The 121,896-nt window shown below is 52.2% G+C and overlaps 5 protein-coding genes and 1 non-coding gene across 14 annotated transcripts; 1 reads left to right on the forward strand and 5 right to left on the reverse strand.

Moving 5' to 3' along the window:
* Window positions 1-24,594: 24,594 nt before the first annotated feature.
* On the reverse strand, window positions 24,595-32,758 carry POLM (DNA polymerase mu). 8 transcript variants are annotated; one of them, XM_031454606.2, is made up of 11 exons: window positions 32,515-32,757; window positions 31,020-31,203; window positions 30,160-30,258; window positions 29,890-30,060; window positions 29,159-29,230; window positions 27,220-27,340; window positions 25,822-25,954; window positions 25,590-25,692; window positions 25,255-25,500; window positions 25,102-25,185; window positions 24,595-24,955 (listed from the first exon to the last, which is right to left on the reverse strand). In XM_031454606.2, exons 1-11 carry the CDS (start codon window positions 32,688-32,690, stop codon window positions 24,878-24,880), a joined length of 1,467 nt encoding a protein of 488 aa, XP_031310466.1. In that variant the 5' UTR covers window positions 32,691-32,757; the 3' UTR covers window positions 24,595-24,877. The 8 variants fall into 8 exon arrangements, with proteins under 8 accessions (XP_031310466.1, XP_031310465.1, XP_031310468.1 ...); XM_031454605.2 differs by having other exon boundaries at window positions 24,595-24,896; window positions 32,515-32,756; XM_031454608.2 differs by lacking the exon at window positions 32,515-32,757 and adding an exon at window positions 31,577-32,504 and having other exon boundaries at window positions 24,595-24,896.
* A 19,496-nt stretch (window positions 32,759-52,254) lies between these two features.
* On the forward strand, window positions 52,255-62,019 carry AEBP1 (AE binding protein 1). Its single transcript, XM_031454602.2, has 21 exons — window positions 52,255-52,519; window positions 54,178-54,570; window positions 55,079-55,141; window positions 55,260-55,331; window positions 55,482-55,616; window positions 55,694-55,771; window positions 56,502-56,579; window positions 56,701-56,784; window positions 56,909-56,962; window positions 57,653-57,762; window positions 57,841-57,980; window positions 58,305-58,389; window positions 58,485-58,629; window positions 58,732-58,817; window positions 59,010-59,133; window positions 59,423-59,619; window positions 59,713-59,892; window positions 60,102-60,453; window positions 60,541-60,680; window positions 60,816-60,915; window positions 61,124-62,019. Exons 1-21 carry the CDS (start codon window positions 52,270-52,272, stop codon window positions 61,741-61,743), a joined length of 3,486 nt encoding a protein of 1,161 aa, XP_031310462.2. The 5' UTR covers window positions 52,255-52,269; the 3' UTR covers window positions 61,744-62,019.
* A 127-nt stretch (window positions 62,020-62,146) lies between these two features.
* Window positions 62,147-69,669, reverse strand: POLD2 (DNA polymerase delta 2, accessory subunit). 2 transcript variants are annotated; one of them, XM_031454604.2, is made up of 12 exons: window positions 69,588-69,646; window positions 68,463-68,571; window positions 68,021-68,294; window positions 65,438-65,559; window positions 65,130-65,253; window positions 64,777-64,891; window positions 64,433-64,631; window positions 64,053-64,133; window positions 63,735-63,892; window positions 63,384-63,511; window positions 62,793-62,894; window positions 62,147-62,412 (listed from the first exon to the last, which is right to left on the reverse strand). In XM_031454604.2, exons 3-12 carry the CDS (start codon window positions 68,238-68,240, stop codon window positions 62,252-62,254), a joined length of 1,410 nt encoding a protein of 469 aa, XP_031310464.1. In that variant the 5' UTR covers window positions 68,241-68,294; window positions 68,463-68,571; window positions 69,588-69,646; the 3' UTR covers window positions 62,147-62,251. The 2 variants fall into 2 exon arrangements, with proteins under 2 accessions (XP_031310464.1, XP_031310463.1); XM_031454603.2 differs by lacking the exon at window positions 68,463-68,571 and having other exon boundaries at window positions 69,588-69,669.
* A 1,946-nt stretch (window positions 69,670-71,615) lies between these two features.
* On the reverse strand, window positions 71,616-74,272 carry MYL7 (myosin light chain 7). The gene is made up of 7 exons (XM_010983998.3): window positions 74,103-74,272; window positions 73,758-73,871; window positions 73,492-73,567; window positions 73,048-73,152; window positions 72,536-72,614; window positions 72,277-72,325; window positions 71,616-71,784 (listed from the first exon to the last, which is right to left on the reverse strand). Exons 1-7 carry the CDS (start codon window positions 74,103-74,105, stop codon window positions 71,683-71,685), a joined length of 528 nt encoding a protein of 175 aa, XP_010982300.1. The 5' UTR covers window positions 74,106-74,272; the 3' UTR covers window positions 71,616-71,682.
* Window positions 74,273-75,338: 1,066 nt separating this feature from the next.
* GCK (glucokinase) lies at window positions 75,339-118,500 on the reverse strand. Its single transcript, XM_031454601.2, has 10 exons — window positions 117,946-118,500; window positions 85,205-85,367; window positions 84,466-84,620; window positions 82,763-82,882; window positions 80,904-80,999; window positions 80,652-80,751; window positions 78,873-79,056; window positions 77,928-78,083; window positions 77,093-77,326; window positions 75,339-76,844 (listed from the first exon to the last, which is right to left on the reverse strand). Exons 1-10 carry the CDS (start codon window positions 117,988-117,990, stop codon window positions 76,700-76,702), a joined length of 1,398 nt encoding a protein of 465 aa, XP_031310461.2. The 5' UTR covers window positions 117,991-118,500; the 3' UTR covers window positions 75,339-76,699.
* A 2,243-nt stretch (window positions 118,501-120,743) lies between these two features.
* On the reverse strand, window positions 120,744-120,816 carry TRNAV-AAC (transfer RNA valine (anticodon AAC)). The gene has a single exon. It is a non-coding gene; the product is annotated as a tRNA-Val (tRNA).
* Between the last annotated feature and the right edge of the window lie 1,080 nt (window positions 120,817-121,896).

Genomic DNA, 121,896 nt, shown 5'->3' on the forward strand with positions numbered 1-121,896 from the left:
ACGTCTTTTTCCTTCTTATCTGAAGGATAACTTTGCCAGACAATGTTCTTGGCTGTCAGTTTTCATCCTCAGCCCTTTGAATAAATCATTCCACTCTCTCCTGGCCTTTAGTGTTTCTGCTGAGAAATCCACTGATAGCCTGCTGGGGGGGGGGTTCCTTTGTAGGTTACATTCATTTTCTCCCCGGCTGCTTTTAGTTTTTTTTTTTAATCTTTGACTTTTGATCATCTCATTATAATGTGTCTTGGAGAATGTTTTTGGCATTGAGTTAATAAGCCTCTTGAACTTGGATGTCCAGTCTTCTCCCAAGCTTGGGAGGTTTTCAGCTATTATTTCTTTAATTAAAATTTCTGCACCCTTCTCCCTCTCTTCTGCTTCTGGATCCCTGATTATTTCAATGTTTTCCCTTTGGATCGAGTCCCAGAGAGTATGTAGATTTTCTTCCCTCATTTTTATTCTTTGTCTTTGGTCTGTTGTAACTCTTTATTTCAAAATTCTTCTCTTCTAACTCACTTATCCTATCTTCCATCTGCATTATTCTGCTCCAGACACTCTCTATCGCATCCTTTATCTCATTCATTGAATTCCTCAGCTCCAGAATTTCTGGAGATCTTCTTTATATTTTCCATCTCTTTCATAAGTGACTCATTTTGTTCATGTATCCTTTTCCTAATATCACTGAACTGTTTTCAGTTTTTCTTATAGCTTGTTCAGTTTCTTCAGTACCACTGTTTTGAATCCTTTATCAGATAGATTGCAGTATTCTGGGACTTAGGGCTCAGTTGCTGGAGAACCGTTGCTATCTTTTGGTGATGGCATATTTCCTTGATTTTGGAAGTCCTTTGTGTTTCTGAATTGCTGCCTTAGAATTTGAAGTATCCTTACTGGTTATCTTTGACGAGGTACTGTTCCTTGGTGTTGCTTCTCTGGGGATTCTAGGCTTATAGCAGTGGACCAGCTCCACTCAACAATGCATATACAGAAGGGTTTAAATACACTGGTTTTAAAGAAATTTCTCAGAACAGAGTGCTTGCGGCATTGAGAACAATGTTATCTCAGTGAATGGATGTTACGCCCGTTTTGCAGGGTGTGAACCGAAGTGTTTGGGAATACTTGTAATAAGGATTTTTCTAAAACTACTTGCTTGCTGTGTTGAGTACAGTGTTACATCTGTGAACGGAAGGAGGACATATTTTGCAAGGCACATGAAGTCGTCAGAACACTCGTAATACAGATGTTTCTAAGTACATTGAGGGGGTTGCTTGGACAACAGAGTTACATCAGTCACTGGAAGTGGCCCACATTTCTCAATGCATTGAGAGATGTATTTGAGAATGCTTGTAAAAAAAAAAAGAAGAAAAAGAAAAACATGTTTCTAAGAATGGTAATTGCTTTCTTTATTGGGAACAGTGTACATCATTGAACGGAAGTGGCACCATCTGCAATGCATCTAGAGAGGCATTTAAGAACACTTGTAATAAAGATGTTTCTAAGGGGGTAGGTACAGCTCCGTGGTATAGCGCGTGCTTAGCATGCACAAGGTCCTGGGTTCGATCCCCAGTGCCTCCATTAAAATAAATAAATAATCCTAAGCACCCCTCAGCCAAACAAATTAAAAATTTTTTAATTAAATAAATAAATATTTTTTAAAAAAGATGTTTCTAAGAGTGCTACTTCCTGGCTGCATTGAGAACCAGGTTACATCAGTTACATTTGCATTAGTGGCACTCATTATGCAAAACGTGTATGGAAGTGTTTAGGAAAACGTGCCCTAAAGGTGTTTCTAAGAACACTGCTTGCCTGCTGGGCTGAGACCAGTGCTATATCCGTGAATGGAAGCGGCCCCGCTTCTACAACGCATCAGAGAGTTGTTGATGGTCATTGCAATATGGATTTTATTTTTAAAGAAAGCTACTTGCATGCTGCACTGAGAAACAGTGTTACAAAAGTGAACGGTAATGGACCCTATCTGGCAAGGCGTGTAGAGAAATTTAAAAGGATACTTACAATAAAGCTGTTTCTAATAACACTACTTATTTGCTATGTTGAGAACAGTATTATATCATTTAGTGGAATTTATACCTATTCTGAAAATCAGGTTAAAAGTGTTTAACAACTATAATAAAGTAAATAGCTGTTACAAAAAATGCTATTTCCTGGCTGCGTGGAGAACTGTATTGTATCAGTGAATGGAAGAGGCAGCTGTGCTGTCGTGCATGTTAGAAGTGAAAGAATACTGATTACAAGAGATTTCTAAGGATGCTACTTGACGCTGCATAGAGAACACTGTTCTATGAAAGAAAAGAACTGTCATTCATTCTGTAATTCATGTCCGGAAGTGTTTAAAATGCCACAAGATTGTTCCTGAAATGCTACTCACATTCTGCATTGAGAAAAGTGACACATCGGTGGCTGGAAGGGACACTCATTTTGCAAAGCCTGTAGAGAGGTGTTTGTGATCACTTGTAATAAAGGTGTTTCTAAGAACGCTACTTGCTTACCACGTTGAGAACAGAGTTTCTTCAGTGACTGAAAGTGGCACCAGATCTACAATGCATGCCAAGAAGTGTTTAAAAATATTTATAATAAAGATATGTCTAAAAACAATGCTTGGTATATCCAGAAAAGATGAAAACTCTAATTTGAAGATACATGCACTCCAATGTTCACAGCAGCACTATTTACAATAGCCAAGACATGGAAACAACCTAAATGTCCGTTGACAGATGACTGGATAAAGAAGTTGTGGTATATCTATACAATGGAGTACTACTCAGCCATGAAAAAAGAAGGAAATACTGCCATTTGCAGCAACATCGATGGACCTAGAGATTATCATACTGAATAAAGTAAGTCAGACAGAGAAAGACAAATATTAAATGATATCACTTATATGTGGAATCTAAAAACTAGTATAAACAAATGTACATGCAAAACAGAAATAGACTCAGACACAGAAAACAAACAGGTGTGGAAAGGTGTGGAGGGAGGGATAAACTAGGAGTGTGGGGTTAATAGATACACACTACTATATATAAAATAGATAAGCAGCAAGGATCTACCGTATGGCACAGGGAAGTATATTCAATATCTTGTAATAACCTATAATGGAAAACAATCTGAAAACATACACTTTGTTGTACACTTGAAAGTAACACAGTAGTTGAATCACTTTGTTGTACACTCGAAACTAACACAGTATTGGAGAGCAGCGTTAAATTAGTGATTTGAAGTTACGCCCATTCATCGAAGCATGTATAGAATTGTTTAAGAATAATTTTATAGACATTCTTCTAAGAACACTACTTGCCTTCTGCATTGACGACTGTGTCTTATCAGTAAATGGATGTTACACACATTCTGCAATGCATGAATAAAAGTTTTTAGGAACACTTGTTATAAAGATGTTTCTGAGAACACTGTTGCATGCTGTCTTGAGAACCGAGTTCTGCCAATGAAGAGACCTTGTGCCCATTCTCAAAGGTAGTCCGGAAGTCTTTCTGAACATCTATTAAAAAGATGGTCCTTTGCAAATCTCAGACTCCCCAATTTATCCCTCCAGCCCCTTTCCTCTGTAACCATAAAATCGTTTACTATGTCTGCGGGTCTGTTTCTGCTTTGTAGATGACTTGACACGTTGTAACTGACTATACTTTAAAAAAAATTTTTTTTAAACAAGATCATCCTAAGAGAAGAGGGTATGGCTTAAGTGGTAGAGCGCGTGCTCAGCATGCCTAGGTCCTGGGTTCAATCCCCAGTATCTCCATTTAAAATAATAATAATAATAATAATAATAATAAGTGAGTAAATAGAGTTAATGATCACACACACAAACACACACACACACACACAAATAAAAATAAATAAAATTTTTTTAAAAGATGGTCCTAAGAATCCTACTGGCATGCTGACCTAACACACTGTTTTATCAGTGTGTCGACTTAAAGAAAAATGTACAACATAAAAGTTGTGAGTTCACTCCTGGGACAGTACCCCAGGAGACAGCCTCTCAGTAGTTCTAAGAAGGCTGCTCTGAAGAGGGAGGGAGGGAAGGAAGCTTGTTTATACATGACTTTGAGCTAGGGAATACTTACAGTCTAGCATACATCTTGATAAAAGATCGCTGTCAGTGACAAAGAACAGACATCTCAACTTAATGATTTTAGCGCTTTTCTATATATGGGAAGGTGCAAGAATCTGAGGTCATTAAAATTCTCCCCGAGATCTAATTATGTAAGATGTCTGCCTGCTTGTCCAGAGCACAGAGAGTGCTGTTACCATCTTAATTTCTTCTCAGAGTGCACCGTCTGTTGGTCAGTGCACTTAATCCTGGGAGAACTGGCTGGTGAGCAAAAACGCTGTGTTCTTTGTGTACAAGCGAATGGAACTGTCACCTATCTGCAATGCATCTAGAGAAGCGTTTCAAGACACTCGTTGCAAAGCTGTTTCCAAGAATGCTACCCACTTGCCGCACTGACTGGAAATTATAACCATCTGTAATTCACATAGAGAAGCATTTAAGACAACTTGTAATACAGATGTTTCTAAGAACGTCACTTACTGCCGCAATGAGAAAAGTTCTGGTCATTTCATGGATGTTATACTCATTCTGCAAAGAATGGATCGGCGTGTCTAAGAACACTCAGAATGAACGTGTTTCTAAGAATGCTGCTTGCAGGCTGCATTGAGAACAGTGGGTATTTGTTGTTTTTGATTTGGTTGGTTTGTTTTTTTCTATGAGAACAGTGCTATATCATTGAAGGAAGTTACAGCCATTCTGCCAAGCACGTCCAGGGTGTTAAGAACACTTGCAATAGAAATGGATTTTTAAGAATGATAGTTACATACTTCATTGAGAACAGTGTTATATCGATGCTTGTAAGTTTTAGCCAATATGCAGTGCACATATAGACGTGTTAAAAGAACTTTTAAAGATATTTGTAAACACATTACTTGCTTAATGCATTGAGCTGTGTTACTGGAGTGTCAACCCTGACCATTTTTCCCCTTTTTGTGTAATGCAAGTGCCTGACTTAAGCTTTAATTAATGAGGTGTCCACTCCAAAGGCGGCTGTCTCCTCCAATAAACACATGCCCAGCCACACACTGGGCATACAGCCAGGCTCCCTTCCCCGCTGAGGCTCCCTTGTTTTACAGATCTTGGTTGATTTCAGTAACTGATCATTTGGGCCACTTGTTTTTTTGTTTTTGGTTTTCTCTCTTCCCATGCTTTAAATGTCCACTCTTAGGTCCTAAATTCACCAGCAGTGAGCCCACAAAACCCTCAACCCCAATAAAAGCAGAACCCCGGGCCCATGTGCCGTCTCTCTACCTGTGACCTCGCCCCGTGGTTCCAGGTGTGCTATGTAATTTCCAGGTCTTGTAAGTAATAAACTTTTTTTTTTCAAAGTTTCCTGATGGTTGTTGCTGAATGGCATCTTGTTATCATACGAAACGCAAGAACTGATCTAACTTTAACATTAGTTATTGACAGGCTGAGACCAGCACAAAACAGGTATGTCATTTAATGGAAGTTTTACCATTTCTGCAAAGGATGTATAGAGATGTTTAAGAACTCCTGTTTAAAAAAAGATATTTCTAAGAATGTTATTTGCTTAGTACGTTGATAGTGTTATAACATTAACTTGAAGGGACTTCATTTCTGCAAATCATGGAGAGAAGTGTTTAAGAACGCTAGTTAGAAAGTTGTTTCTAAGAACGCTACTTATTTACCTGCCGCACTAAGCATAGGGTTACGTTAATGAGTGGAAGTGGCACACATTCTGCGGTGCATGTAGACAAGCATGTGAGAACAAACTAATAAAGTTGTCTCTGCAGAATAGATAAACAAGATTATACTGCGTAGCCCAGGGAAATATATACAAGATCTTGTGGTAGCTCACAGAGAAAAAAAAATGTGACAATGAATATATGTATGTTCACGTATAACTGAAAAATTGTGCTCTACACTGGAATTTGACACAACATTGTAAAGTGACTGTAACTCAATAAAAAATGTTATTAAAAAAAAGTCTCTATTTGACACATTGTAAAATGATTATAAATCAATAAAAAATGTTAAAAAAAATGTCTCTGACCATTGCTTGCACACTCTGTTCAGAACAGTGTTCTGCGGGTGATGGGAAGTTATACTCTGCTGCAACACGTATGTGAAAGCGTTTAAGAACATTTGTAACAAAGATGTTCCCTAGAACATTATACCATGTTATACTAGTCAATGGATGTCATTCTGTAATGGTGTATGCAAGTGTTAAAAAAAAAAAAAACACTTGTAATAAAAATATTTCTAAGGATGCTAGTAGCTTGCTGTGTTTCAAGAGCTATTATACCACTGAATGGACGATGTGCCCAATGTCGACTGAAAGAAAAATGCATGAGATAAAAGCTGTGAAATGAGTTTTGTTCGGAAACTTTACTGAGACTGCAGCCCGGAGACAGCCTCTCAGGTAGCTATGAGGAACTGCTCTGAAGAGGTAAGGAAGGAGGCAGGATCCGAAACCACGGGTCCTGAGTCAAATCCATTTCACTTGCCTTCATTAACCAGGGTTGTTTTGAGACGTGTCCTCCAAACGGCACGCAGCCTAAACAATATGTCTGCCTGAGTTGTTTTCCAGAAACTTGGAGTCAGCTCTGTCTCGTTCAAGCTGAGCTGGTTAAGTACACCAGAAATTGACATAACACTGTAAACTGACTATACTAAAAAAAAAAAAAAAAAAAAAAGGATCTTGTGATCCAAACCAAAAAAAAAAAGACTGGATAGGACCACCAACTCTTCAACTACACCTACATGAGTGTCCGCTCAGCGACCCTTTGACACCAGAGGGCTGAAAACCCCACCCTCAGATCGTGCGAAGCAGCTCTGTTTTGAACGTGCAGAGACCTGTAGTTTAGTTACGACTGTGCAGAGTGATCACGAACACATCTTTTTCCATTCACCTTTCCCCCACGCTCCCCACGCCTCAGACCACCCTGTTTCTCTATTCTTTTTTTGCTTTTTTTTTAAATTGAAGTAGTATATAGTCAGTTTACAAAGTTGTGTAATTTCTGGTGTACATCATAATGTTTCAGTCATACATGTACACACATATATTTGTTTTTATATTCTTTTTCATTATAGGTGACTACAAAATATTGAATATCATTCCCTGTGCTATACAGTAGAAACTTATTTATCCATTTTATATATAGTAGTGTGTATCTGCAAATCTGGAACTCCCCATGTATCCCTTCCCACCTTCTTTCCCTTCAGTAGCCACTAGTTTGTTTTCTATGTGTGTCAGTCTGTTTCTGTTTTGCAGGTAAGTTCATTAGTGTCTTCTTTTTCCTTCTTTTTTTTTAGATTCCACATACAAGTGATATCATATAGTATTTTTCTTTCTCTTTCTGGCTTACTTCACTTTGAATGACAATCTCCAGGTCCACCCATATTGCTGCAAATGGCAGTATTTTATTCTTTTTTATGGCTGAGTAGTATCCCATTGTATAAATATACTACAGCTTCTTTTTTCTTTTCTTCTTCTTCTTCTTCTTTTTTTTAGAGCAGAGAAAGCTTTATTACAAGGACCAACCAAAAAACCTAAACTCCTTACTACAGCTTTTTTATCCAGTCATCTGTCGATGGACATTTAGGTTGTTGAACTTCTTGGCTGTTGTAAATAGTGTTGCTATGAGCATTGGGGTACATGTATTTTTTTTTAGGAGTAAGCATTTTTAAAGAAAAACTATTATTAGATTAATTTATAATATCGGCATCTATTATTTAACAAAAGTATGGTTTGGGGCCTGCTAAAAGGCTTATTTTTTCTATATAAAATGATGAGAGAAAGATTAGCCAAATTAAAAAAAAACTTGTAACCATTGCTATCTATTGCTCACCACCCGGGTGCACATCGTAGAAAAGAGATGACAATGGATTCATGTGAGAGAGGGTTCAAGTAGCGGGGTGAAGTTTGAGTGGAAATTACCTACTTATCAGGTCTTCTTCTAACCCTGAAATTCCATGGTCCTGTGGAAGGGACTAATAGATGTAAACTGACAAAATGCACAGTAAGACGCAGAGCAAGGTTATTCAGTGTGAGCAGTGATCAGACAGCTGTATGTTGTATCAGAAATCAAATGCCAATTAATCCTGGCTATTCCCCAAGCTCCCTTCCAAACCCAAGATTCAGCGAGTAGATAAACAGCATTGCTTTGATGAGTTTGTCTGCTGATCCTCACTAGCTGAATACTGTCAGCAGAACATAGAGTTTTTGTAATCGAAATATATTTGGGGGGGGTAGATTAGGAGTTTGGGATTAACAGATACACATTACTATATATAAAATAGATAAACCACAAGGACCTACTGTCTAGCACAGGCAACTATATTCAATTTCTTGGAATGAACCATAATGGAAAAGAAAGTGAGATATATACATATACGTGTATGTATACATATAACTGAATCGCTTTGCAGTACACCTGAAACTAACACTGTAAATTGACTACACTTCAATTAAGAAATAAGAAGAAGAAAAAGAAATATATTTTACGCATAACATGGTGTATACTTAAGGTGTACAACATGTTGATTTGATACATTTGTATTCTATATTATGTGTATTATGTATTATATACTGCCATCGCAGTGATAATTAGCACCTTTATCATGCACCATAATTATCATTTCTTGGGGTGGCTGGAATAATGAAGATCTAGTCTCTGAGGAGATTTGATGATCACAGGCAGGGAGGTGTTCCAAGATGGAGATACAGGAAGACCCTGAACTCACCTCCTCCCACAGACACACCAAGTCTAATCCACAGCTGCAAATGGAACAATTCCTTTGGGAAAAGACCTGAACTCTAGCTGAACAGCTCTTACACTCTGAATGAGAAAAGGGTCACAATGAGACAGGTAGGAGCGACTGAGACACCGTGTCTCCATAAGCCCTTCCCCGCAGCATGACCCACAATCTGGAGGGAACCCACAAATCTGGAGCTTCTCCCTGAGGAGCAAAAAGGTTTGTACCTCATATCAGGCACCCCAACTCTTAGGACCTGCATCTGAGAGATGAGCCCCCCCCCCCAAACATCTGGCTTTGAAAACCAACGGGGCTTATATCCCTGAGACCCAAAGAGCTGTAGTGAGCTGAGAAACTGTTCTTAAATGTGTTACGTGCAGATTGTCACCTCAGGACCCAGCACAGAAGCAGCAGTTTGAAAAGCACCCAGACTATATATATATGAAAGAGATCCATTTGCTAATCTTGTGTCCAGTTTTATTGAGAAGTTATTGACACACATCACTGTATAAGTTCAAGGTGTACAGCATGATGGTTTGATTTACATAGATGGTGAAAAAAGGACCAAGGTAGATTTAGCTAACATCCATCATCTCATATAGCATATACCATCTCGTATTATTTTTTCTCAGTGAAAAAAACTAAATTTTCTCCTTGTGCTGAGAACTCTTAGGCTCCACTCTCTCAATCAACTTTCCTGTAACCACTGTTAGTGTGTTGTGCATTATATCCCAAGTACTTATCTATCTTATTACTGGAATTTTGACATATATTTTGGATATTAACCTCTTATCAGATACATTGTCTGCAAACATTTTGCCCCACTCTTTAGGTTGTCTTCGCTATGTCAATGGTTTATTTTGCTGTGTAGAAGCCAATGTCCAGGCTTCTTTTTCCTGTTTTCTTCTAGGAGTTTCATGGCTTGAAGACTTACATTTAAGTCCTTAATCCTTTCAAGTAAGTATTTGTGAGTGGTATAAATTAGGGGTCAGTTTTCATTTTTTTACATGTGAATAGCCAATATTCCCAGCACCATTTGTTGAAAAGACTGTCTTTTCTCTATGGAGTATTTTTGCCCCTTGGTCAATTATTAGCTCACTGAATATGCTTGGGTTTATTTCTGGGCTCTCGGTTATGTTCCATTGGTGTATTTGGCTGTTTTTATGTCAGTACCATACTGTTTTGATGACTATAGCTTTATAGTATAGCCTGAAGTCAGGAAGTGTGGTGCCTCCTGCTTTTTTATTCTTTCTCAGGATTTCTGTAGCTGTTTGGATCTTTTGTGGTTCCATATACATTTTCAGACAGTTTTTCTATTTCTGTAAAAAAAAAAAATGCCATTGGAATCCTGATAGGGATTGCATTGACTCTAATGATGGGTTTTAGTATATCAACATTTTAAATAATATTAATTATTCCAGTCTAGTGGTGGTGAACTCTGTCTGGTTTTGTTTGCTTAGAAAAGCCTTTATTTCTCTTTCATATCTGAGGGACAACTTTGTTGGATAAAGTATTCTTGGCTAGTATGTTTTGTCTTTCAACACTTTGAATGTGTCATTCTGCTCTCTCCTAGTCTGTAGAGTTTCTGCTGAGAAATCTTGTGATATCCTAATGGGGATTTCTCTGTAAATTACTTTCTTTCTTGCCCCTGAATGCCTTTAAGATTCTTTCTCTATCATTGATTTTTTTTTTCATGACAGTTTCATGAGACTGTGTTTTATAGAAGAATTGTTCTATTAGCTTTGTGGACTTTTATGTCCAAATTGTTCCCCAGTTTGGGAAGTTCTCAGTTATTATTTCCTTGAATGAACTCTCTGCCCCTCTCTTTCTGTCTTCTCCCTCTGGCAATCCAATTATTCTTTATTTGCCTTTCTGATCAAATTTAGCTGTCATAGTGCTTCTTCATTTAAAAAAAAAAATCTTAATTTTTTCTTCTGACTGTATCATCTCAATATTCCTATCCTCCAAGTCTTATTTTTTTTCCTCCATCTGATCTGCCCTGTTACTGATGCCCTCTGTTACATTCTTCATCTTCTTCATTGAATTCTTCAGTTCCAGAATTTCTATTTGGTCCTTTTTATATATATATAATTTCAATCTCTATGATAAAGAATTCCTTCTGCTCATTAATTATACCCCCAAGTTCATTGAACTGCCTTCTGAGATTCCTTGTAGCTTGTTAAATTTCTTCATAACAATTATTTTGATTTCTTTATCAGTTAGATTCTGAGTCTTTGAGTTTGGTTGATGGAAAATTATAATTTTATTTTTGTGATATCTATTTTTAAAATTTTTCATAGTGTTTGATGATATCCACTCCTGCTTTTGAATTTGAGAAGCAGACACCTTCTTCAGTAAGGATTTAGGTTTGCTTTAGTTCTTAAATTTAAGTCTTGCGATTACAAACCTTTCTTTTGTATTCCAGAAGGTGGTGCTTAGCTCAAGTTTGTGGTTTCTCTTACCTGGGCTGGAAGCACTCAGGAGGTGTGCACTCAAGGAGCTGGCAGCAGAGTGGGAGGAAATGTAAGCTTAGCATCTGAGGCTTTGGTGGTGCCCATGGGGCTGTCCATCGGGACCCCTGTGGGCACCCCCAAATCCCGTTTCGGGCAGTCCTGGAGTGGCCACTCACAGAAGTCCATGGGTGAGCCGGCTGAAGTCCCAAAACAGACAGTAGGAAATGTGCTACTTCAGTGCCCTTTGATATTGTGTGGCTTCTTCCCTTCTCTCTCCTTTCCCCAAGCACTGAGGTCCCTCCAGCTGCAGCCTGAATTCCTGAGGCAAGCTGAGTAGTCAGCCATTCCCTGCCCTTATTTTCTACCTCCTCTGCCAGAGAGGTCACCTCTGATGCCCCCAAAAGCCCAGTGATTTGCACTGTCATCTCGCGGGGGTGGGGGAGGGCCGCCTTGGCAAGATCCTCCCTCTACTCTGCCTCCAAAACCATCTAACCCACTCCAATGGTGTGTTGGGTTCTTCCCTCAGGCAGGCCTGACCTTCACAAATTCTTTATCTCACATGGGTATCCACCCAATTTTGCACTTTCCAGGTCCCCTTTATCCACACCAGTGAGTGGAGATGGGGCAGGCTCATTCAAATCCCTTGGATCCGCAGCCCCAGTGAAGGTCCTATCTGCCCACTTTCAAATGTACAGGTGAATAAAACGCTCCTGGTGTCCTGGTGTATTGTGCAAAGGTACTGAGCACGTACGATTATTTACAAATCAATGGTGAGGGGGGAAAAGGGTGACTAATGCTGCTGTGATGCTGACGTCACTTCCTCCCCACCCCCCCGACCCCCCGTCACCGATTTAACACTGTTCTCATTGGAGCTTGCAAGTAGCATTCTTAGAAACTTGTTTATACTTGTGTTCTTAAACAATTCACTATATGCATTACAGAATGTGTATCACTTTCCTCCAATAACACTGTTCTCAATAGAGATTGTAAGTATTATTTGCAGAAACATTACAAATTCTTACATATTTTACTACTTGCATTACAGAATGAGTATCACTACCATTCTTTAAAAAAAAAATGCTGTTCAGAATGAACATGTACATAGCTTAGCTGAGAACACAAGGGTTCATAAACCTTCACTGGTTCATTTCCCCTCACTGAAATAACACTGTTTTCAATGTAAGTTTCAAGTTGCATTCTTATAATCACTTCTGTTACTAGCGTCCTAAAAGGTCATTAAATGTATTACAAAATAGGGATGTCTGACAATCACTGAAACAGCACCAAATAAATATAGCTTGCAGCAGCGTTCTTAGAAACATCTTTACTACCACTGTTCTTTAATTCACTACATGCATTACAAAAATTTGTGGAACTTATTTAACTGATATAATTTTGGTCTCAATGCAGCTTGCATGTAGATTTTGTAGAAACATTTTTAATATATGTTTTTAAACACTTCACTATATGTATTACAGAATGGGGACCACTTTCATTCACTGAACTCTCACTATTCTGAATGCCGCTTGCAAGTTGTATTCTTACAAACACACTTACTACAAGTATTCTGAAACACTACAACATGCTTTTTTAAATGGGGGTCAATTCCATTCACTGAAATTAACACTGGTTTGACCTAAACTTGCAAGTTGTATTCTTAGAAAGACCTTTATTATAAATGATCGTAAACACTTCACTACAAGTATCAGAGAATGGTGATCACGGCCATTCACTGAAATAACACTGTTCTGATAGCAGGTTGCAAGAAGTAGAGTTCTTAGAAAAATCTTAGTTACAAATACTCTTAAGATTTCAGTATTTATATTACTCATGGTTATTTATTCCACTCCCTGAAATAATGCTGATTGGAGCACAGCTTTCAGGCAGCATTCTTAGAAGCACCTTTATTACATGTGTTCTCAGACACGTCACTCAAAACATTACAGAATGTGTTACTGATTTCACTGAATAACACTGGTCTGATTGCATTTTACAAATGCTTTTTTCGAAACCCTTCATTGCAAGTGTTCTTAACCACTTCCTCACATGCATTACAAAATGGAGAGGACTTGCAGTCACTGAAATAACATTGTTCTCAACAGTCTGCATGTACTGTTTTAGAAACATCTTTATTATAAGTGGCTTTAAACACTTCAACCACACGCATTACAGAATGGGGATCACTACCGTTCACTGAAGTAACACTGGTCTGAATGCAATTTGAAAGTAGTGTTGTAAGAAACACGTTTATTACAAGTATTTTTAAACACTTCACTCCTTGCATTATATAACATGTGTAAACACGTCCATTCACTGAAAGAACACTCGAAACTGACTTGTAAGAAATGTTTTATTACAAGTCATTACAGACAACAGACACTTAAAGAAATATAACACTATGAAGAACTCCATATACATAAATTCAGTAGCTTAGATAAAATGGACTGATTTCCTTGAAAGTCACACACTCCCAAAACTCACCCAAGAGAAGTAGATAATCTAAGTAGTTTGTATCTATTAAAGAAAAAGAACTCTCCAGGCCCAGAAGATTTCACTGGTAAATTCTATTAAGCATTTACAGAAAAAAATAATAATATTCCAAAAAGTAAAAAGGAGGGAATACTTCCCAACAAAGTTTATGAAGTCAGCCATAACAATACCAAAACCAGACAAAGGCAGTACTAGAAAACTAGAGAACAATATCCTTCACTAACATAGACACTAAAAGCCTCAATTAAATACTAGCAAATCAAACCCAGCAACATATAAAAAAGACTAAGTGGGATTTATCACAGGAATGCAAAGCTGGCTCAATATTTCAAAAACCAACCAGTGTTAACAATTAAAGAAGAAAATAACCACGACCATATCACGTGATGCAGAAAAAGCATCTGACAAAACAACACTCGTTCATTATAAACACTTTCAGAAAACTAGTAATAAAAGTGAACTTCCCTTATCTGATAAAAGGCACCTACAAAAACTCTACATTTAACATTATGCTTAATGGTGAGACATTGAAACCTAAGATTGAGAACAAAGCAAAGACGTCCACTCTCACTACTCCTATTCAACATAGTACTGGAAGCCCTAGCCAGTGCTATAATAAAGCAAGAAAAAGGGGGAGAAAAAGCCATCTAAATTGGAAAAGGGGCAATTGTTCCTATTTACAGACAACATGATTGTTTATGTAGAAAGTCAAATGGAATCCACCAAAAATCTGTTAAAACTAAAAGCGAGTTTTGTAAGGTTTCAGGATACAAAATCAACACATGAAAATCAATCAATTTCTATGTGCTAGCAATGAACAATTGGAAACTGAAACAAATACTATTTTATAATAGTTCCAAGAGAATGAAACATATATAAATCTAACAAAACATGTACTTGGTCCGTATCTTGAAAAACTACAAAATATTCATGAAAGAAATTAAAGGCCAAAATAAATGGAGAGACATAGTGTGTTCATTAATTGAAAGATTCGATATAGTTGTTTCCCCAAATTGTCCTATAGGTTTGGTGCAATTTCAATCAAAATCCCAAAAGATTATTTTATAGATACAGATAAGCTAATCTGAAATTTCTTCAGAAGGTCAAAGGAAATAGAATAGCCAAAACAATTTAAAAAAAAAAAAACAAAGTTAGAAAACTGACACTTTCTGATATTAAGCATTACTCTAAAACTCAAGTTAATCAAGTTTAAATGGTATTTTTGAAAGGATAGGCACAGAGATAAGTGGAACAGAATAAAGTCTAGAAATAGCACCACATAAAAATAGCTTAATGATTTTTACAATGATTCAAAGGAAATTCAGTAGAGACAGGATAGTGTTTTCAACAAATGGAGCCAGAAAAAATGGGGCATATGCAAATAAATGAACCTCAGCCAAAACCTCACGCTTTAAATGAAAATTAACTCAAAAGAAATTATTGATCCAAGTGTAAACTGTGAAACTGTAGAAGAAAATGCAGAAAATGTTTGTAAATTGAGGTCACAGAGTCAGAGACATGACCAAAAAGCATAAGAAAAAACAAAACTGGTAAACTGATAAACTGGCAAACTAGACTTCATCAAAATTGAAAACATCTGCTCTGAAAAATACACCGGTGGTAAGAGAATGAAAAGATAATCTACACACTGGGAGAAAATATTTACAAATCACGTAATGAGCCAAGAAACTATGTGAAGAATACACAAAAGGTTTTCAAGATTCAACAGTAAGAACATGAACAATTTAGTTTTCTTTTTAATGAGGACAAAAAAAAAAAAAACAAAAAAACAAAACTTGAACAGATACTTCTCCAGAGAAAATATAGAGATGGTAAATAAGTCAATGAAAAGATGATTGACATTGTTGACATCAGAAGAATGCAAATTAAAACCACACTGAGCTACTGTTACATACCTACTAGAGCAGTTAAACAGATCCTGAAAATACTAAGTGCTGATAAGGATACAAAGCACCTGATGACTGGAACATGTTTAACTTACATGTGTGGCTCTACTCACTAGCAGGAGAGGCATAAAATGATACAGGCACTATGGAAAGCAATTTGGCACTTTCTTATAAAGTTAAACATACACTTACCATATGCCCCAGCAGTCCTAGTCTTATTATTTGCCTAAGAGAAATGAAAACCTATGTTCACACAAAAACCTGTATATGAATGCCTATAGGAGTTCTATTCATAATCATCAAAACCTGGAAACAACTCAAATGTTCTGCAGCAGGTGAATGAATCAGCTGTGAACTATCCATGGTGTGGAATATTATGTGGCAAGGAAGAAGAGTAGCACTAACTTAAATGACTCTCAAAGGCATTATGCCAAATCAGAGAGATCAGTCTCAAAAGTCACATATAATCTGGTTCCACTTACATAACATTCTGGAAAAAGCAAAACTACAGGGGCACAGAAAAACCAGATGAGTGGATTTGGAGTAGGAGAGAATGTGACCACAATGGAACAGAATAAGGTAGTGTCTTGATTTTGGTGGAGGTGAATGGGTCTAAACGTATGTTAAAACTCAGAAAACTTTACACCAAAAGAGTCAATTTTACTGCATCTTAATTTAAATACATATATATATATATATTTTTTTTTTTAATGTGGTGATTGGCTAGGGAAGTCCTCACCTGACAAAGAGACTTGGGTTGGAAGGGTGATTCTAAGTGGGTGGTACAGCAAGGGCAAAGGCCCTGAGGTGAGAGCATGCCTGGGGATTTGAGACACAGAGGTCACCAGGTAGCCAGCCCCCCGTGGTGAGAGATTGAGATGCCTACTGGCCTTGTGGGTGTCTGGAGCAATTCAAGTGGGAAATTATGCACCTGGCCAGTCACAGGGCAGTGGGGCTTGAGAGAGGGACGGTGCAGGAGAAAAGGCCAGTGGGGTGGGGGTGGAGGCAGAGAGCCTGGGGCTCTGAGGGCCACTGTGAGGACTTTGGCTTTACTGTGAGTGGTGGCAACCAACGGGAGGGCATTGAGCAAGGTGTGATACCACGGGACTGTTTTTAATACTTGGGAACAGATCTTAAAGGAGCAAAGGTAGAGACAGGAAGCCTGGCTGGGAGACACAGGAGGCAGTGGATCAGTGTTGGAAGTTCTCTGCCTCCCACCTTGCTACCCCTGGGCCCTTTCTCCAGATGCCCATAGCACACCCTTTAGCGCCCCCAGAGTAGACCCCTCGCAGGCTGGAGACCCAGCCTCCACCTCTCAGCTCAGAGGCTCTGAGGCTAGCTGCTGAAGCAGGCATTGTGCAAAGAACTTCCATTCACTACTTAGGTTCTGTAAAAACCCCACAAACAAAGCCCCATTCAGGTCCCCACTACAGGGAAGGAGCCTGAGGCCTCTGGCCTAGGGTCACCCAGATATGATGTGCCTGTAAAAAATTAGTACAGAAACCTCAATTAAATGGAGCTGGGACACCAGAAGGGGGAGCTCTCACACCCTGCAATAGCAGAGCCCAGGAGAAGGAAGACTCCATCCTGGCAACAACACAGCCAATTAAAACCAATGGACTGTTTGCTAGGATACCCCCAGCTTCCTTTCCCTCATAAAAAAGTCCTCCTTCCTTTGCCACATGGGGATTTGCATGCAGCTCACCCTGGATGCAGACCCTGAATTGGTAATTCTCTGCTGATCCCAAATAAGCCCAGTCTACTGTCAGTCTATTTGTTTTAGGTCAATATTTTGGTGACTTGTACAGGGACCCAGAGAAGACCCCTGGTGGGCTGGTAAGTAAACAGGTGCAGGGCCCACGTGAGCCCAGTTTTGCTCACTGATTTTCTCAGCGACCCTGGAGTTTGAAGGTGCTTGTTTTTCCCAGATCTGAGCCTCCGCCCTCTGCGTTTTAAAGCTCTCTAGGCCTTACCTGGGATCTGTTTTAAGGTTCTGTCCTTTCTGGTTAAGGCCTTGTTCCGCACTCGAATACTCATTTGGCACTTCAGGCTGATTTTGAAATCAGACTCTTCCAACTGGAACTGGCTAGGCTTCAACCCATTCCTTTGGGAACAGAGGCTATTGCATTGGAACTGTGCCAGTTCAGCCTTCAGGCCGTTCCTTTGGAATAGCGGTGGTTCTATTGGAACTCTGCTGAGAAGCCTTCGGCATGGTTCCTCTAGGACCAACCTATTCCTTTAGAACTGGCTGGTATCAGGCCACAGGCTGTTTGAGACATTTGAACTGTTTGGGCTGCAAGCTGTTTAAGCTGTAGGCTGCTCGAGCTTTTTAAAAAGTATTCTCTTACTCTAGAGAAAAACCTCTGAGAAATGGAACCCGGGTATCCAAATATTTTGAGGGCACCTCCTACAGGGACTCTGGCTGATTTTATGTTTAAAAACTGAGGCCCTTCCTCTTAAGAATGTCTAACTAAATGGACCAACCTAACCAAAGACAATTTGGAACATCAATGGCCATTCTGGGGAACTTTTGAAATCCCCAGCCAGAGCCCTAAAATTTCCAATCCTGAATGGAACGCTTATTCTGATGTGTATTTTGAGGCTTCCAAATGTTCTCAGCAGCCTAAAATTGACTTTCTGCAAAAATAAGACTTGCCCTGGGGCAAAGGAATGATTAAAAAGATGAAATGGCTTCCAAAGCCTCAGGCTTCCTCCAGCGCCATCCTGGCTGTCCCCCTCCCCTCCTGGTGCACAGGCCATCTTCCTGCTTCTCTTCTACGTCATCTACACCTGCGCCACACCCTTGGTCCCCCACGCTAATTCTCTCACTGAACTTCCCCTTTTCTCTAAATCTCTCCCCCTTCTCTTTTCCTCTGAACTGATCATAACCTGTCCCTTTAAACATTAAGCCTTCTGAGGATCCAGAGACTAAACCCTTCATTTCTTATATCCCCTGGGCTAAAGCTGAGCTGGGAGCCATAAACAAAGATTTTTCCCAAGTAACCAAAGATCCTCAGAGACTGGCTGAGGAATTTAATACAGTCATTCAAAGTCAGCAACCTGGTTTCTTTGACTTGGATCAGCTGGTTCCTATGTTTGTTGGTAAAGGCCAGGCCCAGCATTAAGTGAAAATGACTAATTGGGAAACTCCCGATAGGTCTTGAGAATTACAACCAGGAGACCAGCCTGCTAACTTTGACCAGACTCAGGCAATGGGGACGCAACATCACGGGGCAGTTCCTACAGCTTTCCTGAAGCCTGTTGATTGGAAAAAAACGCAGGCTTACAACACAAAAATCTATTCATGACTATTGCAACTGACTTCAGTTGTTTTTAAAGAAGACTCTGGTTTTCTTTCAGATGTTAATTCTACACAGGCAGCTTTTAACTCTATGTTTATAAACAGGCTGAAGCAGGACCCATTCCTTCTAGCAAAAAGGACTAGGATAGAATGGGAAACTCTGGCCACTCCACATTTAATTCATCAGGAAAAACAACTCTCTCTCTCACTCCAGATGAGTCACTTAAAAGGGAGACAGCTAAAATTCTTTCTTTCTTTCCTTTCTTTTCTTTTTCTTTCTTTTCTTTCTTTCTTTTTTTCTTTCTTTCTTTCTTTCTTTCTTTTTCTTCCTTCCTTCCTTCCTTTCTTTCCTTCCTTCCTTCTTTCTTCCTGCCTTCCTTTTCTTTCTCCCTTTCTTCCTTTCTTTCCTTCCTTCCTTCCTTCCTTCTTTCCTTTCTTGTATTAATAGACTTTATTTTTTAAGAGCTGTTTCAGGTTCACAGCAGAATTGAGCAGAAAATACAGAGAGTTCATACATAGCCCTCCCCATAAAATTCTTTATTTATTCTTTATGAATAAATGAACTTAAATGAAACCAAAACCCTGCTATTATAGCAAAGAGCCCGGACATCAAAAAAGAGGTTGTTACAAATTTCAGTGCTTCAGGCACTTTTACTTTCCTAACCAGCCTTTCCAATCTCCTCCCAATTCTTAATGATGGGGCTCCAAGGAACTACGGGGTTCTTCCCAAAATTCCCTCTTAACTGGCTTAGAGAAACCTGTCTCCAGTGGGTGAACCTCTTTCAGTTCTAACTGACACCTGAGCCACACTCTCAGGGCTCAGCCCCACCTCTATAAAGCAGCCTCTGAATTGGAGTAAATGGTTCCGATACTGGCATCTCCAGTGACCCTCAAGAGGTTCCTTGCTCTGAACCTATTCCATTTTGTTTAGGCTCTTTGAGAGATATACACTCTCTTCTCTTTAGTTCCTTTGCCTCTACCTATGTATTAGGCCCAGACTTCTTAGAAAAGAATTGTGTCAGAATTCCTTTCTCCCAAAAGGGAGAAACAATTCCAGAATTTGACAGAGTCATCAAAGTAACCCAGCAAGTGAATTAAATGATGCTTTCATAAAATTGTTTGCTCCACCTCTGATGGTACTAGAGCTGACTCTGTGAACAGATCATTTGTCTCTACTGAATCAGCTACCATCCTCCTTATAAGAAATATCACCAGCTGATATTGGCAAAACTTACAGCACACCTCCCACCAAGATACAAACAGATCCCGCAAAATCTCTTCCCAGAATTAATCAATATATGAGTAAAGAAGCCATTCAATGGCCATCATTTAAAAAGTCCACAAATGATAAATGCTGGAGAGGGTGTGGAGAAAAGGGAACCCTCCTACACTGCTGGCGGGAATGTAGTTTGGTGCAGCCATTATGGAAAACAGTATGGAGATTCCTCAAAAAAACTAAAAATAGACTTACCATATGGTACAGCAACCCCACTCTGGGGCATATATCCTGAAGGAACTCTAATTCAAAAAGTTACAGGCACCCCAGTGTTCATAGCAGCACTATATACAATAGTCAAGACATGGAAGCAGCCTAAATGTCCATCAGCAGATGACGGATAAAGAAGCTATGGTATATTTATGCAATGGAATACTACTCAGACATAAAAAAGAATAAAATAATGCCATTTGCAGCAACATGGATGGACCTGGAGATCATCATTCTAAGTGAAGTAAGCCAGAAAGAGAAAGAAAAATACCATATATCACTTATATAGGGAATCTAAAAAAGAAAAAAGAGGACACTAATGAACTCATCTACGAAACAGAAACAGACTCACAGGCATACAAATAATCTTATGGTTACCAGGGGAAAGAGGGTGGGAAGGGATAAATCTGAGAGTTTGAGATTTGCAAATGTTAACCACTATATACAAAAATAGATTTTTAAAAAACTTTCTTCTGTATAGCACAGGGAACTATATTCACTATCTTGCAACAACCTTTAATAAAAAATGAATATATGTGTGTATATATATATATATATATATATATATATATATATATATATGCATGACTGGGACAGTATGCTGCACACCAGAAATTGACACATTGTAACTGACTATACTTCAATTACAAAAGAAAAGAAAAGAAGCCATTCAAGGCACAGAGCCCATAATGGTAAGATTACAAAGCTCAAGGCCTCATCATCCCTTGTGCTAGCCCATGTAATCCTCCCGTTTAACAGGTGAGAAAACCAAAAGGCTGAGGAGGTAGGTTTGTTCTGGACCTCCGAGCAATAAACAACATTGTTACCTCCTGACACCCTGTTGCTTCTAACTTTCATACCTCACTAATGGCCATTCCCACAGGAGGTAAATTCTTTACTATGGCTGATTTATGTAGCACATTCTTTAGTATTCCAGTGGATGAAGCTAGCCAATACTTTTTGCCTTCATTTGAAAGGGAAAATTATTCATAATCTGGACAGTAATGCCTCCGGGTTTTCCCAGAGTCCTTATTTCTCACAAATCCTGAAGGCTGATCTGGATGCTAACAAAGTCCCCTAGAGGTTCTGCTTTGTTGCAGTATGCAGCTGATCTGTTTCTTTGCTTTCCTTCTTAAACCACCTCACAGGAAGCCATCAACCACTTGCTAAAAGTTTTAGCCTCAAAGGGACATAAGGTAGCAAGGACAAATCGCAGTCTGCCTCAAACCCAGGTTTGATATTTAGGGGATCTGATATCAGAACAAGGGCTACCCCTATATTCAGAGAGACTTCATGGTGGCCTAATTTCCTCAAAACCCCCCAAAAACGAAGCACCAGCTGTGAGGTTTTCTTGGGCTCGTTGGTTGTTGCCAAAACTGGGTTCCAAATTTCTCTCTAATGGCCAGACTTCAGCATGTTTTGCTGAAGAACAACCTTAATCCAATTTTATGGGAGGAACCGATGACATAGCTTTTAAGGACTTCAAAAGAAAGTTTGTTGAACCCACCTGCCCTTGGGCAGCCCAATGATCAGATTTCCTTTTTGTATATGAAAAGGAAGAGAATGCCCTTGGGATGCTCACCACAAAACACAGGGATCACCATCAATCAACCCATAGGGCATGATAGCCAGCAACGGGGCCTGGAGCACAGGAATACCCCTGACATCGCCGCCACGGCCCTTTTTGGTTAAGACCACCAAGGAAGTCATTGTGGGGTCTCCTTTAATCATTTTGTACTTCATGAATTCTCATTCATCACACTCAACCTTTCTCAGTCAGCCGCCTCACCTCCTATGAAACCCTTTTGTTAGTTGTCCTTCACATAACTCTTCCACATCGTAATAACCTTAACCCTCCTACTCTTCTGTCTTGTCACCAGTGAAGTCCCTCCCAACTGTTTAACCTTGATGCACCACCTCCTGACTCCTCATAATTATCTATAGGAGATTCCATTGGCTAACATAGACTTCTCATATTCACCGATGGCCCTTCTCCCTGACCTTGAGTTATTACTAAGATTCCAGAGCATCCTAAACTTGACTCTCTGGAAGCTAAGGTAAATCACCTTGTTGACAATTCTGCAGGGATGCTGCCCTTAAAGGAACCAACAGCAGCTAAACTAATGTCATGGTCCAAAGGGATATTTCTCCAAATGATAACTTAAAATAACTGGCTAGAGTAGCCCCCAAATTGGCCTCCAGAAAGGAAAAACAAGATTGGAAATTCAACAATTGTTGCTTTGATAAAAAGAAAAAGGTCTGGGGGGTGGGTATAGCTCAGTGGTAGAGCACATGCCTAGCATGCATGAGGTCATGGGTTGAATCCCCAGTACCTCCATTAAAAAAATTTGATAAAAAAAAGAAGAAAGGAAAAGCTCTGGTTCAGACCAAATAACCACCCAGGCCCACCGGAGACTCTTAAATTCCCACTCCTCACCACTGTGCATGCATTAAACCATTTGGTCTACTGACCAAATGATAGCCTTCATGAGTCGTTGTTGGTGGAGAAACATTAACAAGGCCGCAAAAAGTATCTACATCACTGTCGCACTTGTCTGGAGTACAACCCAGGGAAGCTGGCTGAAACTGCTCCTGGACACTTAAAATTGCCTGATGGGTCATTTGAGGTCAGGCAAATGGATTTCATACGACTTTGTCTATTGTGTGGATAGAAATGTTTTAGTCGCGGTTTGCATGTTTTCACACTGGACTGAAGTTCTCCCTTGCAGATAGGTTACTACCTCTTCTGTGACTAAAGTCCTTTTGGAAAAGGTGATCCCTCCCTGGGGAACTCCTCTCAAACTTCATCATGATCAAGGAACCCGCTTCACTTGAAGCTAGCTTGTGCTGTTTGGCCAGTTTGATAAAATTCTTCACTCTGCTTACCACCTTCAGTTCTCTGGTTTGGTCAAACACACTAACAGCGTCATTAAGATTCAGTTGGCAAAACTCAACAGAGGCCCTTCACCTACTTCGGTCAAAAGCATTGCTGTTGGTCTTCCTAAATTTTAGATCCACCTCTTTTGGAACTTACAAACTTTCACCCTTTGAGACAAAGGATGCCCAATGCAGTAAGCTCCTGCCTCTTTTGACCCATAACTGATAACAGGAGAGTTACTGCAGTGCTGCAAAGGCCTAACCACTTCCATGAAAAATAACCATGTTTTGGCAGAGCAACCTTTTGCAGTGCACTCTTGGGAGCTGAAGACCTTGAGCATGACATCTTGTAACCTGGAGATTTCATCTACTGGAAAAGACACCTCCAGCTGGACTCTCTTCAACCTTGCTGGGAAAGGTTATCAAGTACTGCTAACCAACGCTTGTGCCACAAAACTCCAAGCAAAGCAATTCTTGGAGTCACATGACACGCCTAAAGAAAGCTTCAAACCCTGTCTGGACCTGCAGATCATCTGGCGACCTCAAAGCAGAAATTCCCCTGAACTGAAGAAGATGACATCTAAAGAGACAGCTTTCCAATGACAGCTGGACCAGGCCTGTTGGAAGGTTGTCATCAAACCTTTGATGACGTAACACTTCAGGTGATCTCTAACATCTAGGGTCTTGTTAACATAGGGACTTAAGATTAAAAACTGCCTGAGAGTTCTCCCTTCTACCCCTCCTGTTACTTAAATGAGACCTCAATAGATTTCCTATCTGTGCACCTTCCCTCTGACGTAGGATACTACACCCAGAAAAGGTCCTTCCTGGCATGGAGGGACAAAAAGGCCCTGAAACTGGGAAACCTGACTCAGATCAGTGATGCTTTCCGAGAACGATCTTGATCAAAAAGGGGAAATGCAAAAAGCAATAATAATAATAAACAGAAACCTCAATTAGAGTTGGGAGATCGGAAGGGGGCGCTCCCATGCCCTGTAATGATAGCACAGCCCCCTCCTCTCTCCTGGCAGCCGCTCTGCCAATGAAAAGCCGCGGACTCTTGTTTACTGCAGGCCTCCCAAATTCCTCTTCCCCTGTAAAAAAGAGCTTTCCTCTCAGTTTTTGCTGGGGACTTGCACATGGCTCGCCATGGTTGCAGACCCCGAATTGTAATTCTCTGTTGATCCCGAATAAACCCATTCTTGCTGGAGAAACAACTGGGAGAAACAACTGGAAGACACCCCACGCCAGCAGCACGTTCAGAAAATAGAGCTTAGTTTGTTCCATGTGCTCATTTCATTACATCTTGAACCGGGTGTGGGTGGGGGAGTGCTGGTCCGCACAGACAGGGCTCCCACTTGGGGGGAGTGGGGACTGGGGGCAGGAGGGCGTCTTCCACATGAAAACGTCCAGGGACCAAGGACATCCATAGGGTATGGCTTGAACAGCACCCCCATTTCCAAGGAGTGGAAGTAGGGGCCGACTGACAGGGTCAGGCATTCCTCTGCTCTGGGGGAAGGTACTCAAGGCCCAGGTATCTGAAGATGTCTTCCTCTGAAGTCACGTGGAAAATCGTCTTCTGCAACAGAGTAGGGGCTTCAGTGCCCCGGAGCCATCCCCACCACCACAGTGGCTTCCCTGAGGAAGGCATGGGGAGGCGGCTGGAAGGGCAGGCAGAGGCCAGCCCCACAGTGGGGTGCATCTTCGGGGGGGGGGGCAATTCAGACCGTGAGCCAGGGAGAAAGCCATTTTCTGCCCCCAGGCGTCCCATCCCAGCAACACACCTGCTCTGGATCAAACAGACCGTGGCTGTTCAGCCAGAGCCCCCTCTCCTTCCTGCTGAAGCGGCGCAGCTCCCGCTCAAAATGCTGGGGAAAAAGTGACCTTGTCACCCGGCCGCCAGCCCCAGGCCTGGCCCCCAGCAGCACACTCCCTACCTTGGAGCCGGTCCAGCCGAGTAGGGCAAAGGGGAACTGGCTGCTGGGGGCGACCACCAGGTCCACGCGCACCGCCTTCCAGGTGGGGCAGGGCTTCTGGCATCCCTCGACATCAGCCCCCGGGGGTTGCGGCAGGCGGAAAATGCAGAAACTCCTCTCAAAGGCGTCCATGATGTGGTTCTGCCAGGCCGGGTGGGCGGGGTCTCGCTGTTGGCTGCGCTGATGCTGGTGGTAGAGGACAAGGCCCTGGGGGGAGAGGAGGCATGGCCGGGCACTGCCGAGTGGGGCCCGGATCCCAGCAGTACTCCCAGCAGGGGGACCGGGGAGCCCCTCACCTGTTTCTTCAGGCAGCACATCACTCTGGGCAGCAGCCCTGCCTCCCGGCCCTCCTGGGGATGGGTGATGAGGAAGTCCACGTCGTGGCCCTGCAACTTCCCCCTGTGGGGGCCAGTCTGACTCACAGCCTGCGTGTTCTCCCCACTCCCTTCAGCGAGGGGAGGCCCACCCCAGATCCCTTACCCGGGAAAGGCCTGGAGCTGAGCCGGAAGGCACGTCGAGCCCCCTTACCTCCGGAAGCCGCCGGCCAGCGTGACGGTGGCCCCGGGAAGGGCCTGCCCCACGGCCGCCTCCACCGCCTGATGCAGGGCCTCGGCGTCCGACCGCTGGATCAGGGCGCTCAGGTCCTGGTGGTGCCGCAGGCCTGTGGGCAGCACAGCCCTCCTGACCCAGCTCTGTCTCCCACTCTCCTCTCCTCCCTTCTACATTGTAAACTTTTATTTTAAAATAACTGCAGATTCACATGCAGTTGAAGGAAATAACAGAGGTTTGCCGTGCCCTCTGCCTGGTTCCCTGCAAGATAACATCTTGCAGCCTTATTATCCATCACAGCAGAATACTGATGCTGACACAGTCAAGGCACATATGGTCCCTTTTAATGCCTCAGTTTCCCAATCCATAAAATGGGACCGGGGGGGGGGGTGATAAAGGAGACGTGAAGGAGATGGCTCTGCTACTTAGAACACCTCACTTCAGCCCAAGTCCGTCCCTCACCCGTCAGAGGAATCACAGCACCTTTCACACACGATTAGAGGAGGTTTAAGTGTGGGAGTCAGCACGTGGCAGAGGGTGCTCTCAGTAAGCGCTGCTGGCCATTCCTGTCTTTGCCACGTCTCAGGGAGGGGTGACAGAGTGGAACCAACGGATGTCACCGCATAACGCTCCACTGGACACACAGTTCTGTGTGTCTCACTTCCTGCTGACCGACCAGGCCACTCGCCCAGGCCCCCCAGGTGGCCTCCCCTCCCCCAGCCCCTGGGAAGATGTTCTAAGAGGCAGAGAACGAGCCACCTGCTGTCCTCACACTGAGGAATCCCGTGCTTTACACAGAACATAACTGAGGCTCAGAGAAGTCAGGACTAGGGGCCACGGTCTCCTATCTAGTAGGTGGCAAAGACGGAACTCAAACCCAGGCCTAATAAACTCTCAAGTTCATGTTCTTTCCACTGCATGGTGCCCCCTCCTACATGGGCCTCTCCTGATGAGCACAGGTCCCCACACCATCAGCCGGCAGGCCGGGGCGCCAAGCACCATGCTGGCAAGTATGCCCAGGGCCTGGGCTCTTCTGACATGCCCTCCCCTCCAAGGAATCAGGAGTAAGGGGTCCATGCCTGGTTCAAGTCCAAGTCTAACCAGGAGGCCCTGAATGTCATGGCAGCTCCCATGACCATGATCACTCACTGAGAGGGGCCTGCGATGGGTCCTGACTCCCTGGGTCAGTAAGCCCACCAAAGATGCCTGCCTTTCTGCCTGACACTGGAACCCCTTCCCTCTCACCCCATTCCCTGCCACACAGGCAGCCATCAGCCCGGGCCGTGCATCAGAGCTAAGGGCTCCGAGGCGTAGGAAGCTTTCAGGCCCAGGTGCTTTGAGGAATCCCAGGCCCCAGCCCTCTCTCAGAGGGCTCACCTGCTTTCTGCTGCTGGGTCAGTCTCTGGGGCTGCTCTCGGAGGTCGTCCAGGGTCCGCAGCCCTTCCTGGTACCAGCGGTCAGCCGTCTTTACCCCGACCCCGAAGATCTGGGTGAAGAGCTGTTCGGAGGATGAGCACAGCGTGGTGAGGAGCCAAGCTCTTAACAAGATGCCAATGGCGACACTGACCTGGGAAGGGCGTGTCCCAGGCCAGCACCACTGCAGCTTCTCATGGGTGGCCTCATCAAGTCATCGCGTGGCCTGGCAGGCATCATCCCCACTCACATTTTTCAAGTTTAAGCAATCTGCTCAAGGTCCCACAGTGAGTGCGCAGGCAAGGATTCAAATCCCGAGCCTGGCCGATGCAGCGCACCCTCGCAGGGGAGGGCAGGGAGGACCCCACGTGCTCCCTCCCCTCTCTCGGCCTCGGTCTCCTCTTCTAGGGAGGGTCTCTCCCCAGAACTCGGCACAGTTCTAGCCGGTGATTCCAGCATCCCCCAAACAGTCATCCTGACAGTCTATCCATTCACTACAAAAACCACGCGGCCCCCACTTACCAGCAGCTGGAACGTATTACCGTGGCTCTGCCTCTTGACAGAGAAAATGATGGGCAATTAACAACTGGGGGGGGGTGCCTTAGCAGGATTTGGAAGGAACGGTGTGGGGCGGCTGGGAGGGCTCTGCTCCAGGCTCACACACAGCCAGTGCCACTGTGTGGCCACAGGTCAGCCCAGACATCCAGGGCTGTGGGAACTATGCTGCTGGGGCCAACCTCTCGTGGGGTGGCCGCCTGCCCTTGCCCGGGTCTCCCACACACGGTGGGGGGGTGGTGGTCCCTGACCCCAGCCCTAGCAAGTCACCTGTTTCTTCCCTGACTATAGGTTGTTGGCCAGGGGCAGGCACCTGCCCTAGGCCAGTCCCTCAGAGCCCCGCCTCAAGAGTTTTGGGAATTGAAACAGAAGGGCAGTCAGTCCCAGGAAGTGATGGAGGCTGTCATGCATGGCAGAGGCACCTTCTGTGGCCCCATCTCAACCAGCGTGCAGAGAGAAGGAGGAACGGCCGGGCATCCCCTAGCCCTGCAGACCGGCTGTGGCCCTGCTCTTTTTGGGCTGTGCTGGCCACCTTTCCCTAGATCCCCTGAACCAGGAGCATAAGCTGGGTCACTATCACCATCAGCCTCCTGATGGATAACCTAATCATACCACGTATAACAACACACTTCTAATTGTTAACGTACTTCTCTCTTCCTGGACCTCAGAGCAGCCAAGAGAGCGCAGATGGCTCTGCCCTCCCCTAGAAGCCCCCCTTCTCACCGCCTCATTGACTCTTATGTTCTGGGTGACTTCCCATGGCACCTGTGACCCACCCTGTGGCGAAGCCCTACTTCCCCAACCGATCACTGATCTGACGGCCTCCAGCCACAAAACCAGGGTGTCAACAGCATGACCAAGGCATCCAGGAGAGCCTCGGCAGCTCCATTTGAGCCCAGAAGTGAGCAGAAGCCATGGGAAGGTGCGCTGTGGACACAGGCAGGGTGACACTGAGAAGTCCGTGAGATCATAAAGGCGGAGACAGTGCAAGGGAGCAGCCCTACACACTCGGTCGTCCTGGGCCCCAGGAAAAGGTTCTGTTTTGTTCAGTGTACTCTGTTTAACATGCCAGAGCATGGAACCTACTTGAGAATGTCCCATCGATAGTCCAAGGAGAACAGATGGTGCTGAGTAATCTAGAAAATTCCCTGTGCTCAAAGCAAGCGTCTCCTGGCCGACCTCCGTTTGGCGGCCTCGCGCGTCTCGGGTGTCGGCTTAGCTGCCAACTCCCCAGGGAGACCTCCTCTGACCCCTGCCTGCTTCATGGCGTGAACTGTGCTGTCGCTCGGGGGGAGGACCGTGGAGCTAGGCGCCCCTGCCCAGGGTGGGGGATCTGCCCTGCACGTACCTTCATGATCTGGTACCTCTCTGACAGCCGGACACTCTCCACCTCCTCACACACTCCGTGCTCCAGCAGCTCCTGTGGGAAGAGACAAAGCAACTCCCTCTGCCCAAGGACGAGGCAGAGCCCCCAACAGCCAGCAGGCGGCTTAGGGGTACCAGGATCCTGGGGGACTTGGAAATGGAAGACTTTGCCCAGGGAGCTTCCAAGGGGCAGGGAACATGGGCTATCTCTGGGATAAATAACAAATCTCAGGATGTGGAAACAATTGCTTTTAAAGTCTAGGTGATGGATTCAATGCGACTTCATTTCAAAGCATAAGTGAATTCAGAAGCATCTTTTCGTCATGATGTATTCGCCCAGTGGTAGGGGTACAAAAGCACAACTCAACATTCTGGGTCCTCAAACACTTTGAAAAAGACATGTTCGTGCTCAGGAGCTCTCTTCCACCATCCTGGATAGTCTGGGCTGATGCCAACAATGCGAGCTTCCGACCTGCCAGGCTCTGGGCAGCTCCCTTGGCTGAGTCCTCTCAGGGGCCCTGAGGCAGGTGGTGTGGCCCCAGTTTACACCTGAGGAACCTGAGTGAAGAGGGTGGCTGGCCGCACCCTAGGGCGCTGTCTGCCCCCACAGCTGGGCTGTGACCCACCCAGCCATCTGCTCTCACCAGCCTCCGAGGCCTCCTCACCCACCCACTTGTGTTCGTGACCCCGCCCTGCTGGGGGGTGAGCACCCACCTGGACGACCCTGCGGGAGTGTTCTCCGAAGTGGGGCAGCCCCTGCAGCTGGCTCAGGGCTGTGACCGGGCCGGGAAGGGCCTTGAGCACTGAGGCTGCTCTGCAGAAGGAGAGTTGGCGGCCCTCACTGCGGTCAAAGCCCGCTGCCTCCGCCAGTGTCTCCAGAGCATCCTGCAGGGAGGGGCCCATGGTGAGGGGCAGAGACCCTCCAAGGCTGGGACAGAGGAGAGCCTGGCCCCGTTCCACAGAGGCAGGGGACCCGCGGCTCACCGAGAGGCTGGTGTTGTGGTGTGTGAGGGGAGTGGGGCGCTGGCAGGCATAGGGCGGCATCCATGCTGGGCTTGGCAGCTCCTTCCTGGGCACAGCCACCTGGGATGGGCGAGGGACAGGCCGCAGGGTTGGCAGGGGATCTGGCAGCCCCCAGAGCCCTGCCTCTCCTGGGTGGTCACCTAGGGCTCCCAGGACAGAAGGAGCCGCCTCTGAGAGGGCAAAGCCAGCAGAGGCCTGGGGCAGAGGTGGCGCTGCCCTGCACGGCCGGCCAAGGCTAGGCTCCTCCGGCCACAGCAGCAGTGGTGGCACGACCAGCCTCCCCCGCGGGGCATTTTTCCCACTGCTACACATGCTGCACGTGCTCCACCTCCCGAAATCCTCCCAATCAAATGGGCTAGGAGTGCCTGTCATCCCCACCTCACAGGTGGGGACACCGAGGCCTCACGGCTCACAGCAGAGCCAGGATTTGAGTGTGGGCAGCCCAGCTCCGAGGCCACACCTGAGCCTCCCAGCTGTGCTGGCCCGGGAATCACTCAAGTGGGGCAGAGGCCATGAGCCTCCCAGGGCCCTGAGGATGACCTCCTGCTGGCCCTCGGGTCATCTCACTTGGAGCCACAGTCTCATCCACTTGGTGGTAAGAAAGGCCTAAAGATACTAAAAATAAAAATATATGGATCTCAAGAGAGTTTGCACCACTGGGGAGAGCAGAAGCGGGGATGGCCTGGCGATTGGGGCAGAGCCCTCACTGTCTACCTCATCTGAAGGACATGAGTGCACTGCTGCCGTGTCATCTGTCCCAGCTGAGTTCTGGCCTGCACTGGGGTTTTTCTGTGGCCCCCCTGACCCTCCACCCAGCTCACCTCCAGGCGGTGTCTGCCCTCCACAGGGACAGGATGCCCAGCTTCCATGCTGTCTGTGAACCAGCTTATGTCTAACAGTGCTGGGTGGCTGCCACCTGGGGGAAGAGATGCTATCTTGCGCTCCTGCCAGCAGGTGGCCTCCTCTGCTGAGGTCCCCTCCATCACCACGTGTGTCACCTCAGGGCTAGGTAGAGGGAAGAGGAAGGAGTGAGGTCCAGGGCCCTTTCCCAGAGCTGCCATTCTTTCTGCTCATCACTCCATATCTCCAAGCCTCTGCTCTTACTGTCCCCCCTCTGCCTTCAAAAGTCACCTCCCCAGCCCCTCCTCCTGGCAGATCTGGCACCCGAAATGCTGTGGTTCTGTTCCAGCTATAGTTACAAACCCAACCCTTTTTCGTGTTGATTAGTCTATGTTCCCACCCCCCAACCCCTCGCCAAAGGAGCTCCGTGGGAGCCAGGACCAGGGAGGTCTTCATCTAAATGCTGGAGACAGGCTGCTTGGGCATGAACCTCAGCTCTGCCTCATCCTTACTGTGTGCCCTTAGGCTCATCACTTACCTCTGTACTTCAATTTCCTCCTCTGCAAGGCAGAGAATAACACAGATACTTTGTAGGGCTGCTGTAAAGGTTAAAAGAGCTAATAGGAAAAGGGGCTTAGTGCCCAGTACACACCAAGCTGCCATCATCATTCTCTCCTGAGTGGGTCTGCCACATTCCTGGGAATGCTTAACTAACTAAGTTTTTTTTTTAAAAGCTTCAAAGGGACTGGCCCCTGATTCACTTGCTATTTCATCTTCAAAACCATGGGCACCTGCCTCCCTACTCTCACCATTGCTTCTGCAGCCGCTGTTTTGTTTTGTTTTGTTTTGTTTGTTTTCTACTCTTGGAGCCTCACTCAAGTCACCTGCTCAGCCCTGAGGAGAGAAGTCAGTTTAGCTAACAGGGCAAGATGAATTCACCTAAGGCAGAGGGACTGTCAACTAATGAGACTGTTAACCGCGGCTACACCCATGTGGACTTTTACAAAACCTCTGGCTTACATTCTCACCCCGTCCTAAGAACACTCCTGGCCCTAATTGCTAGCACCCTTTTACGGAAAGGAAAACTGACAGAAAGGCACTGTGACTATGAAGTGCCAGGGCTAACGTGGAATCCGAAAACCTCAGGCGCCCCTCTGCCCCGGGGTCAGCCGCGTGCGAGTCGTTTCGGATCTCAAGATCCTCAGCTGTAAATAAACGCCATATATGAAAGAGGCTGGTCAGCTGCAGAGTTTCGAGCACGGGCATTTCGTGCTCAGGCCATCACGCCAGCAGCAGGGTTCCCCGGTGCACCGGATGCGATGGCATGATGACACGGATACAGACGTGCCGCGTTTCCCCGCAGGGCGAGGCGGCGGGCGCCGCACGCGCCGCGCGCCCCCGTGGAAAGGCGGCCCCGGGGACGTGGCCCCCGGGCAGGCGGGCGCCGGCCGGGGGAGGTTCGCCTGGACCGCGCACCTGTAGGCGTCCAGGACCCGGAAGCCCTTGGAGAGCGCCAGGCGTGTGAGGAAGGCCCGGCGGCTGCGGCCCATGTGCGGCTCGGCCAGGTGGATAGCGACCCCGGGAAAGCGCGCCGCGGGGCAGGGGGCGGCGTCAGGGGACCCGACCCTCGCTCGCCGCCGTTTCGGTAGCATCCTGGCGGCGCCCCGAGAGGGCAACGGGGAACTGAGCGGAAGCCGGAAGGAAGCGGGAGGAAGCCCACTGACAGGGGAAGTGGCGCCAGGCTCCACTCAAAGAGTCAGGCCCCGCCCCATGCAAATTAGATCTCCGGGTGGATCCCCGCCCCTGGGCCGCTCCCAGCCAGTTGGCGGTCCCGGCGCCCGAGGCCCCGCCTCTATGCAAATAGAGCCAGAGTCCACGCCTTTTATTTAAATTACTCTCGCGGTCCCTTTCCATTCTTGGGACCACCCGGGAGGAGAGACCCGAGTCGGGGTCGGGGGTAAAAGGGCTGAGAGTGGGACCTGGGAGGGAGGAGGTGGGATGTTGGGGAAACCTCCTCGGCGCGGGTTTGGGGGCTCCGTCCTCAGAGGGCGTGGGGGTTGGGGAGTCGCTGTGGGTGGTGTCAGGGGATCCGTCCTCAGCGGGGATGGGGGTCGTCGGTCCTTGGCGGATGGGAGGGGATCGGTTCTCAGCAGGAGGGGCGTATCGGCCCCAGCCCCTGCTATTCGCCCCCTCTGACTCGGTCGGACGGCACCAGGGCCGTCGGGCTGGTGGCCTGCCGATATCTGGCGGCGCGGTGTCCCTGGACCGCCTGCGTTGGGCAGACGCGCGAGCTTGGAACGTGCTGGTGCAGCGGCCGCTTCAAACCCAAGGAAAGGGTTTTCAGCCGGATGGCGTTGGGACGACTGGCCAACCACTTGGAAAAATAGAAATTGGCTCCCTCCCTCACTGCTTGACACCAAAATAAAATCCAGATGGAGCAAACATTCAAATATAAAAAAGAAACAAAAAATGTACTGGGGAGTCGATGAATGCTTTTATAGCCTTAAGCATCACAATAAACCTGGAAACACTGAAGGAAACGAATGAGAAACTTGACTATGTACAAATTTCAAATGTGTTGGAAATTTTAAATTAAAAAGCAAACCGGGGCGGGGAGGGAATGTGACACATTTTGAAATTAAACCTAATTCCTGTAATTAAGAAATTGTCCACAGAGAAATAAGAAAAAGACAATGAACTAGTGGAAAGATTGGCAAGAACACCAGTAGGCAATTTACAGAAGAAATACTACTCAATAAACATAGCAGATCACCTGACCTGTCAATCGTTAGGCAAGGGCAAATTTAAAAGGGTGCCTTCACCTGTCACTTAGCCAATGTTTACAAAATTGATCACACCTGTCAAAGGTGTGTGGGAATTGGCAGTTTGTAGGAGGGACTTTTTGGAAGCCAGTTTGGCAACCATATCCAACAAAATGACAACAAAAATCACACTCAGCAATGGCTTTTCCAAGAATGGTATTGCCTTGAACCCCTAGATCAGGTTGGGAAAGCTGACATCTTGACAATATTGAGTGTCCTTGTGTGTCTCACCTATTTTCAGGCACTATATTTTGGAGTCTCTGTTACACCCTGTGGCCTCTGTTCCCACCACTCTCCTCATTCTTCTGCCCCGGCAGCCCTTCTCTCAGTGGGTACAGGGCTGTGGGAGGCAGATGCCTCTCGGCGACCACACCTGCTCCCAGTCTGACCTCCTGGGCCCTGGACACACACTCGGAAGACAGGAGGCCAGGGCTTGGATTGTGGCCCCTTTCTCATTCCCCACGCTCATTTCTCCTCCTACCAGCAGGGAAGGGGGAGCTCTCAGGGTTTCTGTAAGGGGATGGAGCTTAGTTCCCCGTCTGTGGGTTCTGCCTCTCCTCAGAGCGGTCTATTCCCTGAAACCGTTTCCATTCCTCTTAGTGTACTCTGTCTCCATCTCGGGCACCTGAGTTCTCTCAATGACCCATTACACCTGAATACTTAAAACACTGGGCAACCCTCCTACACTGTTGGTGGGAATGTAGTTTGGTGCAGCCATTATGGAAGACAATATGGAGATTCCTCAAAAAACTAAAAATAGACTTAATATGATCCAGCAAACACACTCCTGGGCATATATCCAGAGGGAACTCTAATTTGAAAAGATACATGCACCCCAATATTCACAGCAGCACTATTTACAGTAGCCAAGACATGGAAGCAACCTAAATGTCCATCAACAGATGACTGGATAAAGAAGTTGTGGTGTATTTATATAATGGAATACTACTCAGCCATAAAAAAGAATAAAATAATGCCATTTACAGCAACATGGATGGACCTGGAGATCATCACTCTAAGTGAAGTAAACCAGAAGAAGAAAGAAAAATAACATATGATATCATTTATATGTGGAAGCTAAAAAAAAAAAGACACAAATGAACTTATTTACAAAACAGAAACAGACCCACAGACATAGAAAAAGAATTTATGGTTACCACAGGGGAAAGGGGGTGGAAAGGGATAAATTGGGAGTTTGAGACTGCCAGATACTAACTACTATATATAAAATAGATATGTAAGTTTCTTTTGTACAGCACATGGAATTATATTCAATATCTTGTAGTAACCTTTAATGAAAAATAATATGAAAATGAATATATGTATGTTTATGGATGATTGAGACTGAAACATTACTCTTTGCACCAGAAATTGACACGTTGTAAACTAACTATATTTCAGTCAAAAACAAAAACAAAAAAAAAAAACCACTGCGCAACTTGCAAAAATGAGGAACACAGGGCTTTCCACAAGCCGAGGAAGGTTTTGTGAGGGAAGGGTGACCTTCAGTGCCCACTGAGCAGTGGGCAAGGCCACTGCACTGATGGGTGGCATGCCCCTCACTTCTCCTCACTGGACCACCTGATCACCGTCCAGCCAGCTGGGAAGCTCTCTATTGCCAATAAACCTGGCTTGGGGTTCTCAGGGATCTAAGTCCCCAGCGTCCTGCTGCACATGTGAGACCACAGCCAAAAAAGAATTATTTTGTGGGGAAGTGAGAGATCAGAGGCTGTGCAGATGACCCCCTGGCTGGGCCCTTTCGGCTGGCCTGAGGGTTGCAGTCCGCCCCCGTGTTCCGCACTGTGGCTATCTCATACTGGGTTTTGGATTTGTTATACCCAGATGTATGAGCTTGCATTTTTCCAAGATGAATCTCATCTGGCCATTTCCTGTTCCCACTTCCAGTTCAGAAAGGCCCCTGGGGCTGATTTTTCAGTCCTCATGACCTTCGCCAAACCTCCCCGTGGAGCATCTTCTTTGAAGTTCGCTTCAGTGCTGTTGGTGCCTGTCCTTGGCCTGTGGGGCCAGGACTCAGCCCTGGCCCTGGGGCCCAGCACCCCCGCCAGTTCCTGTCTCCTGTGGGCTATTTGCCAGCAGCATTCCGGAGAGTGTGTGGTCAGACCTTGGATGCTGCTGTTCTACAGCTCCTGAGGGCCACTGGCCCAAAGCTCTGGCCTCTCGTGCTGGCCCTGGGCCTTCCTGAGCCATCCACCCCCTCACCGTGGGTTTGGACTATACCTGGTGTATTGTCAGCTCGGGTGGACACAACAAAACACCACAGACAGGACAACTTAAACAACAGAAGCTGCTTTCTCATTGTTCTAGAGGCCGGAAATCCAGGCTCATGGTCCTGGCAAGGCAGGTTTTGTTTGGAGGCTTTCTCTGTTGGCTTGTAGGCGGAGCCATCTCGCTGCGTGCCCGCACAACCTCTTTGTGTGCTACCCGAGAAAGGCGGGGGGTGGAGGGGGGAGGCAGGAAGGAGGGAGAGGGACTGAGAGAGAGACCTTCCTCTTCTTATAAGGCCACCAGTCCTGTGGATTAGGACCCACTCTTACAACCTCATTTAACTTTATCACCTCCTATAAACCCTTTCTCCAAAGACAGTCACATTGGGGGTTAGGGCTTCAACATATGAATTTGGGGGAACACAATTCAGTCCACAATATATTTGGTATATTTGGTCCCATGGCTGCTGTAACAAATTACCACAAACTGAGCGGCTTAAAACGACAGAAATCTATCCTCTCCCAGTTCTGAAGGCCAGAAGTCTAAGCTCCAGGGGTGGGCAGGGCTGTGCTCCTTCTGGAAAGCTCTAGGGGAGGAGCCTTCCCATCTGTTCCTGCCGCAAGTGGCTCCTGGCATCCGTGGGCTTGTGGATGCGTCCCTCCGATCTCTGTCCCACCTCCAGTGGCCGCCTTCTCTTTGTCCTTCCCCCTTTCTTAGGAAGGAGTCACCGGTCAATGGACTGAAGGCCCATCTTTTATTCAGGATGACCTCATCTTGAAATTCTTATCTTAATCACACCTGCAAAGACCTTTATGGCAAATATGGTCACAGTCTGAGATTCCAGATGGGCATAAATAGGGGGGCAGGGAGCATCATTCAACCCACTACCCTGAGTCCATCACTCTGACCCAGGCTCAGCTCTGAACTCTGCTGATGGTCTCCATGACCAGGGCCGGGAGGCCAAACTTCCCTGATCTGCAAAGATCCGTCAAAGCTGCAGTGTTCAGTTTAGGACAGGAGCAGATGTGCTAGTGTTGGGGACTGTGGCTTGCCATGGGCTTGGCAGGTTACGTAACAGAAAGAGATGCTTTATTTTTGAGAAACCATGCTGCCTTTTCAGGAGGAGGTGGGTCCCTCTGATTGTTGGGTGGTGTCTATGTCCATTCGGGCCACTGGAACACATACCAGAGGCTGGGTGACTTGTAAAAGAACAGGCCTTTCTTTCTTACAGTTTTGGAGGCTGGAAGTGTCAAATCAGGGTGCTGGCAGATCCGGGGCGGGTGAGGGCGCTCTTCCAAGTTGCAGACTTCCTGCTGTGTCCTCATATGTCCTAAGGGTGAGACCTGGCACCTCTTTTATAAGGGCACTAATCCCACATCGGAGGGCTCCACCCTCATAGCCCAATCACCCCCTTAAGCCCCCACCTCCTAACACCAGCACCTGGGCCATCAGGGTTCCAACCTGGGAACTCAGGGGCGCACAGATGAGCTCTGTGTAAGACAGAGGTGGGGGAATTGGAGGCCTGGGGCGAGATCTGGAGTGGGAAGACCGGGCCAAGGGGCGGAGAAGGATCCCTGACTCCCTCCCGCCGTGGGGACTTGGCCAGAGAATGATGGAGAAGAGATGTGTCCTTAAAACGAGGGCTCTTTGCGTTCATTTGTCCAACCAGCCCTGACTCAACATGGTTGGCAATGGACAGGGTAGGGGAGGCGGGGTCAGGGGTCTGGAAGAAGTACAAGAGGGATGACTGCTGGCCCAAACGCTATCACAAATTGACACAATTGTCTACTCTTTCCACCACCAGTAATTCCATTGATATTAACGCAGAATATAACATTATCACAACCTTGAATGAACAGACCCAATGTCACTAGGTATTTTCCCATTTGCTACCATTATCATTGAAAGAAAACATAGATATGACCATAAGGAGGTCCAGTTTATTGGCTTCAAGGAGGACCCTAGGCTGGAAAGTTCGGCTGAATGCCCAAGGTTGTCCTGGACGGTGGTCCAGAGGGTGGAGGGTGCTGAGAGGTCAGATAGGGAAGCAGCAGGCTGCCCCAGGACACGGGGCAGGTCAAGGTCAGAGTCCATCCTTCCCTGGAGGAAGGTGGGACAGGGATTGTGGTAGCAGCTCAGGAGGGTGTCCATGGTCAGGGCCCCGTGTGGATGGAAAGGGATGGGACCTGACTGCAGGGGAAGGGGGAGGCCCGGTCAGTACAACCACTGACGTTTATGGAGGGCTTGGTACAAGGCTTGACATTTGTTCTGTTACGTTTATATTCTCTTACCTTATTTCCCCCATTTCACAGATGGAAAAACTGAGACTTAGCACCCAAGTACTCCTTCCAAGGTTACAGCGCACACAGAGTCACAACTCTGATTTAAATACCGACTGTCTGTCTCTCAACCATTAACTCAACACAATCGTGTTGTGTGCCTAGCTCTGCTCTAAGTGCAGGGAGTAGAGTGTACCAGACATACAGAAACCCCTGCCTCCACTGAAATTTTTGTAGAGGCAAGACAGATAGACCAATAAAGAGAACGCACACTGTGCCCGGCGGTGCCACGGGGCATAGCAGGCATGGCGGCACGAATCCCTCCCACATGCACACCCTTTTCCAATCGTGCCTCTGATGCTCTCCCTGGCAAGAGGTGGGGTCTAGTCCCCTCCTCTTAATTCATGGCCCTGGGACATGCTCTGACCAACAGGATGCAGCAGAAGCAACATTGTGGGACCTCTGGGCTTAGCCTGACGAGAGCTTGCAGCTTCCATTCTGCCCTCTTGGAAGACAGCTGCCACAGAAAGAAGCCTGGGCTGGACTATGGGTGATGAGAGTCACGTGAACAGAGAACCAAGATGCCCGCGGGCTGCAATTCTAGGGGAAGGGGACATCTGAGTGATGACCTCTCTGGGGTAAGGTGAGCCCACTTGGGATCTGGGTGAAGTCTCGCAGAGGGAGCAGTGAGGCTGTGTCAGGCTCTTCCAAGTAAGAACAAGGAGCTGTGTGGCTGGTGTGGAGTGGGCGGGGGGGGGGGGGGCGCAGGACGGGATGCCCGTCAGCCACTGAAAGGACTTTGACTTTTACCCAGAACTTTGAACAGAGGGCGGATGTGATCCCACTCAGCTTTCACAAGACCCCCCACTGCCGCCCCGCTGTTGTCTGGAGAGCAGATGGAGGGGCAAGGGCAGAAGCCAGGAGACCCCTCTGAGCCTGGCGGAGTAGAGGATGACTGGACCAGGGTGAAGTGTGTGAGTAGAACAGACCAGACTGGTTAGTGGGTCAGATCTGGCTGCCTGAGAGAAAGAGGAGGGATTTGCTCCAGCCACAGGAAGGCTGCGATTGCCATGCCTTGAGATGGGGCAGCCTGTGGGGAGCCCAGGAGTGGGGCTGCAAACAGGTCCCCTGAGATGCCGTAGAAACCAAGGTGAGAATCCAGCCTGACAGCCGCGGCCAGCACCCTGGGAGGGGCACGGTCTACAGCTACAAGCAGGGGACCGCCAGTGGCGAGCAGATCACCCAGGAGAGAGCACAGATGCAGAAGACGTGCAAGCACTGAGCCTGAGGCTCCCCCACATGAGAGGCTGGAGACTGTCCCCAGGGCAGAGGGGAGACTGGGCAGGACGGGGTCCAAGTGGAAAGGCTTTCAAAGAGGAAGACTTGAGCCATTATATCAGGTGCCTGACAGGTCACTTAAGATGAGGACCGAGGGGCAACTGGGTCGCTGGGGTTGACCGAGTTCTGGTGGTGACTGCAGGTTGGTCCTCTCCTCGTCTCCTCCAGATGCCCTTCAACATCCATCTTCTTCAAGGTGATGCAGGGCTTCTGTTGCCAGTTATTTAAGTCACTTACCTGACCTCAGCCCCAGTCTCCTCATTTGTAAGCAGGAGTGCTAAGCCGCCCTCCACAGGGCTGATGAGCAAACTCAGTGAGAACTGACATTTAAGAAACACACCGGTCAATCACAGCACCTAAGCCTTAGTTGGATCCTGAGTCAAACCAATAAATGTAAAAAACGAAAATGTATGCGGCGACTGGGGAAGTGGGCACCCTGATGGATGTTAATATTGAATATTAAAAGAATCGTGGCTGAGAGTAATAATAGGTTCTGTTAGAGCAAGAACGAGAGGCAGGCAGAGGGAGTCCTTTCTTTTAAAAAATACACAGTGAACTATTTCCTGGTAAAATCATATGATGTCTGGGATTTGCTTCAAAAATATGTTGAGGTGGAGGAAAGAGTGAGACACAGGCGTAACAAGATGGGCCTGGAGTTGATAGCTTCAGTGCCGGAGACATTCGGCGTATCACCTCTCCATGCCTGCATATGTTGGAGATTTCAATAATAAAATGGTTTTCAAGCATGTGCGCGCGTACACACAGTGAGAACAGTGCTCTCTGCCAAGAGCAGTTCTAAGCACTTTATATGTGTCGGCTCATTGATGCCCAGGACATTCCTGTCAGTGGAGGACATCCTTCTTCCCATCTTGCTGCAGAGGAGAGAAGAGGCACAGAGAGGTCGAGTGACTTGCCCAAGGTTGCACAGCTGGTGAACAGCAGTGTTGGGATGCTTTCGTGGAAAAACACCCCTGCATTTTCCTTTCCTATCACACTACACTTCTGATACCCGATGTGTGGGTTTCCACACCCAGCTGGGTGATCTAAGTTCAACGCAACTCTGACACTGACTTGAGTTAGTACAGGGTTCAGTTCCCTCCCTCCCCAGCCCCACTTCAGATGCCAACCTCAAGTCTGAGTTTCTGCCTGTGCTTCTGACGCATCAGCTGTAAGTTGAGGTTCCCATTAACCCCCCACCCCCGATTTGATAATTTGTTAGAACAGTTCATAGGACTCAGGACAACAGTTTCCCTAATAGATTACCAGCTTGTTACAAAGCATATTGAGGATATAAATGAACAGCTGGATGAAGAGACACCCAGGGTGAGGTCCGGAGGAGTCCTGAGCACAGGAGCTTCTGTCCCCGGGGAGCTGGGGTGAGCCCCCCTCACGTGGATGTGTGCACCAAACAGAAGCTCTCCAAATCCTGATGATCCATCATTAACTCCATCTCCAGCCCCCGCTCCTTGTCCCAGAGGATGGTGGGGCAGGGCTGAAAGTTCCAAGCTCCTAATCACGACTTGAACTTTCTGGTAACCAGCCCCAAATCCTGAAGCCATCAGGAGCCCACTCAGACTCACAGAATTAGAACAAAAGTTCCTCCTTTGACCCAGGAAATTCCAAGGGATTAGAAGCTCTGTGTCAGGACCTTGGTTCAAAGACCAAATATTGGAACAGAAAATGTTCCTAGTGCTCGTATCACTTAGGAAATTCCAGGGGATTTAGGAGCTCTGTGCCAGGAACCCAGGGCAGAGACCAATGCATATTTTTTTTTTCTGTAATTTCACAGATGTGAACCAGCGAGCCCAGCTCTATCACAGACCTCCTGGTCTAAGTGCTTCCAAAACTCCCCACTGATTATGTAACAAACTGTTACTTGTTCCCTCTGGCAGGTCAGAGGGTCTGAAATTCAGTGAAAACTTACCATCATCATTTTGTACTCTGCCTACTTGTGTCTTCTAATTTATCTACAATGAGCACACACCACAGGCATAATGAAGAGCTTTGTAATAAGAAGAGTTTCCCCTAAATCCAGAGTGAGCAGCAGTGAGGCCAGTGGGGGTGCTGGGGTGCAGGGATGGGTGGGAGTCACCCTGAGGCTTCCCAGCCCCCACCTCTGTTTTTTGTTGTTGTTGTTGGGGGGGGCGGTAATTAGGTTTATTTGTTTATTTTAATGGAGGTACTGGGGACTGAACCCAGGACTTTATGCATGCTAGGCATGCACTCTGCCGCTGATCTTCATCCTTCCTCGGACACACACACACTTCTGTTTCCAATGGGCCACAGCTGTCAGGATTCCAGACACGGCAGTGAGGCTGGCAAGGCTGCTGAGTGTCCAGCCCAGCTTGGGCACTCGGGACCAGGCACAGGTATCCGAAATCCCCACAAGAAGCAAAGATTCACTTTGGGGGACGTGGCATCTCAAGAAGGGGTAGAGCAAAGTGGTCCCCACCGCATCACATCTGATCTTTCATCAAACCTGGAGGGGGTGGGGTCACTCTCCCTGGGTGCATCTGCCCTTCCCCTCACCCCCTGGTTACTCCCATATCCACACGGCCCTGTTCGTGGCCCTGGTTTCAGGAATGTGTGACCAGCTGTCCACAGGGCAGGACCCCCCCACACTGGTCCACCCAGCCTCCTGCTGTAACTACTCTCCCGTGGACCCCACTTGGATCCCCAGCAATCAGTTCCCAACCAGTAGCCTCACTGGCTCCTCCCTCGTCATCCACCAGGTCCCAGGTCTTGTAGGTCCAGCCCTAGCATCATCCCCATTCGGCATCCCTGCATCCTACGGCCCCTCTGCCCTCCCCACTCAGCTGCACGAAGCCCCACTGCCCACAATGTGCTCGTCTCCGGCTGCTCCTCTGCAACAGGATCTTCTTCCTTGGCAAGTGCAATCCCCTTTCCCTGCAGTGACTTGCCTGGCTCATTCCACTTACTCTTTCCTCCAGAAGCCCCCAAGTCCAGGTTGGGTCCCCTGCAGGTCCCCCAGCCCACTGGGCTGTAGCATCTGTCTCTTCTGCTGGAGAGAAAGCTCCCAGGGCACGGCCTCTCCCTGTGTGGACTCGGGGTGGCCATGCCTGCACAAGGAGTCAGTCTATGAACGCTTTTTCACTGGGCAAGTCGGCCTGGCACTACATGCATGCATCTGATTCTTACTGCCATCAGCAAGGGCTTCTTCCCAAGAGATACCCATGGTGCGCCCATGCAGCCTGGGGCTGGCCCGACCGAGCTCACATCCCCACAGGACACCCTAAGGGCCAGCTTTGGATGCTCATAGGATGGTGATCTCCCAGAATCCAGGTCTTTGGGATTCTAGACATTGAGTCTGACCCCTTCTCTCTTTGGGATGATGTTAGTACAAAGGACTATCAGAGGGTAATTTAAAAGGGGGTCAGTGTTCCAGCCCTAGGGTGGATAAGGGCTTGCGTGGTGTGAGCTGGAAGGCAGAACGCATTGCAAAGGCCCCCAGCATGGAACTAGGGGAGAAGAAAGAGGAATCAGCCTGGCAGGAGGCCACAAAGGGGGCTGTGGTGGCCCTGAGAAATCCCGGGAGGCTGGTGAGAGTGCCAGGTGCAGGAAGGAGCAGCTGCCTGGGACTGAGAAAGTGGAAAAATGAGTGTGAACAACTTCTTGGAGAAGCTTGGCTATTAAGAGGAGGATTGGGTTAGAGAGGGCAGGTGCAGATTTCAGCGCTGAGAACTCTGGGCACCGCAGGGGCCTCGGGGACATCCTGTGCATGCCTCTTAGACGGCAGGAGCTGTGGAGCTGGGAATGCAGCCCTGCTGGGGTCCCCGTCCTCCTGCAGAGCTGGTCACTGCTCACTGTTTTTGCTGGCTGGGCTTCTGGCTCAGGTCTGCAGACAAACATGCAAGAATGTGAATACCTGACACATGGACTGATTTATAAAATTGCTGATACCACAATGTGTTTTTAATTCTTATACTTCCCTGGCATGTCATCTCTTACACCTTCCTCTACCCAATACCAGGGTTTTCGTTGTTTTTACACCTTCCTAAGATCTTAGTGATCTTACCAGATATGAGAATAACATTCTCTGTAGCAGGTTATTATTCCTCGGTATCTAGTATCTCATTCTGCTTTAGTAATGGAACTCCTGACATTCAGCAGACGCAAGGCTGTCAGAAAAAAGGCTATACTTCTCAGCTGCCCTACAGCTGGGTGTGACCCGTGACTGAGTTCCGGCCAAGGCCAATGGAATGAACTTGGAGCTTTGTGTGAGCTTCTAGAAAGAGCTTTTAAAGAAAGAAAGAGACTGAGCTGGGATGATGCAATAATGGCTGGATCTCAAGCAGCTGTTTTGCATCATGAGCTGGAAGGCAGATGTTGAGAATGGAGAAGCAACAAAATAAAAGGAAGGAGACCCCGGGCCGGTCTTCATCTTGAAGCTCACAGATAGGACCAGCCTCAATTCCTGAGATCCATTTGGTGCTCACCCGCTGTCATGCTCCTCACCAATACCAGTGCCATGCTTTTTCCTCTACTCAGTTCCAACTAGTTCCCGGACTGTTGTCTGTCTCACAAGACCCTGTTAAGGTATTAACCTGCATTTAGCCATTTAATCAATATTTACTCAGGACTTCTGTGTGCCAAGGGGGATGTGGTAGTAAATATCACAGCCCCCAACCCTTGGTCTTGTGAAGCAGGCATTGGTGGGGAGACAGATGATAAACATCTGAAATAAGTGTTAGTGATTGCTGAGTAACCAACCACCCAGCTCAGCAGATTAAAACAATCACATTTATTAGCTCACCCGCCTGCCAGCTGTCGGACAGCTCTGCCCATCCGAGCCTGGCTTGGCCGGGCTCGCTGGTTTCCCTCGTGCATCCTGCTGGCCGGGGTGTCCTGTGTTGCCTGACCTCGGCTCTGCCCTCCTCTGGTCTTGTCCTCCCATGGGCTAGCCCGAGTGTGCTCTCACATTTCTGGAAGATTGGGGGGAAGATTAGCGGGGATACTGCAGGCGTTATTTCAAGCCTCTACTTGGACCCCGCCTGTTCGTGTCTGACTGGCTAAAGCAATCCCATGGCCAAGCCTGTAGTCAGAGTGGGAGGGGCCTACACGGTCACAGAGCACAGGGCAAAGGGCATGGGCACAGGAAGGCCACTTCATTGTAGCCATTAATGCCGTCAGTATAGCCCAATGGGTCCATATGTCAAAAGCAAAGTAGGGGAGTGGGATGGGTTGTTCTGGCAGATATAGGGAAGGGCTGCCCTAAATCAGGAACGTGTTGTATTAGTCTGGGTGGACAGCGAAGGTTGGGGTACACAGGAGCACCGAGGCCCTCTGTCCTACCAGGCACCTATGGGGTGGCCCCCTGGGGATCAGCTGCTTTGGCAGCTGCATTGATCAGGGTTCCCCAGCAAAGCAGAACATATCCACATAGAGAGGGATTTATTACGGATTGGCCCACGTGATGATGGAGGCTGAGAAGTCCTGCCATCTGCCTTCTGCAGGCTGGAGGCCCAGGAGAACTGTTGGTCAGTTCAGTCCAAACCTAAAGGCCTGAGAACCAGGAGTGCCGGTGTCTGAGGGTAGGAGATAGACATCCCAACTCAAGCAGAGATTGGGGTCACCCTCCCTGGGGAGGCCCGTTGGCTTTTCTTAGTTCACTGATTCAGACCAGTGATTCTCTTTTGGGAACGCCCTCACAGATACACCCAGAAATAATTTTTCACCAGCTATCTGGGCATCCCTTAACCCAGTTAGAGGACTCACAAAATTAGCTATCCCAGTGGGTTTCTGTTCTTTGTAGTCAAGTAATCCTTAATGACAGTATTCCTGGTACCACCTCCACCAGGAGGGTCTTAGTCTTTGAGAATTTTTTTTTTAAACTGAAGTATAGTCATTTACAGTGTGTCAATTTCTGGTGTACAGCATAATGTTTCAGTCATATATGTACATACACATATTTGTTTTCACATGCTTTTTCATTATAGGTTAATCTTCATGAATTTGATATTGGAAGAGTAGTACTCAGTGTATTTTAATTTGCATTTGCATAATTTTTAGTAAGGTCACCATTTTTGCACGTTTATTGGCCACTTAACATTTCTTCTTTCGTGAATTGCCTGACTGTGTCTCGTGGCTCACTTTAAAAAATGGAAACAAGGTCAAATTCCCTTTAAAAATGTAAAGAACTTAATTTAATGGTTTCCCTTTATTGAGAAATTACTATTTTTCAGGCACAGCTTTCAAGATTTATCTCAATAAATCCTTGTACTCTTTTCATGAGAGAGTGACAGTGTCATTATGAACCCATTGTACAGAGGAGAGAAACTGAGGCTCAGAGAGAGGCTCTGAGGCCACAGCCAGCTCCTAACATGTTTGCTTTCTGACCTAGATATGCAGATCTGTTTCCAGTGTTTTGTTTGCCTTTTAATTTCACTTTCAGGATATTTTGAACAGAAAGCTAGAGCTTTCGTGCGACCAAAATTCTCCATCCTTCTGCAGTTTCTGCCCGAAAGACTTCCCCCGTGAAGATTATAAGCCCAGATTCTTGAGGTGGGTATAGCTCAGTGGTAGCACGCATGCCTAGTGCACACAAGGTTCAATCTCTCAGTACCTCCATTAAAACAAATAAATAAACCTAATTACCCACCCCACCCCCGAAATAAGCACAGATTCCTATTCCTATGTTTTCTTTTACTACTTCGATGGTTTCTCTGTTAACATCTACATCTTTAATCCATCGGGAGTCAATTTAGATGAAGGTGGGAGGAACAGTCAACATTCCTTTTCCACTAGAGCCTGTTTGGAATCGAACAACCCTTATTCTAACACTGGCTGATTGTCACATGACGCTGCCACACACCCTTGCCCTCATCCCTGTCTGCGGGCTGCAGAATTACTCAGACCCTGGAAGCCCGCCTCCCGCCCCCTCAGCCCATCAGCCCCCCTGTGGCTGCAGTGACCACCCCCCTCAGTCTCCCCAGGGGCTGGGTCCTGCGGTGAGTGGAAGGAATTCGGGTGAACTCTGCTCACTCAGCAGTCCAGGCCTGGGGGAGTTGGGCGGGGGCACCGGACTGTGGAAAATCACATGTGGTTTTCAAGTTGTCAGAAACCAGGAAAATCATTCTGCCAGTTGTGCGGATGGCTAGACGCTGTCTGGGAGACCCCAGGTCCCGTGGCTCTGGGAGCCGCCCACCTTGTGAGCTGAGCAGCCTTATCCCCGGGTAACGTCCAGACTGCAGGCGGGAGAGGGCCTCTCCTGAGAAGGAGGAGCGGAGGGGCGGGATGGACCTGGGTCCTTCTCCTTTGGTCCCTGGAGGCAGACTCAGGACTCCAGGAGACTGGGAGGGTCTCTTCCAGGCCTCCCGGGTTCTGCTACTCCAGTCCCAGTGCTCTGTGGCTGCCCCAGTTAGAACTGGGACACACTGGCCGAGACACCAGGGTGGCTCCTGGTAATGCCAGGCCTCAGCAGGAGGAGCTGGTGCCCCCATGGCCTGATGCCAGAGGCTGTGTAACAGGGATGGAAAGAGCATTCAGTCTGGCCACACAGACATGCCATCACTGACATGCTGTGACCTGGGCATGTCACTTCTCCCTGGGCCTCAGATTCCTCCCTGGAAAATGGGGAAAGATGGTGCCTGCACTCAACAAGCATTAATCACCATCACTGCCCAGCCTACTGCCCACATGGGACGGGACCTGAGACAAGGGCAACTGACATGAGGACTCTTAGCCTGGGGGGGGCAGAGTCTCCCCCACTGGGGCCCCCTCTTTCCCTTTCTCCCATAGGGCAGGACTCCACTTCCTGGTGGGAGGCCATTGCCCTCCCTTGTGCCCTCTGCTCCAGGGCGTCCAGTTGCTAACTTCCTGTTTGCCCTGGCCTGAATGTCTTCAGAGGAAGGCCACCCCAGGAAGGCCTGGACCTTGTTGAAAGCTCCATGGAGACCTGCCAGTGAGCAAACGAGCTGCATAGTCACAAACTCACAGATGTGTGTACACGATGGGGACCCAGGAGGTGAGGGGACTGAAGCTGTGGCAGGGTGGGGACTGGGAGGTGGAGAGCAATGACATCATGGACTTTTGGGACTCAGGGACCTGGGATGAGACAGCCTCCTGCTGACATGGCAGGCAGTCCTGGCAGGACAGCTGGGGACATCTTTTCAGGCACTTGGAAAGCTGAGATGTGGTGCCCCTGGGTGCAGAGATTTGGCTGAAACCTTTAGAAGGATGAGTTCCCTGTGAAGCCCAGAGCGTGGCTCTTCCCTTTCGGGGCCGTATTTAAGGAGAGGCCACCTAGGGTTCGGGGCATCCCCCCCGAGGGACCCCTGCATCCCCTGGACGTGCAGATTGAGTGCTTGGATGGGGCCTGTCCATCTCCGTCTCTCCGTGTCATGGGGAGATGTGGTCATTACATTTGTAGGACCGGAACCCTGAGGTCTGGAGAGGGGAGGGGGCCACGGTCACCTGGGGCCCACCCAGGGATGGGACTGACCCTCATACCTCCCAAGGCTCTGGCCAGAGTTGCCCGGAGACCCAAACTGTCAGATCTGCAAAGACAGAAAGTAACCTTGCCTGACTGCACTGGCTGAATGAGAGGGGCTCCCTATCAGGGGCGGGGGAGTCTCCAGTAGTCCTAGAGCCACCCCCCACCCTCCACCGCTTACAGCCTGAGAAAACCAAGTTATTTAAGGTCACAGTTTTAAATGTCTTCCCTCTCCCTCCTGTGGGACTGACCCCTCTACAGTGGGAAGAGGGTGGGTTCCATTCCTTCCCATTTCTGCTCCACCTGCTCACCCCCCTCCCAATACGGGAGCTTCTGGCCCCCCACCCCGCTGCGCCAGGGCATTATTGGAAGGAGCAAAGTGGCCCCACGTGATAGCTTTGCCTACCTGTCCCCTCACCCCCACCTCACCCTTCACTGCACCTATTCCTTCCAGATGGGCCTCACTGCAGCCCCTGCTCCTGTCCCCAAGTGGGGGCAACCCCTCCAGCTCTCTCTCCTGGGGACCGCCCACCCTGGCAGGCTGCCCTCCTGGCATGATTCTTTCTCAATGGCCCTCAGAGATGAGCTCTTGTCCATTGAGCTAAACAGCACTCACCCCAGCCCAATCAGGGGTCAGGGCGCAGGCCACGCCCCCTTCTCGCCATGCCACGCCCCCTTCTCGCCCGTCAGTGGGCTCCACCGGCCTGACCCTGACAAGGCTGCAGGAGAGCCCCATGCACCCTCTTCAGCCCAAGTCATCTCCCCCAAGGACTCCCCTTCCCCACTCCGGAAGCAGCGAGGGGAGGTAGGTCCACCAGGGTGAGATGCTGCCTTGCCTCTGTCTGTCAAGCCCAGTCCTGCTATGGCCTGGAGGGCAGACCTCACTGCGAGGGCCTGGGCCGGAAAGGCCCAGCCTTTTCTTAAGAAGCTGGAGGTAGGGGTTAGGGGTGGGGTGAGGAGCCCCAGGATGTCCCGCAGACTCCCAACTAGCTCAGGAGAGCCCTGGGACATGGATCCAGATGCCCCACCCGCTGGCAGAGGACACTGGAAGGGTGAGTGGTAGCCCAAAAGACCACAAGCTCCCACCCTTTGGCCTGCCTCTTCCTGGCCTGGGCTGCCGCCCGTGGGGAGTTTGGTTTAGAGGACAGGGGTCCTCAGCACATGGGAGTGCCCTGATGGGCCCAGGTCTGCCGGACTTCCTAGGTGCAGGTCAGAAAGCTGAGAGGAGTCCCAGCCTTGCCCTCTGTGGGGAGATATTAGCCCAGCACAGAGAGCAGTACCCCACAGCTCTGCCTGCCCAGACCTTCGGGGGGAGGGGGAGAGGCGGGGAGAGGCCCCAACTCCCTGCCTACCCCACCCCCCGGGGCCCAGCTCCCCACAAGGCCTCTGCTCATGTTCTTGTTGGTGACTCACTGTGGCTGAGGAAAAGGTTCTTTCTATTTCTTTTCAATTTTTTCATGGCTTCTATTTTCCCTGGCAGAGAACGTTGAACCCAAATCTGATCCATGTGTGAGCCAGCTGAACTCGGGAGCTGTTCCCAGGGAAGTGACGCGCCACAGCCGCCCACCACACCCCCCACCACCACCCCCAGCCTTGGGCCTCCCTTTTTGACACATTCAGCTGGGGGCAACAGAGCAAATTCCAAGACGAAGTTTCGAGAACGATGATTCACAGGCCCGCCGAGGACATTTATGGGTAAGAGCTTGCTTCATCCTACTGCTGCCAGGACCAACCCCGGGGACACATGGCAGGGTGAGGACAGCACAGAGACAAGGAGGCCTGACCGGGGGGATGGGGGTGGAGATGCACCAAAAGCCTAGGTGGGTGGACTTGGTCTCCTAAGGGAAGTGACAAGAGCTGGGAGCTGGGCTGTGAGCGCCGACATGCTCGGCCCAGCATGTGCACAGTCCCCGTTCGGTCTGCACAGCGAGGGCACGGGGAACCGTGAGGTTCCTTGCTGTGATCAGATGGATGGCCAGGAGGGAGGAGATGGGATTTGACTCTGGGGACCAGCTATTGACACAGTCCCATTGCCTTTTTAAGTATGAACAAGTGAGCCAGTGAAAAGCAAAGGAAGGGCTTTGAAAGGAAGAGGTGAGGGGAGGCAGAGACCCCCGGGGTCCTGTCCCCCATCTGGAGCTAAGCCAGCTGCCCCCACAGCTCTCCCTGCCTGCCACCTGTGCAGCATCCCAGGGGCTCCTGGGTTTTCTCAACCAGGCCAAATCCTCACAGACGACATTGTCTCAGGGTTGACGGCTGCTAAATTTGGCCCATGGGCTCAGGTGTGCTTTTTCTTGCTTCTTCATTCCTTCAAGGAGGAATGTTCTGGGAGCTCTGGCCTTGGGTGTCATGCCCATTTGGGGCAGCCAACATTTGCCCTTCAAGAAGCCTTAGGGAAATATCAGGCACACATATCATAACTCCTTATGCCAGCACCCATGACAGACATTACTAATCGATCATGGGATTCTCTGACTCCCCTGTCTCCCTGGGGTCCACGTGGTAGCTGGGGCCTTTGTAAATACAGTTTTAAAAAACTGGGTTCTGGTAAGAGGAAGGAGAGGAATGGCTGTTTGTCCTTGTTGGGATCTCAGCTGGTGAGAGAGCAGTGTATCCCTAGAGGTGAAGCCATGTTCATTGTGGGATATAGTAAAAGAAATTCTAGGGAAGGGGGCCTGACCCCAAATATCTATGACTCCTATTTGGGTGGAGAATGACCCATTCCCATGGCAGATCCCAGAACACAGCTTCAATGTGTTGAAGGCACACATCCTCTCTCCCCAGCTGGTCCATGTCCTCAGGGGTGATAACTGTTGTCCTCTGCCTTTGTGGCCCCTACATCTTCCACATGGAGCTGGGCTCACAGGCACTGCCCCTAAAGTGTCCCATTGATCCAACCTGGCTTCACCTGCGGCTGCACCACCTGCTAGAGAGAAGCTCGATAAACTGCTGCCTCCCACCTCCTGAGGGTTCTTAATCTGGGATCCCTCCCTCTGATGCTGGGAGTGCAGGGGAGGGCAAGAACCCCCTGTTGTGTGGAAATTGCTGTGTAAGTGCTGAGTCACTCCACACCCCTAACAGCCCATTTCTATGAATTATACACACAAGTTAATAAAATTTGAACGGAATCTCCTCCCTCTGTGCTCCCTCTCGGACCCCCTCCAAATTTGGTCTTGTGTGTGTCAGGACCTCGGGAGGGGCCGGATAACCTTACATGGGGGCTCCTACCCCCAGCAGAGCAGTTAGCCTGCCCCGAGGGCAGTTTTCTCAACGGAGTGAATTCACAAAGTGTGGTCCCTCCCCTGGGACCGGCCCAGGGCTGGGCTCTTCATGGTTCTGGGACGTTAGTTGGATGTCTGAATGAAGGCTGGTGACAGTTCGCAGAGCTGCCAGGCCAAGGCTCAGAGAAAGGGAAGCCTGGGTTGGCCCTCAAGACCCTTCTGCGGGTCCCGAGATGGGGAGGGTCCCTGAAGCCAGAGGCTGTGGTTTGGATCTCCTCTCAGGGTTCCCGATCACCTCCAGCGGGCTCTGTGGCATCTTGCCTCCAGTTCCCGTCTGGCTTGGGGGCGGTTCCGCAGACGGAGCGGGACTCGGGCGCCGGCGCGCTCCGACCCGCACCCTCAGGACCTCGCATCCCCTCTGACCCTCCCTCCTCTAGGCCTTCCTGCCTAGGCGCAGACCCCCGGCCCGGGCCACCGCCGGCGGTTCCCACTTCGGGAAGTGCCAAGCGCGCGCGGCGCGGGGACTGCTCAGCCCCCCCGCAGCCCCTCCGTCCACGCCCGGCTCCTCCTCCTCCTCCTCCCCCCAGGGTGGGGGGAGCCGGCTCCGGAAGCCCCGGCGCCCCCGCCCCGGCCGGCACTGGAGAGGGCGGTCCGCGCGGGAGCGCGCCACGCGGGACCTGAGCTCCCAGCCGCCGCGGGTGCCTCGGAACCCCCGAGCCCCACCGACCCCTGAGCCACTGCCCTGTCCGAAGCCCCCTGCCCCCAACCCCGGAGTCCCCTGCCTACTCCGGATCCCCCGCCGCCCCTCCCCGGGGCCCCCAGCCCGCCCCTCCCCGGATCGCCCCCCCCCCCGCACCCTCTTCCAGGAGCCCCCCGCGCGGGCTGCGGCCGCCATGGCCGTGCGCGGGGCGCCCCTGCTCGGCTGTCTTCTGGCGCTACTGGCGCTGTGCCCCGGGGGGCGCCCGCAGACGGTGATGACCGACGACGAGATCGAGGAGTTCCTCGAGGGCTTCCTGTCCGAGCTGGAGCCCCAGCCCCGGGAGGACGACGTGGAGGCCCCACCGCCCCCAGAACCCACCCTTCGCGTCCGCAAAGCCCAGACTGGGGGCAAGCCGGGGGCGCGTCCGGGGGTGGCCAAAGAGGGTAAGAGCACCAGGTAGGGGTGGTCCTCGGCGTGACGGGGGGCCTCAGGGACCCCTGCACCTCAGGTGAGAATGGCGGGCCTCCGTAGGGTTTGGCTGATGTCCAGTCTGCCCAGCGTGAGGAATGGCTCTGTAAGGCACAAGAGAGCCCAGATGTCTGGCAGGACACTGTGCCAGGCAGAGGTCAGTGCTGGCTTGTAGCCCTTCGGGTTTGGAGACACATCCAACAGGTCCTCTGCCCAGTGCCGTAGGTCCTCTGAGTCTGTCATCCACAGCCCCCAAGCCCCCAGAGGGACTAGGCTCGAGCTAATAGGGGACTTTGCTGCCCCTTCCCCAGGTCTGGGCTATGAACAGCCCTGTTGTCCTAATGGGGCCACTCAGTCTGACTGTGGCACACACTGGCCGTGCCCACTCCACGGCCAGAGTCCCAGCCTCCCACCATCCCTGGAAAGGACCCCTAGCCCCCTCTTGCCTGGCCTCCTATTCCAGGAGCACAGAGGCAGGGGAGGGGGTTGCAGAAGACCCTCCTCTCCCCAAGGCCTCCAGGAGCAGCGGGCAGTAGTCCTGGGTTACTGTGAGAATTAAACAAGGTGATACATCACCAAAGCATCTAGCCCAGTGCCTCTTATATAATCAGTGGTGAATAAATCTTAGCTGTTTATTGTGACTTTCTGGAGGGTGGCAGGGGTCTTGCAGATCTCTCTCCCAGGAGACTCCAAAGCACCGCCCACCATTCCTGAGGTCAGCAGCCCCTCCCCTTCGTCCCACTCTAGATCTTTCTTGGCTCCTCCCCCACCCCTAGGGGATGGGTCCTAGGACCCACCTCAGCCTCCCCCTATTCTGGGGTTGCTGTCCCGGCCTCTTACATGCTGCTAGGGCAACTCTGTGACTCCTGGCTGTCCGCATTCTGTAAATTTTCCCGTGTTTCTGCCTTATGGCCCCAACCCCCCATTACATTCTCAACAGCACTCGCTCAGGGTTCTGGAGGATTCCTACAGGCAGCCCCCAGCCCCTGCCCCTGCTACCTCCCCCAGACTCTGAGGTCAGTGAGCAGCTGCAGGTCCTGCCCATCCCTCTGTCCTCTGTGTGGCCCCAGGACTTCCTATTGATTATGGTTTCCAATCCACCCCAGACTTCTTACTCCTGGATAGGAGATCGCCCACGAGTGTCCCTTTTTGTTGAAGCTTTCCTTGCTTCAGGGAGGCTCTGGGCCCTTTACTTTGTGTGGCAGTTGGCAGGGATGGGACTGCCTCCTCCTTTAGACCGGATGCTCCCCAGCCCTGGACAGCTTAGTCCCCTGTCTGCTTTTCCATGCCCAGCACAGAGGAGTGGCCGGGCGGCCGTGCGGGAAAGGAATGGATTGTGAGGTGCCCCTCTTAAGGTTTCGGCAGGTAGGAGGTTGAGGGTCTACTGCCAGGAAGCTGAGCCACCCAGGCCACGGTGTGGTGGTGATGGCATAGTCTTGCAGACAGAAAGTCTGGGTTCCTGTCCCAGCTCTGCCATGATCCCAAGTGACTTAACCTCTCGGTTCCCCGATCTGGGAGATGCAGGACTAACAGCAGCACCTTTGCCCAGGCTGTGGGCGCCTTGCGGTGGGGAGGCTCAGGGGGCATCGCGCGGGCTCTGCATCGATTTGACCTGAGTCTGTATCCTGGACAGCACCTCCGGGAAAGGCCAAAGACAAAGCGAAGAAAGGGAAGAAGGACAAAGGCCCCAAGGTGACCAAGCAGCCCCCAGAGGGGTCCCCCAGGCCACCCAAGGAAAAGCCGCCCAAGGCAAAGCCGCCCAAGGAAAAGCCGCCCAAGGCCACCAAGAAGCCCAAGGAAAAGCCACCCAAGGAAAAGCCGCCCAAGGAAAAGCCGCCCAAGGCCACCAAGAAGCCCAAAGAGAAGCCACCCAAGGCCACCAAGAAGCCCAAAGAGAAGCCGCCCAAGGCCACCAAGAAGCCCCCGGCTGGGAAGAGGCCCCTCGCCCCAACCCCCTCAGAAAGCCCCGTGTGGCCGCTGCCCCCGCTCCCCAGCCCCCGCCTCGAGGAGCTGCCCCGGGAGGGAGGTTTGTGCCGGGCTCCGGCTGCGGGGCTTGACCCGCTGGGTGGCGAGACCCTCGGGGCCCCCAGGATGGATGGGCGCTGGGGCCTAGCCGTTGTCGTGAACCCGGCAACTCAGCTGCCGCTCCCTCAGTGCTGCTGCCACCCCTGGGTGGGAGGGAGTGCTTGGCAGCTCATGAATAGGGCTTGCCCTCCACTGTCCTAGGGTCTGTCCCCTTCGCCCCATCACCATCTGCCCATGTGTCACTGGGCTCTGAGCCCGCAAGGTGCCCTCCTGCTGGGGGCAGTTTGCAACAGATCCTCTCAAACACCACGCCTGGGCTCCCCCAAAAGTCATCCAGCTCTTTGGCCCTGGAATTGCCAGCAGGGTGCTGAGGGCCGGAGCAGCCCAGGCCTCCTGGGAGTGAGCTGTTCAAGGGGCATCAGCAGGACCCAGGTCTCGTGGAGGCTCGCGGTGTAGCCAGGGGTCAGGGCAGGCCTCCCATCCTCCTGCTTCTGGGGTTTGTGTTGCAGATGGGTCCTTCCCAAATCCGTGGCAGGGTCCAGGAGGGGAGACTAGTGTGGAGCACCAGCCTGGTGAGTGGGTACCAGCCACTTGGCTTCAGGGGACCATCCGCTCTGGCTTGCTGGGTTTCCAGGGTGGGCCTGGGTGGGGGGCACTGGTGAGTACCTTCAGTGAGTAATCTCCCCCCAGAGTTGGAAGAGGAAGCCGAGCAGCCCACACTGGACTACAACGACCAGATAGAGCGGGAGGACTATGAGGACTGTGAGTAGGGCTCTGCTGTCTGGGAGACTCCTCCCGGCTCCACCTCCCCTGTCTGGATCCCGACCCCTGGTCCGGGGGTTTCATGAGGGTCCACCCAGAAGCCCCACCCTCCCCGGGGTGGCCCGGCTCAGGGTCCACCCTCTCCCCTAGTTGAGTACATCCGGCGCCAGAAGCAACACAGGCGGCCCCCCAGCAGGAGGAGGCCGGAGAGGCTCTGGCCCAAGCGCCCCGAGGAGAAGGCCGAGCCACCCAGTCGGGGGTTCGAGACCCCAGAGGAGAAAATCGGTAGGATGGAGGCAGACTGGGGGTGAGGGGCGCCAGGCGAGGGGGCTCTGACTCACCCCTGCCTCCCGCCTCCACAGAGCCGCCCCTGAAGCCGCTGCCGCCCCCGCTGCCCCCCGACTATGGGGACGGCTACGTGATCCCCGACTACGGCGACAGTGAGTGCCCACCGCACCCCAGGGTCCCGGCCGCCTGCGCGTCCAGCTCAGTGGCAGCCACCTTGCCGCCCTCGTCTCTTCTCCCCGCTCAGGCTGCGGTCTTCCTCCTGTCACCCTCTCTTTCAGTCTGAGCCCCACTGGGCTTCACACTCTGTCCCTCCTGAGCTCCAGTCCTGCCCACCCGTCACCTCCACCTCTCAGGACTAGCTCCTGTTCAGAGCTGCCGCCTTCCACTCCCTCCTGCTCCCAGTCCCTTCGGATCCGATCCATGCCCCTCTTCCTGGGCTGCGGGCCTCGGCAGGTCCTTGCTCTTTCCCTGGCCCCAGGTCCCCATCAACCCCTCTGACCCTTGGCCCCAGCTCTGCCCTCAAGACGCCCCCTTCTCTGTCACAGGTGCCAGTTGTCACTTGAGGTGTGTCCAGTGCCCATGTCCTGCTCCCTGCCCAGCCTTTTCTCACCTTTCCCTGGACAGAGCCCTCCTGGGAGCCAGGCTGATCACTTCCTCGGGGGTCTTACTCACCCCACCTGTGCCCAGGCAGCCTCCCTCTCTAGGAGGACCCTCCCTCCTTGTCTCCTCTTCAAAGCCCACCCTGATCTCACCTTCTTGCCTTGCAACCCCCAAGCTCCCCAGTCCTGCCCACTGGGCTTCTGTGAACCTAGGCACTCCAGCTTTTGGTTTTGGGCCCTGGGACCAGCACTGGGGCATCTCATCAGGGCTCTCTCCCCGCAGTGGACTATTACTTCCGGCCTCCCCGGCCCCAGAAGCCCGACACTGAGGTGGAAACAGATGAAGAGAAGGAGGAGCTGAGTGAGTGGAAACAGACTTCCCACCGCCGGCCCAGTCCCTGGTGCAGGTCTGACCCCCACCCCACCTGCCCCCTGAAGCCCGGGGCTAGGCTGACAGGTCCCTCCCACCTTCCACCCTTCAGAGAAACCCAAAAAAGAGGGCAGCAGCCCCAAGGAGGAAGAAACGGATGACAAATGGACTGTAGAGAAGGGCAAGGACCACAAAGGTGTGTCTCTAGGGGCCGGGGGCTGGGGGCTGGGCGCACACAGCCTGGATCCCTGTGGGAGAGCAGCCAGATTCCCTGATGCTCTAGGACTCTCAGCACCATCTCCTCCCTTTGTTGCCCGCAGGGCCCCGAAAGGGTGAGGAGGTGGAGGAGGAGTGGGCTCCAGCAGAGAAAGTCAGTGAGTGAGGGGCCAGGGATGTGGGTGCTGGGGGTCCGAGGGCTGGGAGGTGGGCCTGATGGCTAGGGTTATATGTGGAAGCTGGGGTGTGGTGTGAGGGCTGGGGGTGTGGTGTGGGGGCTGGGAGTATGTGGGGAGGCTGGGGGTATGTGTGTGGGGGTGCTGTAGGCTGGGTATGAGGGCTGTGGGGCCATGGGAGAGGAGCAGGGTAAGGGTGACAGGCAAGTGACCCACCCAAGGCCATACCTGGGTCCAGAACCTGGATTTCTTGATGGCGCTCCAGGCCTCCAGAACCCTTTCCTGCTCTTAAAGCCTTGTGGCCCAAAAGGGAGAGGCCCTGGAGTGTCTGCCCTGGGCCTGACCCCAGGGGACAGAGCTTGGGGCACACGCAGGTATGCAGATGGCCCCAAAGCTGATGATGCCTGTGACTGGCTGGGGCTGGGTTGCTGCCCCTGTGATGTCCTGTGAACCCCATGGCCTCTTGGAGGCTGCCATCATCAGCCCATTCTCCAGAGGGGGAAGCTGAGGCCCAAGGAGGGGAAGCACAGGCTGGGGCAGAGCTGCCCTGACTGGCAGCTGCTGACGTGAGAGAAGTGGGCTCTGGGCTTCTCAGTTCTGGGTTTGGGGGAGGGAGGCACTGAGGGAGGGATGGAGCCAGTGGGCCACCAGCCTGGGATGCCATGTCCCCAGAGTGTCCCCCCATTGGGATGGAGTCGCACCGCATCGAGGACAACCAGATCCGGTCCTCCTCCATACTGCGCCATGGCCTGGGCGCACAGCGGGGCCGGCTCAACATGCAGGTGGGTGTCGGGAGGGGCCCATCTCCCAGCCGAGGAGGGGGCGCCTTGCCTGCTCAGCTTCCCTGCCACCCCTCACAGGCTGGTACCAATGAGGACGACTACTTTGACGGGGCATGGTGTGCTGAGGACGACTCTCAGACCCAGTGGATCGAGGTGGACACCAGAAGGACCACCAAGTTCACAGGCGTCATCACCCAGGGCCGTGACTCCAGCATCCAGTACGTTGACCATGCTCACAGGCACTTGGTGGGGGCGAGTGGCTCCAGGCATGGCTGAGTCTCCTTCAGGACCTTCCAGTGGACACTCCAGGGCCCCCACCCCCACTTCAAGGTCATGGCCAGTCAGCTTCCTGGGTCCAGATAAGCAAACCAATCACCCACAGCCACAGAGTGGGTGTGGCAGCATCTCCTGACACTTGGGCCGAGCACCACACACCGGCTAGCTCTTAAGTTTTTGGGCCCAGAGGAGGGGCTCAGGCCACCTGAGGGCCTGGATCTGGGGCTGGGAGACCAATCTTGCCCTGACCACCATCCACTCCACAGTGATGACTTTGTGACCTCCTTCTTCGTGGGCTTCAGCAACGACAGCCAGACATGGACGATGTACACCAACGGCTACGAGGAAATGGTGGGCGCCCGGGCTCGGCTCTGCCCTCCTCGTCTGGGCCACAGGTGGGCTTTTGGCCAGGGATGGGGGCTGCTCTGAGGCCTGCCTCTTCCCAGACCTTCCACGGGAACGTGGACAAGGACACGCCCGTGCTGAGCGAGCTCCCGGAGCCGGTGGTGGCCCGTTTCATCCGCATCTACCCACTCACCTGGAATGGCAGCCTGTGCATGCGCCTGGAGGTGCTGGGGTGCCCTGTGTCCCGTGAGTGCCAGGGGCTGGCAAGGGCGCGGATGGGCAGCTAGGGCCACCCCGGCTGGGCTGGCAGGTGACCAGCTTGAGGCCCTTCCTGCACACCTTCTGCAGCTGTCCACAGCTACTATGCACAGAATGAGGTGGTGACCACTGACAACCTGGACTTCCGGCACCACAGCTACAAGGACATGCGCCAGGTGGGGTGCTTGTCCCTAGGTGGGGTGTTTGTCCCCCGGTAGGGTGCTGGTCCTGAGGCCAGGGGTGTCCTATCTGGCATCTGGGCTCAGGGCCAACAGGGCAGCTTCCCCATAGAACAGACTGGGGCAGTGGGAGAGGCGTGGTCACTGGGGGGGGGTGCTGTGTAACTCTGTGTCTCCTGCGGTGCACAGCTGATGAAGGTGGTGAACGAGCAGTGCCCCACTATCACCCGCACATACAGCCTGGGAAAGAGCTCGCGTGGGCTCAAGATCTACGCCATGGAGATCTCAGACAACCCCGGGGATCACGAGCTGGGTGAGCGTCCCGCAGCCCCCTGGAGGCCTGGCCCTCCGCCTGCCCAGCAGATGAGGCAAGGCCCTGGCACTGCAGCTGGGCCTGCGCTGTTGATGTTCCCAGCTCGCCAATTCCCGCTCGGCACTTCCAGCCCTTCAGGGGGTCCCAGTCTGCCTTGCGGGGGCTCTACAAGCCTCAGCCCCACACCCCCTAGCGCCCTGGGAGTAAGGCCAGTTTAAGCCCCTCCTCAGAGCCCCTGAGCCTCAGGCCTCGGGAGGCTGGTTGATTGCTGAGGCTGCTGCCCTTGCAGGGGAGCCTGAGTTCCGCTACACGGCTGGGATCCACGGCAACGAGGTGCTGGGCCGAGAGCTGCTGCTGCTGCTCATGCAGTACCTGTGCCGGGAGTACCGCGACGGGAACCCCCGTGTGCGCAGCCTGGTGCACGACACACGCATCCACCTGGTGCCCTCGCTGAACCCTGATGGCTACGAGGTGGCAGCGCAGATGGTGGGTGGAGGGAAGGGGGGGTGGGGCGAGGCCGGGGTGGGAGGGGCAGGCCTGGGGGTGGGCCGCTGACGCTGACCCCGCTGGCTCCCCCAGGGCTCAGAGTTCGGGAACTGGGCGCTGGGACTGTGGACCGAGGAGGGCTTTGACATCTTTGAGGACTTCCCGGATCTCAACTCGGTGCTCTGGGGAGCCGAGGAGAGGAAATGGGTCCCCTTCCGGGTCCCCAACAATAACCTGCCCATCCCTGAACGTTACCTCTCTCCGGAGGCCACGGTGAGGACGCGGCCTGGCCAGCAGAGCCTGGGGTGACAAGCACCCCAGACCCTGTGGTCCACCGGACTTGGGGGTGGGCTGGGGGTGACAGAGCCCGGGTGCTGAGACTGCAGGGGCTCAGAGGGGCAGAGGGGGCACAAATACCCGTATGGGGTCTGCATGGAGGGCAGGGAGGCTGCAGTCCAGACCTCACACGCTGGCCACCCCAGGTGTCCACAGAGGTCCGGGCCATCATCACCTGGATGGAGAAGAACCCCTTTGTGCTGGGGGCAAACCTGAATGGCGGCGAGCGGCTCGTGTCCTACCCCTACGACATGGCCCGCACGCCCAGCCAGGAGCAGCTGCTGGCCGCGGCCATGGCGGCCGCCCGCGGAGAGGACGAGGAAGAGGTATCAGAGGCCCAGGAGACCCCAGACCATGCCATCTTCCGCTGGCTGGCCATCTCCTTCGCCTCTGCTCATCTCACCATGACCGAGCCCTACCGGGGAGGGTGCCAAGCACAGGACTACACTGGCGGCATGGGCATCGTCAACGGGGCCAAGTGGAAACCTCGATCTGGGAGTGAGTCGGCCTGGGGGGTGGGTGTCTGCAGTGGGGTGTTTGGCGAGGGGCAGGGGTAACTGCAGCTCTGTGTCTGCCCCTGCCCAGCCATCAATGACTTCAGTTACCTGCACACCAACTGCCTGGAGCTCTCCATCTACCTGGGCTGCGACAAGTTCCCTCACGAGAGTGAGCTGCCCCGAGAGTGGGAGAACAACAAGGAAGCCCTGCTCACCTTCATGGAGCAGGTGTGGGGGCCGCAGGGGGGCCAGGCAGAGCAGTAGGGCAGCGCCGGGGGAGAGGTTGAAGGGTTGGGGGACCAGACAGGGGAGCAGCAAGCCGTGTGGGGTCTCCATGACACCGGCCCTGCCTCTTCCCTGCAGGTTCACCGCGGCATCAAGGGGGTTGTGACGGACGAGCAGGGCATCCCTATTGCCAATGCCACCATCTCCGTGAGTGGCATTAACCACGGTGTGAAGACAGGTACACAAATGCACGTCTCCACCCCGCTTCCCAAGGTGGGGGACCAAATCTGTGCATGGTCTTGGCAAGGCAAGCCAGGCCTACCCAGCATGTCCCTGCTCCTCTGGACCCCCACCTGAGAGGGTCTACCCCTGACAGTGGGAGGGCTAGGGGACTGGGGCTGGGGAGCGGGGACTTCTATGCAGCCAAACCCACCCTCCCTCTGCAGCAAGTGGTGGCGATTACTGGCGCATCCTGAATCCGGGTGAGTACCGTGTGACAGCCCACGCGGAGGGCTACACCCCAAGCTCTAAGACCTGCAATGTGGATTACGACATCGGGGCCACCCAGTGCAACTTCATCTTGGCTCGCTCCAACTGGAAGCGCATCCGGGAGATCATGGCCATGAACGGGAACCGGCCTATCCCACACATTGACCCATCGCGCCCCATGACCCCCCAGCAGCGGCGTATGCAGCGCCGCCGCCTGATGTACCGGCTGCGCATGCGTGAACAGATGCGGCTCCGCCGACTCAATGCCACTGCGGGCCCGGCCACCACCCCCACGGCGCCCCCTACCGCCCCCACGCTGCTCCCCACCACCTCCCTTGCCCCCTCCCCCGCCCCAAGTTCCACCCTGGGGCCCTGGCACTTTCCACCCGAGACCACAGTTGACTGGGAGCAGTCAGAGACTGAGACGTACACGGAGGTGGTGACGGAATTTGGGACGGAATTTGGGACAGAGCTGGGGCCCGAGGAGGAGGGGGAGGAGGAGGGGGACACGGTCACAGGCCCAGAGTTCCCCTTTACCACCGCCGAGACCTACACAGTGAACTTCGGGGACTTCTGAGAACAGGTCTGCCAACACGCGAGCTTGCACTAGTAGTCACGTCGTCGCCTCGGCCAGCTCAGCCGCCATCAGCACACGGAGGGCCCCCTGGTGTGGCCCTGCCAGGGTGGGCGTGAATGTGACCAAGAGAGAAGAGCCAGGGCCTGCGGCAGGCGCCTGCTCCGCCTGCAGGCCGCGTGGGCCACTGCAGGGCTGGGATGGGGCAGGTTGAGCCAGCCTGGGAGCCGACTTCTCTACCACCTGCCCAGGCCACACCAATAAACCAAGCTCATGGCAGATGTGTCCTGACCGCTTGCCATTCTGACCAGCGGGGAGAGGGGAGGAGGAGGAGGGAGGCTCCCATTTGCCACGGGCTTCTTCCACAGGAGTGCCCTGGCCCAGCACCAGCTCTGCACAGCTCAACACCAGCAGACAGTCAGGCTTTATTTACAAAGCAAGAGCTGCCACAGTGCTGACGCCACAGGGAAGGGATGGCCAGGGCCTCCCTGGACAAGGCTGCCTTTGAGAGTCAGGGGCCCAGACCCAGGCCTCCCAGGTCCTCTTCCTCTGCCCCGAAGCCGGAGAAGCTGATGGGCTGGCAGGCCAGGCTGCGCAGATTCACAAGGCAGGCGGTCTGTGTGGTGCTGAAGTCCGGGACAGCCACCAACAACACTGTCTGGTCCTCAGGGCCTGGAAGGAAGCCACGTGGGAGCCCACCTTAGATTCTGCGTGAGCCCTCCTTGAAAGGAAGTCACCAGAATTAAGCAGGAGTTCCCCATCAGCATCATGGGACCGCTGACCCCAGAAGCTCCTTTGGACCAGAAATGAAAAGGGCCAAGGACACCATAAAGGTCCAAGGCTTAAGCCACGCTGACCAGAATGAGCTCTGGCTTGGCAATGTCAGCCCGGGCCCGGCACGCTCACTCAGCCACCACCAGGCAGAGCTGGGGGGCGTCCACCCCAATGGGGCCTGGGCACGCCAACAGACGCTTACTCTGTGAGCCTTGGCCCCGGTTGAGAGCACATCTCATGACAGCTCAGGCCTGGGGTCCCCAGAAGATGAAACTTACCTTGGATGATTTTGGAGCCAAAACTGGGGGTGTTGCCACAAAAGTAGACATGAGGGCACTCCAGAAAGATGAACGGGTCCGTTTTGTAGAAAGGGTAACAACCTGGATAAGAAGGACCCACAGCTGAGAGGGGGACTTCTCAGCCTCAGCACAGGGGACATCTGCACGTTTAGGTGAGGCTGTCCCATGTAGGACGTGGGGCGCCATCTCGCACGCGTGACCCTGGCAGCATGATGTCATGACAAAAATGCCTTCAGACATTGCCACGTGACCTCAGAGCCAGTGCACTCTGCTGCTGCCGCCTTCGCCCCTCTGGGTGGGCCCGGGGGCAGGGGACAGTGCTCTGACAGCCCAAGCTCCCAATATGCTCGCATTGCCTTCGGCCATAAGCAGGGCCTTGGCCAGAAACAGAGATAAGATTCCAGAGTAGCTCCCAAAACAAACATCAAGTTTTGGGGCGTTTTTCCTTAGACAGGTCCCGACAAGGCTGGTGGGTGCAAATCCACGCTGGGAGCCCTCTGAGCATCACGGGAGCCCTTTTAGGCCTTCTCTGGCCCTCTGCCCCGACCCCACATATCTGAGTCCCATCACCTAGGGTGTCAGGAGCCGTGGGGCTGATGTGACGGACTTGCAGGGTCCACTCCAGGATCTCCAAGTGATCCTCCATGCTGCTGTACCGGAAAATGTCACTCACGTTCTGCCCCGATGTCCCCAAGAATCTGCAAGGCAAGGCTCAGCTGACCCCCTCCTGGGGGGCCGCCGTCTGTGCTCCTCCCACAGCGGCCGGCCCACAGCTCCCCTGGTGCCCTCATGGCAGGGTTCTCAAGCCAACCTCAAAAAAAAGCCCCGTTCCAGGTGGGCCCCCCTGCAGCCCTGGGCCCAACCCTCCCCTCCTGGTGCCACTGAAGCAAAAGGCCAGGGGTCAGGCTGGGGTGCGGCTACCTGATTCCATCGATGGTGGCCTGGTAGGGGTTGGTGACCAGCTGGAGCGTGGCGTAGGCAGTGGCCAGTGGGAACATGCAGGGGTGCAGGGGCTGCTGGGGGAGCGTGTAGTTGGTTGGGTCAAATTCGCCGGGCATCACGTCCACGGGCACGGAGGCCTGGGGGGCGCAGGGCACAGGGCAGAGGAGTTAGCAGGGCCCAGCGCCCTCCACATGCACCCTACTGGGGTCCTCCTTCCCCAGCCTGCCTTCTAGTGCCCAACCACCGCAGTGTCAAAGACTCTGATCTCAAGCCCAGGCCGGCCCCCAGCTCACTCACACTCAGCTGCAGAAGGATCTCATCCAGCATCTTGACGGCCTCCACGCTGGCTGCCTGTGTTTTCTTGGTTAGGTACTTGGCCTGGGAGGAGAAGTCCATACGTAGGCTGTCAGGCTCCGAGGGAGACTTAGATCGAAAGGATGCCCAGAGTCCCTGCCAGGAGGGCTGAGAGCAGAGCAGAGCAAAGCCCCACCCACAGGAGGACAGTAAGAGTTCTTGGCAGTGAGCCTCCCTACTGTCCTCAGAAAGCAGGGCCTGAGCACAAGGTCAGGCCCCCAAGCACGGGCAGTCCCAGGGTCACTGCAGGGCACTTCCTGTTACACCTGCAAGACCCGTTTTGGGGGAGGGAGGGGCTTGGATGTGGGCGGGTGGCGCCATACCTTGTTGATGGAGTCTCTGCTCTGGGTGTTGTGGCTGAGGAGGTTCCCCGCGAGGATGACCCGGGAGACGTGGGCTGCGCTGCACTGCTCCCCTTCGTCCCCAAGCTGCCCCGTCACCACATCCACCAGCAGCTGGGTGCCCAGCAGGCTCTCCCCACCGCCTCCACCCAAGCCCAGACCGGACACCAGCAGCACAAACCTGCAGAAGATGGGGTCCCCTTGGGTGCTGGGAAAGCAAGGGGCCCCCAGGAGGGCCGGGGGAGCTGCTGGTGGGGCTCCATCACCGTCACGGGTGAGAAGGGGAGATGGGACCACTGACCCAGCCCTGGGTGACTGCTCCTCACCTGTCTGTGTCGAGGGGCCACGGGGGCTTCTGAGGGGCAAGCCCGGCAAAGCAGTGGTCCTCCACCAGGAACTTCCCGTCATCTCCCGTAGAGCCCAGCACGGCCAAGACTGTCCCTGGGGAGCAGCAGGGTCAGGCCCGGGAGCAGGGCCCGAAGGGCCACCACCTCCTTCCAGGCACCCAAACGGCAAAGCCAGATGCTCACAAGAGCATCTGCTTCCTGGGGTCACTGCCTTAGGGTGGAGGTGGGAGGAACTGACTGCCTACTTGGATGTCGCCCACCGCCTGAACCCAAATCACTCCAGGAATGCAGGTGTGCCAGCACCCAGGTGCTCGGCCACCCCCCGCCCCCACCTGTGACCAGCTTTGACACATCAATGGTGCCCTCCAGTTTGATCCGTTGCAATTCATCTTCCAATATCAGTTCATCGTCTGGGTGGATGTATTTACTCCGAGGAGGCTGGGGGAGCAGGTTGTGCTGGAATTCGAAGACGGGAGTGGTCTTGGGGCCAGAGCCCACCAAGGCTCCAGTATGGCCCTGCAGACCCCACCCCGCCGCGGGCAGAGGCCCAGCCCCGATTCCCTGGGTCCAAGGCAGATGACCCCATCAGTGCCCCCAGGGAAGTGTTCTGGGGAAGGCCTGGTGAGCCGGCCGGCCTCACCTCTTCACTGATCTCCCGCAGGATGGAGGGCTGGAGCGGCATGGCCTTGAAGAGGGTCCCCACCACACAGCACTTCTCCCCAGGCTGCAGCTCACACAGCTTCTTTACCCGGACTCCGCTGCCTGGGGCACAAGGGGCGTGAGTTCAGAGATCAGGCAGCCCTCCCAGCCCAGCAAGGAGCACTGAGCAGCCTTCACCGAGCACTGTGGCCCCAGAGCCCTGGCCTCCATCAGGAGGGAGAGAACGTCAAATGTAAGAACCCCTTGGATCTAAAGGGTCACTTGGTCCCAGGAGGACAGAAGGACTCTGGATGTGGCTGGGCCCTGGATGCCAAGAGTCCTCACAAGAGAAGCAGACATGCAGAGAAGGCCATGTGAAGACGGGGCAGAGACTGGAGGGATGTGACCACTGGCCCAGCAATGACGGGGCAGCCGCCAGAGGCTGGAAGAGGCAGGGAAGGACTGGAGGGAGCACGGCCCTCTCGCCACCGGGATCTCAAACTTCCAGCCTCCAGGAGTGGGAGAGAAGACACTTCTGTTGTTTGAAGTCACTGAATTTGTAGCTTGCTGTTTATTACAGCAGCCACAGGAAACTAAGGCAGAGGAGTACCTCACTTAGACCTAAATCAGAACGCTGATTCTTAGAAAGAGGTATGCCTAGTCTCAACCCAGCCCTGCCCTAAAAATAGTAGATTCCTTTGAGAGTTTGGATTTTTCCATCCGCCCCACAAACGGCTTGTCTGCTGAAAACAGAAATACCCCAAATTCAAACTTCATATCTCCACCCACCCCATCCTGCTCCCCATGGAGCCGGGCAGCCTGGGGTCCCGGAGAACAGCATGTGGGAAGCACTAGGGGGGAAAGGAAGACTGGCGTGGTATGCAGGGGTCACTCGGGTGGGAGGAGGGAGGAGTGAAGTCCCAGAAGGCCTGTGGGTTTGTTGGTACAGACTCCAAGCCTGGAGAAAATGCTATCAGAGGTGAAAGGATAATGTGGACTCAGGCCCAGCCCCTTCCTTAGCCCGGCTGAACTCAGCATGAGCCCCTTCTGCCCTGGAATAACCAAGAACATTCCACAGATTTAACCCTGAGGAAGCAGAGGGGAGAAATTCAAAACAAGATCAGGAGGGCACCAGCACTGGACAGAAATGCCGGGTACCAACAGAAATAACAGATTCCAAAGCCCCGATGTCTCCTGAGCTCTCACTCGGCCCCAGGTGGCTGTGCCAAGCCCGGCGCACGGAACTCTTGTACCCCTGACAACACACCACTGCACGTATTGTCACCCGACCACATGGCTCAGGAAACTGAGGCACAGAGAGACTAAGTAACACGTCCAAGGTGACACAGCTGGGATCCAGTGTGTGCCTGAGCACCAGGCAGAACCACACACCCCTGTGCGGAGGGCAGGACACCGGTCTGTTGGGCGGAGCGTGGACACCAGGCCAGGCACCAGCACCGAGAGTGAACACAAAGGCTTCCGGTCCAGGGGGAGCAGTGGCAGCAGTGACCGAGGGTCTGCCACTGTGACAAGTGCCACGAACAAACGGGAGCCAAGGCAAGAGATATGGAGGAGGCCCTGGTGGCTGAGGCGGCCTCGGGAAGCACGTGACATTTAAGTCGAGGTCGTGAAGGAGGCCTGGGGAAAAAGCGTGCCAGATGCGGGGAAAGCCAAGGGCAAGAAAGGGCTGGAGGTGTTCAGGAAACTCGTGAGTGGAGAGAGACGAATTCTGAGACGGCTGAGCTCTGATGTGGAAGCCCCGCCAGACGGAGAAGCGACGTGGAGGTATCCTGGGCCAGTCAGTGAACGCTGCTGCCCACTGCCTGTCACCCAGCCAAGACCCCATTCATTGTGGGCCCCTGTCTGAACTCCTGATCCCAGTCTGCGAACAGAATAAAATGCCTGTTTTCCGTTACTGGGAAGCTTTGGTGGAACCAGAGCAGATGAATCTAAAGAATCTAAAAGGTGGTGTTGACCTTGGTGTCTCTGAGGGTTTCAAGGAAAGTGAGCAAAAGGCCACTGGGAGCCAGAGGAAGGAGACCCTTGTTATGTGGCGGAGAGAAGGTGAATAACACTCCGGCCTGTAGTAAAGAAAACAGAAGACATCTCCAATGCGACCACCTAGCTAGTGTTCTCCTGCCGCCTATAATAAACCTGAGTCCATCCAGCGGACCTGGTGGGAAGGGATGGGCCTGAGCACCGGTGCTTCCCAAAAGGTTTCCAAGCGGTTCTGATGCGCAACCTGGGCTGAGACCCAGTGAGCCTAGTGCTGGGGGCAATAAAAATGAGTAAGACACGGTCTCACCCACAAAATTTCAGTTTACAGACCTCGCAGCTGAATTGAAAACTACATGGAAAGCCATTCTCACAAATAGTAAGAATGGGGTGATGGAGTATCCCCCAAAAGTTGAAGGCCGTGGGGGTCCCCAAGAATAACTTCAAACAGGAGAGATCACCAAGGAAGAAAAGGGGAAAAAAAAGATGTGCACTGCCCAGGCCACGTGATTAGAAAGACAAAGACCCCAAGGGACAGGAGATTTGTGCCCAACAAACACGGAAGCACGTCCCCAAGCTGGTCACTTACCCCACCGCTGCTTGGCCCGGCTCACCAGGAAAGGCCTCATCTGGATGAGGCGGGTGGCATAGATGTGGGCATACTGCCGGCTGAAGCTGCGTTCCCCCAGCCGGAAGGGCTGCGAGAAGTTGGTGTATGTCACCACAGGCACCCGGGAAAAGGTGGCGTTGCTGGCTGACGGTGGGGACAGCAGAGTGTGCGCCCTCTGGGCGGCCTGCTCAGCAAACATGGCCGTGCTGGATGTGTCAGGACCGCAGTGCCCAGGCCAAGGAGGAGGTGGTCCCTGGGAGAACACAAACGCATTCCTGCAACCCTGGCCCACCTCAAAGGCAGCTGAGTTCCCGGTGTGTCTCCACTGCACCCAACAGGCGCTGGGAGAACTTGTAGTGCACGCCAGACTTCGGTCAGAACGGCACCTGGAAATCGACTGTGTTGGATACCAATGTCTCACCCTGTAACTTGCATCCAAAGGTGGAGATGAGGGATGCTAGGAAATGCTTCTCCCACCTGGAGCTCTTCAAATCTGTCTCAGGCATGCACTGCCTGCTCCACACCTCCACCTAGACAACCATCAGGGACTCATGTTCCACACACTCCAGAAAGAATTCCTCGTCTGCTTCCATCCAGCTCCCCAGGACCTGCCCCATCTCAGGGCATGAGGCCAGCCTTATTATTACCATAAGATAATTAGCCTATTATTAAATGTTATAAATAAAGTAAAACCTAAATCAGGCACTTCTCTGCTCAAAACCCTCCAAAGGTTCCCCATTTCATGGACTAAAACCCCAAGTCCCTACAGTGGCCTATGAGATCTGCCCCACTGGTCCTGTCCTCCTGTCTCCCCACCAGGAGGCCAGCTCCTCCCCCATACACGTGTGGCTCACTGGCTTCTCTCCCTCAAGTCTGCTCAAATCTCACTTTCTCCAACTGCAGCCCTCCCCTGGCACTTCTGCTTCTCCAATGTTTATTTTTTTCATGGCAATTACCTTCCAACAAACAATACATTTCAAGTTTATAGTCTGCCTCCTCTGACTAGAACAAAAGCTTCAGGAGAGCAAAAGTATCAGCACCTGAGCCCACTTTCCAGAAGCAGCCAAGAGCCCCACCGAGATGTGATGCAGGCATCAAATCCACAGCAGGTTCCAAGATCAGTGCGAGGAGTGGCTGTCATTTCTTTGCATGCGTGCTGGGATTTTTAATAGTTTGCACGAAATGGGTTGAATAAGATGTGGCACTAAAACCGATTTCTCCCTTTTTTTTTTTTAAACCCTTTTATCACAGCTATTACGTGGCCTGTATTCTGTTCCTATCGAACAGCTCTGGGCTGGGACGGAATCTGAATTCACTTTCCCCCTCAAAGTGCTGAGTGCGGATGGCACCCAAGCTGCAGTTTCCGTAGGAACCCCGCGGCCCCAGCCCCCCAGCCCCCAGCCTGCACTCCGAGGAGGTTTTGGGGGTACAGCAGAGACGCTGCTCAGTCCTCGCGAGACGCAACTTAACCCGCCACCAAGCGTGGACACCAGAAGCCCCAGGCCTCCGGCCCCACGCGGCTGGGGCAACACCAGACCCCACTTACCTCTCCGCGCACCACTGCCCGCCCTCTGCCGCGCGCCGTCTCCCGCCATTCTGCGCGCCCCGCCCCGCCCACCGCTGCGTCCCGCCAATCGCCGCGCAGTCCACCTTGCTCATCCCCGCGGGACCCGCCTACCGCCGCGCTCCGCCTCCCGCTGATCCGCGCGCCCCGCCCCGCCCATGCTGCATCCCGCCAATGGCCGCGCTCCCTGTTCCGTCCATCACCGCGGGGGCTCCCACGAATCCTCGCGCTCCCCGCCCCATTCATTGCCGCACGCCCCGCCCCTGGGCGCTGCGCGGAGCCACGCCCCCGGTTCCCCGGGTAACTCGGGGCGGGGTTGGCGCCTAGGGACCTATGCGCACGCGTGTGGGACGCATCAGCCCAGGAACTCCCCTGAGTCCTGTCTGTCCCTGAAGTCTCCTAGCCTTCCTTTCCCGAGATTTGGCACCCCTCGCACCACCCCAGGACCCTGCCGGGTGCCTCTGAGGTAGACTCCAGTGCTGATGACAGTGTGGGAGGACTGAGGCCGATGGCTGCGCCGCCCAAGGGGAAATACTCCTCCGCAGGTCCGAGGACAGGGCCAGGGACTGGGATCCAGGACAGCGTGGGAGAACTTAGAGTCAGGGTTAGGTTAAGGAAGCCGACCGGCTGCCTAAGGCCCTCCGCACAGGGCCACAGCCCTGCCAGTCTTCACCCAACACTGCCCAGTCTCTGTTGTCCTCTCTGTCCCTCATCATCCACGCTGCTTCCTACCTACCAAGGTTTTCCCGGTGCCGTCCCCCACTTCGGGGCAGGGGTGGGGGATTCCACATCTCCATTACCCACAGACTTCCTAAGCGAGCCCAAGTGCCCCTTCCCCATGAAGCTTCCTCTCCACTCCCACCAGCCCCGGGATTCTGTCTCGCGCGCCCTTTAGACACATGCTGTTCTGCTCATTCGCTCTGAGTCTGTTCCCAAGTCCCGGTCTTGTCTCAGCTACAAGTAGGTAATAATAATGGATAACACATCAAAGCTCTTGCTATGGACCTGACACTGTTCTAGATTCTTGACATTTACTAATTCACTAATCCTCATATAGCCCTTTGAAGATGAGGAAACTGAGGCACAGAGAGGTCACATGGCTAGTGAGTAACAGCTAGGATTCACACCAAGGCAGCCTGACTCTTAGCCCTAACATTGTACATGTAACGGCCCTCCACATGTACTGCAATCTCTCAGACCCTCCCACCCAAACCAGGGAACTGGACCTCTCAGCCTGCTGGGAGAAGGTGGGTGAGGTGGGGCACGGGGACAGCGAAGACCATCAGACTTTGTCTGCTAAACCTCAGGACAGGCCACACCTCCTGGGGAAGGATGCAGTTCCAAGATTTCTCCTGGCAGGGCGGGGCTGATGAAGGAGCCTGTCTTTAACTTTATCAGCGGGAGCTAACAAGGCTGGAGAAAAAGTGTGCACGCTGCCTCTGAGATGGGGTGGGGGCAGGGCAGGGACTGGGGGCCCGGGCTGGGGACTGCGGAGGACTCAGGATAAAATCAGAAAACACAAAGAACAGGGGCCAGGATCCTCACTGACCATGTGCTGCACACCTGGCCAACCCAGTGAGGCCACATGCCCCCACACCCATCACCCTACACCCCACACGCACCCCATCTAGCGAGACCGAGGCTCTGGTGGGATGGAGCTTCAGGCCAAGCTGGGGAGATAAGTAAAACAAAATCTCCTGCCATCCCAGAAGAGAACCTCTCCACCAAAGTCAAGAGAAAGAAGGCAGATGCGTTATGGAATAAGCGCTAAGCCGGAACCCCTTGCCCAACATGGAGATGGAAGAGCAAGAAGTCTTGCCCTTTTCACAGCCAGGTCAACCTATCTGCCTGTGTTCTCCAGAGAAATGGAAGCCAGTCCTGAGCAAGGGGCCAGAAGTCACCTCTGTCACACAGCTCACCCCCACTCACAGCCATCTCTGCATCAGGCCCCTCGGATCCCCTTGGCACCCCCACCCATCTGTCACAGACAGGCCACCACTCTGGTTCTGATTTAGAAACAGCTTTTATTGGGGCATCCTCGGAGACTGGCCCTGAGTCACAGCCGCCGGTGCCAAGCTCACTCCTCTTTCTCGTCCCCGTGGGTGATGATATAGCACAGGGACTTGTAGTCGATGTTCCCTGCCAGGTCCATGGGCGTCAGCTCGAACATCTGCTCCACCTGGGGAGGCACTGGTGAGAGGCAGCCCAGCCAGGGAGGCCTGGGGGAGGTGGCTGTGACCTGGGGGAGGCCTGTGACCCTTCATCCTGCCCCCCGGAGCTGTGCGCTGCTCCTGAGCTTTTTCAGCCCCAAACCTCAAACTCTGAGTTACTGCTTTTCTGTTGTCAGACTTTGAGCAGCCTGAGAGGGGGGCCGGAAAGGGGCTGTGGGTTAAAGGGCTCACCCTGGTCACTGGGCTGCCCCTCTGCTCCGCAGCCCTGTGTGTCCGGAATCTCTTCCAGATGTCAAGGCGCACTGTGCTCTCTGGCCCCAGGGCCTTTGCATACTCAGCTCACTCAGCCCATACACCTCCTCCCTTTCTGAGTCCACATCCTTCACCCTCCAGACAGCCCCCACGAGGGCAGTGGGCTACTGAGGTCTCCCCAGGGCCCCACAGGGTGAGAGCCCTGCAGAGGGGTTGGGGAGAGGTGTTGAAGGAGCCTGGATCCTCACCTCAGCCAGAGAGAACTTGTCTGCCTGGGTCAGGAGGAGTTGCTTGAACCTGGGGGAGTGGGGAGCAGTGGGGAGAGCCTTGGGTGGGTAGCCACACTGGAAGCAGGTACAAAGGCTCCCACGGCCCAGGTGGTCACCCCTCAAGAGCACAGAGGCTCCCAAGTACAGGTGGCTACCCTCACAATAGGACCCACCTCCCTCCCTGCTTCCCAAATGGTGCCCCTCACCTCTCACCCCTCGCCCCACCGCTCACACTTACTCATCCTTGTTCACCACGCCCTTGCCACTGGGGTCAAACAGGCGGAAGGCACTCAGGATGGCTTCCTCGGGGTCTGTCCCTGCGAGGCCAAAGGAGCCAGGTGAGCACCCACTCCCCCAGCCTCCAGCCCCCACTTAGGTGGACCCCAGTGTGCAAGGGGAACCTTCTATGTCCCAGAGAGGTGGGTGGGTGTTCCAATACAAAATGTCTCTTGGGGTCAGAGAAGCCAAGATCAGCTGTCTTCTGAGATGGGCAGGAGATTGCAATTAGGGATTTGGGAGTAGAGGCTCCCAAATTAAGTCAGGGCTCGAGGTGATCAGTGCCCATGGGTCTGGGAGGCAGGGGGGGTGCCCCACAGCCTCTGGGTGGGCAAGGGCCAGGTGGGGTCTGGGTGGGGTTCAGGCCAGGTCCAGGCAGGTCCCAGGAGGAGCTTAGGAGGGGCCCAGGTAGGGTCCAGGCGGGGTTCAAGTTTGCTGCCCTGCCAGGAGGATCCAGACTTGCCCCAGGCTCACCATTGAGCTTCTCCCCAAAGAGTGTGAGGAAGACGGTGAAGTTGATGGGCCCCTTCCCTTCCTGCAGCATGGCGTCCAACTCCTCTTCTGGGACATTCACCTTCCCTGGTGGGGCGGGAAGGGACGTGAGATGGACACGGAGACCTTGAGTGTCTGTGAGTAGGGCCCAGGCTGCCCTTCTCTCCTTCCCAACCACAGAGGGTAGAGAGGTAGAGAGTCAGAGGCAGCTCTGGGTGGGGAGGTGAAGTGGAAGGAAGGTGCGATGAGGGAGGTGTGAGGAGACAGTCGGGGGCGGTGTTGGGGGAAGGGAGGCGTGAGCAGCAGGAAGAACAGGCAGGGCCACTGACTTGACAGGAGGCCTGTCCCCTCCCACCAGCCCAGCAGCTCTGAGCTGGGTCCCTGGCCCGAGCAGGGCACGGCTGGGTGGAGATGGGCTCGCCTCACCCAGCTGGGAGTAGGTCTCTCGGAGGTCTGACTTGCAGATGATGCCATCACGGTTCTGGTCGATGCAGCTGAAGGCCTGCGAGGCAAGGGGTCACAGTCTCCAGGTGGGAGCAGCCCCCACCCCAGGGGAGGTGGGAAGTCGGGGAGTCCTGGGTGGTAGGAGGAGCAGGGACAGGGGCCAGGACCACTGGCCTACAGAGAAGAGGGAGCGTATGCGGGACAGGGTGCCCCGATGGGTCCCAGGCTGTTGGGGGTGGGGCACTCACTTCCTTGAACTCCTGGATCTGGGCTTGCTCGAACATGGAGAAGACGTTGGAAGAGCCTCGGTGGGCCTGCTTGGTGGCTGCTGCCTTGCTCCGGGTCCCCGCCTTCCTGCTGGCCTGCAACCCCCATGGGTGGAAAGGGGTCCTCTCCCCAGCTCCCTAAAGACTCCCCACCATGGACACCCCCACAGCGTTCCCAGGACAGCCAGAGTCAGGGTCCTCTTCCTATCTCTGGGGACCACCTCTCCGGGCCCAACATAGGCACAGAAGTCACCGGCTCTGTTCCCCCAGCCCAAAGGACAGCAGCTGGGAGCTACTGGCCTGGAGTACCCCCCACCGGGCACTCACCATCCTCTCTGTGCAGCAGCCTGGTCGCTGTGAGGGGCCCACAGCCCCCTTTTATGTCTCAGCCTTATCACCTGGAGTGCCAAATAAGGACAGGAGGAGAGGACAGGCCCAAACTTGGCAGCCTCTGCCTGGGCTGGGGGAGGACAGGGCCCCAAGCAGATTCCAGCCACATTCCTGGTGACCTTCAGGCCCCCAACATGTCACATCCGGGTGTCCACCCATCCTGGCAGCACCAGGCTTGCCGCTCTCCCCCTTCTAGTGCTGAATGCGGGGCCCTGCTGCCCCCACCTGACTGGCCTTCCTGCAGTTCCAGCCCAGAATCTGCCCAGGCCAAGAGGACAGCACAGGGAGGGCAGGCCCAGAGCCCCCAATGGGCTTGGGAGGGCAGTGGGTGGTTCTGAGGATGGTCTCTGGCCTGAGTCACTCCCACTCCCCCCAGAGATTCCCAGAGGTTTTGGTGAAGACGCTTGGCTCTGGCCCCTCTGACCAAGGGGAGAAGGCAGCCCTGAGTTGGCTGCAACCCCCAAAAGAACCTGAGTGTGATGCTTTTGGAGTGTGGAGCACTGCCTGGGCCCCGAGCAGCCACTGGGACCCCCGTGAAAGCAGGTCATTAGCCCTTCATGTGGGGCTCAACCCCAAAATGAGGGGCCCGGACTCTCACCGTGGTGCCAGAGCAGCTGCCTCACCGGCCCCTTGCTGGCCCAGGGCAGAGAAGGGCTGCGGGGCTGGGGACCTTCCAGAGCAGAAGGAGTGGGCCACTGGCTGCCCCCTTGAACCTGGAACAGGAGAGGGCCCCCTGCTACCCCAGGACAAAATGAGATTTGATACTGTGGGTGAACGCTAAACACGAGTACATTCATCCTGATAAAGAAGTGATCAGATGCTTGCACAAACATAATTTGATGCATAATTTCGACTCGAGAGAACTAAAAAAATCAGAAGTAATTACATACGAGACACACCAGAAAACGAGAGAACATCTCAATGAGGATGTGATTATGCAAAATCACAACTTTGGGTCAAGTTCTGAACGAAACAGCACAGTCATTCCTGATTTGCTGGATAGCTTCTCTTATTGAAAAAATAAGTGTACGTTAAAATCTTACAAATATGTGTTCGTTTGTAACTGGGTTTACGTGGAAGATGGTCTTAGGCCCCAGGCTAGGCATTTCATCCAGGAGCATCTGGCAGCACCTCAGAAATCAAGTAACTTCTTCATCTCCTGGTCCCCCCATCACTGCCACAACACAAGTGGCTCCCAGGGACCCTCTGCTGAGACAACCTGCAGCAGGACCAGTCCTAGAGATCAGCCCTGCCTGCCCTCTTCCCAGAGCAGCCCCACTCCTTCCTGGACACACCCTTGGAGCTCTTGGAAACCTCAGAGCGGCTGTGTGATTAGGGTCAGGTGGAACCACACCCCAGAAGTCCAGAACCTCTGACCACACTGCCCCCCTATGCCCCCCCATTCCTGTTTCTGCAGCCTGGTCTGTCACGCTACACGTCCCCGGCGTAGCTGGTCGGAGACGATGACAAATTCCAAGACATGCCTAGGCCTACAGAGTGTCTGTGTGCATGTGACCACATCTAGATACGTGCTGTCCCACAGCCCTTACACACTGGTCAAAGAATGGTGGACAAGGTCACGTTCTAAACTTTTAAAACTTTTAATTAAAAAAAAACCCACACGGTCCCAGGTTGGGCACGAAGAGGTTGGTGTGGTACATGGAGGTCTGGTGAGAAGAAGGGGGCCTGGGTTGTCCCTTGAAGGTGTGCTGAGTGCTGCCTGGGGTTTCTCTCCCAGCCAGCACTGGGGGAGCCAAGGACTCCATCCTGGAGGTGCTCCCAAGCCTGCCTGTGGGTAGCGGGACTCCTCCTCTTCCTGGGCCCCTCTGGGCCTCCTGTGAGGGTCCATCCCAGAACCACAAACCACTCAGGGATGGCAGTATGAGGGGGGAAAGTCTGCCATCTCCAGGCCTCATGCATGGTACCTGCAGCCTCCCCCGTGGAGCTGGTCACCCCATTTCCCAGGCAAGAAAACGGCCAGGCCTGGGTGATCAGCAGCACCCCCCTCAAATCACCCTATGGAACCCAGGTCTAGGTCTGGCCAGGTGACAAGGGCTGCCTCCCTATGTGTGCTGAGTTCCCAGGGAAGGCAGGCCATAGCAGGGTCCAAGGGGCATCTCCTTCCCAGAGCCAGGGCCCAAGGTTGGCTGAGCCAGGCTGAAAGTTCCAAGCAGTGGAACAAATGCAGCAAAATCCTGAGTGAGTGACTCCCTTCTGGGTCCCTGATTCCAGCAAGAAAGGTGAGGTACTTTGGGGGGTCTCCATTCCTGCTCATCTCAGCCCCCACCCTAGTCAGAGCCCTAGGGCTGTCCTGTCCACTGACCCTGAGCGAAGAGGCCTGCTCCAAGCCCCTCACTCCCCTCGAGGGGCTTTCCCCAACTTCTGGGGATCACAGTGGGGATGGGAGGCGTCCGGGGTCCTTACACGGAGAAGCCTCTTGACTGGGCCGGGTTGGGAGCACCGGTAGGGAGCGCGCTCCCTGGAGCCCACGTCCAGTGGCCGGCCACAGCCTCCTTGCTTTGCAGCCTCTGTCCTCACTGGCCCAGCATGCAGGCCTTCTTACAGGCCACCGCGGAGATCAAGGCCGCACCCCGGCCGCTGCCCTCCTCCGACTCGATGAAGGTGATTTCACAGCTGGGCGTCAGCCTGCGCACGCTGGTGTGGAACCGGTCCTTGAAGCTGAGCAGGGGGGAAGCAGGGCTGCTGTCACCACGCGCTGAATGCAGGGCAGGGGTTAAGCCAAGGGGACCCTTCTCCTGTGTCAAGGGGCATGGGGATGAGATAAGGATCCCTGGGACCTCAGAGAGCGTGTGTTTCGGCCTGTGTATGGCAGATATAGACTGACTCCAGGGCTCTTCCCTCCCGGCGCGAATTCGGAGGCGGAAGCTGGGCCCGGCGGGGAGGGGCAGATGGCCGTGCGGGCTCACCTCGGGTGCAGCTTGTACACCGAGCCGTCCACGCCCACGGTGATGCGCATCACGTCCTCGCTGCGGCTCTCGCGCATGCGGTTGATGACGCCCGCCAGCCCCGCGGCGCACATGCGCGCGGCGCGCGTGGACACGCTCTCGCAGGCGTGGCGCACGATGTCGCAGTCGGTGGCCGACGGCCTCAGCCCCAGCGTGCTCAGAATGTTGTAGATCTGCTTGCGGTCGCCCGAGTCGCTGCGGGGCGGGGGCGGGAGGGCGTCGCCGAAGGGTCGCTTCGTTCCTGGCCAGCCTGACTCCCATATAGCGGCGGCCTCTTCCCTCCCCCTGACCGCCTCTCCCAGGCAAAGCGCTTGGGGCTCGGGCTCCGGAGTGGGGCAGGTCCGGCTCCGCCAGGGACCAGCAGTAACCTGTCATTACTCCTCTCTCTAAGCCCGGGTTCTCCGCCCCAAGGTGGGTGACACTACCGCGCCTTGCAGCTGTTGTGTGAACTGAGACTAGGTCCATTGCGAGTAGGGAGCCACCAGGGAGACTCACGGACTCCATCGACTGCCCGGCGCCCCAACCCGGGACTTTACGCCCGCCCTGGACCTCTGCCCCCTGAGTCCCGCCGCCTTTCCTGAGCCGGGGCCCTGGCGCTGCGCCCCTGGACCACACTCCTACCCAGGGCTCTCACCCTGGTCCGGGCCCCTGGCCCTCTGCCCTGACCCCCGAGCCCCGCCAGGTCCCGCCCACGTTTGGAACCCCGCCCCCACGTCCCAGGGCGTCCTGGTCCAGGACCTCTCCAGATGCTCGCTCACAGCTGTACCCAACCCCTTGCCCCGCGCGCCCCGCGCACCTCTCCACCTGCGACACGAAGCGTGTCTCAAAGGCTCCGCGCGTGCGCAGCTGCTCCGAGGCCTCCCCGTGGAAGAGCAGGTCCTCGTCCACAAGCTTCAGCAGCACGAGTCGCACCAGCTCGCCCATGTACTTGCCGCCGATGAGCTTCTCGTACCTGGACGGGGGGCAGTGGGGTCATCCCCAGTAGGGAGCTCCCCACGCGCAGGTGGAGGCCAGGAGCTGGCACCACCGCCCCTCACCGCACCCACAAAGAGGACATATGGGAGGCTGTGACCCACACCTCGGCAAAACTAAGGCTCAGAGGGGCTAGTGACCAGCCTGGGTGCCCTCTGCCCCAGGGTTCCTAGGCCCTGTGCTCCTGGAATCCACGGAGCTGGCACGTTGGTTCGTGCTAGTCTGTAAGCCTCCATATATTCATGTTGTGGTCCATACTAGTAGAGGTCTATGAGGGCCAGAGAGGACGCTCATGAAGGAGTCAGCACGAGCCTGGCGCGCAGTAGGCGGTTGATAAAGGAGAGCCCTGACTCAGGACAAGTACTGTGAGGGCTGTTTCTCTAGCTGTCTGGGAACCCGCAGCATTCCACAAAACACTGGCATTCATTCTGTGAACGTGTTCAGATCCGTATTCTGGGGAATTGTGGGTTAAACCCAGTAAACGTTGCTGCGGGCATCTCAGACCCTTCCTATGCCAGCAGTCACCTGTCAGAAGGAGGGGGAGGGGGCGGTCCTGGCTTATCTAGCCACAGACCGTGTTTTTGAGGACTAATCCTTCTCATTTCTCACTGTTCCCTGTTCACATGCTTGTGAGCTGAAGGAAGAGACGAGCCAGCTTACGAAGGGGTTGTCAGTTTGCTTTTCCCCAGAGCTGTTTAAAAACAAGCCCATTATCTGCGGGCCGGCCCATCTGCCGCGGGAGCGGGGCCGGGGGAGGGGCAGCCCTTACAGCTGCTGGCCGGGGTTCAGGGAGTTCTCATCCACCACGCGGTCGTACTCCAGCAGGAACTCGTCCAGCTCGCCCGAGTCCCCGAAGGCGCCCCACTCGGTGTTGACACACATGCGGCCCTCGTCCCCTTCCACCAGCTCCACGTTCTGCATCTCCTCCATGTAGCAGGCGTTGCAGCCCGTGCCTACCGGGGAGGAGTCAGCGTCAGGCCCCACCAGGGGCTCCTGGGGTGGGGCGACAAGAGCTGTGCTTCCTGAGATGTCCCCTTTCCTGGCTGCGTCCCCTCTGCAGGAAGCCCGTGTGGCTTTGGCTTCCTTGAGCCCTCCACCCCCATCACTGTGTGAAGGGTCTCCCTGCATCTCTTGGAGCAAAGGAAAACTGGCTCTCTGCGGGGCTAGATGACCTGGGTTTGCTGTGTGACTTCAGGTAGATAAGCCCACCTCTCTGGGCTGTTCCTCTTCCCCAACAGGGGTTGGTAACGCCTCCTCCTCCTATTACCTGCGTCCTTGGGAGGAGTGAGGGAAAGAACATGTGTCAGAGTGCTTTGCCAATTGGAGATGGGTGGGGATGTTATGATTTTATCTTGTCTACACACCACCTGTTCTTGGGCATTTTCCAAGCACGTGTTTGAGCTTCTCTATCCCAGGCTTTGCTTTCAGGGGGCACCCAGAGGTGAGTAGGGCACAGTACGGGCACTTGGGAGCAGCACATAGGCGACTGACTTCAGGCGGGACTGGCTCTGGAATTTGTAAGTTGCAGGGTCCCATGCAAAGTGAAAATATGGGGTCCTTTGTTCATAAATTAAGAGTTTCAAAAGACTGATAGCAGAGCATCAATCTGAAGGTGACTGCACACCCCTCGAGCCATCGGGGACAGCAGCTCCCCTGCTGGCCAGGGAGCTGCCTGGAATCGGGGTTTCCAAGTTTTTGTGGGGAAAAAAACACAGAAGCCCAGACTTTGATGGGGTGCATGTTTAGCTCTTGTTAATGATTATAAACATGTTTTTAAGCACTGAGAGTGTTGCAAGACAGATGTGACCACACACCACTCTCCCATCTCTACTCTGCGACAAGTGGCTCAGGTGAAGGTGTCTCGGGGAACCGCCCCAGGCAGCTCTAGGGGAGAGAGTAGGGGACCCCTCAGGGCTCAGAACCCCTCAGGGCTGGTTCTGAAGGGGCCATCAAAGCAAAAAAAGTTAACACTGACTTTCTGGGTAACTAGAGCCCAGAGAGTCCAGGGAAATACCCGCACGCCTGGATGTCCAGTAAACGCTCCTCTGTAAACACTCATTGTAAGGCCTGGGGAACTTCTGGGAAAAGCCCGCGGTGCATGAGACAGGCCCACTGGGGCCAGCGCTGCCTCCTTTCCTGGCACCTGCCTTCACTTCGGGCGAGGCAGATGGCTGCCCTGGGGTGTAGTAAGACTGTCCAGGAAGGGATGACGCCACTCTGGTTTTTCCTCTTCCGCTTGGACAGATCTGTCCAGGTTGGTCAATTTACCAGATAAGGTGATTTCATTAAATCCTGATGGGCCAGGTGGATGTGCAGCTGCTGAACCATCTGATGCAATGACTCGTGAGTGTTGAAATGTTTCCTACTGATACATAGTACCTGCATTCAGGACACCCCTGCTGCTCCCCAAGGCCGCCCAGGGCCGCAGCGCCTCTGGGATCCGTGCCTGGCACAGAGCTCCTGGGCAGCCTGCTGTAGACAGGGAAGCCTCGGCCCTGTCTTTTGTGGTGGCCGAGGCCCCTGGATAGGGCAGGGCACAGGTCCTTACCCACAATCATGCCAACCTCACACCGGCGGTCTTCGTAGTAGCAGGAGATCATTGTGGCCACAGTGTCATTCACCATCGCCACCACGTCCATCTCAAAGTCCTGCCAAGGGGCAGAGAGGCAGTGGTGATGGTTCTCAGCTCAGCCTGCTCTGGTCTGGTCCAGCCAGGCACAGGATGCAGAGACCCCTTTCCTGGCATTTTAGCCTGCAGGGAAGGGAACCCAGGGAGGTCGCGATGGCAGGTACCACTCACCCCTCTCCGTTTGATGGCATCCCGCAGGAGCCCCACGATGTTGTTCCCTTCTGCTCCAGAGGCCTTGAAGCCCTTGGTCCAGTTGAGAAGGATGCCCTAGGAGAAGAGGAGGGCCTCAGTGGCTGCTGAATGCCGGGACAGGACAGGAGCTAACTCAGATCACAGGGACATGCACCCACTTTGCAGCAGAGCAGACTAAGGCTCAAAGCAGTCACATAACTTTGAGAAGTGTTGGAGCCAGTTCTCTACCAACATCCCCTATTTCTGTAGGGCTGGGTCCCAGCCAATTTAAGAGTGTTTGTATAGTTAAGCCCAGAGTCATCATCCAGAGTGAGGATGAGTCTGCAAGGAGCAGCCTGTATAAAATTGGGGCTCCTCTCCCATTTGCACCCTCTGTGTGTGAAGGTTCCATCTGGCCCTCAGTGCACTGGAAGGACTGGAGTTTGGAAAACCAAGGTGAGATGTTACTCCCGCTGCTGCTCCTGCTGGGAGTCCTGAACTGGCTTTCTCTCTGACCCAGAGGTCTCATGTATTACGTATAATTGTTGATGTTGTTTATATATGTGTGAACATATATATAATTTACACATGCATGGATAATCAGCGTATGTGGGTGTGCATGTATCATTGACCTGTGAATGTTTATATATATGCAGGTATGATTGACATGTGCATATATGCATGTATGTAAAATTGACATTTGTAAATATGCATGTATAGTAGGTATGTATATATGTATGTATACCTGATATGTATAATGTACATGTGTATATATGTATAATTAACATGTGTAGATATATACGAATATGTAACTCCAAATGATTAGTGAAGAAAAGCTGCTGTTGTGAAAAAATCTAAGACTTGGATGTGCTTATTAGCTTACTGTTTAGAAAAAAAGCCCCTGATACCAATATTGAGCACATATTCATTGAGCTCTTCCATGTACAAGCCAAGCCACTGTGAGCATCTAAGAATAAAACAACGTATATATGTATGTGTAATTTATGTATAAAAATATGCATGTAAATGTTAACCACTATATATAAAAATAGATTTTAAAAGATTTCTTCTGTATAGCACAGGGAACTATATTCAATATCTTGTAATAACATTTAATGAAAAAGAATATGAAAACAAATATGTGTATATATATGTATGTATATGCATGACTGGGACGTTATGCTGTACACTAGAAATTGACACATTGTAACTGACTATACTTCAATTTTAAAAAAGATTAAAAAAAGAAAAATGTGCATGTACAATTTTTGTGGTTATATGCATGTATAATTTACATGTGTGTTATTCACAAGTGTAATTTATGTGCATACATATGTGTAAGTTACATGTGGATATGTGTGTGCCTATCATTTGTCTGTGTATATACGTATAATTTACGTGTGTGTGTAACCGTGGCAAGCTAACTTGCAGCTCAAAAGTGGGGTGAAGCCTGAGCCCCTACACAGTTCTGCCTTGCCCACAGGTGGTACCACGTAGTGATGACATGCAGGTGTGCTGGAGCCCGGCCCCCCCCTCCCCCCAGCCCCAGCACTGCCACTTCCCACTGAGGACAAGTTGCTGCACCTCAATTTCCTAATCTGGAATGGGGGTGATGATATGCATGCCTCACAAGGTTGCGGGGAGGCTTAAGGCCAATAGTAAGAGTCAGCTATTATTATGATTATTTCCCGAAGTCTCACGGAAGATAAGTGACAGAGCCACAGTTTGAACTCGAGGCTCTTCTCCAGCATGAGAAGCTGCATTTGAAGGCAGCACAGGGCAGAGGTCAAGGGGGTGCCTCTCTCTGGGATGCATGTCCATCCATCCATCCCCCTCCTCTCTCTCCTGCCTCTCCACACCTTGTCGATGTCTTCGTGCCTCACGGGAAAGGAGAAGGTGAAGCCCAAGGGCAGCTTCTTGTGCTTCATCTGATGCTTGTCCAGGAAGTCGGAGATGCACTCAGAGATGTAGTCAAAGAGCTGGAAGATGCACACCGAGGTGGCCGTCAGCTGCAGAGGGTGGGCCAGCTACAGCACCCCTCCCCCAAGGCCTCATACTCAAGGTACTCCTCAGCCCCTTTGAAAGCACCACTTCTGGGCCTGAGTTCCCCTCACCTAATCAACACAGCTTGTCAGGACTCAGACCCTGAGCCTCCCCCGATGCCTGAGTCCTGCTGACAGCAGCCCTCAGGACAGGGCAATACCAGGACGGGGTTGGTCCACAGCCCAGCTGTGCTCTGTCAGGCTGGCCCTCCCAGCTGGACCCAGTGGCATCCAGCCTCAGGCTTTGGACAGAGGCACATCCCTGGCTATAACTACGATTTCTGTCTCCAGCACCCAGAATATTCTTTGCTGCCTCCAAGTGTCCTGGCTGCCCCACCGTGGCCCAGCAAGGACAGCCGCCAGCCCACTCATATGGATGTGTCCACAGAACTGGGCATTACTGAGTGCCCTGCTGATTGACTCACTCCCTGATGGTTCTGGGCCGAAGTGAGGCACTCATGGTCACCCCTGCTGCCTTGATTCCTAAGTGAGGACCTGGCTGCAAAGAGCCTCCTACTTTGAAACCCTGCCCCCCAGGCTCTGGCTCTGCCTGCCTCCCCCCTAGGGCTCATTCTACTTCTGTGCTCTTTCCTGAGTCCTCCCCATGGTCAGGGTGGCCTCGCTTCCTGGGCAGATGCTGTGATGTCATGTCACCTAGTATCCATTCTGATGGAGAGTGAGGGGTGACACGTGGGGAGGCGGCAGAACCCAGTGTGTTCTCTCAGCTGCCCTGCCAAGTTTCTGATCCTTCTGAGAAACTGGCCTGGGCATGACCTGCTGGGACCGTACCCGGTGGCCGACCCCCTAGGCCTCTCAGCTGCCTCCTCCTCCTGCAGCAGGACCCCCTGAGGACAGGTGGGCCTTCCTGCTGGGACTAGACAAGCTCTGAGATCCTGGGTGGTCTTGTAACCCAAGCAGGACTCTATGGGGCCTTCCCAGAACAGACACCCTCCACTCCCCCACCACCATGTCCTCGGCCTGCCTCTTGTCTGCAGAAAAACCTTAGTCTTCTAGGCTTCCCCATGTTCCAAACAGTACATTCAATCAGAGAAGTGAGACAATGCAGAAAGAAAGGAAAACAGTCAAGCAGGACAAAATACTAATTGTTTAGCCATTAAACAAAGTCAGGGACTTTTAGTTCCTCCTCAAGGGCTACAGATAACATTCCAAGCCGAGTTGGAACCAGAAGGTAGATGATGTTGACTCCCGATGACCACCAACCAAAGAGAAGAACGTTCATGAGCTGATCACACATCCTTCAACCCCACTCCCTCATCTTGTCTTTAAAATCCTTTCCCTGAAAGCCTTCAGGGAGTTCTGGCCTTTTAAGGACTAGCTTGCCTGGACTCCTTGCTTGGCGCCCTGCAATAAACGCTGTACCTTCCTTCACCACAACCCGGAGTCAGTAGATTGGCTTTAGTGCATAGGGGTGAGCGGACCCAGGTTTGGTTCAGTGACAGTCTTGACCCCAGCCCCTGGCCTCCCTGGCCCCTCTGGTCCTGGTTGCCTAACCTACTCACCATCTCAGCGGTGCCTGTCATGGCATCCTCGGGGATGGAGTACATCTGGTGCTTGGTTTTCACACTCCACTGTCCCTCCTCGCCTTCCCCCACCTTCACCAGCATCACCCGGAAGTTGGTGCCACCCAGGTCCAGGGAGAGGAAGTCCCCAACTTCTGCAGCCATAGGGAGAAGCACACCAGTCTCACGGGCACTGCACAGAGGGACTCCCAAGACCAGGCAGAAGAGGAGGGGAAGGCATGGTGGGGGGGGACCAGAAGAGCTGGATGAGCAGCTGCTGATGCTGAACTGCTGGGGGACCCCAGAGTAAACTGTAGAAAGGGTCAAAGGTGAACTGGGGTAGTCAGCGGGGGTCCTTTGCCTTGGACTGAAATCTCCCCCAGCCCAGGGCTCAACTGAAGACCTAGTGAAATGGCCCAGACTCAGGACTGGGTGAGGGGATCTCTCAAATGACCATGAGGAATCAGTTTCTCATTGTGAGATTTTTTAAAAGGCTGTTTGTCTGAAGCCAGGGTGGGTCTGAAGGCCTGAGGGCTGGGCCAGTGGAGTGGAGGGTGAGAACTGGCCAGTGTCCGGGGCCCAGCATACTGGGGACGTGTCTCGGGGCTGCTGGGGACAGTCAGAGCCATTAGGAAGGGCCTGGGGCACTTCTCCCTGCTGGGGTTTGGGGACATGACCGCTGGATGAGGAGCTGCTGGTTCCCATGCTGGTTCCCTGGGTGGGGATCCCACCATGGTACCTGAGCCTTCCGGGGTGGAGCGCACGTAGGTGGGCAGCATCTTCACACTGGCCTCCTCATGGGTCTCCAGCCGCAGGCCTCGGTCCATCTCCTTCTGCATCCGCCTCATCACCTTCTTCAAGTCCTCCTCCTGCAGCTGGAACTCCGCCAGGATCTGTTCCGCCTGCACAGGGAGGGGGAGGGGGAGCTGCTGGGTGGGGGAGGGGTTTGCACCGCAGGGGAGGGGGAAACCGCAGAGTGGATGTTTCACACACACACACACACCAAGGTTTCCTTTTGCCCCCTGATCCTGGGTCCAGGATGACCCGTCATTTCAAACCACCACAGTTAAAACCAGTTGAAAAATTAGGAGAGCTGTTTCCAACACCAGCTTTTAAATAAACTTGGCCTGGGGTGTGTCGGTAAGTGAGGGTCAGAGCACAGCTGTAGCACCTCCCTTTGAACCTCAGATCCCTGCCGAACGAGAAGGAAGGCACTAACCAGGGGACTGGGTGAGACACAGGCCAGAAGAGCCTGTCTGGAGGGTGATGTGCAGCTGGCATTACTATCTGAAAGATCTGGTCATTCTACTGTTAGAGCAGGCAGAAAGCTAGATATGAGCAGAGAAAGGGGGACACAGACCAAACGGCCAGAATTGGGCAGAAAGGAGGGGCACAGGCCAAATGCAGGAAACCACACATCATGTAAGCACCAGGGGTCCCCGGGCAGAGCAAGAAAAGCAAGAACCTTTGGGCTGATAAGGGGTCACACGTTTTGGAGTGATGAGTGGCCTGGAGACCCCAACAAAGAAAGATGAGAAAAGGCAGGAATTTCCAGTGTCTGAATATAACCATAACATTTTGTTCATTATGCCCTCATTTCAATAAAATTAGCCTTGCAGATTAGAAGTACCCATCAGGCACCAATGCCGTGACACTTCCGATCCAGACTAAATAAGGACAAAAATCCCTCCTCCCTTCAGGAAGGTGGAGTTGGGGTGATAATCAGGGAATACGACCCCAAACACTTCCCTCCGCAGTGAATATTCTGCCCATTCATTTTTACACCCTATGTAACCAACTTGCCAAAGAAACACAGGGCAGCCACTCACCTGAGCCTGCCCGCTCTCCCCTTGCGAGTGTCCTATCCATCCCTTAATAAACCCTCACCTTACTTTTTTAGCCACTACGTCTTGTCTCTGAATTCTTTCTGGGATGGGACAAGAACCTGGAACACGGGTCACATCCACCAGCAACACTACGTCTAGGAATTTATGCTAAGGGAGTCAGTGGGCCAGTGTCACAAATGTTCGTAAGTGATAGTCAAGACACACTAGTTCGAGGTGAAACCAGTTAGTCAGAGGTATCTGGTTGACTAAGGCATGGCGGTCCACAGCCTGGAAGGCGCTGAGCCCATCAGAGAGAGGACAGGTCCCTACGCAGTGAAGGAGGGAGGCCGGTGGCACAAAGCTCAGTTTCAATACCACCATTCTCGTGGGTACGGATGGCCTGGGTGGGGGTCTCCTCCCGCACCTTCTGGAGGAGTGACCACCCGCTCACCCCTCCATGGTGGCATGACATCTCCAGGAAGTGGGGACCCAGCCCTGACCTTTGCACAATACCACGTCTCCATGGAGAAAAGGCCATTTTGATTCACCAGCTATTTGGACCAAAAAAGAAGGGAAAGATACCCGGATAAAAGTCGTGGGTCCACTCTTCCCAAAATCTCACTCTCTTTTGCTGGCAGTCTTCCATGTAAGCTCGGGGGTGGAGGTGCTCTGAATTCCAAGCGGGAGGCAACACAGCTATTTGCTCCTTCTTCCTCAGTTTTTAGAGCCCGCATTTTATTGGGGGGTGGGTTTGGGCGGGTATCACATTAAAGGAAGGCAGCTCCTCCCCAGGCCCAGGGGACAGCCATCCTATCCCCTTTGGTTGGTAATCTGGTTTAGAGTTGGGCATGTGGCGCAGTTCTGGCCAGTGACAGGTGAAGAGAAGCCTGATTTTAGCAGGAGGGGGCACCTTCTGGGAAGGTCAGTCCCCTCAAACTTTGTGAACACAGCCATATAAGGTGTGATAAGCTGTTAGCGCACTACTGATGGCAGAGCAGAGAGACAGCGTGGGTCCAGCCCTGAAGACATCACTGATGTGCTGAGCCAACCCTGGACCCATCCACCTCTCTGTGCTGGTTTTGGGAGCAAATACTAACCACGTAAGGCTACAGTTAGGTTTTGAATTTCCTGCAGCCCAAAGCATTCCTAATGGATACAGATCTTTATTGAGGAACCACTTCTCTTATCAAGACACCACACTTACAATTTAAACCCGGGAAAGTCACAAAGGGATGGATGGGACTAACAAACGTGCTCTGTGAAATGATCCAGGCTGTCCTCAGAGGACCACGGGTACAGCCTCGCCTCCTCTATCTTTCTGACACTTTCTAACATAAAATGGCTCAGGAACGAACAACCCCAGTAGCATTTGCTGAGTCCTTCCAATGTGCCAGGCCCTGAGCTGAGCGCACCCGTACAAGTTGCCTGACATCCTCGTCGCAGCGCGCTAAGGGGCGGTGCCAGCAATTGCCCATCTTCGAGATGAGCAAAGGCTTAAAGAAGTCACTCGTGCAGGTGCATGCAGCCAGCACACTGCCCGGGGCCAGCACCCACAGCCATGCACATGAGGGCTGCAGTCTGACATCCCTGAGAGTCTGCCTGGCGTCTCTCCCAAAACAGAACTGTAAGACACAATGAGCTCTTTTTTTTTTTTTTTTAATTTTTTTAAAGGAGCTGAGACGATCCCTTTTTTGGGGTGGGGAGGAATAATTGGGTTTATTTATTTATTTACTATTCATTAATTTAATTTCTTTTATTGAAGGTGCTGGGGATTGAACCCAGGACCTCTTGTATGCCGAGCAAGCCCTGTACCACTGAGATACACCCTCCCCACCGAAAGTCTCCTGCCTTTTATTTCACAGATTTCAAAAAAAAATTTTTTTGTCGGAGGAAGTAACTAGGTTTTTATTTCTTTATTTTTTAAATGGAGGTACTGGGGATCGAACCCAGGATCTTGTGCATGCTAAACATACACTCTACTACTGAGTTATACCCTCATCTCTTCACAGGCTCTTAACAAAAGGGATGCTGACCTTGCAAAGGTCCAGGCCCCAGGCCCTGCTGGGCTCCATCCCCTCTTCTTCAGTCATGGCGGCCCATCTAGTGGCCGTGGGCCTGGACTCATGAGGAGCTGTAATTTAATGGCTTCACCCTCTACGTCCAGCCCCATGTGGGCACAGGTTGGGAAGGATGCTAGAAGGTTCCATGGCTGCAGTCTGACACTCCAGGGGGCCACAGGCTGACATGGGCCACCAGCAGACCTCCTATCTGCCCTTGGAGAGTGTCAGCAATGGTTGTAAGCCCCTTCCTCGGGTGCATCTCGGCCTCCAGATGCCACACTTGGTCAGCCTGCAACACCGAGGAGGGGCATTCTGAGCTGCAGGGTCCCCTCAGTCCCCAAGGCTGTGTGTCTGGGCAGGCGTGGGTGGAGTTCAAGTCCTAGGGGCAGAAGCCAGCCTCGCTGACCCCTGGGAGTGTCCCCAGGGGCAGGCACTGCATGCCAGGCCCTGCTCAGGGCATCCCTGGTTCTCCCTTAAGCTTAATGCCCCCTGGGACACAGACTTTCATTATCTCCATTTCCTACAAAGAAGAAACTGAGCACAGGGGTGCACTTTTCAAAGCTACAGAGCCAGAAGGCTCAGAGCTGGCTTTGCACCCAGGTGCCAGCTCTGAACCCACTTCCCCTCCCCACCCCTATCAGGCTGCCTAGCCCTTCCCTGAACCCAGACCCTGGCTGCAAAGGTCTCTTGCTGGGTGTCCGTGCAAGCTGGCTTAAAGGTCTTGTCAAACAGCCTAGGAAATGCAGGATGTTGCCAGAGGACCCCCAAGAAGCCACCTGTCCCCCAGGTCACAGGAGAACAAACAAAGCACAGAGCCTGTCCTCCCATTCCTGTCCCGACAGCTGCAGACTTTTCTGCTCGCCAGGAGGTCACAGGACACATCATCAGGGCTCAGGGCGATGCCTAAACATGGTGGGGGTGTCTCCTGCCTGACCAACTCTCCCACACTCCAGGCAGGGCCACTGCCACCATCTGACAGTGCCACGGCCCCCCAGGACCCTGGTTTGCAGGAGGAGAGCCAGACTGCCCAGTGCCCTCTGGCTCTCAGGGACTCCCATCTTAGCTGTCCTGGGATTCTCAAGGTAGATCTGGGGTTGGCAGCTTGGGGATCCTCTTCCCCAGGAGGATGGGGGCAACAGGCCCAGGGTCACCCACTCTGTGTACACAGCCACCTGATGGCCTGGGAGCACAGGGGCCAGGCTGCAGCTGGACACATGGCAGGGCTGACACAGCCCTCCAGGGCCCAGAGATGGGCCCTCCAGCGTTTGTCCAGGGGCCCCATTCCCTGGCTCTCTGGGGCCCTCCCAGTGCTGTGCTGGCATGGGAAGCACCTTCAGGCCCACCCCTAAGTCTCCTCATCTCACAGATGGAGGCATCACTGGGTGTCCTCCCGTCCTTCCTGAGCCCTGGGCGTGGAGTCCCCCTGAGTGTGGCATAAAGGGGCAGGTGTCCGGAGCTGAGCCCTGCAGACCCAGCCCCGGTCATTCCTGCCCAACCAACTTGGCCCCCTCAACTTTGTTTTCAACCTGTACAGGTGATGGCCTTCTCCAGGCCGGTGGCCTTAAGGACTGTCCACATACTGATGGCTGAGCACCAGGAAGAGTGGTTCCACACCCTGAGATGGGGTGAGTTGAGTGGGGAAATCAGCCTGGTCTCAGCATGCCGCCATGTCTGTTAGCCAAGGGGAGATGGGTGCCAGGTAGCCGTCGGATATATGGGGCCAGAGCTCAGGGGACAGTCTGGCACTGTCAGCCCCGGGAGCAAGTTCCCCAGAAGACGCTGTCCCTGGAGACCCTCCTGGAGAGGCTGGACAGTGGGTATCAGGAGAGGCCAGCTGCCTCTTAGCCTGAGTGCCTCCTTCCAAGGGGTCCAGCCCACCCCAGCCTCTACTCTGCCGAAATAATTGTCCTGCCTGCACAGGAGAACCAGCCCCAGCCGTGGCCCTGGGGACCACTTGCCCTGGACAGGCCAGGGTGGGCAGTCGCCATGCTACCTGGGGTCAGGAGAGCACGTTGAGGAGGCAGCCGACGGATAGGGGCCACTGAGGGGGTGGCCCCGTGCAGGATAGAGTCTTGGCTTGGTCCTGGGAGATTCCTGGCTGATTTTCACCTGGGGCCTGTGTTGCACGTGGGCGGGGAGAGGTAGGCTGGTGGCAGGAAGGCCTGGCCTGAGGCACCGAAAAAGGCAGACCCCTCGGGACACCAGGGTGCGGAGATGTAAGGCCAAGATGCCTAAACCTCCCTCTTCTCCTGTGATCTCACAGTCCCACCGAAAATCAAGCTGCAGGATTGGTGGGGGTGGTGGGTGGAGGTCATGTGTAGATCTCATTTGGGTCAATGAGAGCCAGGACCAGGCCCGGGGCAGAGGTGGGAGAGGGTGGGGGAAATGAGGGGACAGGATGTAGAGAAGGGGAGGGGCCCGGGAAGGAGTGGAGGTGGGGTACCACCTGGATGGCTGCCCCCACCCCAGGGGTCCAGGGCCTGTCAGTCCACCCTAAGGCTGTCCTCACAGGGCACAGTCTTGGAAAGGCCCTCGTGCTCTGTGAAATGATCCAGTCTGTCCTCAGAGGATCTGAGGCTGTTCCCCCAAGTGAAAAAATGCTTGCTTTCATCAGAGATCTTCAACTGTAAATTGTTAAAACCTGCCTTAGAAGGTGGGGAAGGTCATTCTTGGGTTTGGGGCCTGCAAAGTCCAGGCCAGAGCTCACTTTGGGGGCCTCCCTCCCTCCTCACCCCAGCTCCCTGCCTGGAGACGCCGGCACCTGCCAAGCCCTGCTAAAATTATCAGGTGCTTCCAAGTGGGCAGGGTCGGGAAACGGTGGCTTGGCGGAATGCCAGGCTTTCCTGCCAATGGCCAGTGTGGTCATCCCTGAGAAGCCCTTGACATGATTGACATGATCTTTCCCAAAATAGAACAGAAAGGGCTTCACCAGTCCTGCATGTGACCGGTCACTGTCCTTGACGCTGAGCCACTGTTTGCACGAAAGGGTGGGGTAAGGGACAGGGCTCATCTCCGGGTTTGGAATGGGGCCCCCCCTTGAGCAGCCAAGACCAGAAGCAGCTGCCCTTCTCCTGGCCCAAGCACATAGCACCTGAGAAGAGGAGCAGAATCCTCCAGCTCTGTCCTCTGGGAAGTGGGAGCGGACCAGGCAGAGATCAGATGGGCCCCCTTCTGGTTTGCTAGACTTCCAGTGCCCTCTCCAGCTTGCACTTTGACCAGCAAGCATCCTTCCCCAGAGCCCTTTCCCGGGGCCACCTTGCATTCCCCAGCACTTGTTGGGGCAGGAAGGAGTCCAACACCCCCACTTCCCCACACTAGTTAATCCTCCACAGCCAGACTCTCCTGCCTCATGCCAGCCCTCCAGTGCACCCACCGCAGAAGCTGAGTCTCGCTGCTTCTGCATCTTTCGGTAAAGGGGTAACACCAGAGGGTGAGCACTGGGCTGGAGTTAAAGATCAATGTAGCAAGGGACCAGCTTGTCCAGAGAAGAGAGGCCAGGAGAACAAGGGCCTCAGAGACAATGGCTCCTGAGGGATGCCCAGGACACACTAAGAGTCTTCAATATCTCAAGGTCTGTCCTGAGGAGGATGGATGCATGTGGTTTCTGCTGCGACTTTCTCAAAAAAAAAAAAACAAAAACAAAAAACAGAGCTGCTCAACAATGAGCTAGGATGTCTCAGCAGGTAATGGGCCCCCCATTTAATGGAAAGAGAGAAATGTGGGGTGTTTGAGAGAGCAAGACCAGAGGGACCTGTGTCCCATTTGGTAGCCTCATCCCTTGGCTGCTCAAGGAGTGGATTGACATAGTTTAATTTTCTCTTTATCTCTAGGAAATAATCTGACAAGTCCAGTGATGGATATTCCAGGTTACTCTTTCTAGGATTAAAAAATGGGACATAATCCACACATTCAGCTCTAGGAAGTTGGTTAAATAAATCATTCTCCATCTATATCTAGTCATTTAAGATGGTAAGATTGATCTGCCTTTTTCGGCATGGAAAGATGCTCGTGACATCCTGTTTAAAGAGAATGTGATGGTTACCCTCCAAGAGGACCTCCCATGAGCCCCACCCATGCTGAATAGGTCTGGCCTGTGTAACTAATGGGTTAGTGCAGAAATGATGGAGTCTGACTTTTGAGGCTTGCCATCAAAGACATTGAGGCTTCTATTTTCTCTCTATTGGATTCTTCACTCTGGGGAAGCCAGCACCCATGAGCCGGTGGCCATGAGGACACTCAGGTTCTAAGGGGAGGTCCACTGCAAAAAACCTGAGGCTCCCCTGCCGATGGGCAGCTCTGATTTGCCAGGCAGATGAGCGAGCCACCTTGGGAGCAGATGAAGTAGCCCCAGTCGAGCCTTCAGATGCAGCCCCAGCCAACAGCCCCAGACTTGCAGCCAGACAGAGCCAGACCCCCCACCCCAAGCTGAGCCTCTCCTGGATACCTGACCCACAGAAACGGTGTGAGATAATAAAGATTTGTTGTTTCAAGCCGCTAAGCTTTGAGGTAATTTTTTACATAGCGAGAGATGTCTAATACAGAGGAAGAACAGTTATAAAACACAGTGCAATCCATTTTTCTCATATACATATATTATGTATAATATTCCCATGGGAGTAAATACAGCAAAATGGTAATAGTAGTTATCTTGATGGTAAAAATATGGATTTTATTTTCCTCTTTGCTTATCTATATTTCCTACATTTTTCTGCAATGAATGTGTATTAATGGAGCAGTATTTAAAACTCAAGTTGAAAAATAAAAATGTTGGCCTTATCCGCTTTTTTTGCACAGAGGCTCTGAGGCCCAGGCTCTGAAGGATGGAGACTCATACTTAAATGGGTCAAATGACCAGACCCCATATCCTGGTGGGGGAGGAAGTGGGACTGGGAGCCAGAGAGCCCAGCATGCCAGCCCCACCCCCAGTGGCCGGCAGCCCTCAGCGCCAGCTGGGCAACGGCGTGGGCACTCCCTGAGCTGCTGCAGCGGGGCCCAGAGGTCAGCACGGTGTTGTAAGTGTTTGCTTACAGCAGGTTTGACTGCAGACTGGCTGTGCCCTTGTGTAAGCACAGGCCAGGGGCCTGGTGGTGAGATGGTGTCAGGCAATGTGGCCTTATCAGGGACAGACGCAAGAGGGGCGTGAGCCAAGAGACCACAGAGTGGGCTGGGGTCTCGAAAATGACAGCTAGTGAGTGCCCAGTGGCTCCCACATGCTGGCTGCTGTGCTAAATGCTTTACAACTGGCCTGCAAGCTTGAGGGCGTCACTTTCAATGTGGGGAAACTGAAGCCCACGGGGGTCCAGGGGCTTCCAAGCCGTAAGTGACTTAGCCAAGATTCACCCCCAGGTCAGCCTGACTCCAGGTGTGCTGACAGTTTAGTCTTCCTGACCAGAAAAGGGGGCTCCTTCAAGGCCGAGCACCTGCCAGGTGGGGCTCAGGAAATTAGCTGTTGGAGCTGCTGGAGATGTTCAGAAAACTCGGCTTCAGCTATTGGGGTGGGAGTGGCAGGAGCAGCCAAGGTCTGCACTGCCTGGGGTTTGCCTCCGACAGCAGGCGGGGCTGGAGGCCTGGGGCCAGGAGTCAGGGGTGAGGCTAAAGACCGGGGTCATGGGAGTGATAGGGGCAGAGTGTGGATGAGGAACGTGGAGTGTCCTACAAATTGGCTGGGGAGGGGGAGGGAGGCTGGGGGATCATCCAGGACTCACGCAAGGGAGGCAGGATAACTCTGGGGTAACACGGAGCATGAGGTCAACAGCCTGAGTCTGAAGACTCTGCCATTCACTGGCTGTAGGACTTGAACAAGTTCCTTAATTATCTGGACCTCAGCTTCCTTAGTAAAGTAAAGATGACAATTTACCTACCTCACAAGGCCATTGAGAGGATTCAATGGGATAATGCAGATAAGACTTTAAGCGATGCAAGCTGTTCAGTGATTCATAGCACCACCAAAGGGTGCTTTAGCCCCTTTTAGAACACAAAGCTGTAAGATCTGCAGCCGGTGTAAAGCCAGATTCCCACCTCCACACCTGCCGATTATCTCAGAGCATTCTGAGGACACAGAGAGGTGGTACAGCCTCTTTGGTGCCACTTCTGCACTAAATCAATGAAACTTATTGTCTGAAAAGAGAATGACTAGGGGATGACGTCACAGAAAATGATGGCATAGGAAACTCCACCTCCCTCCACCAAAACACCCGTTACACTAGAAGAAAAAATGATCAAAATAAACCTGATGGGACACGTATAGCAACCAGGGGAGCTTGATGAAGGGAGAGGTTGCTGATGGCCTGTTAGTGAGCAGTCAGCACAAACCAGCTGCCACACCCACCCCCAATCATGGGCATGGAGACAGCACCCATGTTCCTGGGGCAGTCAGGACCTTGGGCTGTGCATTTTGGTTGATCTGTTGGTTCTCTGAGGGCTCAGCACAGAGCTTGCCTTCATTTCAGCCTCCTCAGGCTGCAGCAGCCTCCCTGGTGGCATTTAGTAGAAGATTTAAAGAGACATACATGCTAGTTTAAAATTTCCTTTGCATTTTTGTTTTTCAGATCCAGACGCTTAAGGAATTCTCTGTCAGGTCACAGGCTGACTGCAGAGACATCAGAACAGAAACTTCATGGATCATACACAATAAGAAATATAGATTTTGCACAAAAAAAGTTTGAAAAGGTCGCTATACAAATGGAAAACACAGTCCTCAACAAGCAAAAATTCAGTCTTTACAGAGGGGGAGAATCTGACTTCAAGAGCTATCACAATATAGTATTCAACAAAAAATTATAAAGCATACAAAAAAACAGGAAAATATGGCTCATTCATAGGAAAAAAAAAAAAAAGAATTCAATAGAAACTATCCCTGAGACAGCCTGAACATTGGAATTATTAGTCAAAGACATTAAATCAACATCAGAATTACCAAAGATATTAAATTAAATATACTCAATGAGCTAAAGAAAACCATGGATAGAGAACTAAAGGAAATTAGAAGAACAATGTATGAACAGATAGGCTTTCTCCAAACCTTCTTCAGGCTTACATCCAATGTGGGTGGAATCCAGAAGTAGTTGACTTCTCTAATCCTGTCCACAGGTTGCATCACATTCACATAGTGTCCAGTTCATAGCAGCATTATTCACCATAGCCAAAAGTGAGAAACAATCTAACTTTCCATTAACAGATGAATGGATGAAAAAATATGTATTATATACAGTGGAATATTATTCAGCCATGAAAAGAAATGAAGTTATGGCATACTACAACATAGATGGACCTTGAAAACACTATGCTAAGTGAAATAAACCAGACACAAAAGGACAAATATTGTATGATTTTGTTCATATAAAATACAAAAACAGGCAAATTCATGGAGACAGAAATTAGAACAGTGGCTACCAGGAATGGTGGGGAGGAATGAGAATTTATTGAGTTTTCTGACTAGGATGATGAAAAAGCTTTGGAAAAAGTGATGACATTTGCACAATATCATGGATGTAATTAATGCCACTGAACTGTACACTTAAAAAGTGGTTAAAATGGCAAATCTCATGTTTTATATATTTTACCATAATAATAAAAAAAAAGAAACAGAAACAATGACTAACAAGCTGGTCTACTTTTATAGCAAAAGCAAGTTTTTTTTTTAATCTCCCTCAGTGGAATCACCACTCAATCACACTTACCACATTAGTTCATTCTTCCTATGATATTTACCAGCAGGTACCTTAAATAATTCTAGACACTATATGAACCTGATATGGCCTGTGAACAGGTTTAGAGAAGTCAACTACTTTGGATTCCTCCCAGATTGGGGATAAGCCTGAAGAAGGGTTAGAATTTTCCTGTTCAGTCTTCACAGTAAACAAAGGGACTCAGCCCTGTGGCAAAGATTTATTTGATGGTGGAGTCTTCTCACTGGGATCTGTTGTTTCAGAGGGGAATAGGAGCTAGGAAGAAAGAGAAAGAAAGAGAGAGAGAAGAAAGAAAGAGAGAGAGAGAAGGAAGAAAGAGAGAGAGAAGAAAGAAAGAAAAAGAAAGAAAAAGAAAGAAAGAAAGAAAGAAAGAAAGAAAGAAAGAAAGAAAGAAAGAAAGAAAGAAAGAAAGAAAGAAAAGAAAGAAAGAGAAAGAAAGAAAGAGAAAGAAAGAAAGAAAGAAAGAAAGAAAGAAAGAAAGAAAGAAAGAAAGAAAGAAAGAAAGAAAAAGAAAGAAAGAAAGAAAGAAAGAAAGAAAGAAAGAAAGAAAGAAAGAAAGAAAGAAAGAAAGAAAGAAAGAAAGAAAGAAAGAAAGGAAGGAAGAAAGAAAAAAAGTTAGTTGATGTATACCATGTCTAGGAGAGCTCCCGTTGAAGTTACTGTCACTACTTAACTATGAGCAAATAGATGAAATGCTTACTAAGTTTTTGAGGAATCATATTGCCAAAAACCCCATGAGCTTGACCTGAAAAAGCTTTTGATTGTTCAAGCCACAAAATAAACCTTGGGCCCCCCTAAACTTTATCAGAAAGAAGTAGGTTGTGAAAAGATATTCCATCACAGAGGGTGGTGGTCAAAAGAGACTCTCCCAAAGGCTGGGGCCCGGAGCTGCAGCATCTCCCCACTGAGGGCAGAGCCCAAGTCCTGCGGAGGAACTTGTCCTCACCAGGGCCAGGTCTCCCAGTGCCTGCCTGGTGAGATTTCATCATCGTCATGGATGCCACTTCTTTGTTTTCCATTCTTCCCTTCTCCCAATGGGAATTTGGGTTATGGACGCCCTGCCCATGCTCCCCTGGTCCAGGAGTGAGGAAGATTGGGTGGGGTAACTCATCTTTTGTTTCCAGACCATGGGACCACACTCAGCATTACTTGCACCTGGTGGAGATGCCGGCATCTCCTCTTGGATACAGGGACTGGGTGAGATCTTGGCTCATCACCTTTGCGGAGGGATGACCACGCAGTCTATGTGTAAGAAGAAAAATGTGCACGGACATGTGGTGGCCAGAGGCGTGGACTGTGGCAGAGATTGCCAGCTGTGGGCCGAAATCCATGTCCTCTTTGTCCACTGTGATAACCACGCCAGGTATCAGGTGCTGGCCGGCTGGTCTGTATACGCTCAGCCTCCCTTGCTGTGAGATGTACCATGGAATCTGAGCAGCAATAATGCCCACCATTTCCAGGTCCAGGCTTTCAAGCACAGAGTGTTTCTTCCAGATTCTTTCTCACCTTTCTGTGGGCTTCCACGTAGGTGAGGAGGGGGCTTTTGGAAGCAGTGGAGCCATGAAGCATAAGATGGTGGGATTCATAGATGCAGAGGAAATCCTCCCAGCCAGCTCACACCTGCACTGACTGTCTATCATGTGAGTGAGAAATACAATTCTGCTCTGTAGACTTACTTCCTGTTTTGGTGTTAATGACAGCAATTAAGCCTATCCTAATTATTACTCAGAATCATAGCATCGATGACCAAAAACAGAAGTTGGAGAGGAGATTAAATCACTCACTTATGGAACATTTACTGGGTACCTAACTTGTGCTCAGTCTGAGGTTACAAAATAACTAGATTTTAGTTTGCAAGAAGCTTACAATCTAGCAGAAGGGACAAGCAAATAACTAATACAAACTAATACTGGCAGAGCGGAAGAGTCTTCAGGGAACATGGAAGAGACTGATGGGGATTTTCTGAAGCACAGGGTTTCTCAAGACTCTTTCCTGCAGCCTCTGATGCATGAGACGGAAGTGGCCAGGAGACATTCCAGATAGAAGGGCCAGAGGACAAATTCAGAGATGCTTGGAGAAACAGATATTTGCAACGGCTTGAACTAACTCGCACAGAGGGCATGCCCAGGAAATTAGACTGTTGTAAGTGGCATGTGGGCTATAAAGGGAATCTGAGTTGGAGTACAGACCCTTTATAAATGAACAACCATCCATGTACTGAATATTAAAAAGATGGATAATAACCCAGCAATACTCAAGGAACATTTACACCTTTATATACACCTATGAAAAAATAAATGGAAAATCAGTGAGCAAAGTATTCCTCTCAAGGTGTTTTTTAAAAAAAATACCCCAATACACAGGAGATAAAATAAACCTAAGAATAAAAGAATCAATAATGATAAAAGCAGAAAAAAATTGTACAGGAAACATGCAAACAAAAAAAAATAGTAAACGTATTAATAAATCCCAAACCCAGATCTTTTGAAAAAAAGACCAATAAAGTAGCAAACAGCTGATACTCTAATCAAGGATGAAAAAAGACACCAATGAATAACTCCAGGGATAAGAAAGGGACATAATCACAGATAAAGAGACACTTGAAATGTTTTATGAAAGTTTTGTCTAAGAATTGCGTCAATACATTTTTTAAATCTAGAGAAAATAGGTGATTTTCCAAAGAATATGAACTATCGAAGTTGACTCAGGAAAACAAGAAAAACCTCACCAGAGGGATAAAAGTAGAAGAAATATTAATAGACATCAAAAACTTTCCCCTAACAAGAACACCAGGTCTTGTTGGATAAAGAAGTTGTGGTATACATATATGATGGACTACTACTCAACCATGAAAAAGAATAAAATAATGCCATTTGCAGCAACATGGATGGACCTAGAGACTGTCATTCTAAGTGAAGCAAGCCATAAAGAAAAGAAAAATACTATATGATATCACTCATATGTGGAATCTAAAAAAAGACAAATGAACTTACTTACAAAATAGAAATAGACTCACAGACATAGAAAACAAACTTGTGGTTAGCAGGAGGGAAGCGGGTGGGAAGGGATAAATTTGGGAGTTTGAGATTTGCAGATACTAACTATTGTATATAAAATAGATAAATAACAAGTTTATACTGTATAGCATGGGGAACTACATTCAATATCTTGTAACCTATAATGAAAAAGAATATGAAAACCAATATATGTATGTGTATGTATGACTGAACAATTATGCTGTACACCAGAAATTGACACAACATTGTAAACTGACTATACTTCAGTAATTAAAAAAAGAAGAAAAAAAGAAATGAAAAAAAAAAATCAAAGGAAAAAAAATCAAAGGAAAAAAAATCAGTCTTGCTAGTTTTTAAAAGAATATGGCTGTGGAAATGTCCAGGGCAAGTCCTGGACCATAACAAGCCTTAATTCATGCTTATTTAATGAGATGATAAGTAGACAAGACTTGTGTGGCAGACAGAGATCACATGTGTGGGATCCAAAGTTGGAGCTGAGTGTTCAGCTGAGTCCTGCAGACAGTGAGGCTGTATCATTTATGACAGCAGAGGGGCAGGGGGAAAGGAGTGGCAGTGGTGGGATGGATGGGGCTGGGAAAATAATAATAAAAATAATAATAACCATTGGGGGAGGGCATAGCTCAGTGGTAGAGCACACGCTTAGCATGCATGAGGTCCTGGGTTCAATCCCCGGTACCTCCACGAAATAAATAAATAAATAAATAAACCTAAATACCTCCCCCAAAATAAAAAAATCAAACAATTAATAAACCTAATTACCTCCCCCCCAAATAATAATAACAACAATAATAATAATAGCAACTGTGTATTCACTGTGCCAGGTGCAGTCACTGAGCCACAGAAAGGTAAGTTACTCACCCCATCACCCTGCAAATATGAATTTTAAACTCAGGCATTCTGCCTCCAGTAACTCTTAATCACGGAGCTACCCTGCCTCTGGAGGAGCTGGAGGAAGGTGCAGACAAGCTGGGCTAACATCACGGGTAAGCTGATGGGTGGGGGCTGTTGCCTGAGGGTAGGCGGTGGGAGCAGAGGGCTGTGAACCCAGTTCATAGAAACATGTTTCCAGGTTACTGATTGGATCCTTGTAAAGTTACTCTCAGCTCTTGGCAAAACCGTGTCTGATAAAATGCCTTGTATCCAGAATATATAAAGAGTTCTTACAACTCAATAAGAAGATAATAACCCAATTTTTAATACCTCACCAAAGAATGTCCAATAAGCACATGAAATATGTACATCATTAGCCAACCAGTGACATGCAAATTAAAACCACAACAACATGCCATCGTATATTCACCAGAATGACTTAAAGTTAAAAGATGGACAAAACCAAGTATTGGGGAGGATATATAGCAACCAGAGTCCTCAAACATTGCTCGTGGGAATGCAGCATGGCACAGCCCACTTTGGAAAACAGTTTGGCCATTTCTTCTAAAGCCGAGTCTACACAAAAACCTGTACTTGAGTGTTCATAGCAGCTTTACTCATTGCAGCCAAACCTGGAAACCCTCCCCCTGCCCCCTGCCAAATGCCTATTAGCTGGTGAATGAATAAATGGACAAATAGACCAGAGCACATCCCTGCAGTGGAACACCACTCAGCAGTGGAGAGGTAAGAAAGACTGACCTACTGCTGATACGTGCATGGCATTATGCTAAGTCAAAGAAGACAGACACGATAGACTGTATTCTCAGTGATCCCATTTATATCCAAAAGGCAAAACCAAAGGGACAGAAAATAGACCAGCGGTTTCCAGGGTCGGGGAGTGGAAGAGGTGATTGACACCAAGAGGCGAGACTAAAGGAATTTGCTGGGTGATGGAAAGATCCTGCACCTTGATGGCGATGGCAGTTTTATAACTATATATATTTGATAAAACCTATCAAACTGTAGACTTTAAAAGGTGAATTTTATTGCCTGCATTTTATATTCTCATTTAAAAAAGAAGAGTAGCAGATGATGTTGAAATGAGTCAGGGGTCCAAATTAGAGGTAGAAAGATACAAGGGTCCCCTGCAGAGATCTGCTGTCTTCCTCAAGCCTGCCTCTGTAGTGGATCTCTCCCCTGGAGGACCCAGGACCCTGGAAGTCACTGTTCCAGCTCCCTGATGGCACTTGGGCAGAAGATGGGAGCTGGTGGACCCTTGCCACCTACCTGAACTTAGACACATGATTCATTCCTGCAAAATGCTTTTTTTTTTTCTTTTTGTTGAGCAGTGAGAGCCCACGCTAGTCCAGGGCATCCTGGTACCAAGGCTCAGGATAGATGAATTCCTGCTCCCTGGGGCACTACATCTTAGGGGACAAGGACAATTCATTTTTGCAAAACTGCGCCTATAAAACAGGGGTGAGATGCCCTCTCTCACAGAGCTGCAGCTCTATACATGAGAAAACCCGCCATTCAATGAGATTTTCTTTTATTACCAGGAGCCAGGGCTCCCTGTCTTGTTCAGTGCCCCAGACCTCAGGTTCCTCCCAGTTCAGCTTTACCAAAGCCAGAGCCATCCATGTCCACACATCGCAGATTAAGTGCCATGAAAGCAGGGTCACCCAGCGTGTCATCATCTGTCTGTGCCCGGCTTCCTCTTCTTCGGAGAGCAGTCAGATGTCACTTGGAGAGCGTCACCATCAGAAGCCATCCCGCATTCTACTTGTCTTTGTCCCCTAAGATGTAGCGCCCCGGAGAGCAGGACTTCATCCATCCTGAGCCCCGGTACCAGGACCCCCTGGCCTAGCGCGGGCTCTCACTGCTCAGCAACTGCTCCGAATCCGGAGGCCAGCACAGCCTGGGGGAATCCCTGTGACCAGATCTGGTCTCGCCAGCCCAGTGCCGTGCATGAGACTTGGTACTGGCCAGGCAGGAGGGCCTGCTCCTGGGCTGTGCCCGGGCGTGCATGCATGCTCGGTGGCGGGGAGAGGGTGTGAAGGGTGGGGCAAACACTGTTTCTTGCCACCCACAGCCAGTTCCCCTTCTTTCTTGCTCATGGGGTCTGCATTTTGTTTAGGGATCAGGTGGCAACACACCCAGCACGGGGGGGATGGACCCACCTGGTCTAACTCCCAACCCCCTTCTGGAGATTGCAGAAGGGGGGCACCTGGGGAAGATGTGGTGGCAGAAGCTCCATCACTCTTGCACTTGGAGCATCACTGGTCTGTTGGTACCGCTTGTGCTGTGGCTGCACCTTGCAGCCAGGATGGGGAGGTCAAGACGATCAGAAGAGCGGACCCAGAGCCCAATGTCAGGGTGTCACTGCATTGGGCTGGGAGCCACCTCGCGGCTACTGATTATGTGAGATTATGAGCCTTATCAGTGATTCAGTGTTAGGTGGGTGTCTGGTACAGCCTAAAGGACCCTGACTGCCGCAGTGGGGACTAATGCCATTCTGCTCTGCTGCACGGGAGCAAGCCCTAGAGAGGGGGAAGGAAAGGATGGCGGGGCACACGTTGGCTGTCATCTTCAGTGGGGTGGCTCAGGAAAGCCCCCAGGAGGTGAGGCAGGAGCTGGACTTTACTGCCTTCGAGGCGATGGAAACCCAGCACTGCTGGAAAATGGGGAACAACTGGCTCTCCAGGGGAGAAGACCTGAGTGGAGGAATTAATCAGAGACTGGCTCGGTCCCCGCCCCCCCGGCCTCCCTGGGACCTGAGCCTCTGTCCCACCGGGGCCACCTCCTGGAGGCCGTGGTTCTGGCAGAGACCGTGTGACAACATCACCAGGGACTCTGCCACCTGTTGCCCCATCGCTTTGGCCCCACTGATGGCAGGCGGGATGGGGGCTGTGTCTGAAAGGATGGAGGGAACACTCTGTTCTACCCTCTCACTTCCTCCGGGGTTAACTGTGCCGCAGGTCAGGTTAGGTCTGCTGCCCGCACGTGGGGCTCCTGCTGGCTGAGCTGGACTTATCACCATTGCAGCCACTTTGAAGACATGTTGCAGAAATGATTAACAATAGCAAGCGTCTGCATTCCTTGTTTCAAATGAGAAAGAAATAATGATTCCATTCCAAAAACTCCATCTACTTCTCTAAGTATCACTAAATCTCTCTTCATATACAGCAATCCACTCACAACTCTTACACAATATAAAGCATGCAAAACGCCAACTACCTAATTATTTAACTCCTAAAGGACTCAGTGGTGGCTGTATTTGTCTGGAGTCGAGAATGATCCTGTTCACGTCAACATCTGTCATGTTATAGGTGATGTTGGTACCTGCCATGAGCCCCCTTGCTGGGCGCTGCCCCTGCCCCAGGCTGGCTGCCACCAGCTCACAGCTGGACCCTTCTCCTAAGACTCCTCTTCAATCTATGAAGTCACCCGACCCAGAAATACCCAGAAGGTTGTGTATCCCCAGGATTGGCAGAGAAAATACAAAATGTCATACAATATTTGGGACATATATTAAACATTTGCTTGTTGTTTTTTTTTTGAAATGCAAATTTAACTGGGCATCCTGAATTTTTATTTGCTTAATCTGGCAGCCCTAACCCGCCCACTGGGGCTCCCAGCCAAAGACTGACCAATACGGGACAGCAAAGGCTGCCCTGGCCGCAAAGAAGGACACCTCACAATGCCATTCAGGATCCAGAGCCCCCGTGGGATCAGACTGGGGCTCACCTTTTGCGGAATCCAAATCTGTCTCTGCCCCTGTCTTACCCCAGCCCCTACCCCTGGGGCAGGCCTCCCCTGAGCGCACTCCCTCCCAATCGGTGAGCCCCAGGAGCCTTGTCCCTGGGACCTTCCTTCTAAGACCTAAGTCAGTTGGTGGCCAGGCTGGTCTGAGAAGTCAGGTGGGGCTCTGGAGGTGGAATGCCTGCAGCGGGATGCAAGAGGAGCTTCTCTGGGGGTTGACACAGTCCTGGTGGCCCCTGGCCTAGGGGGCAGCCTCTCATGGATTCCAGCTGGGGGGGCAGGGGTGCTGGTGGAAGACAAGGCACTGTGTGCCGTCTGGCATGGAGGGCTCACGGGGAGACATCAGCCCTAAGGACTGTGCAACTGAGTGGCTGTTGATAAGTGTCACGAAAAATGCCAGGCTCGCATCTCTTGATTTAAAGCCAAGTGTGAGAGGAGGAGGGTCTGCCGGGCAGTATTTTTCTCCTGCAGCCAGAGGCCAACAGAGCTAGAAACCAGATACAGGACTTAATCGTCTTGGCAGAAACAAAACTTCAGCGAGGGCATGCCAGGGCCCAGTGAGGGAGGAGCGTGAGCAGGGGTGTGCTGGCAAGCGGTTGACAACTGGCTCTTAGGGATGGCAGAGGCCTTTCTCGGTTTTCATGGTGTAAATCCTTCCTCCATGGCCAATTTCCAGCCACCAATATAACATCACTGAAAGAGGAGTTGGAAAGAGATGCACATGATTGGTTTTCTGAGTGTGTGGGAGCTGCGCTGAGAATTTTGAATTCCCAAATTCCCGTGCATCCTCTGGGCTTACAGAATAGCCTTGTGTGAGAAGCAGGGCTTGACTCCCTTGAAGACTGTGCAGCTGTCTCAAAGAGACAGCGCATGTCCTTCTCAGGACCTGCCTCTGCCTCTCCTGCTGGTCCCAACCACTGAGGTCAACCCTCAGCATGGCCCCTGGCTGAGGGAGGAAGTATGCCAAGGCTGCTTCAGGGCCTGGCCAATATGTTCTGGCCAGAAGTGAGAGACTGGACCTGCCGGTGCTGGACCAAGGCAGGTAGACTCCAAGGAGATGGGCAACTTAGCTCCAGTGATGCAGGATTGAACACCCTGGCAAGGGTCCCAGGAGAGGCTTCCAATACAGTGCCGGGTAGCTCTCAAAGCTTGGGGAATGCGATGACCCACATTAAAGGCGGTAGAGATTCTTGAGTTTTTACGGCAGACCATGGAGGCAGTGATCAAAAGGATAAGATAAATGGGTATAATAACGCTGATCTGCTCTGTAAGACTGGAAAACCCATGGGCTCGCCATACCCCTTGGAAAGGTAGTGGGACACTCTGCTTGCCAAGACTGTAGGGGACATGGTCAGTGAGGGGACACCAGTGGAGAGGTTCAGGGGGGCTGTCCTCTATAGACCAGGGCCGATGGGAGGTGGTGCTGTTTCAGGACTTCTTGCCTAAGTAGCAGTGGGGATGACAGTTCCCTTAATAGCAGAGACCAGAAGCAAAGCAGGAACAATTACCACACTGAGCAGCAAGATTAATAGCCATGGGGGTTAGCCTACAGGGATCTAAAGAGAAGGCTGATAGAGTGTTGTATACTTAGGGCCAAGAAAGGATGGGCAGAACGCTGAGACCAGCCACCCCAGTGGAGAGTTACAATGGAAGGTTATAGTTTCCAAACTTGAGCCCATTCTCAGATCCAGAACCCATTGATTGAAAGATACACTGAGTCTCCATGAGGAAGGAAGGACCCTGTAGCACTATACCCAGTATATGTAATAAGGGTCTATGGCCATTGGCCTGAATACACAGGGTAAAAGGAATCCCCAGATCTTTTGATGGCTATTTCATGGCAACTGACAACGACAGCTAGGGTCCCAGCGTGCCGTCCTGGCCCCTCTGTTAGCACAGGGACATACTAGGGTAAGGAGATACTTCGGGTTCTGGCCCATGGAATCTGCCAGCTCCATGGGTTCACTCAAGGGCCACGTCCCTGGATCCTGAACACATAACTGGAGTGGATTTACTTGGATTTATTGGAAGAGCCCTTCCTTGACCCATAGAATGAGAGCACTTGTAATAGGAAAGGCCAAGTGCAAGCCCTTGGAATTCACACGCGCACGCACACACACACACACACACACGCACACACCAGCAAAAAGCAAAGTGTCAAATCCTGGGAAAATGGCAGAAATGATTGCCATTCTCAATGACTCAGAGGGGGCAGGGTGTGGTCACATCATATGATCATTAAATTTTCCAGTCCGATCCCTGAAAACTGAGTGGATCAGGACAGAGGGCAGCAGACTCAACTTCCACAAATTCAGCTACACAGAAGGCCCAATGTCAGCTGGTGTGCTGGACAGAGTATCTTTCCTAGAATAGATGGATGCAGTTTATATTAGGTACGTAGTAGGCAGCCGTTGGTCTGGCAAATTTATTGCTATGGACTGAGCGTGTCCCCCACCAAGGCCGTATGTTAAAGCCCAAATCCCCAGTGTGATGGGCGTTTGGAGGCGGGAGCCTTTCCTTGGGAGGTAATTCGGTTGAGATGAGGTCATGGGGGTGGGGCCCCATGATGAGATTAGTGTCCTCGTGAGAAGAGGAAGAGATGGGAGTTCCAGCTCTCTCCATCATGTGAGGACACAGCGAGAAGGTGGCCGTCCGCAAGCCAGGAAGAGGGCCCTCACCAGACCCCAATCCTGCTGGTACCCTAATCCCAGACTTCCAGCATCCAGAGCCCTGAGAAAGCAAAGTCTATTGTTCAAACCGCCCAGTCTATGGCATTTTGTGACGGCAGCCTGAGCCAAGACATTCCTTTTTTTTTTTAAATCGATAACCTTCAGGAGGGAAGAGCAGAAGCAGTCTGCATGCACTTGAGATGGACAATAGTGTTCAGTCACAGTCTTGCTCCAAAGGATGTGAATTCGCCCACTCTCTGTCACAGTAGAGTCCCCCAAAACCTAAACCATCTGGTCTGCCCAGACCACAGAACATCACTGGGCTCACGGTCTTGGTGACGTCGTGGTGGTTGGGCCCAGTGGTCCAGGGCGGGCCAGGACAACTGCTTTATAGTGGATAACAAATGACTGTGCCCTGTTCTTCTTATCGCTAAGAAAGGTACACAGCACTTGACAGGCCTCTTCAGATTGTGGAAGCAGCATATTCTGTTCTTGGCAATACCATGCCAACCTATTTATTGGATGAAACTGGAGGCTGATAGTTTAAGTGGAGCCAGAGAAAACAAAGGTCCTGCAGCTGGTTGGGATGGTGCCACAGTCAGCCCTGACCCTGAGGCCGTGTGGCCAGGCAGCCCTCACGCTTGAGGTGTCACCCTGCGTGAAGTGTGAGAAACCCCAAGAGGAGAGTCACAGAGGAGACCCTGGGCTCTGGACCCCGGGTCCTGCGATCTGCAGCAGAGAACCAAACACCACTTGAAAGGCAGCCCCTGGCATGTCACTGGGCCCCAGGAGAGACAGAGCATCTGACCGTGGGACATCGAGTGGTCACGTGGCCAGAGCAGCCCCTCAAGAGCTGGGTGCTGTCAGAGCCGCTGAGTCAGGGACCCGGCGGGCCCCGCAGCCGTCCGTCAGGATTGCGCGTCTGCAATCTGGCTCAAGCAGGTCTGGAGGGCACAGGGCAGCTGCGGGAGCAGGTGGCCCGGACCCGCCCGTCACCTTCCACTCCTGCATCAGTGCCCCTGGGCCCTCCCTCAGCTCATACATCTGGCCTTCCCTCTGCGTAGCTGCTGGAGGAGGGCAGAAACCCTCCCACGCTCGGACCGTGGGCCAGTCAGGGCAAGTGGAGCAAACTGGAAAGGGACCTCTGCTGCACCGCAGTCCCACGCAGGGGCGGCCCCGGAGGACAGCGGAGAGGAGAACTCCTCTCAGCAGGCAGAGTCTGGGGCAGGGCAGCCAGCCACTCACTTTGTGAGGAGAGAGAAGGGACTCAAGGTAAAGGTACACGTAGACCATGGATGGTGCTGAACAGCTTCGCGGGAAGGAGCCAGGTTAGCGGACTGGGGATGGGGGCGGTGGGGGAGGAGGTGTGCAGGTAAATCCCTGCGCCTGGGGGCAGGTCTGAGGCGCCAATGCCTCTGACAAACCATCTGCTAGAGAAAAGGCAACAAAACAGACAGCTCCTCGTCCGGCTCAGCCTGCACACAACCCTGAGGGACAAATAACCACGGTGGCAGAGATGGAAGCTGTGCCTGAGCCCAATAGCACAGGCAAGGCTGGCTGAGCTTGTGCTGTTGAGTGTATGACCTGCCAGTATCAGAGACCAACCCTGAAGCCCTGGTATGACACGGCTCCTCCCGGTCACCGACAGCCACCACTTGGTGACAGGTTGACTCTGCTGAACCCTTTCCCACCCTGGAACGGGCAGCAGTTCATCTGATGACCCAGGCATGCATTCACCTTTCCCACCTTCAGTGTCTCAGCCAGTCCCACTAACTGGGGAGCCATGGAATGTCTGACCTACTGACAGGAGATCGCACACAACGTTACCGCAGACAAAGGATCCACTTCATGGCAGAGGAGGCTTGGCAGTTAGCACACGACCCGCAGGATCCGCTAGTCCTACCACCAAGAAGCTGCCAGCCTGCCAGAGTGCTGGGACAGACTCCTGAAGGCACAGCTGAGCTGGCAGTGTGAAGATGACCCCCGATCAAAGGGGCCAGCATCCTCCAGGCTGCCATAACCACCCTAATGGCCACTGAGTGACGCTGTGTCTCTAGAGGGTAAAACACACAGGTCTGGGAACCAAGGGCTCCTTGTCACTCCTAGTGACCCATTTGGGGAATTTGTTCTTTCTCTGAGCCTAGAGGCCCTGGTTCTCAGAGGAGAGATGCTTCCACTAGGGGATGCAGGAAGAGTTCCACTAAATTTAAAGCTACGATTGCCACCCGGTCACACCATGCTCCTTGTGCCAGTAACCAGGCAGGTAGAGAAAGATATGACTGTACTGGCGCCAGGAGCCCAGTGTGACCAGGCAGCGGCTGACCCTTGCCATCACAGGGAGGCAGCAGTACTGTCACACGATGGAGCAGAGCAGCATAGGTTTTGCACTCAGATGATCCACTGGGGTGTCTCTGGTACTCATGTGCCCCGTGGTGACTGTAAACAGACAGCACCCAGCAAACACAACTTGATAAGGGGAGGCAGGGTGCAGACTCTTCAGGGCTGAGTGTCCGGGTCACCCCTCCAGGTGAGCCACCTGGCCCCGCAATGTCAGCCGAGGAGGAGGAGCCCTAGAATGGGGGGTGGGGGGGAGGCAGGTGCGGATCTGGGTAGTCACCTGCAGAAGGAGAACTGTGGTTCACCTCACTCAGCATCCAGTTGTGAGTCTCCCCAGAATCCTGGAGAAGCTGTGCATGGAGGGAGTGAGAGGTTGATAGATCCGAGCCCTGCAACGGGAGGACCACGGTGAACACCACAGGTGCCCCCCCAACAGCGGGCTGGCACCCCCGGCCCCCAGCTGCCCTGAGTGGTGGCTGTTCCCCGTTCACAGCACATCCTTCTCCCGAGACCTCAGGCAATGACTCTGTTACAGGCGTACGAAAGGCTGGCCTGTTTCCTCAAGGATGGGCAGCTCCGTGAAGCTCTCCACACTTCAGAGCCCCCTGCGGGACCAGGCTGAGGCTTTGCTCAGGCTGAACCCACTTTTTCACCTGGTTTCTTGCCCTCTCTTATTCTGTTCCTCTCCCTTCCTTACGGGTTCCGCTGAGAGCACTTGCTCGGTCAGCCACTTTCCGAAGAATCCCAATCTCAGGCTCTGTCTCGGGAACCTGACCCAAAAGGGATACACATGCTTTTTCCCTTTCACACAGCACCAGGCCTGGTGGCAGTGACACAAGACATATGGGACCCTCTCGGGAGAACAGCAGAAACAGGACACTTACAACCTCTCCCAGGACTCAGATGCTACCTACACACTAATTCTTTATACCCATTTTCCATCTGGGGAGTGAATTTGGGGCAAACAATTGTCCCAGTCATTAGAGCGAACATCCAGTGTTCAGACTGCAGAGGACACTGGATGCCAAAGACAGGGTCTTTACTGGAGATCAGCCTGCCAGCTGTGCCCTCTGGGTCATAGCCCAGGAGAGCAGAGAATCCCAGATCCTCATCTCTGTTTCCCACCCATGTGACCCTGGACATGACCTCCGTCGGCTCCTGATTCATCGTCAGCAAACACAGGCATAGATGTTCACTCCACCCCGCAGAGCGCTCTGAGCATAAACCAGCGGGACTTCAAACGGCTCCTGGGTGGGAGAGGGTACTGGCACCTGCTGGACCTCTGGTGCTGGGAGGGGTCTGGAGGGAGCGCAACCCCTGGTGCTGTGAAGTGTCAGCCTGGAGTCCACCCCGACCTGACCACCTCCCTCTAGTCTCAGCCCCTCCCCTGAAAGCCCCCCTCCCCTCCCCATCAGGTCACTGAGGGTCAGGTCAGCTTCGTAGCTGACCACTCACGCAGGAAGGCGCTCCTCCACCCCGTGGCCCTTGGAGGCAAACATCATTATTATTCCCAGTTGGTGACAAGTATCCAGGCCCAAGGAGGCTGAGGGGCATGGCTGGACTCACAGTGGCCTGTCTGTCCACTCTGAGGCTGGGGGCTCACCTGCCCCAGTGGAAGCAGGGAGCTGTGATGACCGGGAGGCACAGACCTGGCCGGGGCAGGGATGGAGAGGGCAGCGGGCGCCACCTGGCAGGGCCTGGGAGGTACAAAGCACTGGGAGGGGCCAAAGTAACTAGGGACTTGAACATCGGGCAGCCTACAGAAACGGAGACAGGAATTGGGCAGTGGAGACTAAGAGGCCAAACCAGGTAGGGGATTAACTGGAAAGTTCAGGATCATCCAGCCAAGGCTCCCCTGGGACATGGGTCGATGGCCACCCTCTCTGTGTGCGCCTTGGCCAGGATGTGGGGTCCTGTTCCAGCCCACGGAGACACAACATGGACCACAGCAACCCCCCACCCCCACCCCGGCACTTCCCAGAGACCCAGGAGACTGGAGCAGGAGAAGAGGCCCGGGTGACTGCAGGCTCCGAGGAAGGCTGATAATGTTTGCGTTTCTCTTGGGGAGGAGGGGTGGGAATTAAAAATATACATCAAAGAATAAAGAAGAATAGAAGAAAACCCATCTTCCTTGCAGTGGGCATCCCTTGCAACCCAGGCTAGTCTCCTGACTGCTGGACTGTATTTCGGAGTCTGTTAGACTTGGTTCCCAAAAAGGTCAAGTTTGTCTGAGCCTCCTGCAGCAGAAAGCAGAGGCTGTGAGTACCTGGAGGCTGTTTGCGAAGCTCCCTGATTCGGCACATGGACCCCACTGCGCTCAAGGAGTCTTGGGGAGAGGGTGGCGGCCACCCCTCACTGGGGAGGCATTCACAGCATTAGTCCTTGGGCTTTGGGGACTGGGGGCCCATGGTGTCTGTGCACGCGGGTCCCCCCACATTTTTCCCTGCCTGAGGTTCTCTTGGTGGCTTAGGGGCGCCTGCTGCCCTGTTGGCCCCACGGGATATGAGAGGTGAGCCTGTGACAGACCTGGCCTAGCAGGTTCCAGGCTGGGACCAAGGGAGGCAGGTGGCCTCTCTCAGGTGCAGAAGTGGTGAGTGTCCCCTGCACATTCGAGGATGGACGGCAGGAGGGGAGGGGCTGGCACCTCCCCCCTGCAGTGCTGCTGTGTGTCCACAAATTCCCCCAGGACAGAATCAAAGGCTCAATTATGGGAAAACTAGAGTCCTGTCTGCTAATATTTTTTTCACATTATTATTATAATTTCTACGTACTTTGCAAGTGATGCATTCATCAGTGATTAAAAGATTGTGTGTGTGTGTGTGTGTGTGTGTGTGTGTGTGTGTGTGTGTATGAATAGGGAAACACACGCCACTTCTCTGTAATTAACTGAAATCATTTATCTATTTGTGGTTCTCTTGTGGGCTGTTTTTAAAGCCATCTATCACCCATTTTCACTGACTTTTTCTTCACAACTTTCTATTTTCATGTTTTTCATGGAAACACCATGCCTGCAGGTGAAGGGGGATGCACAGGCCAGCAACAGGGGAAGTAGGCTGGTGTTCCCCCAGGCACATCTGCCTTGATGTACTCGTGGGACCTGCTTCTCCTCCTGTGCTTTGTGAAGGGGCCTGGCAGCCCACCAGCTGGGACAATGCCACTCTGGGACCTTCTGGAGGATGGGGGACCCGGTGGCCAGGTCCAGGAGCCACATGGGCAGGAACCAGAGAGCACATGTGACACACATGACTTGGGTTTCTTGTGAGTCTGTCTGTGGGTATATGATGTCCTAGGACACAGGGTGAGGATTCTGTAGCTTCTGGAAGGGGTGTGTGGCATCGCGTCCCTCCTCCCGGCTGTCTACGTGTAGGACTTCTTCGCCCTTCTGCTCACGGTGGAAGTGCAGCTGCTCTGCACAGCTCTGTGCTTGGTTATGTAGCATGAGGGCCTCACTATTCAGGGGCTCCCGTCCACACAGCAGCCCTGGGGCGTGCTGTACAGAAGGGGAAACTGAGGTCCAGAGGGATTTCAAAGTTGCCAAAGGCCATCCTGCTAGGAAGGAAAGAGCAGGTTTGAGCCAGCAGCCCAGCCAGGTATACATCCGCAAACACGGGCTGGGAGCAGAGGGCAGCCCTTTGATGTGGACATGGCATCCTTCCCTCTGGGGGCGCAGACCAGCTCTGCTCTTCTGGGGAGTGCCAACGAGGGGGTTTCTTTATCTTCTCCCACCCCTCGCCTCCCCTGGGGGCGAAGGCTGGATCTGCTGGGTCCTTACAGGTGGGAAGCACATCCAAGCGGGTCTGTCACCACTGCCCTGTGGGGGCCAGCCCGGGCAAGGTGACAGTACAGTGGGCCCCCGGGGGCCCAGTTTGGCGGGAGGAGTGGGCAAGCCCATTGGGTCCAGCATTGGGGGCCCAGGGCCCATGCCAGCACCCCAGGGGACCGCCCCGGGCTCAGGGCTCTGCCGAGCTGTGTGGGGCAGGGGCTTATTGGAGGGTTAGCAGGTGGACATAAGGCCGTGGTCCTGAGTGCACTTCCCCAAACATGCGATGGTAGGATGACTTAGGGGGCGGGAGAAAAGGAGGCAGTGTTGACCCTGGAGCAGTGAGCAGGGCCTCCCTTCTCAGGGGTGTTAGGGAGTGAGGGGGCCCGCCTCTCCTCTTCCCAGAGCCCTGGGGCTTCTCAGATGGCATCTGCTTCAAGAGCTCCTGGCTCCCCGAGTCCCCTTCTGATCCACCTCTGGCCACATCTCACAGAGGTCTCCACACCCATCCTATGCTGCTGTTAGCCCATCCTGCTCTCACCCGGCCGCGAGGGAGCTGGGCTGCTGCCCTCGCCCGGGGGCACCCCTGGGCTCACAAAGCAGCTGCCTCAGAAGGAGTGCCTCTCCACCACTCACCCCGTGTGACTTCAGCCTCTCACCCGGCTTCTCTGTGAAATTAGGGGCAGGACAGCCTCTGAGAAAGTCCCCGAGAACAGCCCGTGGTTGAGCAGCGGGCAGATCTGGCCCAGAGGGGACCTGGGAGCCAGGACCCACAGTTGGCGCCCTTCCCCTCGGTTGGATTCCTGCTCAGGCCCAGCACCAGAGGGGAGCCTTGGAGCCCCTCTGGCTGGGCAGGTGCTGCCTGGCTTGGGGCAGCAGAGGGAGCAGAGCAGAGATGGACTGAGTGAGACGCATGAAGAGCACGCGCAGAGGGGGAGGGTGATGCTCAAAGCAGGTCAGGACGACTGCAGGGGGGCCTGAGGATGCTGGGGGCCCAGGGGAGCTGGCTGCCCACCTGGAGGGGAGGATGCTCTGGCAGGGTAAACCCCACACCTCTGGGCCTTGGTCCCCTTACCCCACAGGATAGCTCTTGCTCTAGGCACACCCTCAGGCGTAGGCACATGGCTGGGCTGTTGGCACGGCGCTCTTCCCGCCAGTTCCGAGTAGCTGGTAGGACCCCCTTGCCTAGCTCAGCACCCCTGGGAGCCTTCGAGAGGCTCCAAGCCCGAACTCCCTAGCCTGCCCCAACTCTCGAGACAGCAGTCGGGACCCTCTGGCATGGATGGCCACAGAGGACCAGCCAGACTGACTTTCTCAGGGGGTCAAAGAGAAGCCTGGGCCAGGAACTCAACTCCTGTGGAAAGGAGAGTCCAAGAGCCAGAACTCTTGTCCAAAAGGCAAAAGAGACGATCTGTATCTGGGGAAGTGCCTATATTCCGGGGTAGAAGGTCCATCCCTCCCCAAGTCAAAACCCTCACAGCACTTTTTATGAAATTTGACCAGTGGGTCTAAACCTCACTGAGAAGGTGAGGCGGGATCTGGTACCACAGACGTGTGTCAACGAGAGTGGTACCCAGAGGGATTCCCTGGAGCAGAAATGAACAGACAGGACAATGCATCCTCACCAGGGATGTGTACGTGTTGGAATCTAGTCCCAGCTTGTCTCAGCAGCTGGATGGCCTGTTCAGGAACTGACTATGGGGATAAATGGCTCCGCTTTTAGAAAACAAAGGAATAGAACACATCGAGCAAAGGAGGAGGTGGCCAGTGGTCATCAGACCAGGGGCCTTGGTGGATGCCAAGAAGCTTACCCTCAGGCCCCTGGGGGGCTGAGGAGGGAACTAGACTGGGAGAGGAGGGTGTGGACTTGGCAGGAGCCAGGGGTGGGGGGTGCTGAGGAGGGGCCACAGTGGAGGGGCGCATGGATTCCTGTCTGGGAGGTACCTGGGCAGGCCTGAGAGGGTGATGTGGGGTGGAGCAGGGCTTGGAGGGGGCAATAAAGGGGCCTGTTCTCAATGCACCCAGCCAGAGAGAGAGACACAGAGACACAGAGACAGAGACACAGAGGGCTGCAGCCTTCTGAGACTGGGGCAAGAATCAGTGTCCAGCCCTGAGAAGGGGAGGGAAATAAATGTGGAGGGAAGGGCCCGGGCCAGGACTGCCCTTCTGTCACAGGAATGCGGGGACACGGGGAACACATCTGGGCTGCCCCCAAAGGCTACAGCCCTGCCTTGCACCAGACCCTTCCGCGGAGGGCCTCCCTTCAGCACAGCTCTGCTCTCTCTTGCCTCGGGGTGGCTTCAGGGCAGCTCTGCCAAGACCCGGGGAAGGAGGCCAAGGACACTCTCTCTCTGTGGCCTGTCTGCCCCCAGCTCTGCAGCCCCAGACGCCGCCTCGCCTCCTCCAGGGACATGCTGGGAATTTTAATGTTCTTTCTGAGGGCCCTCGCTCGACCCGGAGGCCTGGGACCCAGGCAGCTTGCTCAGCTCTCCTGGGTCAGCCTCTGCTCCACCACCTCCCGGCCCGGGCCCCTCGCGGATTCCAGCCGGTTGCAGCAAGGACAGCCTCTCACACGGCTCAGAGCCGGCAGCTCCCGGCTGAGAGGGGCCCACCACCCACTGGCAGGCCCAGCCCCTGCCCCCCACTGCTGAATCCATGACTGAGCGGGCCACGGGGAGCCTCACTCCCGCAAGTTCAGGGTCTTGTCATCACTCTGCTCAAGCCCGCACTGGCCCCTCTCCCAGCATGCTGCTTGGGAGCCACCTGGAGCTTTGCATCCTGAGCATCTGGCAATAGCCCAGCCTCCCAGCAGCTTGGTGGGGGGGTGGGGGGGAGCCGGTGGGGATCTCTCCTGTTGGGTCCCCAGACCCGCTGGGACAAGTCCTGTCGGGGAAACTGGCAACTGATGCTGTCTCACCCCATCTCTGACCCTTCTCCTTCAGCAGCAAAGTGCCCGGGGCAGCTGGAAGGCCTGAATGGAGGGAGGTCAGTTCCTCCCAGGCTGCTCCCATCCCCCACCCCCGGTGCTAAAGACTGAATTGGGTTCCCACAAATACATACGTCGAAGCCCTAACCCCCAGTGTGTGGTATTAGGCACTGGGGCCTCTGGGACGTGATTAGGGTCAGATGAGATCTCCATGAGGATGGAGACCCCACAAGAGGAAGAGACTAGAGTCTCTCTCTCTCCCTCTCCCCCCACCATGTGAGGACACAGCAGGAGAGCAGCCATCGGCAAGCCAGGAAGAGCCCCCCCCCCCCAGCACTGACCATGCTGGCACCCTGATCTCAGACTTCTGGCCTCCAGAACCATGAGAAAACGCGCCTGTGGGTGAAGTCACCCGGCCCACAGTATTTTGTTATGACAGCTGGGCAGACTAAGACACCCGGAATGTCACCCTCCCAGCTTTCTTCCTGAAAAGTGCTCCCCAAACCCACCACCCAAGGCTAACTGTTCTCACTGTGGAGCCCCCATCCCTCCCGCCCACCAGCACAGATGAGGCAAGGGGGAAGGACCACCCAGAACCACCCAGAAGTGCTAGCCGCCGAGGGATGGAGTTCCAAGCCAAGGGAATGAATCAGGGTGGTGGGTTCCACAGCGGCAGGCTGGAGGGGAGGGGCGCCTGCCCCCGGGGAGCTCTAGAGAAACCGTGCAAGAAGCTGACACTCACAAGGGGAAGCCACAGATCATAGCGAGATGACCACGGGTGATGGAGGAACCGGAGACACAGAAAAGGTAAAACCAGCAGCACCTCAGTTCCCTCCAAAGCGACCAGAACGCTCTCCTCCCGGGACCCTGTGGTGGATACCACCGCGGCTGACCTCTTGGGGGTACTTCTGTTAAGTGTGAACAGGGCACTGCTCACTGCTTCAGGTCACATGCTGGCTTGGGGTGGGGGTAGCACTTCCTGGGGACACAGGACTGGACCTGGGTGGCCCGGCAGCAAAACCTCATATCCTTACGTTGGCCCTGACACCAAACTGAAGCCCCCACCCCACCTCCCCCACCAGACAAGAGGTGGGTCCTCTGAGCGGCCAGGACAGACGGGGCGGGCGGGGTGAGGACGTCAGAGCCCACGCCCCCCTTGTCTGGCCCTGGCACCTGGCTGGCTGGCTGGCTGGCTGGCGCTGCGGAAGCAACCAGCACAGGCCTGAGACAGGAAAATAAATCAGTAATACCCCAATAATTCTCCTTCTAAAGAATTTCGGCATTCCGCTCACCATACTTTTTTTGCATTCATTTTGATTCTTTAGAATTTGCATTGAAATATTCTTTCCCTTGATGATGGATGCTTTGGGTGGCTCCTTAAAGCAGATGCCAAGCAGCAATGCCTCCCTCTGCTCTCGGCCCTGACAAGGCTGTGGGTGACCCACCCTCCGCCCCCACTCCAGCCCTCAGGAGCCAGCTGGGCCCCCGAACTGGGACCAGCACCCCCTGGCATGTGGAACAGAAATGGTTTACCCACGTGGATCACTGTGTCCCCAGGACAAATGAGAAGAGGCGGGGGTCTGAGTCTGCAATGGTGAGCTCCCCACAGCAGACCCCAGGCCCCACCGCTCTCTGTCTCCCGCTAGCTCTCTGCTTGTGCCAAAGACACCACATCCCTGCTCCCCAGCTGCCTCCACGGCCCCTCTGTGCAGGATTCCTCATCCGAACCGTGGCCGTGGCCCCAGTGACCGGCACACCCGGCTTCCTGCTGCCTGCAGCTGCCGGCGCCCTGCCCCGGGGTGGTTGTTTTTCTCCTAACATCATTAGCTCTGCCAGGAGCAGAACCAGCCCAGTGTTTATGCTGACTTCGTCATTTCACAGAAGAAGGAGAAGAAAAGACATGTGAGGAGGAAACCGTGCCAGAGGGCCTGGATCTGGGCCCTCTCCCCCGTCTCCCCCGCCCCGCCTGGCTTGGGAGAGCGGGCAGGCTCTGTCTGCCGCCCTGCCACCAGCTCCAGCTCCTTTGCTCACAGCTTGGGCACAGGGCTGGCTCAGAGGAAGTCTGGATTTTCCTTTCTTTTAGAAAAGGTAACTGCTCTCTGCTCTTCTCCAGGAGTAACGGCCCTCAGGCTCCTTACACAGAGATTCCTGCCAGGCAGGGAGGGCCTCTGAGACCTTTCATGACGTCTGTTGAGTCTTGTCTCATGGCTGGCCAGCAGGTTCTGCCGCTAAGATCCCAGGCCCCCAAGCCCCCCAGCTGGGGCTCTAAACTCTCCAGACCCTCTACCCAACAGAGGTCACCTCCCAGGCCTCCTGGCACCCTGTGACTTCCAAGTCACAGGGCCGGAGTCTGGAGCAGCCGGGAGAGGAACAGATCTGCTCAACAAAGCCAGTGCCCCACAGTTCACTCCCCGCAGACCGTCCCTAAAGCACCTGTGCATGCAATCAGATACTAAGCAAACACTCGTCCAAGTTAAACAAACCACTGAATGTGGGAACGTATAAGAAACTCTTCTAGAACACCGAAAAGCAGCAAAGAGCTACCTTTTCCTTCTTGGTGATCTCCATCCTGGCTCTGTCATCCAGCATTTGTACCACAGCCAGCCCGTTGGAGCTGGGACCCCTCAGCGTTCCCCAACAGGCTTCCAAGGCAGAAATATCCCCAGGTTTCTCCCAACCAAGGGTTACGGGCGTCTGGGAGGATACAATCCAGCTTCTGGCTGATTTCTGGCTGGAGGATCAATCACAGAGCTTCCTCCTTTTCATCATTCTCCAGCAAGCCTGCGAGCCTTCTCTTCTGAGCCACAGTCGGGACCCTTCCCCACGCAGGCCTCGTTAGGCCGGGTGTGGCTGGGGCAGGGGCATCGCTGGACTCCACGGCTGGTCAGGACTGGTCAGCTTTCTCTCCGGGCTGTGCTGAGCTGGGACGGCGTGGTGTCTAGACAGATTCAGCAGAAAAGGTCCTCTTTTTTTCCTCCTGTGACTGGGGGACAGCTTTTGCGTAATTAAGCTGCAGGCGACTGTGTTTCTGTCACACGCGCCAACCTGCTGCCCTGAGGCTCAGTCATCACCCGTCACATCCAGGTGTGGAGTGGGGAATTCTCCTGCCAGGGCTTTCTGTGCTCCTGCGAGGGCCCATGCTGCCATGGCAACCAGGAGCAGGCCTCTGCGCTCGCGCCCTCCGGCCTCCACAGGGCTGACCATCCTGTCATTAGAGCTGCCATGCAGAAAACTGGGGCTGATGGCAAAAGGCCTCCATCCCCATCACCATAGCGACAGCCCAATCGCCTTATCACCGCAGACTTTGCCACCTGTCAGTTCCCAGGGCAGGGTCATGGGTCTTCCAAATTCATATCCTAAGGAGTGGAGGCCCCCATGAGTCTGGGAACCAGAGGAAGAGGGAGCAGCTGGCTTGGCCACCAGCATTGCCACACGTGCCCAGACCACCCTCAAGCTTTGATCACTGTGTTATGATTGCATAGCCAGGACGACACTTCCCCCTCGAATGGCTTCACCAATTTATAAATCCTCCCACCATTATTAGGAGTTTGACTACATGCTGGCCAACCTTTGAGATGATAAATCTTTCGTATTTTTTGCTTATCTGTTATCTCCTCTGTCATATGAGTTGCAAAGTGCTGGACATATTTTTTATTATGTTTATGGTTATTTCTTTTTCTAAGGACGACTTGTTTATATCACTTAACTTTTGTCATTGAAGTGTATTTTGCTTTGCGATTTGTATAAACCATTATTACATTCCACCCATAATATCTATTAATCTTTTGCTTGCTTAGTATGCTATCCCTCCCCCTGTCCATTGCTAAACTTACAGCTTGATCAATAGCATCTTTCATCACACGGAAGTATTTCTTTCTTATGAATCAGTTTTTGCTTTCTTTTTTCTGAAGCTCATGTTTTGTTAAGAAAAGCATTTCCCACCCAAATTGGAAACATGTTCGTTCACATTTCCTTCTAATAGTTTTTCAGCTTTTAAAAATGTTTAGTGCTTTGACGCTTCTGGAATTTGTGTATGCTGTGAGGCAGTAGTCTAATAGTCGTCGGGTAGGCTAGCCTTTCTCCACTGATTTGTATCCCTGACTGCATCACAGTTCGTTCTCCCTTGTTGTATTTCTCTGTTATAAGAAATGGCTCAGCTTTGGTCACCTTGCAGGTGTCCTCACAGGACCCCTAGGCCAACTTTGGAACCACAGCCAACCTCAGCCTGTCAGAACACTTTGTGATTCTCCAGGAACTGAGGTTGGACACGAAAGAAGCTGCCCTGAGGCCACCTCCCACTCTTCCCCATCTGCCCAGGAGGCAATCAGGAAGGTTTCCTCTAACCTCTGCTTCCGAGATGTGAGGCTTTCTGGCCCTTGCCCCTCAGGGTGTAGCTGCCATCTAGAATGGGCTCCCAGCCCGGGGAGATGCTTTGGGGTGACTCAGGACGCAGGGATCCAGACTCTTTGGTTTGGGAGTCAGCCTTCCTGGTGGGACAAGGATGGGGAGCAGCACCTTTGGGTGATTTCTTTTCTTTTCTTTTCTTTTTTTTTCTTTTCTTTTCTTTTCTTTTCTCCTTTCTTTTTCTTTTTCTTTTCTTTTCTTTTTTCTTTTTCTTTTTCTTTTCTTTTCTTTTTTCTTTTCTTTTCTTTTCTTTTCTTTTCTTTTCTTTTCTTTTCTCCTTTCTTTTTCTTTTTCTTTTCTTTTCTTTCTTTTTCTTTTTCTTTTCTTTTCTTTTCTTTCATTTCTTTTCTTTTCTTTCTTTTTTTTTTTGCTACCTGTGTCAGTAACAGATTGCCTGAATGTAAAAGTGGCTCCTGGTACTCTGCCTGCCTTGGCCTCGGCTCTGCCTGTGAGCTGGACCTCTCTCTATCCATTTCTGTGGCTACCACACTCTCAGTTGGCATAAGGTTTTGATATCTGGTGGGATAAGCATCTGTTCTTTTTTTTTTCTTTTCCCCACAAAATTTTCTTTACCATAAACCTTTTATCTTTCATATAAATCTTGGAATCTCTCATCCCATTTCAGTAAAATAACGCTGTTGATCATTTCATTGGAAAGGCATTGAATTTGTGGAGTTGAGGGTCTGTTTTAGAGAAGTGGCATTTTGATCATGTCAAGTCTCCTCATTCAGAAATGTGATACGTTGCCCCATTTGTTTCGGTCTTTTTTTATGTCCTATGGGTGAGTTTTATTTTTTTCTTATAGGTCTTATCCCTTTCTTTCTTTCTTTCTTTCTTTCTTTCTTTCTTTCTTTCTTTCTTTCTTTCTTTCTTTCTTTCTTTCTTTCTTTCTTTTTGATGGAGGTAGTTAATTGGTTTGTTTGTTTGTTTGTTTGTAGAGGAGGTACTGGGGATTGAACCCAGGACCTCATGCATGTTAGGCATGCACTCTACCACTGAGCTATACCCTCCCCTCTTGGCCTTATGTATTTCTTATTAGATTTATTCCTAAAGAAAGGAAATAGATTTCTTAGGAGAAGGAGAAATTAACATTATAACTATGATTGATTAAAACATTTATGATGCACAAACTACTTGTGCATTCATTCCGTCATTTGATCAGACAGTGTTGGGGCAGTAGGCAGGGGTGGCTTTATTTTCGCCACTTTAAAATGAGCTCACTGAGACTGAGGAGCGGAAGGATTGGGATGCAAAGTCCTGCGATGCTCACCGCCCCGCAAGGACAGGGGCCAAGGCAGTCCTTGTGCAGAGGTCCCAGGTTCTGCACAGCTCTGCTCTCCCTGGCCACAGCTGGCTGGAATGTCACCTAAGCCAAGGGCAGCCACACTGCACCCCGGCCAGAGCCCTGGGGCTGGCCTCACAGGAGACATTTACCCAACAGGGACTACGTGAAACAATGGGTGGCTTTACGGAGGCCACAAAGGGGCAGAATCTCTGAGCGTTCAAGTCTCCCAAAGGAAAGTCTTGCATCTTTCTCCTTGGAGAGAGGCAGAGGGTGGTACATTCCTGGCTGAAGAATCTGGAACAGGTTGGGGAGGGACCCCACTCAGGACTCCCCTTGCTTCTTTTCCCGCAGCTCCGGGAACTTGTGCTCCAGCCCCTCCCCCGCTAAGCCCCCATCCCTGACCTGCCTCTCCCCAGTTTACACCTGAGCACCTGGTTAGCGTCTCCCATTAGTTACTGTCTTCCTCCCACCCTCTTTGTGCCATTCTAGTGGACGATTTGCCCAGGGGTTCATATAAACAAATGTACTTTATCGTCTATGTTTAACCAGAAGTTGGTATTGATAATGTTTGGGGTACACTGCCCTTAACCTCTACCAGTCCCATTGTTTCTCCCCAGGTGTCAAACACAAAGTCCTGAGCTTCACTCTGATTGGATGGTCAGCAGATGGCTTGCATTGATTGGCTGAGGCCTGGGTCAGGTGTCCATCCATACACCAATCTCTGCGGCAGTAGGGACAGGTTTGTGCTGGTTGACTCTGACTCAGACTTCCTGGCACCCACATGTGAAGAGGGGTGGGGAGCCTCA

This window comes from Camelus dromedarius, chromosome 7 (genome assembly GCF_036321535.1).
Source record: "Camelus dromedarius isolate mCamDro1 chromosome 7, mCamDro1.pat, whole genome shotgun sequence".
Lineage (NCBI taxonomy): Eukaryota > Metazoa > Chordata > Mammalia > Artiodactyla > Camelidae > Camelus > Camelus dromedarius.

Excerpts from the sequence above, each read along its gene's own strand:
- POLM (XM_031454605.2), bottom strand. The coding sequence starts at position 32,690 with ATGCTACCGAAACGGCGGCGAGCGAGGGTCGGGTCCCCTGACGCCGCC. Across the intron at positions 25,955-27,219 it reads GACCCAGCAGCAGAAAGCAG|GCCTGCGGCACCACCAGGAC; the intron begins GTGAGCCCTCTG and ends TGCTGCCCACAG. Across the intron at positions 25,501-25,589 it reads TGTGCTGCCTGAAGAAACAG|GGCCTTGTCCTCTACCACCA; the intron begins GTGAGGGGCTCC and ends CTCTCCCCCCAG.
- AEBP1 (XM_031454602.2), top strand. The coding sequence starts at position 52,270 with ATGGCCGTGCGCGGGGCGCCCCTGCTCGGCTGTCTTCTGGCGCTACTG. Across the intron at positions 55,142-55,259 it reads TAGTGTGGAGCACCAGCCTG|AGTTGGAAGAGGAAGCCGAG; the intron begins GTGAGTGGGTAC and ends ATCTCCCCCCAG. Across the intron at positions 56,580-56,700 it reads TGAAGAGAAGGAGGAGCTGA|AGAAACCCAAAAAAGAGGGC; the intron begins GTGAGTGGAAAC and ends TCCACCCTTCAG.
- POLD2 (XM_031454603.2), bottom strand. The coding sequence starts at position 68,240 with ATGTTTGCTGAGCAGGCCGCCCAGAGGGCGCACACTCTGCTGTCCCCA. Across the intron at positions 65,254-65,437 it reads TGCGGGAGATCAGTGAAGAG|CACAACCTGCTCCCCCAGCC; the intron begins GTGAGGCCGGCC and ends TTCGAATTCCAG. Across the intron at positions 64,632-64,776 it reads TGGCCCCTCGACACAGACAG|GTTTGTGCTGCTGGTGTCCG; the intron begins GTGAGGAGCAGT and ends CATCTTCTGCAG.
- MYL7 (XM_010983998.3), bottom strand. Across the intron at positions 73,568-73,757 it reads AGATCCAGGAGTTCAAGGAA|GCCTTCAGCTGCATCGACCA; the intron begins GTGAGTGCCCCA and ends CTTGCCTCGCAG. Across the intron at positions 72,326-72,535 it reads GGCGTGGTGAACAAGGATGA|GTTCAAGCAACTCCTCCTGA; the intron begins GTAAGTGTGAGC and ends CCACTCCCCCAG.
- GCK (XM_031454601.2), bottom strand. The coding sequence starts at position 117,990 with ATGCTGGATGACAGAGCCAGGATGGAGATCACCAAGAAGGAAAAG. Across the intron at positions 82,883-84,465 it reads TGACAGGCACCGCTGAGATG|CTCTTTGACTACATCTCTGA; the intron begins GTGAGTAGGTTA and ends TGCATCTTCCAG. Across the intron at positions 79,057-80,651 it reads TGAGGTTGGCATGATTGTGG|GCACGGGCTGCAACGCCTGC; the intron begins GTAAGGACCTGT and ends CCTCCCCGGTAG.